The sequence below is a fragment of the Netta rufina genome (genome assembly GCF_964035555.1).
Source record: "Netta rufina genome assembly, chromosome: 1".
Taxonomy (NCBI): Eukaryota; Metazoa; Chordata; class Aves; order Anseriformes; family Anatidae; genus Netta; species Netta rufina.
Window position 1 is genome coordinate 93092177 of NC_140123.1, and position 144179 is coordinate 93236355.

Here is a 144179-nt window from a genome sequence, read left to right on the forward strand (position 1 = left end):
CTCTGCGCCCCAGCGACTCTGCGCCCCAGCGACTCTGCGCCCCAGCGACTCTGCGCCCCAGCGACTCTGCGCCCCAGCGACTCTGCGCCCCAGCGACTCTGCGCCCCAGCGACTCTGCGCCCCAGCGACTCTGCGCCCCAGCGACTCTGCGCCCCAGCGACTCTGCGCCCCAGCGACTCTGCGCCCCAGCGACTCTGCGCCCCAGCGACTCTGCGCCCCAGCGACTCTGCGCCCCAGCGACTCTGCGCCCCAGCGACTCTGCGCCCCAGCGACTCTGCGCCCCAGCGACTCTGCGCCCCAGCGACTCTGCGCCCCAGCGACTCTGCGCCCCAGCGACTCTGCGCCCCAGCGACTCTGCGCCCCAGCGACTCTGCGCCCCAGCGACTCTGCGCCCCAGCGACTCTGCGCCCCAGCGACTCTGCGCCCCAGCGACTCTGCGCCCCAGCGACTCTGCGCCCCAGCGACTCTGCGCCCCAGCGACTCTGCGCCCCAGCGACTCTGCGCCCCAGCGACTCTGCGCCCCAGCGACTCTGCGCCCCAGCGACTCTGCGCCCCAGCGACTCTGCGCCCCAGCGACTCTGCGCCCCAGCGACTCTGCGCCCCAGCGACTCTGCGCCCCAGCGACTCTGCGCCCCAGCGACTCTGCGCCCCAGCGACTCTGCGCCCCAGCGACTCTGCGCCCCAGCGACTCTGCGCCCCAGCGACTCTGCGCCCCAGCGACTCTGCGCCCCAGCGACTCTGCGCCCCAGCGACTCTGCGCCCCAGCGACTCTGCGCCCCAGCGACTCTGCGCCCCAGCGACTCTGCGCCCCAGCGACTCTGCGCCCCAGCGACTCTGCGCCCCAGCGACTCTGCGCCCCAGCGACTCTGCGCCCCAGCGACTCTGCGCCCCAGCGACTCTGCGCCCCAGCGACTCTGCGCCCCAGCGACTCTGCGCCCCAGCGACTCTGCGCCCCAGCGACTCTGCGCCCCAGCGACTCTGCGCCCCAGCGACTCTGCGCCCCAGCGACTCTGCGCCCCAGCGACTCTGCGCCCCAGCGACTCTGCGCCCCAGCGACTCTGCGCCCCAGCGACTCTGCGCCCCAGCGACTCTGCGCCCCAGCGACTCTGCGCCCCAGCGACTCTGCGCCCCAGCGACTCTGCGCCCCAGCGACTCTGCGCCCCAGCGACTCTGCGCCCCAGCGACTCTGCGCCCCAGCGACTCTGCGCCCCAGCGACTCTGCGCCCCAGCGACTCTGCGCCCCAGCGACTCTGCGCCCCAGCGACTCTGCGCCCCAGCGACTCTGCGCCCCAGCGACTCTGCGCCCCAGCGACTCTGCGCCCCAGCGACTCTGCGCCCCAGCGACTCTGCGCCCCAGCGACTCTGCGCCCCAGCGACTCTGCGCCCCAGCGACTCTGCGCCCCAGCGACTCTGCGCCCCAGCGACTCTGCGCCCCAGCGACTCTGCGCCCCAGCGACTCTGCGCCCCAGCGACTCTGCGCCCCAGCGACTCTGCGCCCCAGCGACTCTGCGCCCCAGCGACTCTGCGCCCCAGCGACTCTGCGCCCCAGCGACTCTGCGCCCCAGCGACTCTGCGCCCCAGCGACTCTGCGCCCCAGCGACTCTGCGCCCCAGCGACTCTGCGCCCCAGCGACTCTGCGCCCCAGCGACTCTGCGCCCCAGCGACTCTGCGCCCCAGCGACTCTGCGCCCCAGCGACTCTGCGCCCCAGCGACTCTGCGCCCCAGCGACTCTGCGCCCCAGCGACTCTGCGCCCCAGCGACTCTGCGCCCCAGCGACTCTGCGCCCCAGCGACTCTGCGCCCCAGCGACTCTGCGCCCCAGCGACTCTGCGCCCCAGCGACTCTGCGCCCCAGCGACTCTGCGCCCCAGCGACTCTGCGCCCCAGCGACTCTGCGCCCCAGCGACTCTGCGCCCCAGCGACTCTGCGCCCCAGCGACTCTGCGCCCCAGCGACTCTGCGCCCCAGCGACTCTGCGCCCCAGCGACTCTGCGCCCCAGCGACTCTGCGCCCCAGCGACTCTGCGCCCCAGCGACTCTGCGCCCCAGCGACTCTGCGCCCCAGCGACTCTGCGCCCCAGCGACTCTGCGCCCCAGCGACTCTGCGCCCCAGCGACTCTGCGCCCCAGCGACTCTGCGCCCCAGCGACTCTGCGCCCCAGCGACTCTGCGCCCCAGCGACTCTGCGCCCCAGCGACTCTGCGCCCCAGCGACTCTGCGCCCCAGCGACTCTGCGCCCCAGCGACTCTGCGCCCCAGCGACTCTGCGCCCCAGCGACTCTGCGCCCCAGCGACTCTGCGCCCCAGCGACTCTGCGCCCCAGCGACTCTGCGCCCCAGCGACTCTGCGCCCCAGCGACTCTGCGCCCCAGCGACTCTGCGCCCCAGCGACTCTGCGCCCCAGCGACTCTGCGCCCCAGCGACTCTGCGCCCCAGCGACTCTGCGCCCCAGCGACTCTGCGCCCCAGCGACTCTGCGCCCCAGCGACTCTGCGCCCCAGCGACTCTGCGCCCCAGCGACTCTGCGCCCCAGCGACTCTGCGCCCCAGCGACTCTGCGCCCCAGCGACTCTGCGCCCCAGCGACTCTGCGCCCCAGCGACTCTGCGCCCCAGCGACTCTGCGCCCCAGCGACTCTGCGCCCCAGCGACTCTGCGCCCCAGCGACTCTGCGCCCCAGCGACTCTGCGCCCCAGCGACTCTGCGCCCCAGCGACTCTGCGCCCCAGCGACTCTGCGCCCCAGCGACTCTGCGCCCCAGCGACTCTGCGCCCCAGCGACTCTGCGCCCCAGCGACTCTGCGCCCCAGCGACTCTGCGCCCCAGCGACTCTGCGCCCCAGCGACTCTGCGCCCCAGCGACTCTGCGCCCCAGCGACTCTGCGCCCCAGCGACTCTGCGCCCCAGCGACTCTGCGCCCCAGCGACTCTGCGCCCCAGCGACTCTGCGCCCCAGCGACTCTGCGCCCCAGCGACTCTGCGCCCCAGCGACTCTGCGCCCCAGCGACTCTGCGCCCCAGCGACTCTGCGCCCCAGCGACTCTGCGCCCCAGCGACTCTGCGCCCCAGCGACTCTGCGCCCCAGCGACTCTGCGCCCCAGCGACTCTGCGCCCCAGCGACTCTGCGCCCCAGCGACTCTGCGCCCCAGCGACTCTGCGCCCCAGCGACTCTGCGCCCCAGCGACTCTGCGCCCCAGCGACTCTGCGCCCCAGCGACTCTGCGCCCCAGCGACTCTGCGCCCCAGCGACTCTGCGCCCCAGCGACTCTGCGCCCCAGCGACTCTGCGCCCCAGCGACTCTGCGCCCCAGCGACTCTGCGCCCCAGCGACTCTGCGCCCCAGCGACTCTGCGCCCCAGCGACTCTGCGCCCCAGCGACTCTGCGCCCCAGCGACTCTGCGCCCCAGCGACTCTGCGCCCCAGCGACTCTGCGCCCCAGCGACTCTGCGCCCCAGCGACTCTGCGCCCCAGCGACTCTGCGCCCCAGCGACTCTGCGCCCCAGCGACTCTGCGCCCCAGCGACTCTGCGCCCCAGCGACTCTGCGCCCCAGCGACTCTGCGCCCCAGCGACTCTGCGCCCCAGCGACTCTGCGCCCCAGCGACTCTGCGCCCCAGCGACTCTGCGCCCCAGCGACTCTGCGCCCCAGCGACTCTGCGCCCCAGCGACTCTGCGCCCCAGCGACTCTGCGCCCCAGCGACTCTGCGCCCCAGCGACTCTGCGCCCCAGCGACTCTGCGCCCCAGCGACTCTGCGCCCCAGCGACTCTGCGCCCCAGCGACTCTGCGCCCCAGCGACTCTGCGCCCCAGCGACTCTGCGCCCCAGCGACTCTGCGCCCCAGCGACTCTGCGCCCCAGCGACTCTGCGCCCCAGCGACTCTGCGCCCCAGCGACTCTGCGCCCCAGCGACTCTGCGCCCCAGCGACTCTGCGCCCCAGCGACTCTGCGCCCCAGCGACTCTGCGCCCCAGCGACTCTGCGCCCCAGCGACTCTGCGCCCCAGCGACTCTGCGCCCCAGCGACTCTGCGCCCCAGCGACTCTGCGCCCCAGCGACTCTGCGCCCCAGCGACTCTGCGCCCCAGCGACTCTGCGCCCCAGCGACTCTGCGCCCCAGCGACTCTGCGCCCCAGCGACTCTGCGCCCCAGCGACTCTGCGCCCCAGCGACTCTGCGCCCCAGCGACTCTGCGCCCCAGCGACTCTGCGCCCCAGCGACTCTGCGCCCCAGCGACTCTGCGCCCCAGCGACTCTGCGCCCCAGCGACTCTGCGCCCCAGCGACTCTGCGCCCCAGCGACTCTGCGCCCCAGCGACTCTGCGCCCCAGCGACTCTGCGCCCCAGCGACTCTGCGCCCCAGCGACTCTGCGCCCCAGCGACTCTGCGCCCCAGCGACTCTGCGCCCCAGCGACTCTGCGCCCCAGCGACTCTGCGCCCCAGCGACTCTGCGCCCCAGCGACTCTGCGCCCCAGCGACTCTGCGCCCCAGCGACTCTGCGCCCCAGCGACTCTGCGCCCCAGCGACTCTGCGCCCCAGCGACTCTGCGCCCCAGCGACTCTGCGCCCCAGCGACTCTGCGCCCCAGCGACTCTGCGCCCCAGCGACTCTGCGCCCCAGCGACTCTGCGCCCCAGCGACTCTGCGCCCCAGCGACTCTGCGCCCCAGCGACTCTGCGCCCCAGCGACTCTGCGCCCCAGCGACTCTGCGCCCCAGCGACTCTGCGCCCCAGCGACTCTGCGCCCCAGCGACTCTGCGCCCCAGCGACTCTGCGCCCCAGCGACTCTGCGCCCCAGCGACTCTGCGCCCCAGCGACTCTGCGCCCCAGCGACTCTGCGCCCCAGCGACTCTGCGCCCCAGCGACTCTGCGCCCCAGCGACTCTGCGCCCCAGCGACTCTGCGCCCCAGCGACTCTGCGCCCCAGCGACTCTGCGCCCCAGCGACTCTGCGCCCCAGCGACTCTGCGCCCCAGCGACTCTGCGCCCCAGCGACTCTGCGCCCCAGCGACTCTGCGCCCCAGCGACTCTGCGCCCCAGCGACTCTGCGCCCCAGCGACTCTGCGCCCCAGCGACTCTGCGCCCCAGCGACTCTGCGCCCCAGCGACTCTGCGCCCCAGCGACTCTGCGCCCCAGCGACTCTGCGCCCCAGCGACTCTGCGCCCCAGCGACTCTGCGCCCCAGCGACTCTGCGCCCCAGCGACTCTGCGCCCCAGCGACTCTGCGCCCCAGCGACTCTGCGCCCCAGCGACTCTGCGCCCCAGCGACTCTGCGCCCCAGCGACTCTGCGCCCCAGCGACTCTGCGCCCCAGCGACTCTGCGCCCCAGCGACTCTGCGCCCCAGCGACTCTGCGCCCCAGCGACTCTGCGCCCCAGCGACTCTGCGCCCCAGCGACTCTGCGCCCCAGCGACTCTGCGCCCCAGCGACTCTGCGCCCCAGCGACTCTGCGCCCCAGCGACTCTGCGCCCCAGCGACTCTGCGCCCCAGCGACTCTGCGCCCCAGCGACTCTGCGCCCCAGCGACTCTGCGCCCCAGCGACTCTGCGCCCCAGCGACTCTGCGCCCCAGCGACTCTGCGCCCCAGCGACTCTGCGCCCCAGCGACTCTGCGCCCCAGCGACTCTGCGCCCCAGCGACTCTGCGCCCCAGCGACTCTGCGCCCCAGCGACTCTGCGCCCCAGCGACTCTGCGCCCCAGCGACTCTGCGCCCCAGCGACTCTGCGCCCCAGCGACTCTGCGCCCCAGCGACTCTGCGCCCCAGCGACTCTGCGCCCCAGCGACTCTGCGCCCCAGCGACTCTGCGCCCCAGCGACTCTGCGCCCCAGCGACTCTGCGCCCCAGCGACTCTGCGCCCCAGCGACTCTGCGCCCCAGCGACTCTGCGCCCCAGCGACTCTGCGCCCCAGCGACTCTGCGCCCCAGCGACTCTGCGCCCCAGCGACTCTGCGCCCCAGCGACTCTGCGCCCCAGCGACTCTGCGCCCCAGCGACTCTGCGCCCCAGCGACTCTGCGCCCCAGCGACTCTGCGCCCCAGCGAGGAGCAGAATGTAGCTTACAATCCACTTAAGTAATTTCGTGGAAAACCGACAAGGTGAAGGAAGTACTCAAACTCCTCAATAGTAACAACCACAGAAACCAGGAACACTTACCTGTAGTCTTCTGAACTCGAGTCACTTCCAAAGCGCTTCGCTGTGAAATAGTGCCACCAAGGTTTTACCGAAGAAGGCACCACCAATGTAACTAACTCATAGAGTCTCTAAAACTATCTCACAGAGAGGGCAGAAAACATGAAGGAAAAGCAGCCTACTGGGGAACGCTGAGCCCAATTCACCACAAGAGAAAAGCGCCCTAGGCCACCCAAGCCTCAGCCTCTCCCAGGGAGGCAATTCCCCTGCAAGTCCTCAAGGCTTCCTATATAGCAAAGGTCAAATGACCCACACCTGGCCGGTTTCACTTCACAAGGGTGGAGCCAAGAGGCCTTGTGGAATTAGCTCGTCTACCTGGCTTCAAAGTTTTAAGTTCAATTGCTCCTTATCACTAGTAGAAATAACCTGACAAGGGGCTTAGTGGTTAGAGCTGACCTAATGAATTAACTACAAAAGGTGCACAAGGGTCATATTTCTGTTAGTCATTCTGTGAGGAAAATTAGTACAGAGCCTGTTAAAAAAAATAAATACAAATAAATAAAAGATATGAATAAAAAAGAAAATGACCTTAAAGGCAAACTTGCCATCATAGATTTTCATCTGTCTAGTCATGACAGATAAAGAATTTAGCAATCAGAATTCCTTTTCTTGCTAGTAATGTTATTTAAATCTGCTTTTCTGAGATCCCTTCTTTATGCAGGACTTTTCTAAATCTAGCCCCATGACCTCTGACTGCACTATTTATAGAATCATAGAATATCCCGAGTTGGAAGGGACCCATAAGGATCATCAAGTCCAACTCCTGGCACCGCACAGGTCTACCCAAAAGTTTAGACCACGTGACTAAGTGCACAGTCCAATGGCTTCTTAAATTCAGACAGGCTTGGTGCAGTGTTTGGTGCAGTGCTGCAAGTTTTGGCTTTAATTTGGTTACCTGCCTACACTGCTGTTTCCTGGCAGGTCATGGGAAGAAGGTTAGCTGGCTTGCGGCAGCTTACGTACACATGGCTTTTAGGCCGCAGTCAAAGCGTTCCTGTAGATCTGGAAGTTTGAAGATGGTTGGAAAAGCCATCTGAGTGGTTAGAAAGCTGCCTGTCAGAGAAGGACCTGGGAGTACTGGTGGCTAGTCGACTCAATATGAGGCAGCAGTGTGCTCAGGTGGCCAAGAAGGCCAACAGCATCCTGACTCGTATAAGAAACAGCGTGGCCAGCACGACTAAGGAAGCGATTGTCCCCCTGTACTTGGCTCGGGTGAGGCCGCAGCCCAAGTACTGTGTTCAGTTCTGGGCCCCTCGCTACAAGAAGGATATTGAGGGGCTCCAGTGAGTCCAGGGAAGGGCAACAAAACTGATGAGGGATCTGGAGAACAAGTCCTACGAGGAGCGGCTGAGGGAGCTGGGATTGTTCGGTCTGGAGAAGAGGAGGCTCAGGGGCAACCTTATCGCACTCTACAGATACCTTAAAGGAGGCTGTAGCGAGGTGGGGGTTGCTCTATTCTCATATGTGCCTGGTGATAGGACGAGGGGGAATGGGCTAAAGTTGCACCAGGGGAGGTTTAGGTTGGGTGTCAGGAAGAACGTCTTCACCAAAAGGGTCGTTAGGCATTGGAATGGGCTGCCCAGGGGAGTGGTTGAGTCACCATCCCTGGAGGTCTTTAAAAGAGGTTTAGGTGTAGAGCTTAGGGCTACGGCTTAGTGGAGGACTTGTTAGTGTTACGCCAAAGGTTGGACTACGTGATCTTGGAGGTCTCTTCCAACCTAGGTGATTCTGTGTTGTGGTCTCCAAGCTGGGATACAACCACCTGTTAGTTCGGCAGAACTGAATTTTGCGTTCCTTGCACTAGCTGTTCCTTCGCCTCCTCTTCAGAGACAAGGACATGCATCTCTTTCACGCTCCTTCATTAGTAAACAAACCAGGATAGATAAAGCCCCTTTCTTCACGTCAGTAAGATAGCTGCCTTTGGTTTCAGTGAAAATTCAGGCCCTAGCACCTGAAGTTTCTTCTGGATGGTGTTTCTTTTGTATAGGGTAATTTCATTTCCCTGTTGAAGACTTACAAGGACGTAGTAACAAAAGCAAAGGCATACAACAGTCCAGGAGGCATAGGCTGCTTTTGAGCCTGCAGCAGACTATAGGTATGATATTATCATTTCAGACAAATACAGTCTACGTAACGTGAATGGTTCCAGCATGCTTGCAATCTGCCAAAAGCCAGAAAATGGGACCTTCATTTTATGACCAGATGGAAAAGAAAAACAACGACGACAAAAATTAAGGGAAGGAACTTTTCCTTCACCTAAATTTTATTATTTTGCAACTCCTTCAGGTGTCCACAAGGAATTATCAACACCCTCCTCTCCCTTCCCCCCTCCCCCCCAAATAAATAAATAAATAGAGGGACATTGTGGCAGAGAGGTATAATTTCAGTTCACACCAGAAGACATTCTTCTCACTGAAGTACAGCTAAGCCCCACAAAGCGTCAAAACAAAACAAAACAATGCCAACAAGGGATGTATCTACAAGTTAGTTTTACGTGCCAGCATTATTTCCTTGTCTGGTGTCACATTCGGGGCAAGATCTATCTGGGGGGGAACGTGTAATGCCGTGCAAGGTTGTTTGGTGGTATGACTGACAACAGGACTTTAAAATTTTGAGCTGTTTGTATAGAAGCAAAGTACAGAAGAGTACACTATCCCCGAGGGCAACGTAGAAACTACCTGTTGCTTCTCAGGTTTAAAAGTTAAAAGGTGTAAGCAGCTGTTTGAGTACAATACTGATGTATACATGAACTTTTTCCTCTCCAATGTCCAAGTTGGTGTGCAACATTTTTCATTGTGCTCTCAGATCAGTCCAATGGCTTCTTAAATTCAGACAGGCTTGGTGCAGTGACTAGTTCCCTGGGGAGCCTGTTCCAGCATGCAACCACCCTGCTCTCGGTGAAGAACCTCTTCCTGACGTCCAGCCTAAACCTTCCCTGCCTCAGCTTAACACCATTCCCGTGGGTCCGATCACTGGTGATTATAGAGAATAGGTCAGCACCTGCCTCTGCACTCCCCCTCGCGAGGAAGTTGTACGCTGCAATGAGGTCCCCCCTAATGGCTGTTGTTAAGGAGGTGTTCGTATGGGCAGGGGAAGCGCTCTGCCCTTCCTGCTCGCCCTGCCTGCGCTAACTGCTGCACCACGCCCTTCTGACGCACCATGCCCTGTTTTCCCGTCCTGGTTGCTCGTGCTCCCTAGGGGCAGCTTTTGAACGGCCAGGGAGGGGGCACCTCAACTCCGCGCGCCACATCTTGGGACCTTGCAGTAGCACGATTCTCAGAGAACCCCTTTCCCCCCCATTGTTTGTATTTACTACTCAGGTAGCCATGCCTTTAACGGCAGCTTCAATTTTTCATCCTTTTCTCTCACAGTCTCTGCATGGTCACGCTGGTAAAACCGCAGGGTGGCACGGGCCTTGGTCCTGCTCTGCTCTCTTCCTTTCACAGAAGGTCGCTTTCCCCGATACCTCAGACACTGGTTTCTACAGCTTGGGAGGAAGATAGTCTCTCCTCACCGGTGGACCTATTCCAAATCTTTCTCCACAGCCGAGACACAGGCCTGTAGGGAAGAGGAGAGGCTTTCTTCATACTGCTTTTGACTTACATGTTGTGAAAGCGGCATTTCTTTTAGGAACAGCACAGTCTCGCAACTTCCACTTAGTGAAAGTTATGATAACTCCACCTGTACCTTCCCCATCGATTTCTACTCACCGCAAGGCATAATTTGAGTGCACATTAAGGCACCTTTTTCCACACTGCCTGTTGTCGAATCCTAACAAATAGTTAAGAACATTCTTCAAAGTCAGGCTTACCTGTAAGCACTTGAGCTTCTGAGTTGGTGGGGCTTTCTTTTTTAGCTTTCATTCTCATTATATTTCAAAGGGCTGGAAAGGGAGCTTAGAAGCCACGGAAGTAATTTCACTGAAAACAGACAAGGTGAAGCAAGTACTCAAACTCCTCAACATTAAAGAACTGTAGAGCCCAGGAACACCTACCTGCCAGCTCCTGAACTTAGGGCACTTCCACACTGCTTCACAGTGACTTCGCACCACCAGCGTCTCACCGTACCGAGAGGGCACCAACAACGTAGCTAGCTCATAGAGTCACTAAAATTGTTTCACAGAGATGGGAGAAAACGTGAAGAAAAAGCAGCCCACCGGGGAACACTGAATCCGCTCCACCACAACAGCAGAAAAGCACCCTAGAGAACCCGAGCCTCAAACTCCCCACCGGGAAGGCAATTCCCCTGCAACTCCTCAGGCTTCCTATATAGCAAAAGTCAAATGATGCACACAGGTTTCACCTTACAAGGGTGGAGCCAAGAGACCTCCTGGAATAGGCTCATCTACCTGGCTTCAGTCTTTTAAGCTCAATTGCTCCTTGTCACTAATAGAAATAACCTGACAAGGGGCTTAGTGGTTAGAGCTGACCTAATGAATTAACTACAAAAAGTGCACAACGGTCATATTTCTGTTAGTCATTCTGTGAGGACAAGTAGTACAGAGCCTGTTTAAATAAATAGATAGATAGATAGATAGATAGATAGATAGATAGATAAACAAACAAACGAAAGAAAAGACATCAAAGAAAAAAGAAAATGACCTTAAAGGCAAAATTGCTCTCATAGATTTTCATCTGTCTAGTCATGACAGATAAAGAATATAGCAATCAGAGTTACTTTTCTTGGCATTAATGGTATTTAAATCTGCTTTTCTGAGATGTCTTCCTTATGCAGGACTTTTCAAAATCTAGCCCCGTGACCTCTGACTACACCGTTTACTTCCACTGCGTATAAGCTATCACGTCTGAATGCCAGGATCCGGATCGTCACTCATTATTCAGGTCAAGGACTGGGCCGAAGGTTTGGGCTTTGATTTGGTTACATGCCTACATTTCCTGGCAGATCATGGGAAGAAGATTGGCTGGCTTGAGGGAGCTCCTGTACACGTGGCTTTTAGGCTGCAGCCAAAGTGTTCCTCTAGATCTGGAAGTCTGAAGAGGGTTGCAGTCTCCAAGCTCAGATACAACCACATGTTAGTCTGGCGCAACTGATTTTTGTGTTCCTTTCACTGGCTGTGCAAGGAACCTCCTCTCCAGAGGCAAGGACATGTGTCTCTTTCGTGCTCCTTTGTTAGTGTCGCATTAAGGGGTGTAGCTGATTAACCGTTATGGGACCGGTTGGATTCAGGGTACCGAATCTGTCGGACACACCAATAACGCGTTAACTGTCTGGGGTCCGGTCGGATATTCACCAATAACGTGTGAGCCGTCTGGGGTCTGCTTGGATTCAGAACACTGAACTATCACGCTCACAGATTCACCAATAACGTATAACCACCCTTACCCTAGTTGCACTTAATGAGAGCTATGACAATGCAATCAAGTGTGATTTATTACAGCAACAGATAACCAGGTTCTTTGGATTGCCGGCGATAGTGCCTGTCTGCAAAAGCAAGCTAGCATGCATGAAACACACAGGTGTTACAGGTGCGCAGCCTAGAAATTAATGCGTTAAATGGATCAAAGATCCTAGAAAGATTTATAACTGTTATATATGGAGTGGTAATTCGTGTCGAGAAAATGGTTGATATTAATAAAGAAGGGGAACTTTGGGAATGTGGCCATGGGCGTTGGAAAGCCCCGTGGTTGAGATAACATGAGACTCTTAACGACGAGGCCATCAGGAATATAAAAGAGTTTAGAGGGAACAAAGAAGGGTGATTCAGGAGACTCCATGCAGTCTCCGGTTTCTTGTTCTCCACTTAAGGCATGGATGTTTCTGGGTGTTTGCTGTTGTCCTTACATTCAAAGTTGTTTGAGCAATGAAAAGTTGTTTTGAAAAGAACTGCTGTGGAGAGAAGGGTATAAGAGGGGAGCCTGCCCTCAAGATAAAAAAAAAAGGCAACGCGATGAAGTTACATCAATAAAGAAGCAGGAAAAAGAAGTGAAGAGGAACAGGCTGGCAGAATGGAGACCAGGACGGGAACAGGCACTTTGATTGCCTCATGAAGATAGGTTCGGCCAAACTCAGCAAACTGCTCAGAGAAGCTCGTACAGATAGTCGCTGGAAATAGGCACACTGGAGCTGGAGAGAAGCTCGAGCTGAGAGAAGTGGAGCCGTGCACACAACTGCCTCTCGCTGGTAAGCAGTTGCGCGTTATGGGGAATCATACGTCCTTAGGAACAAAGACTGTCCTGGTAGCCTTACAGCTTATTCTCCTTATTAACAATTGGACAGTTTATGAGCCTCAAATATGGGACCAAACTGAGGTCAAGGTGTGGGACTCTGCAACTGAAAATGACAAGGTTGCAGTGGGATTTATCGGCACCTGGCGAGCAGTCTCTGAGGCCTTAAAGAGCCATGTGGAGCCACAATCACAAACGTGTGGCTTGCCAGAGAGTGAGGGAGCTGCGGGCTCCTTTACTGATCCGACTGCTACTCCATGGGCCCCTCTGCTGTTACAGCCATCGAAGGCTTTTGCTGTTGCGCCCCCTGCTGACCTGAACGTGCCTTTTGACCCAGGCCTATTGGCCTTCACAAGGAGATGAATATGCTTTTCTTCGATCTGGGAAGAACGGGATACATAAGGCCTGAAGACCGAGTTGCTTGACAACTTAAAGCGAGACACATCGCTCAAAAGGAATGGAAAACGGAGACTGTTAAGTCATGGAACTTAAAGGATTGTTTGTTACCTTTTCTGATCGTGCATATGTATAGGCGTACTCGATTTTTATTAAGTTACGGAACTTAGAGGATTGTTTGCTACCTTTCCTGATTGTACGTATGTATAGGCATACTTGCGTTTAGTATGTAAAGCAATGTTCTGTATATTTAGAACGTTTGATGTTTGTGTGTGAGTGTTGGTGGAGCGTAGACTCCCCGCACACCCAGCACTGTTTACTTGCCTTTTATACCTTTTATAGCTTTTAGAAAATACCTTTTAGAAATATTTGTTTTATAAATATTGCAAAATTCAGATTGAGTTGAGACCTCATTTATAACAATAACCAAGTGTTCAAATCTCACCCAAAGGCATTCCAAATGGGCGGGGGGGGGGGGGGGGGGGGGGAGAGGGTCTCAGCCCATCGACTGGTCCCAGGAGTCAGGGGGTCCTAAGGATGTTGTATTCCCTCGGGGTGGTATCTCCCCTGATGGTGGTATCTTCCCTAACATTCCCTCTCTCTTAGGCCAATTTATATTATTTTCTCTTTTTTGGGTGGAGCTTGAGTGGCTCTAGTCAAGCATATCTTAGTTATGATTGGTGAAAAGTTCTCCCGTCTCCATTTAAAGTAATAGGCTCCGAGAAATTCAGAGCGCATGCTCGGTGAGGGGTGGTTGCTGGTAAACAAAGCAGGATAGATTAAAGCCTCCTTCTTCAAGTCAGTGAGATACTGGGCTACAAAGATGGCGAAGGGCCTAGAGGGGAAGTCGTATGAGGAGCGGCTGAGGTCACTGGGCCTGTTCAGCCTGGAAAAGAGGAGGCTGAGGGGAGGCCTCGTCGAAGTCTACAGCTTCCTCGCGAGGGGGAGTGGAGGGGCAGGTACCCATCTATTCTCTTCAGTCACCAGGGATAGGACCCACGGCAATGGTGTCAGCCTGAGGCAGGGGAGGTTTAGGCTAGACATCAGGAAGAGGTTCTTCACTGAGAGGGTGGTCACACACTGGAACAGGCTCCTCAGGGAAGTAGTCGCTGCACTAAGCCTGTCAGTGTTTAAGAAGCATTTGGACTGCACACTTGGTCACGTGGTCTGAATTTTTGGGTACACCTGTGTGGTACCAGGAGTTATACTCGATGATCCTTATGGGGCCCTTCCAGCTCAGGATAATCTATAATAAATCAGGATAATTCTATAACCGCCTTTGGTTTCAGTGAGAATTCAGGCCCTGAAAACAACCCAAGTTTCTTCTGGATGGTGTTTTTTTTTCTGAATAGGGTAACTTCATTTCCCATTTGAAGACTTACGAGGATGTAGTAACAAAAGTTACAAGGGCAGAAAACAGTACCTGAGGCATAGGCTACTTTGCAGCCGGCAGCAGACTATAGGTATGATATTATCATTGCAGACAAATAAGATCTATGTAATGTGAAGTGTTCCAGCATGCTTACGCTCTGCCAAAGGCCAGAAAATGGGACCTTCATTTTAAGACTGTATGGAAAAGGAAACAGAAACAACAGCAACAGAGAAGGAAGTTTTCCTTCACCTAAAGTTTATTATTATACATAGGGCCGCTCCTTGATAGGGAAGGTCTCCTCACAGGCAATGACATAGGCAAAGCAGAGACGCTTAACGCCTTCTTTGCCTCTGTCTTCAATGCCTCTGATGGGCTTCGGGACTCAGGGTGCCCTGAGCTGGAGGACCGGGACGGTGGGGATGACAAACTCCCAACCAACCCTGAACGTGTGCGGGATTTGCTACTTCACCTGGATCCCTACAAGTCCATGGGTCCGGATGGGATTCATCCCTGGGTGCTGAAAGAGCTGGTAGACGTCATCGCGGAACCTCTCTCAATTATTTTTCGACAATCCTGGGAATTTGGAGAGGTCCTGGTAGACTGGAAACTGGCAAATGTTGTGCCGATTTTCAAGAAGGGTCAGAAAGAAGACCCTAGCAATTACAGGCCTGTCAGTCTCACGTCAGTGCCTGGTAAAATCATGGAGAAGATGGTTCTCGAACTTATTGAGGCGCACCTGGGGGACAAAGCAGTCATTGGTCCCAGCCAGCATGGGTTTGTGAAGGGTAGGTCCTGCCTAACTAACCTGATTTCCTTTTATGATAAGATCACCCGTATGGTGGACCAAGGGAAACCAGCTGATGTGATTTTTTTGGACTTCAGCAAGGCTTTTGACAGGGTTTCCCATGGGATCCTACTGGACAAAATGTCCACCATACAGCTAAATAAAAACATCATACGATGGGTGAGCAATTGGCTAACGGGCAGGGCCCAAAGGGTTGTGGTAAATGGGGCTGCGTCAGGCTGGCGGGTCCCTCAAGGCTCCATTTTAGGGCCAGTACTTTTCAATATTTTTATAAACGATCTGGATGTAGGAATAGAAGGTATTTTGAGCAAGTTTGCTGATGACACCAAACTTGGAGGAGTTATGGACTCGAATGAGGGTGGAAAGGCCTTGCAGAGGGATCTGGATAGGTTGGAGAGCTGGGCGATCACCAACCGCATGAATTTCAATAAGAGCAAGTGCCAGGTCCTGCACCTGGGACGGGGAAAACCTGGCTGCACATACAGACTGGGCGATGAGACGCTGGAGAGCAGCCTAGAAGAGAGGGATCTGGGGGTCGTGGTAGACAGCAAGTTGAATATGAGCCAGCAGTGTGCCCTGGCAGCCAGGAGGGCCAACCGTGTCCTGGGGTGCATCAAGCACGGCATCGCTAGTAGGTCAAGGGAGGTGATTGTCCCGCTCTACTCTGCGCTGGTGCGGCTTCACCTCGAGTACTGTGTGCAGTTCTGGGCACCACCGTATAAAAAGGACATGAAACTGTTGGAAAGTGTCCAGAGGAGGGCTACGAAGATGGTGAAAGGCCTGGAGGGGAAGACGTACGAAGAACGGCTGAGGTCACTGGGCCTGTTCAGCCTGGAGAAGAGGAGGCTGAGGGGAGACCTCATCACAGTCTACAACTTCCTCGTAAGGTGGTGTCGAGAGGCAGGAGACCTTTTCTCCATTAACACCAGTGACAGGACCCGCGGGAACGGGGTTAAGCTGAGGCAGGGGAAATTTAGGCTTGACATCAGGAGGGGGTTCTTCACAGAGAGGGTGGTTGCACACTGGAACAGGCTCCCCAGGGACATAGTCACTGCACCGAGCCTGTCTGAATTTAAGAAGAGATTGGACTGTGCACTTAGTCACACGGTCTGAACTTTTGGGTAGACCTGTGCGGTGTCAAGAGTTGGACTTGATGATCCTTAAGGGTCCCTTCCAACTCAGGATATTCTATGATTCTATGATTCTATGATTATTTTGCAACTCCTGCAGGTGTCCACAAGAAATTTTGCCCCTGCCCCCAAACTCCCCCAAAGAAAAGAAAAAAAAAAAAAAAAAACACACACAGAAAAACACATTGTGGCATAGAGGTATAATTTCAGTTCACACCAGAAGACGTTCTTCTCACTGAAGCGCAGTTAAGCCCCACAAAGTGCCAAAAAAACTGCCAAAAAGTAATGCATTTACAAGTTAGTTTTACATGTTAGCATTATTTACTTGTCTGGTCTGGCCTGCAGGGCTTGATCTATCTGGGGGGGGAACATGTAATGCCGTGCAAGGTTGTTTGGGTGTATGACTGACAACACGACTTTAAAATTTTGAACTGTTTGTATAGAAGCAAAATACAGAAGAGTACACTATCCCCAAGGGAAATGTAGAAACTACCCGTTGCTTCTCAGGTTTAAAGGTAAAAGGTGTAAGTATCCGTTAAGGTGTAAGAAAAAGTGTAATCAGCTCTTTGAGTACAATTCTTATGTACACAGGAACATTTTCCTCTCCAGTTTCCAACTTGGAGTGCAACATTTTTCGTCATGCTCTTAGATGAGCATTCTGATTCTAACAGCGGTTCCTAGTGCAAATTTCCAGAGAAGAGAGGAGCAAACCAGTCCTGACTGCTTTGGATGGGATGGAGAGAGCAAACAAGCGTAAATGAAGAAAATAAACCTGTAGGAATGTCTTCAAACAATTGTCATTGTCCAACAGCTTTAAATGGGTTGAATCCTTGAAAGCTAATAGAATCTCAGGTAGCATCACTGAATTTGAAGTAGTAAGATAGACTTGCGTTGGTGCAGAGCCTCAGTCACAGTTTAAATTGGCACAGCCTCTAACTTCATGAGAACGGAAGAGAAAAGCCTATCTTTCTACCTTCTCAGCTACTGGTAGCCTTAGAAAAAACCATAAATATTTGTTAAAATTAAAATGTAATGTCTCTGTAGGACATTTCACCAACTAAATAATATTCAGAAGTAACCAGACTACAAATGAAAGGCAAGATGAAACAGAAGAAGGTACCTGCATGTCTACGTTTACTTGGCAATTGACACACACCACAATCTGCAGTATGATTTCTAGTGCATTACACCATTCCCCCTCCAGAGAGAAAAATGGGATTCCCATCTTATTTAAGGGGAGTGCAATCCCTCTCAAAACCTGAGAGTCTGGCTTCCGCTACTGAATACTGAAAAACGTAAGACTGGGCAGCACTGAACTCAACTGAGAAGGGAGGATGAATCTCTTTGGATCTTCATGTAACAGCAAGAAAACTCAGATTCTAGCCCTAAGCAACTATTTTTAGGGACAGGCCGGGAGCCTGTTCTTTTTAACCCAGGGTCCATTTCAGCATCTTCACAGCTAAAGAAATGATTGAGTGCTCTGTTGAATCATGTTCAAGGTGGAAAAAACTCATGTTCCTACTAACCTAAAGAGCTTAATATCTTGCTTCTGTCCTTAATACGAGTTTTGGATTCAAATGTACTCCCTCCAAGATGAACTACCTTTACTTTGTGAGACTCATATTTTGCATAGGAGATTTGTTACTTCAGACTTCATAATGCCTCTTCTGGATGAAGGGAGTTTGCAGATGTATAAAAGGGCAAGACAACTTCCAAAAATACTTTGCATTTCCACAAAACTACTTGAATGTATTCTTGCCAGTGCAAAAACTCCTTTGCAAACCACCACAGATTAGACATTAGTGCTAAAAATTGTGGAATGCATTGTTTAACATTTTTCTGCATACTTCCAACTTTATGAGCCGGTCATGCTGAGATGATAGCTTGAGGTCCCAACCATGGCTTAGGATATGCTGTGCACCAGAGAAATTCCTCCACATAAGATATCTTCCTTAGGAATTAGGTACTCTGTGGCAATCTGATTTTAAAGTTCCTTTAAAATATTCCTAGTGTTATGTGTTAAATCACACTGACTTAATCCAGAACTTTTTTCAGCCAGGGTTATTGACCAGAAATTCTTTTTAACCATAAGTAGTCAAATTTTATTCAATAGTCAACTCATCTTTCCTTTCTTTTCTAGTCTGGTTACTACTAAATATTACATATTCGGTGAAATGTCATAAAAAAAATAAATTACTTTTTTATTTTAACAACTTTTTTTTTCTACATATTCCCCTCCCATATAGATCAAGCCCTGAATGCAAGACCAGACAAGTAAATAATGCCAACATGTAAAACTAACTTATAAATGTATTACTTTTGGGCATATTTTTTTTTTTTTTTGGCAATTTGTGGGGCTTAACTGTGCTTCAGTGAGAAGAATGTCCTCTGGTGTGAACTGAAATTATGCTCAATGTCTGTTTTTTTGTTTGTTTTGTTTTTTTCCTTTTTTTTTTTTTTTTTTTGGGGGGGGGGTGGTGGGAGACACATAATAATTCCTTGTGGACACCCGAATTGTTGTATTACATGTTAGAATTACATGTCCTGAAAAATTAGATTGAGTACTTGAATTGTAAACAATTCAGCACATACTTGTCTATATTGCACTGTGGTGATCAAAAAACCCTGTTCTTGCAATAAATTCTTACTGTCTTCCTGCAAACAAACTTAAAAGGTCTAGATGGGCCTAAAAAACAAGAGAAGTGTGAATGACTGATAGTTAGAAGTGTGAATGACTGATAGGTATTAATATGTGTCAGAGTAGACAGTTTTACAGTTTTGGATTCAAAAAGCCTGAAGCACAAAGGGTGCTGGTAATTTCAGACACACAGGAGAAGTTTAAGCATAAGAATGAACTGAAAACATCTAGTGATCCTGTGAACAGAGCTGTGCAATGGTAGGTGGGCTTCACTGAAGATTAGGACAGTAGGACAGTAATAAGCAAAACCAGACAGCTTTCCAGTCTGTGAAATAAAAACACCACATTAAACAGTTTGTACTTGCCTGTCATGCTTGATCAGTCCCCTTGATTTATCAACATGCCTACAACTTACTCCCATTAAAGAAAAAAACTCAGCATAAAAATAATAGGTTTCTAAAATAAGGGTTTTAAGGGGAGGGAAGAGGGCTAGTTCTAAATGATCAGTATGTTAAGGACCTTTCTTAGGTCGGATATTTAGGGGAAAAAAAAAAAAAAAAGAGAAAAAAAAAAAAAAAAAAAAAAAAGGACGTTTAATTGAATTCAACCAAAGCAACAGAATTTGCTGCTCGACTCAAAACTTGCATTTGAAAAACAACACTCGTGCGCCACCTCCCGGGGTACAAAACGCAGCGCACTTAAATTGCTCTAAAGGTATGAAACCAACGTAGTCTGAGAGGCTGTCCCGTGACAGGGGCATTCAGTTTTGGTGCCTTCTTGTTCTGGAGCTTAGGCAATAGTCCAAAATACTTCAATCAATTCCAGATGATCAGAAGCTTTATCTTCTCGAGTTAATTGTTGCCTACGCGTGATTTTTTTTTGTCCAATATGGAAATGCACTGACAAATGATTGAAGAAAGAATGTCTCAAGTCATCTGAGTGTAAGCAGGAAAAATCACTTCGGAGCTAAACATGCCTGCCTCCTCACCTCCCTGCAGGGTTCAGCAGTTCTGCTTTCTTTTCAGAGCTAAAGCCAGAAGTTAGCATTGAAAGTCTCAAAGTACTAGGAAGAATTTGGATGGATATGATTTATCGGCTTTGAAGTTCATCTTAATAGGATTTAAAAAGACACGCTGAATGGTTTGAAAGAATTAATCATTTATTTTAAGCAGCAGAAAATTTGATTTTTACATAGTATTTATCTGAAAATGGCAAGACCTGAAAGTACAAAATACCAACTTTTGGAAAATTCAGTAATGACGTTTGGCAGGAATTGGGATAGACAACCTAACATCACCTGAACACTAAATTAAAAAAAAAAAAAAGACTGTACCACTTTTTTATGATCCACTTTACTGATCCTATTTTCCTTTCACTCCATGTTACATGGCACCTATTACAAAAAAAAATAAATAAAAAAACCAATTAAAATTAAAGAAATGCCTCTACTAGATGTACTAGATGGAATCATTCCTTAAAGGCGAAAACCTTTCCACACTTCCTGAAGAACCATCAAATAACAGTTGACATGTTGTTGGTCTTAAAAGGTTTCTGTATCTCCATATAAAATTTTCAATAAAAAATGTAAACTGCCTGTTTCAGATAAATCTTATTTAAACATTCCACCTTATGTAGTTTCATACACACACTGAGTATTGGCTAATGACGCATTTTTTTCAGGACATATTGCAGTAATCCATGCCTTGGTGCTGTCAGGAAATTGTCGTTTGTCTTTTCAGTACCACTTCAGCTTGACTTTCTTGAATCTGTATTTTATTTTATGTTTTTTCCCAGAATTTTCCAGAGGACAGCTATATTGCAAATACAGCCATTTAAACATTCAGTTACATGACTTGCCTCTAACAAAACAGGAAAAAACATACCCTTTACAGGTTTGACGTATTTCTGTGAGGGAAGGTAGCCTTCAAAGAAGAATATAAAGATTAAAACAATGTAGTTTATTCAAGTATTTTGCTTACCTACAGATCACTGTAAAATAGCAGTAAGGCTGAATTGTTCAACTTGAAAAAGCAGAAGTTTCTCATTCAGAAAGAAGAACCAAAATCATTATGGTTGGTGGGAGACAAAACCAGACAGGCCTTCAATGGGGGCCATCACCTGCTTAAAGAATGGCGCTGACTCACTGTTCCTTGTGGTCCTCCCTCCCTCCACCCATGTGTTTCAAAAGGGCGGAGAACTAGGAAAAAGCACAGGTACACATCAGTGGTTTCCAGGGCTTACTCCCTGGAGGTCTGCCCCGTGTTATGCAGCTACAGATCTTAGTTCTGTATGCTGGGAAATAAGTCCAGGAAGGGAAGAGTGTGCCACACCAAGTGCTTTCCAGTACTGAGAAAGGAATAGCAATCTGGGGCCAAAAGTACGGGACCAGCAAGGAAGACCAGTAGCTAAATATGTCCAAGTGAGAAGTGAAAGAGGTCTAGGGGTTGGAGTCAACAGAACTCTACATCCTCAGCCTTGATCTGGAAGTCTAGGAGAAGACTCAATAATTTGGCATTTCACACAATCGGCCAGCCTCAGCTCACCCTGGTCCTTCTGTCAGTTAGTGCAAGTCTTAATGGTGGCTTTTGCAGTACAGATTGACCCCATCCAGTGGTTTGGCTGCAGCCAACAAATAGATTTCAGGAAATGTTCCTGAGGATCCATTACTGGGACTCCAGATTATTCACAAGCCTCGTCTAAAGTCTAATTAGGCTCCAAAAGACAGAAGATCTGACTGGCTCAGAAGATTGCTCTTATCCCATTACCATCTGTCTTCTCTTTTCTGAACAGCAGAAAGGATTTCAGTAGCCAGAAATGAACAATTTTTTTAATTAGAGTCAAGTTTGACAGCAACTAATATCTTGCTAAATTGTACAGATGTTTCTTAAAAGGATCAATCAGTTATGCTCTTAATTTTTATTAAGTGAAGCTATGAGCAGCTTACTTATTCCTCTTTCTTTAATTTCCTTTACTTTCACATCAATAGGTCATTGTACTGTCAATAGGTCACTTTATATGACGAGACACTACTACTACTCGTGTATATGAGGCTCATGTCAGAGGTCAGAATATGACAACCAACCAACCAACCTTGCTGTTCAGAACCTCTATAGAAATGAAAGAACATTCCAACAGCACAATAGTTCGGGATTATTGGACAACTTAAGAACAACTCTCCTTGAAAAAGCACCATGTTAAGAGGCTATCAAAAAGGTTAGTATACAAATGAGTTATCCTTCCATGAAACATAACGAATTCATAGAAACAACAAGTTAGGGCCTAGTATAACCATCGTTTGATTTCAGCTGATGAAGAGTTAAGTGTTAAACAATTGATAGGTTAACAAGAGATACAAAAAACAATAGCTCTGTGGTTACAACTGACTAACATGCATGACATCAAAGCTGAGAACTGGAATGGCACCCTGCGTTGATACATTGCTTTTAAGTTGGTCCAACATACAAATCCTAAGTGCAAGCTCTATGTTTTCTTCAGCTCTTAAACTAAGCCAAAAAGGCTATGATAAGATTTCTAAAACCTGTGAAGGCAGTGGGATATAACTAACATGTTCCCATGCCTGAACTCAGGTTTAACTACTTTAACTCAAATCATGCATCTTCAAATCCGTAACGACTGAACTGATTGTATCAATTATCTAAAAGGCTACATTCAATGAAACATGGCTTTCTGACATTTTCATGGTACGATACTCCATTCACATTAGGAGAATGCTGGTTCTGCAACAAATATTTATATGTATACAAGGAATGATTTGGAGTGCTGTGATTTGGAGTACCCTGTCTTCCATAATAAATAGAGAATATTTTACACCACTATCCTTACCCAAAGAGTTGCTTTTTGTTTTGTTTTGTTTTGTTTGTTTTTTTGTTTGTGTTTTTTTTGTTGTTGTTTTTTGCTGTTGTTGTTTTTGTTTGTTTGTTTGTTTGTTTGTTTTTTGTTTTGTTTTGTTTGTTTTGTTTTGTTTTGTTTGTTTTGTTTTGTTTTGTTTGTTTTCCTCTAGGTATGGTTTAATTTGATCTCTGAAGTTAGTTAGCAAGAGTATAAAACGCCTCATGGAACTCTACTTTAAAAAAATGTATTGGGGAAAAAGAACACTGGTGAGACACACTTGGTAACACTGTAGTCTATCATTGCATTTATTCTTTTGTAGAAAAATGCTCAAGAGCATTATTTTTCTTAATGTGCCGTAGGCTAAAATGAACCCTCAAGGGCCTCTATTGCTCTTCTTGTTGCCAGAGCAACAAAACAATACTCACCTGAATATCTGCCAGTGTAAGTATCAATTTACAAGCTGAGATGAATTTTGTGCTGCTAGCAGATGTCACTAACAGCATTTTTACTATAATCCAAATTTTAGGGGTGAGGTATGCCATGAAAACCCAAGAATATATTACTGTTTCATTTATGCTACTTGATTATTGCTCATATAATTCAAGTATTTCTATTAAAATGTCTTGACCAATGACATTTGAAACAAAAGGGTAAAACTGAAAGGCTTTTATGTGAAATCCTCTGCACTAAGAAGACTTTGTTAAACAACTCAGAAGATATCTAGCTTGTCGTCAGAAAGCACACCAGCAACCTTTCCCAATAAATTCCTTTGTAATACTCCTTGTTGTAATGGAGCAAGAGAGCTTAGGGAAAGGGAAGAACCTAATACATACAACTGTTACTACTTTATGAACTGAAAGGGCTCATTGTTTACCACTGTATCAATCCAAACATGCACGATGTGTTTCTGTTTGAAACAGGTGACAAAAGCATTACTTGTATTACTGTCCCGTAGAAGAAGGAATATAACTTTGAAATGGTTTGCTGTGTGTGGAACCCAACGCAGGAGGATGACGTGGAACCATATCAGAACTGGAAACTTCACTCTTTTCAGAGCAAAGTCTATTGCTTTAAGAAAAACCCAAAGGCATAGCTTCTTTTTATAAAATGCACTACAAATTCTAATTGTAGGACATTGTGAAAGAGACAAGTGGAAGATATGCTAGGGAGAAAACACCTAAGCTCTGTTGTTTCTTACATTCCTTTTAATTAATTGCTTTTCTCCCCTTACAAACTAAGAGGAAGAGGAGGAAGGAGGCAAACTCAAAATTTCCTCCTACTTGCAACTCCTAATTCCAAAAAAAATCAACTTTTCCATATGTTAGATCAAAACATGAATCATTACACTTTATGCAGCCAAACAGTCTGAACGTGCAGGAATTAAAAAGAAAAGGAAAACACAGGCACTTCCATTTATGAACTGATATACACATTAGTTTAAAAAACAGCAGTGCTTTATTTTCACACACGGTACTTGTACTTCTGTAAAAGCATCATTCCTGAAAAAAAAAAAAAAAGGAAAAAAAGAAATCTTTGCTTATTCCCTGCAGAGTCAGAGAGTCAGAAACAGAGGCAGTGTGAATCAGAAAGCTGCATGGAGGGATTACAGGCAGAAAAAAATTCTAGGCAAAGGATTGGGAGATTCTGAGCTAAGCTTCCTTTTTTTTTTTTTTTTTTTCTTTTCTTTTCTTTTTTTTTTTCTTGTTACCCACACAGATTTGTAAACTGCTGTGCAATTGAAATGCAAAGGATTTTTTTTTTCCAGTTATTTTTCAAAGAGATAACTAGTACTTGTCACTGGACTCCTCAACCTTGCATTGTTTATCTTTTGAACCCACTATGCAAGTGCTCTGGAAAAACGATGGAGGTGCAGTGCTCACTGACTAGATACGCAAAAAGTTGTTCTGTCTGCAAAGAAAATGCCATGTTGTGACTTCTACATTAAAATCTATGCTTGCACAATGGAGGTCTGGCAAATACTTTCCTTCCTTCTCTTTCCCTTCATATTTTTCAGTCTCACTGCATGTGTTTTCAGTCAGTCAGTACATAGACTTTTCATTTGACTGACACACCACTGGAGCTAAACAAAAAGCCTCCCACCGTTGCTCATGTTTAAATACAAGCCAGCATTAAGGCTTTCACTTCACAGTCTGTCCATGAAGACATACTTTTCAGTTGAACTTACATGTTGCTGAGCTCAGAAAAGAAAATCATTGTCTTTCTCATTTTGTTGTTTTATTTTTGTTATGCATTCCTAGAAATAGGAAAAGAGATGACAGAACGTGGACTTTAGGACTATAACGTCTATATGTTTGCGATCCAGCCTTAACTAAATATCACTCATCCTAAATTAAAACAAAACAAACAAACAACCACACAAACCCCCACATTAGGGGGAAAACTGAAAGGCTTTTTTATGCAGCAAAGTCGAAAGTTATGAAGTATTAATTTCTATAAAATCAACTACTTAGAAGCACAGGAGTTACATTTGGACATCCTGTGTTTAAAGACCAGTTCTAAGTCACATGCTTACCAGTGGTAGCATCCTTGTAAAATTAAGAGAGGTAGTCGTGTTTTACACTAAGGCTGAACAAGTTTGTTTCCCAGTTTTTACCTCCTCAAGCTATTTTGCAATGACGCTCAGGAATGGTGACCCTCTCAAGTGGCAGCAGTAATTCTGAGGAATGAAAACCCAAACTGACATTTCTTCTTGACCTCATTTGCTTTACTGCTGCATATGTCTGACCTTTCTCTTTTGCCCGCACCGTAAGCACAGCTTCAAAATGATGTAAACACAAAGCAGTATTCATTTAATATGATTAGTAAGAAAGGTTATTATTTTTTTCTCTCTTTTTCCTTTTTTTTTTTTTTTTTTTTTTTTTTTTTTTACAGTCAGGGTTTGATTAGTTAGAAAATACTAACAGCTCCTTTTTTGTGAAAGAAGAATGGACAATTTTGTTCAGACAGTGGAAGAACATTATGGTGTTGTTTTTTTTCTTTCTCTTTTTTTTTAAAAAGAAGGTACTACTGAGAGCATAAAGGCTCTTTGTACTGCAGTAGCAAATCCAGTACCGTAGCACTTATGAGGTGGTTAACAGTGCTTTGGTTCAGAATCAGTGTTAGAAAATAAAGCGTAAAAAGTTATGATATTGGGAGGGATTTCCACAGCAATTTGTAATGGATGTAAAAAGGACTGAGGCATTGGCTTCTTCCTGTTGGCAAAGTACTTTGTTCTTCATTCTGTTGAAGTCCCAGGTTTCACAACTGAGGTTCTCATTTCCATCGGTGTCGCACTAAGGAGGACTCATCATTGACCACGTCGTTGTCAGTGTAGCGATGCTGACAACGTGGTGGAATAAGCAGCAGGATGATCAGTGCAAGGAGGATAATCCCACACAGGCTCATGAGAGCATAGGAGGCAATCCACAGCACTGGTTCATGGAAAGAAATGACAGAAACACAGTTGCTTGCAACATCTTCTGTTGTGAAGGGACCTTCAATCTCAGATACTGGAGAGCCATCGACTTCTGAGAAATTACAAAATGAGAAACATTAAGTCTGTAAGACACCATTTAAAAGCAAACAACAGCAGATCTATCCTAAATAACTATATACCCCTCTCCCTCCATCATCATGCATCTCAGCATACTTATTTTTAATCTGTTTCTTATTGAAAAAAAATGCTAGTACTCCATGTTTATGAAACGGAAATCTGAGGTATATGGAGACCATAATACTTCCACATCTACATAGGCTGTCAATGAGAGAGCAGAAATTTAACTCGTGTCCCACAGCCCAACTTAAAAGCCCCAGTCACTGGATCACCTTTTCTTTCTGAACTAACATTTCAGAAGCATCAACTTAATGAAGCTTAAAAATTCTACATTACCAATACACTGGAGTAGTTCAGGGTATGGGGAGCTTTTGTTGTTTCTGGTGTTTGCAAGAACACCTCAGAGGATTCTTAGATCTTCTGTGTTAGCTACCTCCCAAGGTCTTAGGGAGCAGCATGCAGGTTCTTTAGCTTCACAGATACCTTAGAGGGCCATATCCTATGCACAAGGCACTGGGCAGAAACCAGCAACATTAGCCTTGTGAGTGGTACCGCTGAGATGAAAATTTAGAAGGAAGAGGAGGTAAAGCAGGGATGGCTCAGTAACAGACGCAGAGGAAAGGGGAATGTTGGAGGGGATGCTCAATATCAGTAGTGATGAGCTGGGACATGAAGGAGCAGTGCTGTAAACAGGCAGGGAGAAGCTAACCAAGCAACTCAAAAATGGATGAGAAAAAATTAAATCAAGAAGCATGAAGGGATGCCTTGGAAGCTGTTTTTGAACAGCCACACATCTTGGTAACATCACAGGCTGTGTGACTTGTTTCATTACCATCACAAGCCAGTGCTTGTTAAACCAGTATTTACTGAAAAAGGTTATGCTGCCCATGGTTGTCACAGTAACCATGGCAAGCACAGCAAAGTTCCCCTGAGTTGTGGACAGGGCTACGTGTATTGTAAAGGCAGAGCAAGGGAGTTGCCTAGGGCAACAAAATATTCGGAGCATTTCATACCTGCAGGTCTGTGGCTGGGGAAGGATGTGTCTTTTAGCTTGCTTAGGGGGACCAGGAGCACAGTTAGCCTGTGCATTTTAGAAAATTTTCCAAATGGTTGTATTCACTTTTCTAGTCAGATACTCCAAGACACATTTGTGTATTTCTTATAAAGTCCTCGGTTTTAAGCTTCCTGCTTCATCTCTTGTTCATTTTACACACACGCATGCTCATGCGAAATCATGAGTGACCAGTAAATGAGATACTGTAAACAGTATCTCATATTTACATAGAGATACTTCAACAAATTTCCTGGAAGCACAGTTAAAGAGATTGGCATAAAATACCCTTTGGAAGGAAATGGAGAGATCTGGTATTCAGTCCCTGGCCTCCCATGACCTCATATTATATAAAGGTTTAAGTCTCATTAGAATTAATTCAACTTAACGGTAGGGTGCTGCTGAAGGGGGCAGTCCTGCTTGCCCTCGCTGCCTCTTTTGTGTTGATGTTAGTGATGGGTAGGTTGCAAGGACAGTCAGAGCAGCTCACTGATCTGATGGAAAACACACCTGTCATAACAAACTAATGCCAAAGCCAGGAATTGTCTGTGGGATCATTCACTGAACCAACACTTTCTCCAGCTGCAAGTGTGGGAAGTCTTTAGTGGCATGGCGCTGTTAAAGTGTGCTGGGTGAAACCTAAGGTTGTACCCAGAAGCATCCTGACATTGGTGAGTACTAAACACGTATATCTCAACTCATCAGACTGTGTATCCTGTATCATCAACACATCTTTGCCAAGGCACTGCTGTTGCACAGGTATGGTGAGGGAACTGCACAAGAATGGACAGAGTTGCAAAAGACTGCCTCGAAGGCCTGTGGCAGAAACAAAACTGAAATCTGTTCCGTTTGTAGTCCCAGTATTACATTTTTTCTGCCATGCAATTATTTCGCGGAGACGTTTCACTCCCTGTCAGCCCCCCACCATTTACTCTGTCTCTATTAAGTCCTTCAGGAAAACCAAACTAAGCCACACATAATACTGATATAAAATGCAAGGCATAATTATTACTATTTAGGAATTCAGTATTTTGAAGAAGAAAAAAAAAAAAAAAAGCAGTACAATTTTCCATCTTGTAGATAGCTTTGAAAATAAACAGTCCCTAATTACTCATTATTTGGCTTGAGTACTATAACTACTGTTATTAAAAAAGGCAATACAAACTTGTTGCCATAGTGGCTGACATTGTAAATTACATTTTGAGAATGCTTGATAGCAGCATAGCCTCCACTTTCTTCCATCCAAAAAGAAAACTTTTCCTTCACCCTCTTCTACCCCCAGGGAAATTGAAAGGAAATAAAAAGGGTGAAATTTGTCTAAATTGTTCAAACAAACCCTTAATATAAATCAAGTCCCATACTTAACCTATCATACGTTAGATGATAGGATATTTTGGCATTTTCTTTTTTAGAATACTTGGTTCTAGCTACTTACAGTAATTTCTTGACCTTGAAAACAAATGGGATTTTCTATGTTATTGATGATTACAGGACAAAAATGGCACCTCTGGAAAAAATCTATTTTATAACATCTGTGTATAACTCAAAGTTGAAAAGGTCAAACACTCTTTCTTACTACCTTGGAAAGGAAGCAAACCTACAGTTATATCGAGTATAGCACAGAATAGTAGAATGCTGCCTGGAAGGGACCTTTGGAGGTCGTCCAGCCTCCTATACAGAGCATGACTGTTACTATCACTTGATCAAGTCAGCTGCAGCTATGACCAGCCAATTGTTTAACCTCGAGGACAGAGAACCCATGATCAATCTGGGCAATGCGTTTCCTGTTTCAGTGCTGTACTTCTTTCCTTCTGAAGAAGGATTTCCTAACGTTGAACTCAAATCTCTGAATCTAACTAGTGGATGTTGCCCTTTGTTACATGGTTTCACTTGCATTTAGCCTTCATGCATTCAACTTGGCGCCCACCATAACTCCCAGCTCTATTTCTGCAGGGCTGCTCTTCAGCCAGCCCCTTCCCAGATGGTTCTCATGCAAGAGGGTTCTCTTGTCATGATGCAGAACTCCACAGTTCTTTTTTTCATTGAACCTCATGAGGTTTCAGCTGCTCAGTCCTCCATATTACTATGACCTTTATGGCTTGAAGCTCTGTTATTCACCATGACAGCTGTTCTTCCAAGTTTAGGGCTTAAAAAATTGGTGAGGGTGCATTCTGCCTCATCACAGTTTAGTGTAGAAGTCACTTATGATTGCAGTGCTTGGTGCATTTCTTCTCTTCAAACACTCAAGCCTTGCTTCTGTAATTTTCTCATTTACTACAAAAATAGCAAGGGGTGTAGTCCTACTCGATGCTGAAGTACCATTAGGTTGCATCACTTAACAAGGTGATCTGAACATCTGGTCTCAGGAATGGGCCTGACCCCAAACTTTTCCTACTCATCCTTTAAATACTAGGATACCTCTGAAATTAAAAACAGACAACTTGAAACGATTCAGAATAATTAACAGGTGGAATAAGTCCTATAGGGCTTCACCTAATTGAGGAAAAAGCAAATTTTCCTGCCACAATGGATTAGCTTTCCACTGCTTTCTAACTAACTCTCATTGCAGTTGTTTTTTTTTTTTTTGTTTGTTTGTTTGGTTTTTTTTGGGGGGTACATCCTGGAGAATGAAATCAAAGGAAGAAGAACTGAATAGTAAGTAATTTCTCATCTCAAAACAAGTCTCAACAGAAACTTGGAGTTCAATGAAGTTAAGGGCTTTAGCCTTATTTTCTGTTTCTGCCATTTTTAAATTCAGCATATACCTGTTTAATACCTTACAAAAAGATAGGCTTAACTTTATTGGTAACATCCAACTGTAAACAAGAAAGTACAAGTGAATACAAAGAAGCACAACCCCACCAAAATGTCCTTTATATTTCTCTATTTTTGATGATTTATGCTGCCAGTAATTCAATTTAATTTATGCCTGCTAACAGACTAAAAAGATCCAAATAAATTACATTAATATAGTTGCTATGGAGGACATGGCTGGCCTCCGCAGGAAGCCAGTTAGGCAGCTTAATCCCTCACCCTGCACTGACTGCTCACCACTCAGTGCACAACCACTCACAGTTGTGGTTTTCTGATGAAAGCAGTGTTAAATATGGAAACCACAAGCTGTGAAGAAGTGAATTCAGAAATAACTGGCACATCCAGAATGTCATCTGCCCCATGTGAATGAAGTCTGACATATCGGTTTATCTTGTCTCAGTCAGTGGTTTGTATCACCTGATTACTCAAGAAGCTAAGTTCCCATGATGTTAGGTTAGACATGTGCATGAAACATGGACAAAGAAACAATAATTAAATGCAATCTAACACCAGCCAGGGGTCATCATGTGTCCAAGCTCATGTGGATTCATATTTCTAGTCAGCAAGCTCAGTTCTTCTGCTCTACAGGAGGTTGGCAGATCTACATGCAGTGGCCAAACTCCGTGTTTCTGTTTAGCAATATTAGCATTAAGGTACTATTATGGTTCCCTGACCATTTTTCTCAACATAGACATGCTCTCAAAGCATTTCTTATGAGCACCAGCAGGCTAAAGTGCCCTGCCAACCTGATGTCAGTCAGTATGTTGTGTCAAAATGCCCCTTCTCCTCTCCATTAATGGCTGCAGCATGACAGGAACAGGAGGCAGCTCTAGGCTTGCTAAAATTGCAGTCAGAAAGCAAACAGAAATGTGACAGGGAGGAAAACCTGGCCTGTAGTATTTGTCTAGTTACACCCTCCTTCCAGATGCATTCAAAATGTCTTTCGTCACTGCAGGATCTCTCACAGAGGTCTTCATTAAGCAACCTGCATCTATGTCTGGATTTTTTTTATTTTATTTTATTTTTTGCTCAGCAAGCTCAAAGACAACAATTTGAACCCATTAACAATGGAGAGATTAAAAGGGGAAAAAAAAAAAAAGGCTTTTAGAATGCCCTAGAACTACAACTCAAAACTACCTAGCGTCTGTCTTTTTTACCCCTCGATTACCTAGTTGCATTAAGCACTCAGGTACTTACTGCCCTTACCTTCCCTATCATAAATACTGGGGAGTAAAGTAGCACAATCAGTCACACTCCATTTCTCAAGCAGATAATAGATGCTACAATGTTTTTTCTGGGCATAGACCACCTCTGTTTGGGATAGTAACTTCCATATGGGTACGCAGCCTTTCCCTACTCTGCAGTTTGTATGTTCTTGCAGTACCAAGGCAATGTCTCATCAGAAAGGAGAGGATACACCAAAATTTGTATTTGTCTTTAGCTACCCTTAGTGAGATAAGATGAATCATGAAAAAGCAAGAAAGTTAACCAGCACTGTGAAATCATCTTAAAATTATCAGTGCTTCTCTTCAAATTTCTTCAGCAGCTAATGAAAATGTTAATGGTTTTCTATTTACACCAAGAAAACTATTTGTTTAGAACTAACACAAACATCACGAGTCTTAATTTGAGTCCCATTTTCATCTTTGCCTTGAGCATTTCTGAAGGGCTGAAAAGGCACAATTTAGAGAAAAACGTGACTAAAGTACTTCACTTCACAATGCAAAAATTAGTTAAGAATCCATTTACATGAAAATTAGAACAAGACTACATAAATAAAGCTGCATTAAAAATAAGGATTCTCTTTCCCCAACTGTATTGGGGAAACTGCACACACAGACATCTTAGAAAGAATATCCTCTCAGTGGGAAGAATGCAGCTAAGATATCCAAAGCTGATGATTTACTTCATACCAAAAGACTGTTGTGTGCAATACAGTCTTTGTGTGTTTTTTTTTTTCTCCCCTTAAAATCTGAATGCCATAGGATTGTTCAAAAATATTGCCCTCACACTTCATTGGTAACCACACTGTCTCGCATCATGTAAGGGACAAGGATGTTTTTTTGAGAGTAGCAGGTGTTTCCTAACTTAGCAGTCCTGAACAGTATTTCTCTTACCTGCACATGGACTCACTGCAAAGCCCACTCTCCTCTGAGCTCTGTCAAATATTACGTAGAAGCCTTCCATGACTGTAGCACCAATAACCAGGGCATTTGCAGATGAAGAGATCCCAAATCGGTAGCACTGCAAGTTCTCTCCTATTCCAAGGATGGGTTGAATATAAAGCTATTAAAAAAAAAAAAAAAGTGTAAGAAGCAACACCACACACAGTATTTACAAGATGACAGTCCAGACCTTTTGATTTTTACAATCAAGCACACAAACTCCACTGGTAATCAAGAATTAATAGGATCAAACAGACTTCTGTATATAATTTAAATTTAGTCAAAGTGCTTACGTGCAGGTAAGAGGTAAAGCTCTTGGAAGTCTATGATTCAATTTGAACATAATCATTCAATACATGAAGAGCACCAGCAAATTCACAGAAACCATTTTTTATTGTATGTTCCATAAGGGGGGGATAGGTAAGAAAGAACTTGGAATGTTAACTTGAATTAGAGAAAAAAACTATTATTTAAAAAACATTATCAGGATACAATTGACTCAGAGCATTCTCTTCAGTGTCATCTTGATGTTTCCAGATTCAAAAATTCAAGTCACATTTTACCCCTTGTATCCTCAGGGAAGATGAAAGATTGACATGCTACATGATCAATACAGAAAAAGCTTATCGTGAGGCTTTACTATATTTCAAGTTAAAATGTACTTAAAAGGTTCATTCTCCCCTTTGCTCCTGACCATCCCCAGAGGTATTAGGTTGTATTAGTAATCTTAGAGGATACGAGGCTGTATTGCAACCTATATAGGGGAAAAAAAAGCCAGAGAGCAAAATGAAAGTGGCACAACATTACATTCCAAAAGCTGGCATGGAATATTAATAAAAGATAAACCAACCAAGTAATATGAACTGGCAAAGAGATCATACAGGCTCCTTGCCAAGAGTGTCATTTTCAGGAGAAGTGCTCCAACTCAGAATGCCATGAAAAACAAATCAATTTGCTTCCCCCAAAATGAGAAGATCAAAATGAGTAGCGACATTCTGTATCAATATCTAATACAGCTAATGCTCAAGAAAACAAAACAAAACTTGCATATTTTTCCTGACAATTTGAAAAATTCATTTCCAGCTGCATGGACTCAACTCAAGGAAACTTTTTTTTTTCTTTTTTTGGCGTTAGGTGTTGAGTCTTTTCTAATACACAAGTTTCTTTGTCATTTTTCCTTTTTAAATATTGATCTAAAAAAAATCATTAAATTCCCTCACATGCAATAAATTATTTTCCTGTTACTGCTACAAATAGTTCCTACTTTTTAAGAGTATATGCGTTACAATAGTAAGAATAAATGTGTAACTGAATAAACAAAGAAAGATGAGACCTGTGGCAGGATAGAGATGCGAAATGACCTGCTGGAGTTCTCATCCCTCATGTAAATGGAGAGTTTGGGAAATAAGGACCAGGGTCTTTCAGTTTTATCCCAGCATGCAAGCTGTGTACCAGTCCAGAAACCAGAAGAGAATTCTTGTACCTATGAAAAAATGATGCATACAGATTACATACATTTTGATAGATTTTGATAGCTCTGCCCCAACACAAACAATTTAAAGAAGAAGATAGTTTTTAAAAACACAAAGCAAAATACAAACTACATGAATGTTTAATGAGCTGCTTCCATTCCTCCCACACATTGTTTTGTAGTCAACTTAACTTGAAGACATAAAAATGTCAAAGGAGGGCTACAAGGATGGTGAAAAGTCTGGAAGGCAAGATGTATGAGGAGCGGCTGAGGTCCCTGGGTTTGTTCAGCCCAGAGCAGAGCAGGCTGAGGGGAGGCCTCATGGCGGCCTGCAGCTCCCTCATGAGGGGAGCAGAGGGGCAGGCGCTGAGCTCTGCTCTCTGGGGACAGCGACAGGACCCGAGGGGACGGCATGGAGCTGGGACAGGGGAGGGTCAGGCTGGAGGTTAGGGAAAGGTTCTGCACCCAGAGGGTGGTCGGGCACTGGGACAGGCTGCCCAGGGCAGTGGTCACAGCACCGAGCCTGCCAGAGTTCAAGAAGCGTCTGGACAAGGCTCTCAGACACATGATCTGATTTTCGGGTGGTCCTGTGTGGAGCCAGGAGCTGGACTTGATGATCCTTGTGGGACTCTTCCAACTCAGATATTCTGTGATTCTATGAACTTCAGGGTTTTGAAGCCAAGGGATAAGCCAAAATCCCCTAGCATCCAAGGGAATCAAGGTCTGTTGGTCAATGAAAAGAAACACATCCCTCTGTCTCTCTTGCTGCCCTTCTACCAACTACCAGTATAACTTGACATGCTTTTGAAATAAGGTTGATTAACAGTGTTTCTTAACGTATCCTTGACACTATCAAAGTGAACACATTAAACCTCTACAGAGCTTCTTCCCCTAAGACAGAAATCTTGCCTGAAGTGCATACTCCCTAAAACACACAAAGTTGATGTACTGCCAGATCAGAGGAAAACACTTCATTACTTGCATGCAATGCTTCATGCTGGCTTGGCTCTGACTCCCCTGTGAAGCAACATATAAGGCAGTATCTTGTCCTGACATTGTAGAGCCAAGCAGCTCAGGTGCAGAAGAAAGGCGGAATCCAGTCTTTCTAACATCCTCATTTGTAATTATCTGTGATATTGATTGTTTTGCAAAAAGCATCTCATACATTAGCTATATGGCATTTTACAAGTGACAAGTGTTCGCACCCTCCCACATACTTGCCAATTAAAAAAACATTCATTAAAGCTGTATTAGAGACCTTATACTTCCAGGTGCTTCTTGGGCTAAAAAGCATACTCTCATATAAACACAGAATGAGACTTACAGCCACAAACAGCCTGGTTTTACACTTAACTCTCAATGCACACTTCAGTAAGTCTCTTGGCATAGGACAGAAATGCTCTACCCGTCATGGCCAAGTCTCAGGTCACACCTGTTAAAACACAGTTCTCCTCTCTTTCCATTTCCTATTGGAAAGCAAAGCTTGTGATGCGAGAAGAGCTTCCAGGTAGCACCCAGACCAGACAGACAAAATCTATCAAGTGCTCTATTTTGAGCACCTACTTTGATTTCCCAGTAAGGCTGCTTATTACAAGGCATTTCTTTGCCTTACTTACGTATGCTGAACAAATGCGTTGGGAGGGATTTGGCTTTATGATACCCAAAAGGTTACTAAAATAAAGATTTTAAGTGTATGTGAGCCTTCCCTTCTCTAGCTTAACAACTTAGCATTACTTTGACTGTGTGAGGAGACATGCTGTTCTGACTTCAGCTCAGTGAGGTGCAGTAGCCGCCACTCCTCAGTGGCTCACCTCTACCCTTCACACCTGCCATCATCAAACTGTATCTGTAGCTGCCCCATAAAAGAATTCAGTCCATTTAAGTGGGGTTTAAAAAAACAATCTACACCATCAAAGAGCAGAAAGCCCACAGACTTTTTTTTTTTTTTTTTTTAAATTGAGCCGAATAAAAGAACACTACACATGCAGTTATGCCAACATACCTGAGGGGGCAATAACATCTTGCTGGGAACCTTGTAAGAAACAGCTAGGAGCAGGAACTTGTTAACCTGGTTCACCTATGGTCAGAGCAGTATGTCTGACTACAGCAGATGATTTTACATTTCAGTGATACATAGCCTGCCAGATGCACAGGGCACTACGAGTGCATTTGTGATGCCATGGTATAACTGCTGAAAGTATCCATTTTGCTACCATTGCTCTTACAATGCCAGAAGCTAATCCTTACATCTTGTAATTATTTTCTTATTTAATAGACTATCTCCTTTGTTTAGAGCTGTGAAAATAACTTCTGGTGTGTGTAGAGGGAAAGGAGTACAAGGTCCTTGAGTCTAAAAAGAAACCCTAGAAGAGAATGAATTTTTAACAGAATGAATAAAAATCATGAGGTGAAATGAGTGAGTGGTTCCCTTCTAATATTTTATTGATCAGTTGACTATTTGGCATGTGGAGGGCTCTTGGTCAAATGCCCTCCCGACCAACATCGGGGAGGAATCTAGACCACTGTAATCACTTCACAGGAAGATGTGTACCCTTATTACAAGAGCTCTGGGGTTCCATTCTCCACCCATTGGCAGCAATTTTCCCAGTCAATATTTAAGTGCTTTGAAAAGAGTAGAACTTTTCAATCAGGGAGATAGAGCTACATAAGATAATTCATATATTTATTTCAGATATTGGACATGTATTGGCAGTGAAGAACTCCTCAGGCCAAATCTCTGCTCTCAGTCAGGCAAAGGGTCTCAGTCTTGAACTATCAGTGTACAGGCAAATACCCTGCCTTTTGGTCAACTGGCCAACAGCCTGCTTACTGCATTTACCATGATTTGTCCATCCTACCACTGTCCATTCCTGAAGCCAGGATAAAAATATGAAACTTGTTGACATTGAAATATCTGAGATTTATTCTTCAGCTTTAACCTTCTCAATGCTGTTAATCGTATTCAAACAAAAATTATGAATAGCTTTTGTTAACCAGAAAACACTGCTCCAGTTACTCTATGCTGAAATAAGTCCACCATGCCCTTGCCCTACTTCTAAAGCCCACTCCATTTCCAAAGAAAGATACTTTTAAACATAAATAATGAAGTTCAAAAGCAGCTTTCTTGGTATGAACAATCCTTATGAATGGCATCCATTCTAAACAACAATAAGCTTTATATTTGGAAATCAACTGCTTGCAGTAGCAGGTTCTTTTACTTTATAAACACTGTGTTTTGAATGAAAGGACTGATTTTTGTACCCTTAATACTATGCATTGGAAAGACAAGGATTAAGTCCATATTTCTGAAACACTTAGAGCAAAATACTCAGTCTCCACACTGTTTCTGATGCATTTTTATACATGTGCCTCTTGCCTGTATTTGGACTTATTCTCACCTCTCTTTCCCTCTTCTCCCTCCATCAAAGACCATCCATCATTTTTTATTTAATAATAGGAGTACACCAGGAAAAGTTCTTCTCTCAAGTCAGAGACCTCCTGACTTACCTGGCAGATAGCAAAGATGACACTCCTTTCAAAGATCATGCGATCACTTAATAGGAAGTTAACATTTCAAGCAGAGTTAATTACATTAGCTTACCAGGGATTTGCGAGCTATTGCTTGCACAACAGCACTGAAGACTTTCTGGGGCAGACGGAGGAGAGTGGTCCCACTGTCTACTATCGCTTTATCAGCATTATACTAGGGAAGGAGAAAAAAGAGATAAATTACACACTGTAGTTAATGTAATGAAGACTAAACTGTTTCATAGTGATTACAAGGCTGTTCCTTTTTGGTAGCTGTCTTCATAAAACTGTACGTCACGCTTTTCAGCAGCTCTCTTGAGCTGATAGCTTGAATTCAAATGAAGCTTGAGAGCAAAAACAACGTAATGACAGCCTAGACACAAGAGTGAATTTATCTGCACTAGTCAAAAAATTATTCCATCTCACCACAGCTGTTGCAAGTGGCCAAAGTGTCCTAGAAAGAAGTATAGCACAGCCTCTCAGAGATGTACGCTAATCTACTTTACCTCTCATATGTGTTGGGCACAAAGCACTCTCATGTTTAGTTCATAGTTCATATGTTCATATGTTCATATGAACTCTCATAGTTCAGGCACAGGGTAAGCACACTGATGTGGCTTACATACATGTCCATGCCCTGAATTTTGGTCTCAGCTATAATGAAAACAACTCACTCTAATTTAAACATAATACAGCAGCTTGTTTTTAATAACTAGTGTTTCTACCTTGAGAATAGTCAGGGAGCATAAGTCCTCATTACATGTCAGGTTTGGTTCTAGCTCAAGAGTACATCTTGTCTCTTAACTTCAGACAACCATGAAAACACAGGCAAAAGCAACTACAAAGAAACTGGAAAATTTCAATCCTGCTGCTCCAAAGTCTGCACAAAGTCCCTCAGTATAAAATTCTCTTCATTATAAAAACCCGAGTCCTCAGGCTGATGAAAAAACCTCTGATGAAATATCAGAGGTTTGATATTTAATCAAACTTCAGATACACTAAAATCAACAAATAAATATTTTAAGAGCTACATATTGTTTTATGGACCCTTAAAAAACTTAATTAATTAAGTTAATTGTAAAAAGAAAAGGCAAGCAGCAGTGGCAGCTATTCGCATTAACTACTTTTGTTACGAGGTTAGGCAGCAGCATCAATATAACCAAACAATTATATGTTTATGGCATAATCAAAAGACAAGAGCAAACAGACAGCATAAACTTTTAGGAAGAGGTCAAAGAGAAAGTGAATTCTAGATACATTGGTTTAGATATTATCAAGTCACAGGCACTATCTTCAGTGCAGTGATAAAAATAAAACCCCACATAAACTGACTGACTTTCTTTTTGAAAGAAGAGGTGCTATAGGCTGCCAAGCAGCACTGAACGAAAAGCAAACAGGAAAAGCACTGATATGCACCACCTGCCGTTTATCCCACACTCAGAAACATTTCTGACGAGGGGAGAAAAATATTATGGCATTGTGGAATTTATTTTAACATATTTACAATACAAATATGCAATCGCCAAGATCACCACCTCAGGAAAAAAAAAAGTGGGTAGATGCACAGCCTAAAAGGGCCAACCACTAACATAAAAAAGCATGCAGAATTCCTGCCTTATAGATTTCCATGCTGTGTACAATGTACTTTCTGTGTGCAGTAACTTCTCGCCTTCTCAGTCTTGCTGGTTAATATTTAACAGAGCACCCTAGGCAGTGTGCACCAGTGGCAGCTTTGTGCTTCCTCGGCCCTGCTCTGCCAGGGTCCTGGCCAAAGCTGCAGGGTTATTCTGGCCCTATCCCCAGATCTGAAGTGCAGGGGACTGTTTTTTCCTTGCCAGGAAAGGAGTAGTCTCTGGTGACTGTTACAAAAATGTTCCATTTCCTAGAAAACAATTAGGAGAAGACAGGGCACATAGTTCATCACTCCACAAAAAGAATTATGCATCCTTGGCAAGCCCTTAACTAGCTAACTTTTCATCATACTAGCCTTAATTTACTACTCTTCCCCTAAACTTCTGCTGGGAAATATCCTTAAATCAAGAAAGGAATGATGCTTTTTGTACCAGTGATGTGCATACTATGCTAATACATCCAAGGTGAAAGCAAACCATAGCTTAGAAAGAGTAACAATAAGAGGAAATTTTCATAACACTGCTACATTTTTAAGTGAGTTGTTTTTTGGAAACAGCATGTATTAAACCATCAGCACAAGGACTCCTCTTCAAAATATATTGATTGTTTTTTAAGGTAGGAAAGAAAAGCAAACGTATTTATGTTAGAAACCCAGCAGTTCTGCATTCCTAACAATATAATAGAGAGAAATTTAAATAGACCTTGGTCTGCTTATTAAGTTGAAGGTGATATGATCAATTTTAAATATTTTATATAGAAATATGAATTCCATATTTTATATGGAAATATATTTATCCCTATGTAAGTTTTTTATCATTAATTTCACATAATTTGTAAGAACTATTAAAACTTTAGAATGATCATATTCCACTTATTTCCAGCTAAGAGAACAAGCACAAGACAAAATTAAGATGTCTTAGGAAAACAGGGCATGAAAATTATAGAACACAAATAGCAACAAGCAACATCAAGAAACAAAGGAAACACACACATATACATATCCAGAAAAACAAAACGGCTTTGGAGCAAAAATTCCACCAATATAGTCTTATCAAAATGATTCAGTGACTACAAAACATTATTCCTAATATGAACATGAAACATATACATGAGAAAAAATAACTGGTAAGGCTGAAGTGAGCAAGATATGGGTTTGGGGTTCTATGACCATGGGACCTTGTTTGAGGATCACTGTCTGCTTGGGAGGGACACTAGTGGAGAAAAGACAGTTTCGCTAGTAGGATGGCTAACCTTGTTAGGACGGCGTTAAGCTAAGAAGGAGGGAGAGGGTAACCAGTAGCCCCATGAAAGAATGAGTGATGCACAGGGCTGCTGAACAATGGGCATGGAGTGATATAATCAGAAGGGATCACAAAATCGATGATAGGGGGCTTCAGAGGGGTCACCTCCAGCACTTACAGGCTAACAAGGAAAACGCCTACAAGACAGCATTATGGAGAAACCTCCAAATATTTTCTAGGAACTAAACATGCTGCAGTGTCCCCTTTTAAGTGCATACGCATGCAGTATGGGCAATAAAAAAAAAAACGAGTAAGAGAGGTGCACGTGTCTGCAGGGCAAAGAATTCATGGCATCACTGAGACATGGTGGGATGGTTCCCATGACTGGAGTGTTGGAATGAAAGGATACAGGCTCTTTAGGAAGGACAGGCAGGGAAGACAAGGGGGCATCAATTGCTCTCTATGCCAGTGAGCAGCTGGAGTGCACGGAGCTCTGCCTGGGTCAGGATTAAAGGGAGGGCAGGGACAGGGGACATTATAGTGGGGGTCTACTACAGGGCACCTGACCAGGAAGAACAAGTGGATTAGGCCCTCTACAGACAGATAGGATCAGTCTCACATTCATACGCTCTGGTCTTCATGGGGGACTTCAACCACCCCGATATCTGTTGATTGCAAATACCTCTCTGCAGTCCAGTTCCAGGTTCTGTCCTCCAACCTCCAGCTTGAGAATTTCAACCTGATAATACCACTCCTCTTTGATAGGTGTGTACCATATATCACCCCTGTAGAGACTTGGTTCAATGCCACCTAGAACCTGAGGGAAAAGAGAAAAGAATTCACATACTTTAAAATCCTGGATGTTTAGTTCTGGGGCAAGTACAGGTAAAAAGAGAAACGTTTCATTGTGATAGCACATCAAAATCTTAATTTAGCACAATTTCTGTGGATTTTGCTAACAAATTCTTTACCAATCATAGAACAGTTTGAAACTAGAAATTAAGATGTTGCTTCAGTAAACCACCATTCCAATGCTGGGCCAAATTTCCAGGGCCTTCTAACAAACTCACACGGCTTTTCTTAAGAAAGCTCTAGTATTTCAAATCAAAAACTTATCTTTGGTGGTTTAACGTAGGCAATGTATAAAACCAGGACAGAACTGAAAACTTGTACATTATAAATCCGCTTTATCAGATCAAAAAAGCCTTAATGCTGCTTATCAACATTTCATTTTTTGTATGAACGGACGAAATAGAATGTGACCATTGTGTTGTGGCTACCACTATTAGCTTCTATCAGGACTTTCATTGAGGCTGTCTGGGAGCATACCAGACCATCAGACTTTGAATTGAACTAACATAAGAAAGTTCTCTCTTGGGCTTCATCTATCTCAAATGATAAATGTAAATCCCACTTACAGTAGTATGTGAATTTACAGCAAAATAACTATTCGTGATTAATTCCTTTGCTGATATGTTTATTTCAGCATAATTCGTGAAGAGTTATTCCAAATAATGATTTCACATAAATAATAGCCAATTCTTGGAACCACTAAAATGGGTGGAAAGACTTCCCTGATTAATAACAAGGGAAAGATCTGGTCCTCAATTTTTTCCTTTGCTCTGTTGTCTAAAAAAAAGACAAAGAGCCTTGATTCCTCTCCCCCTTTTCACATCATATAAAAAAGTACTACAGCATTTTGATAAATCTGAACAAGCTTAGTAGTTAAGTAAGGGAAACACAATAGGTAAGGAAGTGCACCATTAAATTTATTTTTTCTTTATTGAAATGAGGATCCAAATGCCGAAGTTTATTCAAACTTGAGAGAGAAAAAAAGAATGGGGAATGAAAACAAATAGATACTTTTAATTTTGCTTAAATGCTTAACTTTGCCTTAAAAGAATGTAAAACATTTCATATATTTAACTACTAAATTTGGAAGAAATAAGATAGTCATAGAAAAGAGGGAGAGACTTTAACAAAGATACATCTTCCCTCTCAGATTGACAGATACCCACAAGACTACCTCCGTTGGTACCACTTCCGGAAACAGGCAGTCCAGCACCACACATCTGCAAAGAGAAAATGTTGGGGATCTTTGCCTGCCTCACAAGAGAATCAAAGAACGTCTCCACAGAACTTGAAGGCTTGAAGGTGAAGAGAAAAAAAAGATATATTAATGATTGCAAAAGTATTCATTATAAAGTTTCCATGTAGAAATGAGCAAGTCATTCAAATAGGATTACTTTTAGCAAGTAAATTGAATTTCTGACAACCAAATGATGAAAATCCTATATAAGTCATTAAAAAAACAACACCTGTCATTTCCCTTCTGTTGTTCTTAAAAGCATTTTTACTCTTGACCATTGTCACAGAGATCCCTAAAGCATGAAAGTATTTTTGAACTGCAGTTTTCAAATTCAGATACTAGTTTTAGTTTTCAGGCAGAAACTCTCAACGATATTTTCTGCTTGCAAGACTCTTTGGGTTATTAGAAGAGACAAATATGACACGCCCTTCCCACCTCCCATGCTTAGTTTTTAAACACAGTTTAATTCTAAAGAACTTTGAATTCAATGCCCTCATTTCCTCTTCTTTCTTTTAAAGAACTTTCTAAGTTCAACTGATTACTGACTAACAGGTCATTTCCTACACTGTATACCATACCTACCTTTGCATCTATTGGAGTATTGCAATTTCACTATAATTCAGATTTCTGTGTGAGTACATCTGATGAGAGGCAGGGCCACTGGTTAATTTGCAAGGTGCCAAGTGCTCTTACTGCACAAAGCATAAAGCAGCCTCTGAAGCTAACATTTAAGTCTTTGGAAGAAGGGAAAAATAAATACCCTGAATGCACTATTTGCCCAAAGCAGAGTCTAAGAAGCAGCTCCTCCCTGTCTGTCTGTTGACAGCACATGACAGCAGCTAAGGCAGAAGTCAATACAATGATCACACAGCTCTTGAATAAAGCTTTTTAATTCCAGAGTGCAGACAGTATTGAATCATTTATTCTAAATAGATACATCTCAGTTTGTGAATTTTTCAGACAGTTCTGTGTAGGCTGGAAGCTATGACTATGTAGCATTACAATCACATTTTCAGTTTTAGGTTGTAAACTTACCAATTTCAGTCTATAAATTTTAGGTTCAAATTTAAACTTCTACCTGAATTTCTTACCTCCATAAGAACAGAATGTGTTTGGTTTATGCTCATAAAAACAAGGTAGCTAATATTTGTTCTGAAATTACCCACATTTGCCCTCCATCTCAACCTTTACTTGACGAATGGAGAATGCCTTAGAACAAACTGCCAAGGGCTTTGCAAGTTCATCAGTCCATTGACAAGTCTTGAAGGACATTATTAGAGCCCTAATAAATGCTTCCCACACACATACTAGAAGCCTTGTAACCTTTACTCTTGCACTTTGGTACTACAAGCTCAGTAAAAGCTTATTCATTACAGATGAGCTAAAATTGGAGCCTTTACCACCAAAAAAGACTAAATCCTCATACGGGACTGTGGTACCATCACAAACCAATTTGTTCTCTCTGGAATTTAACAAATGCAAAAGATCCTTAGGAATGAGTGGTTGGAAGGGAGGAACTTTGTGCTGACAGATCACCTACCCTCTTTACTTTAATATTTAGATTTCTATTTATCATCATTGCAAATGATAAAAGCAGGAGAAAGGATCATTTACCTTGGCTAAGGTGCCATAGGCAAGACCAAGAATCCCATGCCATTGAACCCCTGGTAAGAAGAAATTCTCTGATTCAAAAATGGTTGCAATATTGATGGTGTAGCTGCCATCAATTCCTTTGGGGATAGTAATGACATCTGTACCCAGCACTCCAGTCCAGCTTCCTTGACTGTACTTAACTGTGACATCGATCCCTTGAGATTTGTATGTACTTGACCTTCAAAAGGAAAAGATACACTTATGCATGTGCTGTTTATTTACAATGCAAGACAACAAAATACCACCCAATATTATTTTTTCCCAGAGAGGAAAAATAGTGAAGTCTGCAAAGTTGATCACATATCCTTACAGAACAGGGTCATATTGTAAAAGCAGTACCATGTGATAATAATAATAATAAAAAACCTTGAGCTCCTGTTTTTATCCTGAAGCCATCAATGACTCAATTTTTCACAATGTGATTTTTTGTTTTTGTTTTTAATCTAAGATATTACACCATCCAGTGCAATGTGTCCCTGACTCGGACTAATCTGTCACAATAGAAGCAATACTCTTTAACTAGGGATGGAACATATTAAGTGGTGCTAGGAAATAAAAAGCTTCTGAATTCTAATCTAATACTGAAATGCCAAGTTAACTGAATAGCTATAGACTACTACCTCATTAATAGTATTAAAATTCTATTTTGGGTAAAATAGAATGTTACGGTGAGCAACAGCAGTAAGACACAGGTTGTCTAAATCTGCAGTCTGGCCTGCCTATAAAGAAGTAATCAGATTTGGATATAACTAACAAATGATTCACTAACTTATAGGAGGAAAGGAAGGAGTTCCTTCTAGACAAAGATAGCTAAAGCAAAGGAGCAAAGAAAAAGAATCCTGTTTAGAAGGCTTAACAAAAGTATTATAGAAAACACCATGAGATTTTTCATTTTAAAATTCTATAGTAAAAACATAGCCATCACCTTCCATCTGCATCACTACCATAGAGCTACAGAAGTTCTAGATCCCCTACAATCTATTTTGGTCCAATTCCTTGGCATGCAGTTTCTCCTTCTAGAGACACAAATGACCATGCTTGCTTCATCTGAACAGACTTTTAGCTTGACACACTTTTTAAAAGTAAATTTAAAAGAAGTACATGTGTGTAACACAATAGAAAGGTGATTTATCAAGTGCGGACAGCTTTATCCACCCAGCTTTAATCTAGCAGCTGCTCTGACAGAAGCAGCCGTGAAGCTGTTAGGTCTGTGGCTGGAGCACAGGAGATGGGAGCTTGCTGACAAGAGCCAACTCGGAGCCAGCTCATCCATGGATAGCTTCACAGCCACCCCTACCTGAGCTAGCCAGAAGAAAGCTGGTTTGATTTTGCCTGCTATGGGGAACACTCTCCAGATGGCTACACAGACAACTCCCAACCTGTTTGAACACAGATCTCATCTTGTGGAGCGGCTTGACCGTATGGACCATGCAAGTTATTCTCTTCCTATCTAAGGGAGAGGGAAGAAGGAATAAGAGGCCAAGCTCTAAACCCGACTAGTTCTTGATACTCCCAATGCCTAAGCCTTCAAGGGTCTTCAGGACCCAGTGGCTTGTAACGTCCAAGACAGCAGAAATAAATCAGGCAATAGGCCATGTTGATTATAGATCAAAATGCACAAATGTGCCTGAGATTCTGGTACTTACTGCCTGTATCCAGTCACTGCTACTACGGTTTTAACTTTATATGTAATTCTGCATTTCTGTGACATTTAGACAAAAGAACGTCTCTGCTCAGTCATGGTCTTCAGAGCACCACTGTGATACCAGAAGTATCTTTTATAAATCGAAACAGAGTCCAAACAACTAGTGACATAAAAGAAACCAGAGGGACCAGGAAAAGGAAGGGAAAATACAGGGCTGTTCATGTAGAAAAGTGTATGGCTGTGCAACTGAAGAGGAATCATCTAAAACTGGAGAGAAAGGTGAGTACCAGGAGAACATCTGCAAATACAGACTGTACATATGAACAGCAACAGTAGGAGCACATAAGTCTTCTTCCCTCAGGTAGGAGGCAAGAAGAATCCTTCATGGATTGCACTCTGGAACAGGATACAGAAAGACTGGGATCATGTATTGCTGATGAACTTCTCTGTGGAAAGGCAGGACAAGTCACCTCCTCTGTGCCTCCCTACCTGTAGAAATGGGTATGAGTATGGGTATTATTTCACTTATAAAGCAATGTCATATTGGACACATATTGACACAAATGTCATATTGGAGAGGAGGTCTTATTATTTACATCAAGGAGCAAAATTCCTACTGTCCTAGGAAGGGATCTTATGCAGTCCTTGTGGCAGTAATTATATTCTGTTCTGCAAAAACATTTCCTGTTCCATCTTACTGACTGTAATCAGCCCATGTTTTTCCATCTCACTGCTCCAAAAGAAGGAAACGTCTTTAGAGGTCAAAATGAGAGAATTGTTTTAATTCAGAGGTAGAGTGTTTTGAGACAAACACACGGCATAAGAAATTCCAAACAAACCATTTTGGCTATGATACAAATATAAAAATTCAACTCTTCCAGTAGGACAGAGTGTACCTTTGCCAGAGGAAAGGATAAAGGTCTAATAGATGATAGTTCTGTGGTACCACCACTTCCTTCTCCCTCTCCTTAGCAGTTACCGTCTTCTCTCCATAGCACCAAACAGAAGAATGGTTCTCAGACCTTGAATAGCTCTCCAGCCTTATCTCAGAAAACTAGCAAGGAGTTCATTTCCTTGTGCAGAGTTGCTCATTTCCAGCCTATATCACTGGACAAAACATAGCCAAAATATTATTTCTCATGTCATTCTATATTTGAAGGATGCTTGACAAGGCAAAAGCAAAACCACTAGGCAGAAAGCCCTGCTTAACACCGACCTCACCAGACATGCAACTCCTTCATTCCATGCTCTTCCATTGCCAGTCTGCAATAAACCAGGACTTCATGTTTTCTTGTTTACCCATTCACTTTTTCCTAAGCACCCAATCAACATCTCTACAGAAAGCAATGGGAAAGAAGGGATGGAAAAAAGCAAAGGACCAAAAAATCTGAACAGAAATTTTGATCCCCTCTCTAGTGATAGATGGCACAAAACAAGTGATTCAGGGCCAATGACTTTAAGGCAAAGCAAAAGTGAAAACCCAACAACCAACCTAACTGTCTAAAGAATATTTCACAACCTAAATTACTGTTTTTTAACCAACAAGTCCCATTTAATTTGCAGGGGTTCTGGAACAAGTTTATAATTTACCCCAAACCATAAAACTTACAGTGCACACGACCAAACACACGGGATCATCCTGCAAAGCAGAAGCTTTGTGTTGCTAAATGGTATGTACTTAATTGTATTATCTCAGTTTATTGCTCATAATTTTCTTACCCCCCTACCTCATCAAATGATCATCTCTCTAGTAGTTTGCTCTTGAAACTTTATACCGTGAGGCAGCAATACTCACACTGAAATAAGACTGGATACTATTATAGATACTACTGCTGAATACTGACAGCCTGAGTATGTCACTCTTTCACATAACACGCCAACACTGATTTAGTTTCAAGTGTGAAAATCCTTTTATAAATTTAAGTAGCTCTTTTATCATAAGTAGCACATTCAACAAAACCTACTTATTATTTTGAACAGCATGAGAAACAAATACTGACTGCTTTTTTCAGTTTAGGAGGACAAATCAGGCTGTTGCCCAAAATCTTACATAACTTGGTAACTTATAAAACATGATCATCACAGCAGACTCAGAAATTTTCACAGCAGAATTTTGTAAGAGCCACTCAAAAACCAGTCATGAAAGAGTTCATGAAAATAGCTCTATTTATTTTGTACATAAAATGCCAGATAATTGAATAATGCAATTATATGATATAAAAATGTGACACATAACGTGATTTAATAAATTACTTCCAAAACTGCTCAGGGAGGGTTGTCCTGAAAAATACACATTCCATGTTCTTAGAGACTCTAAAACAAAGACAACAACTTTTCTACACACCCTCCCAATTTCAGTCCAAAAATAATAACACACTTAACTTTATATTTTGATAATTTGAAAGATATTGGCAATCAGGAAATTCAGACCCATCACTGTATTTCTCCAACACAATATTAATATTCTAATAAGCACACATCTAACTCAGTCCCACAAGATTTATTAACTTAACAAATTACTAACCCTTCACTCCCCTTGTCTTCAATTTGCAGTTTATGACTTTGATATGGAAGCACTTCATGATGATAAAGGGAAAAACTGCAGGACTAATTACCAGACAAGAGGTGATGTCTTTATTTAATTTTAAAGTGTCCCAGATATCATGGAACAAAAGTACACATAGACTATTTGTTTCACTTACACACAGGTAAAGATCACTCTTGGGTCATTTTTCAGATCTGGCTGATGTGATAACAAGGCCCCTGCCTACCATCTGTACAAAATCGTGACTACAGAGAAAAGGCTGTCCTAAGGCCAGTCTCAAGAAGAGAAAGCAGCAGGGCCCAAGGCCCTATAGGTCCATTGGCTTCACATCAGCTCAGGAAGAGACACAGAAACAACCTCCTGCAATCCATTCCTAAGCACATGAAGGACAAAAAGGTACAAAGGGACACTCAGTGAGCAATTTCACGGACATATCATGGCACTCTAAGACACTACATTAAGGAGCATAGCTGGCATTCCACACCTGGAATACTGTGGCCAGCCATGGGAACCCAGTTCAACGGGGACAGAGAGAAATAGGAGAGGAACTGGCAGAGGGCTACCAAATAGGCCAGGGACCTCAAACACAGGAGGAGAGCTTGCAGGGACTGGGCCTGTTTTGTAAATGAGGCTAAAAGGAGAAGTCATAGCAGCTTACACTGACTTGAAAGACAGCTACTAAAATGACACAGACAACCTTCTTTGTCAAACGATCATACAAGGGGTATTACCCCTTGAGTAACATTTTTTTGAGGTTCAGTTTGGATATTAGGTAGTAATTTGCACTCCTGGAGAGTGTGGCCCACCACTGAAACACACTGCCCAGAGTTCATGGATTCTCCACCCTCAGAGGCTTACAGGACTTGGCTGGACTCAGCCATGGCTGATCCAATCTTATGACAGCCCAGCATCAGGGGCATTATGTACTAGGTGACCTACAGAATTTTCTTTCAAAGAGCGTTTAAACGTCTCACCGATTCAATAGGGCCAAGATGCCCCCCAGATGATAGTTATGCTTAAACTTTGAAATGAAAAAATCACGATGTAGCCAGGTTCAAGCATGCTAATACCTGCACTTTATTCTGAACGTATTCCCATTCTCCATCAGTCCAAACCAAACCAGGAACTGCTATTGCAATTGCTCTCTTCTATTATTACTTCAGTTTGAATCATTTGATAAAGCACCCTTAACGTTCCAGGGACTAATTTTCAAGGTTTCATTATTAATTTTGTACCAAAGTTCTGAAAACACAATGTACACAGAGAACACTGATAAGAGGCTGTAACCTTCAAGTGATTTCACAGTCTTTCTCAACACAGAGCATCTGTTGTTGTTGCTGTTTGTAACAGCGTGTGGTTCTTATGAGAGGCCTTGCCCTTCCAAAGTAACGTCACTGAAGATAAAAGGGAGAAGGAAATACTTGTGCTTTTAATTCCTGACAAGTAAGTTTCCTTATAATTGTAGCCACTACCTATGGAAGGGGACCGCTGACAAGCAAAATTCTGCACTAGTGCAGAAATAGCTCTCAGGTGCAAATTCTGGACTTTTCAGACCTATGTGAAGTATCTCCATTAACAGCTGAATATGTGACAGGAGGTCAGGCTTTTGTACTAGGCAGCATGGAAATACTGACTTTGACTCCATTATCAGTGCATCTTATTGGAAGAAAACAATACCCCATGTTAAAATACATGAAGAGGTGATGTTCTCCTGCCTCCCTGTCCTCTAAGTAATTTGAACTATATTCTTCAGCTAAAGATAGACACTGTTTTGTAGAAATTTACCTGAAGTAATTTAAACTAGAGACAGGCAGAAGGGAAGGAAGAAAAGAGGAAAAGTGATTCAGAGTAAGCTGTGCTTGGCTATGACTAATGTCAGCTCTTGCTAAACAGCAAATTTTGTGCATAACAGGCACCAAAATCTCCAAGTTGTATCTTATAAACAACCCAGTTCAGCACAGGGTCTGTTCCAATCACTGGCTGACTGAGGTCCTTATCCAAACTAAATAACAAATTAGTTTTTGACTAATCAAGTTTTGTGTCAAATGAAATGTCAAGTAGCAGATAGGACTACTGTTTTTTATTTTATTTTTTTAAGAAAAGGGAAATAAATTTACATTTCTAATTCCTTCCAAGACTATTTGGATAAGAAATTGGTGAAGTTGGTGTGATTTTAGAAATGATTTTTACCCTGTGATCTTCTTCCTTTTTCCCCAGCTCTAATCAGTATTGGGTCCAGATCTCAGTCTTGCTGTTATCAGTGAGACCGTTTGTGGTGTCAGTCTGGACTCTGCAACAAGGAGAACCAACCTTCTGGTTCAGGCAGCAAACACCCCAGTGTCATGGGATGTCAGAGAAGCCCCACAAACTTCCTGATCATCCTCTATGGCATGGAGCAGTCAGAATCTAAAAGACATCCTATCCCACCGAGGCGTGCAGAACAGGTACTTACAGCTCTGTATTGAAGTAGGAGGTGACATCAGGATCAGGCACACCTGCTACAGCAAAATTACTGCTTCCAGTGTCAACCAGAATATTTAACTGCCGAAACAGAAGAAAGGAGAGGTGGTTTTCATATTCAACTAAACAAACAAAAAAAAGAAAAAAAAAAAAAAAAAAGAAATCATTAAAGTTTTTTGTCTAAGCTACCTTTAGTTTAAAAATGAAGACGACAGTTGTCCTGAAAAATAAATGCAAAATGTCACTTTGGGGAAAGACATGCTGCTGTGGCCCCTCTAGAATAGCTGATTATAATGAAATGCTGTAAAATAGTCATGGTCACAGAAGGGGAATATCCGCCAAGCCCATATTTATTCAGCAGATGAATTCATGACCATCTCAAATTTCTTTTTGGCCAAGTCCTTGTGTCTCAGCAACCTGTCTCATCAGGGACACATGCTGCTTTGTGCCCTCTTTAAAGTACTGCTTGCCTTAGGGCTGATGAGGTTTCTAGGTGAGGTCTGAGCAGAAAGAAGCAGAAACATGAAGCTTAGCAAGCACTGGGAGAAGGTGTAACTCCTTTTGAGCGGAGCGGTAGCAACCTACCACAGTCTTCACTGCCTGGGAACAGGAGGATGGCAGACTTACAGACACAGTGAAAAGCACTGATTGGTCGGCAGCTTAAGAGGGGGACCACTTGTTCAATTAATTGGGAGGATGACTGAGGCCAAAAAATGACTAACAAAACCACACAGAAAAAAATGAGACCTTCCCTTTCCCCATTTGGCTCAGGTGACCAGTCAGGTTCACCACAGCTGTGTGAACACTTGTGCTAGCACGAAGCAGGTCACAGCATGGGAATGAGCTGAGATGCAGGATAACTTCTTTCAGCAACATTGAAACTACAGCTTGGGAGTGTCATTAATGATAATTTAAGTCTGTCACTACCAAAAGTGGTGGTCACACTTTTTTCCTGCTCTTGGCTGGATGTTTCCCATGGCTTCTTGGCATAAGTACTAGTACCCATATGGCTGTGCTACAAATCCACTCAGGTTCCTTACCTACAGTTGCAAAAAACATTAGTAATCTGTCTTATCAGACAGCTACTTGAAAAGAGATGGGAGGAGCAGATACTAGAAAAGGGTGATTGCCCTTTTCAATTTGCTGGATTGTAAGAGAGAAAGATGGGGGAAATGAACTCAACGATGACAAAGGAAATGGAGAAACAGAATCAAATTCAGAAAGGAGTGTAAAGACATAGGAAGATAAAGCACTTAGAGAAGATATGCTGAATTCTTCTTTAATCGATTTTAGACTGAGCACAGGAGAAAAAAAGTGTGAGCTGATGTTTAAAAACATTTTTGGTTTGCTCATGGAGGAGGAGGAGGAAGAAGGTTGCCCCTGTTTTACCTAGTAAATAAAATCTGGGACTGAGGACTGTTAAAAAAAAAAAAACAAAAAAAAACAAAAAAAAAAAAACCAACAACAACTAGTAATCAATGGGACTCTCTTTTGAACTGCATGAACTCTGCCATTGGTATTCCCAGCCCTAATCATACAAAAATTTTAAGACTAAACATAAACAAAACCACAACTTCAGTCAAGTTATTTACTTGCCTCACTGCATCTCAGATTTTAGATTAAGTGAAAACAATGCATTAAAATTTATTTTGCAAACAGACATGCTAGACGGACTTCTAGAAAGAAAAGGACATATCCAAGTTCACCTGGCTCCAGGAGCTGAGGCTTTAAAAGAAAGTAAGAACCTGTGAGGCATGACTTGCAAGAAAATCCAAAGTTTGCTTCATACTTTGTTTCACCAAGATTAAAATCTAACATTCTGTCAAACACCTAACAAAGTAAGAACTGTTCTTTTTTATTTTTTTCCCCTCTCTTTTTTTTTCCCTCTCTTGGATAGAAATTGTATTAAAAATAAATAACAAAGAGTAGCTACAATGTGTGCATCTATCAGGACCAACAAAAGTTGCCTCCAAGGGGTGCTGCAGGGCTTAAATTAATTAGCATTTCCAAGGCAGTCTGTGATGTTTGAGTAATGGGCACTATACGTCAACTGAATAAATAGATATAGGTGTTACCCTAACTTCAGTAGTATGTATGACACTGTACATGGAGGAGGACTGGGGAAATAAAATTAAAAAGAAATAAAATAAAAAAAGCTCAACCGCTAACTATGACTTATATAAAAGACATTTTACCCCCCACACCTTGAATAAAATGTTACTATCACAGAATTCAGAAATCACTGAAGAAAAGGGCAAGTTTACTGCCCACAGAACGGAGCGAATCAACATTTCCAAAAGAAAACTGGTATCTCTCCCCTCCAAAAAAAGGGGAAAACACAAAGGCAGCTAACCATGCAGGTCCCAGCCCACTCGGCCTTGGCCACGCTCACACGACAGATCGCTATTGAGGCTGACATTCCCGATCTGCATGTTTGTGCATAATGAGACGCAGGCGGCCAGGGCAGACACAGATTTATTGTGGCCCTTACAATAGTGCCAGTGATTAGCAGATCATTTTGGGGTGGGTATAACTGACTGGGTGCTCTTTCTCTGCCTGCCGCCCTTTCGGTCCGAATTTTCTTTAGTGCCTCCACGTCTCATTAAGATCCACTTTCATGTTGTCACTGCCGGAGACTACTTTATTCTGCGCCAGTTCTCTGACAGTTTAACTAGGCTGCTGGGCAGCTTCCAGACCAGCTCTGGTAAGTCACGGGGTGGCAGCTGGAGGCCTCATGGTCCAGGGCTGCCTGCCCTGCCCCGTCTCCAGAGGTCAGCCCTGCCCAGTCCCCTGGAGATGGAGGCGAACACGCAGCACGCTCGCTCCCCAGTCGCTGCACTTCACCACCCGCTCAATGCCACCTGAACACATTGAGCTGGAGAGTGGCCATACTTCTCTGTACCTTCACCTTTCCGTAGCAGGAAGGTACTGATGTTGAGGGAGAGCCAGCAGGGGTGTTTGCATCCTCTTCAACAGCCTCCTGGCAAAGCAGCAGAGAGACCATGAACCAGAGCTCTCCTTGCTGGCAAAGCAGGTCCACTGGATTTATGACAGCCACCTCGAAAGAATCGTGTCCTGTCACTTACAGCTGATTAGTGATTGGCATGTTTTGTCAGAAAGTGTCAGGTGAAGTCAGATTTGGCAAAAGCCAAGATCAGAGAGGCACATCTGAATGAAGCAATGAAGGAGAAATTGTCCAAAGGCTGCTGACTGATCATGTGCTAGTCATAAAAAACGAAAGACTCCTTTCCTTTCACACTGCAAGGCACAAAAGGAAAGCCTACAGTTGGTGGTGGATTTTTTTTTTTTTTTTTGGACATTTCCGAGTTCAATTTCAGATCTATACAGCAGATATAAAAGCCCTTTTTTTTTTTTTTCCCCCCCAGAGATCACCTTTACCATAGCCGTGTGTGATATATGGAGTAATAATTCATGTCAAGAAGATGGTTGATATTAATAAATCATTAGGAGATGTGGGAGTGTGACCATGGTTGGGACAAGCCCCATGGTTGGTGATAACATCAAGTTCAATTTCAGATCTATACAGCAGATATAAAAGCCCTTTTTTCCCCCAAAGATCACCTTTACCACAGCTGTGGGATGTGAAACCTGCACCTCATACCATACTGGGAGATTATTTTGCTGGATGCATTTCCTGAATAATATGGCTATTAATGAGAGGTTAAAAAAGACTCCTGGGTATAAAGTGACCATGATGGTAACAACCACCTGAGCCATGACAAACTTACAGAGGAAATCTGCCACCCTATCTGTATGCCATTAAGTTGTGCTCAAATCAAAAGCTGTTTACTGAAAGTTGTGAACATGGAAATGCATTGCCAGAGAGGCAGAAGTCTCCTTGGGCCATGCATCTTATATGTTGTTTTTTACTCCAATTGGTGGAGATGCTGAAAAAATAAAACAGTTGTAATAATTCATTTCATCTGGTAGTCAAATACATTGTCAATACTTCAAGGATCCCTGAAGCTTTCCAGTATTTGATTTAGCATCAGCATCAAATAGCACTTACTGTATACTCTCCTGCTTCAATAATTTAACTTACTACTGTCTTTATTTTTTTTATTCTTTCCACTGCTGAATATTGTTGTATTTTGATACCAGTAAAATTTTTCTATTGATCTATCATCTTTTTTCACTCAACAAAACTTCTTTTGTCTGTGGTTCAGGTACTAGCCCTATCTCTTACCGCAAGTGATGTCGATGCAACGTCATCAACACTAGGAGTCATCTATCCCTACTTTAACTGCATCAGTGAGCAGTAATGTGCAGTTTGCAAAACACACCATGTATTCAGAAAGTGACTTCCTTGTCCTCTAGCAGGGACAAACCTTACCTCTGTGCTGACCTACACTGTACTCAGACTTGGTGAAGTTTCTCTTTCCTGTTTTAGTCTGAGGTCAGAAGTTTTTTGTAATGCTCAGAAAAACATACAAAACCAATCCCACAGGCTGTAAGTGCATAATGCATTTCTTTGAAGCAGCTCCCTGTGTGGCTTAGCATACACAGTCTTTGCCAGGTGTGGAATCCCAGGGCTTGCATGCAGCCCTGTTGCACTGTTGTTTTTGATGTAATTCCCCAGGTAACCCACCCCGAGACAGTGATAATCTTCATCCCCATTAAAAGAAGGGCCTGTGGAAAAATACACTATAGTTTTTTCGAGTTAATGGGCCTGATTCTTCTAGGTCAAGCAATGAAGACTTATCACTGAACAAAATGAAACAGACTGAAAAAATGCATTTGGATCTTCATCCCTGCTTCAGCTGATGCTTGGGGGAATAAAGAACAGAGTAAGATCTGCAGAGTTAGACCCATAGATATAATAATGAATCTCATTCAGTTGTATGTTTACTCTGGGGCTCAGTCAAAATCTTGATGTTAGGCAATTGACAGCTTCCATCATGCAAGCCAGAAGGTCCAATGAAGCTGGATGTGTAAGAGACCACAATGAAAACTACAAATGAACATGCCTTCCCTGGGATTTTAACTTGACCGAATGCCCTCCCTTTCTATTCCCCTCTCTCCCTTCCCCAGTAAAGTGCGACCGTTTCATGCTAGTAACATTCATATGCCGTTCAAAATCTTGTCCTGCTGTGCTTTCTTGATTTCTCCCACACACACGCTTAAAATAGGGTTTATAGTCCTACTCTGCTTGATCGAGTATGCCACACAGTGAACCATCACAAAGTAAAAATGTGTGTTTTTTTTTTCCACATTTAGAGACTATAAATAGGAAGCATCCCATTACTGGCTCATGTGCTGTTGCCACATATCATGATGGCTTAGCACAAGTCCACACCATCTAAAAACCCCATAACTTGCAACATCTCTTAATTCCCTCTCTTTCTTATTTTGTCCCATACATATTAGACCCTACAGAAAAAAAAAAAAATTGTTAGACAGCGCTTAAAAAAAAAAAAAGTGCAAAGAAGAGCTACATTTCTTGTTAGAGATTAGCAGCTAGAAATCATTTGGGTAACAGCTCTTCTTTTTTAAGCTGGTTAATAGATAGGAAAATTAGTTGCCAATTTAAATATTGCCTCATTTAACACAACGATTCCTAATTACATTATCAGCCCATCTGGCAAGAATTGCTTACAACCATCATGCAAAACAGAAAACACTCTAGGAACTATATGCTGTGTTTGCCCACAGTTATTATGTGTTATTATTGGCACAGACTGTCAGTCAGGTTATTTCAGCAATTTGTTTCTACAAATTAATAATGTTATAATATAAAGTGGCTTTTTAAGAAGAGCTACTGTACACTACTTTCAGTGTAATCTGGAATTAGCATTTACAGCCTAATTTTTAGTAAACTAATTCAGAAGACCAAGGTTTAATGCAGATTCTTCATCTCTTCTTTTTAAGATATGGAAATAAAATCTAATTAAAACATGAGTTAGGGGAACCTTTGGAAGCATGTCTAGATGTAGGGGACTGCAAAGTTGCACATAGACTGAAAAATCGTCAGTGACAAAAACACTTCTGCTTGTAGAATTATGTATATTTTGCTGGAGAGGCAAGACTGAAACAAAAAAGGGGTAAGTTTGTCAGTCCATACAAAATACTGGCATACTGCTGCTGAACACTGGAGCAGGGACAAGGTTCTCAGATTTTAGCAGTCTCAAGAACAGTCCCAGGACTGGAACAGCCCAGTCCTTGTTACTCTGCAGCACTTCACAGGATGTGTGTGGTGGGAAGGGACCCCTGGGGGCCACCTGCTCCAAGCTCTGCGCAAGCAGGGCCACCCAGAGCAGGCTGCCCAGGGCCAGGCCCAGGTGGCTTCTGGAGATCCCCAAGAGGAGCCCCCACAGCTCTCTGGGCAGCCTCTGCCAGGGCTCCTCACCTGCACAGCACAGAATTGCTGCCTGCTGCTCAGAGGGAGCCTCCTGGGCTCCACTTTGTGCCCACTGCCTCTTGTTCTAGTGCTGGGCACCACTGAAAAGGGCCTGGCTCCGTCCTCTTTGCTCCCTCCCTTCAGGTATTTATGGACATTGATGAGATCCCCCTAAGCCTTCCCTTCTACAGGCTGAACAGCCCCAGCTCTCTCATCCTCTCCTCACAGGAGATGTGCTCCTGCCTCTTCATCATCTTGGTGACCCTCTGTTGGACTCTCTCCAGCCTGCCTCTCCCTCTGCTACTGGGGAGGCCCAGAACTGGACCCAGTACTCCAGGTGTGGTCTCACCAGTGCTGAGCAGAGGAAGCCAGAAAACAACTCTGCTGTCTGACTGACAGCCTGGCCACTGGTGACGTTTGAAAAACACCCCACCCAGAGCCAAGCAACTCCCTACAGCTTGGACTATAACACACTTCACCTTTGAGGAGGAGGAGGAAGCAGGAAGCCCATGTTACACTGGATCTGGGAGGAGAATTTCCACGTGGTGCATTGAGGGGTGTGGGGGGTGTCAAATCACAGGAGACAAATTATTTGCTACCACCCCCCCCCCAAGAAATCCTCCTGTTTTCACAAGAAAGGTCTAACTATTCAGATGAGATATGTGAGGCAGTACAAAGAAAAAAAATGGAACAGAGATTAATGATTTTCTAATGCAGTTTGCTAAGCAGGTGGTGCCCACGTTTCACTGCAACATCATGCTTAGGACACCGGAAGGTGATCTATTGCAGCTCGAAATCTTGGCCAAACCAGAAAGTCAAGCGAGTTACTAAAGATTATTCCTTCTCTGGTGATTGCAGGAAGTTTGTCAGAGAAAGTGTAGCACATAAAGTACATTATGTAGTAAACTGGAGAACAAATTGTAAATGGAGGCTCTTCAGGGCTACACTAGATTAAGCCACAAGAGTTTGTTTGGCATTTGCTGTCATTCCCCTCACCATATATTCAGTTTGTGTCAGGACCTATGATTTGGTCCCCTATTTATACTACCCTTACCTTCACTCTCCCCACCAAGCTCCTGAAACTCATCTGTTACGGGGCACTGTCACACTCACATTGGGCTAACAGAAGACAGAGTCTTCTGCCTTCAGTCTTTTCATGGTCTGAACTGAACTGCTGAACTGGGAAAAATACCATTTCTTTTTTTTTCCTCTCTGAAAAGCAATAATCTCTTTCTTAACCAGAAGATGAAAAGTACTATCAGGATTAGCCAATCTTTCCCTGCTTAAGAGCGCTGTGTGTTTCTGTAGCTGACATTTGTATTAAAAACACAAATGCTAAAGATGACTGATTGCTCTGAAGTATCAACTTGCTAAACTAAATTGTGAGTTGAAATATGAGCGTCTGACTCTGGGACTGATGAATAGTCATTTTGAAGAGAAATATTACAAGAAGTGCTTTATATATATTATCATTTTGACAATAAGGGAAGGCTATTATGGTTTAAAGACCTCCCTCCCCTCCCCAAAAGAAAATAAAACTTGGCTAATCAATCCTGGTAAAAAAGCAAAATATCTATTCTTCATTTCTGCGCTCTCCTTTTCACCAGTTCTTTCACTTTCCTAAACATTAACATTCTAGCTGCACATGCTGTCTCATGTGGTATCTTATTTTTCAAGCTGAAATTTATTTGCTGTGTCTAGATTTATCATACAACACATCCATCCTATTCATGCTATATGAACATGCTTCGCTGTTGAACATGAGCTATTACTTGTTTATCTTAGAGCTGTGTGAATCGTAGCTATTTTGTCTCACTGCCTTTTCAGAAAAGATTAACCTTTTTTTTCTCTTTTTTCCCAGATATAAGTCCCTCTCCCATATCACTGACTTGGACACCCAATAGCTGACAAAGTATTTAAGTGTGTGAAGCAACCCGCTCACTCACCTTAAACATTTATGCCTCAACCGAAGGCATGCCCTCTTCCAGACATTGTGTTTTAAGGAAAATCTGGACTAGTTAGAGGAAGTTCATTAATGACAATCATCTAGCAGTCTACAAAAATCTGTAAATAGACATTGGTAGGCTCAGACTAGTTTGCAAGGCTGTGAAGAACTGTGATCGTCTTTTAACATACGTATGATTACACATAAGCTCGTTGTCTCTTCACCAGCCTATTTCTAACTTCTAAAGTGAAGTAGGAGAGAGTTAGCTCTTACTAACAGCAGTAAAACACCAATATGCTCACAAATTTCAGTGAGGAAAAAGTATATTTGTTTCTATATTTATAGTAAGCATGTTTGTGAATTCGAAGATTACTATGTGCTTATGTAAATGGAAGATAGAAGATAAAAAAAAAAAAAACCACCACACCCTGAAAATTAAGAATGAAAGCAGAATACATCAGGTATTTACACATAATTATACACAAAGCCCTGATTAAACCAAAAGCAAGTTTCCACCTGTTAGTAGATGGAAATCCATCAGTTTTCCACTAATTACAATACAGCACTGAGAGACAAGAGAGAGAGGATGAAAACCACTGGAACCAACTCTCCCATCTAACTGCAATGCTCGCAAGGAATCTCAGTGCCCACTCAGCCTTGGTTTAGAGGGATGGACTATGTCTGATCTCTATGCAACATCTGAATCAGAAAGCATCTCATCTAGAGTTCACTCCTCCTTCCCCAATGACCGAAGTGGCTAAGGTGTTGGAGAGACAGCTATTAATTTATAAATCCAACAGCTAAAAAACAAAAACCAAAACAACACACATTAGGAGAAACACCTGCAGCCTCCCTCTACCACCAACCTGAGACTTGGAGATACGCTTGTGAATGCCACAACAGATTTCACAGTCACCCTCTCAACCTGGAGCCTGTTCTTGCTTTGAAACCACCAAACACAGCCAAGGTAGAGAAGACCTCATGGGCAAGGCTTTAAGTTCCTTGGACCAATGGCCACCCAGATGAGATAGCTACTAGTTCATGGAGAGGTGTGTGCTGTAGGTGGACTTGGGGAAAAGGGCAGTTTATAACTCCCCAGTAAATAGCAGAGCAATAGAGATGGGGGAAGGAGTGCACATCTGTGTTTCACAATACAGGAACACCCGCAAGCCATAAAGGGTTTCACTGTCCCCAGCCAGCTCCTCCTCAGTAAGCCTCTACGCACTTGTACCCACGTGCTTAACCACACTTCATTCCTTAAGTAAAAGAAAACACTGCCAAATACTTTCAGTTGACCTGAAGCTAAACTTTCACTGTAAAACTTACAACCATCTCACTGGAAAAAAAAAAAAAAAAATTAAAAAAAAATAACACATCCACCTCAAGTGTCTTAAGCTAAGTGTCCGCTATGTCTGTTCTGTTTACCAGTATTTCTTAGGGCATAATTCTTCTAAAAATACAGTACTATGCCAAACAATTTCAGAAGTTTTTTTTTTTTTTCTTAATAAACAAACAAACAAAAAAAAAAAACAAACAGGAGAAAGGCACTCATCATACTAATATAATATCATACTAATATAATACCTTTCAAAATATGATATCCAAGCAGGGTTTTGTGCTCTGTGTTGTTGTTTGTTTGTTTGTTTTTTTTAAAGGAAATGAAATCAGTAAACCTACGTTAATGTATTATATGCAGTGAATTAGTATAGTTAGAAGCTGCATACAGCTTAGAATTTCAATTTTCCGAGGCTTTTGCTCTCCAAAATTAGCTTCCAATTTATTTTGTTAGTTCACCCTTTTCTCTTCCTCTATTGTTCATTAGAATCAGAGAAACTGTTGTGTGATAAACCTTGCATTTTTAGTCTTTTTCTACCTAGCTTCAGAAGTCCTACCCTGTGTTAAAAAAAAAAAATCAAAAAAAAAACCTCCAACTGCAGTGTCTGTAAGATTGAAAGAGTTTTGTGCATTTACGCAGAACCACACTACAACAAATAAACTGAAGAAGGCTTGACCCCACTAATCTTATGACCTTCCTCATGCTGTACAAGCTTCTACACTGTGAGTCACTATCCATGTTTACCATGCCAGTGGGAAATGATATAACTAATCAAAGGCCACATTTCAAGCTTCAACAAAGCTTATGAAATCCATTCTTAACACTACAGTGAGTGAGAGGTTAGGAGGTATCTCTATCCTCACAAGTGCTGTTGTATTTTTTTAAATCTCCCTTTTGTCAAATACACCATGGTACCCTTACATTTCAGTGGTGGGCAGTGCTGGCAGAAGCCTCTCAGGAGAGCCTCAGTCTCACTCCTGTACTTCCTCATCCATTTAAAGGTCTCCCTCACACCAAAGATATGAATCTCAATCTTAAATTTAAGTAAAGCCCTGGCTTTCATAGTGCACCAGCGATGTGAAACTAAGCGCCAAAGCTGCTCCCACAATACTTAAGGAGTTTTTGAAGGCAAAGATGAACTTTGAAAAAAGCTACATTTTGAAGACAGGTAATGAGAAAAAGACATTTGCAGGATAGCAGTGAAAAAAAAAAAAAAAAAGAAAGAAAAAAAAATACAAAAAAACAAACCACAGCGTTTTAAGAATGCTGAATGTTTGGCCTGATCTCAAATGCCAGGCCCTTTTCCCTCTCCTCCCCCTGTCAGCTCACTCCTGCAGATACACGACTGTGTTCAGGTTTTTTCCTCCCTGTCAAGATGTTAGCTTTGTAGACGGGTGTTTTCAAGTGAAGGTTTTTCAAAGCCTGGAGAGCTGCAAGGAGGAAAGGTGAAGGAAGGACAATCCTGACATGACACATTGGGCTGAGCTGCTCTCCCCAGGCAGGCTGTCCTCATCCAGGTGCCGTACTCACACTGTAGGGCCGCCACTCATTGTAACATCCTTCCAGTTGCACCTAATGACTCGCTTCAGGAAGATCTAACTTGTATTTTTCAGTGCTCTTCTTAAAACAAGACATTGAATATTTATACAGTATTTTTCATCCATACTCTTAAAACACTGTAACAAAACCGAAGTGGATAAGCATATTTTTTATTGGATTTTCTCTATCTATACACCTCAACAGTGAAAGAAACATTCCAAAAACATGAAAAGCAATGGAAATGACTACATGAGAATGCCCACCTCACTGCTGAAGTGGAGTTTGTGGCTGCGAGAGCAGCCTCTCCCTCCTGGAGGCCAGAAAACCACAGACTAGCTCACAGTCACACATCAGCATTCCTGGATTAGCCAGGATTGTTGGACACAAGGAAGTAAAAACGTCAGCACCTTCCTTGGAAAACCAACTATGCAGCTCCTCATATTTCAAGTCATGACCTCTGCTATAAAAATGCCACAACTTGTACTTCAGGACAGGACTTGCAGCACTGTTACATTTTGATTAACATAGGAGAACTTCTATAGTATTTTACATGGCAATATAGGGGTGTTTCCACCTAGTGAACAGAAGAGACTGGTCCCTGCATTTATACATCTTCATACTCCTTTGAACTATCTCATCCCCATGTGCCAGAGCAGCTCCAACCTCCATTCCTCCCTTTCTGCCCCAAAACAGCCACCATCACATACTTCTGCACACCTACTGGGTTGCTGCCATATAGATAGCAAGGGACACGACTGGATCAGCTACTGCAGGAAAGAGGTGAAAGGGAGGGAAGAGATCAGAAAAACCACCAGGTCCAGCTATGTCAAGCACAAGGACTGTAATTTGGCTATTCAGATTGCATTCACTGCTAGAAAAGCTGTGCCACATCTCTGGGGAAAGGTGTTGGGTCAAACAGCTGCCCGCTGCTCCGTGCTGTCTTGAGCGACCATGGAAAGGTACACAAGCAGCCCCAGGTCTCCAAGCAGAAGCAAGGTGATGCAACTCCAGTGTTTTAACTTCCCTTGTAATTAATACAGGGAATGCAACAGATGGAAGGCTTCTGCTCCCCATTCCACCTGACCTATTTAGGGTATTACCAAAGAGTAGAATTTGATTGCCATCGTTGGCATTTCTTGGAATCATACACTGGTGTTCAAAGGCACACAGAGAAAGCAGCTTTCAAATCCATAACACCAGGAATAGCTACTTGATTGGGAAACAAACAAACAAACAAGCTGCTATGCTGTGTCACAATCATGTGTTTGATTTATTAAAAATAAGTACCATCTTTTTTTTTTTATTCATATTTATCCTAACATTTTTACTTAAAAATTGGCAGGGCAAGTTAAAAGGCAGATTTGATTTTCACGTGAAATAAGATATGATTTCTTATTTGCAAAAACAAAACAAAACACCATGCTACTCCCCATGCTCTTGGACTCATTTATTTTTCTCTCTCTTTCTCAAATATGCACACTTTACTCTCTTTACCCTGGCTAATACTGTGGAGGCAGCAGCTCTGGGAAATGAACTGGCTTTGCCTGTGGCTCATACATCATTACAATTGTTAACTAAGTTCCACTATAAAAATCTTTATTACACAGGAGAACACAGAAGCGTGCAAGAACACAGCTTTATTTTCAGATAACAGGTTGAGTTTGTAGGTCAGGAAGTTAAAAGACTTTTTTTTATTCTCGCGGGTTTACAGAGGTTGCTTCATGCAGAGGAGAGATTCCTGGTACTCTTTCCTCCAAATATCAGTCTGTATGTAGAAGTAAACTACCCTCTGCTTCAGCCAGGAGCTAAAAAACACTGTCTGATGATGGTTTCTCAGGATCTGCAGCAGCCCAGGGTTCTAACACTTCACATACTACCTGGAAGGGCTTTCCTAAAGTCTTGCAGCATGCAGTCACACTGCTGCCCACGCTGAAGCTCAGGCCAGTGGAGTTCTAAAAGTCTGGCTATTGGCAATGGCAAACACTGCAGGGCACACCCACCATTAAGAAAGCTTCCAAACCTTAATAAAAATGTGCAGATAATATCACTGGTATTTGGGCACTTGCCGAGACAACTCTGAAACAATAAGGAGAGAGCCAACGAAAGTTAACTTTAGCTGGAACACGTAACATGCGCCAGCATTCATGACTACTGCTGCTGAGAACTTTTACGATTTTTTTTTTCATACATTATTTATCTCAGCAGTCCAAATGCAAAAATCTGGCATATCGGATTGTGTGAAATGATAGTGCTATTCCCTGAAGGACTTTGCATCTGTGAAGAAATGAGAAGATTATTCTGTGACAGATAAACTGAAGCAGTGTGACTGCATCAGATGTTTTCTTGCTACAGCATTTCTCAGACTTCTTGAAAGTGTGACCACCTTTGGACTCCTCTGTCTCTTATTTGCAACCTGAGAGTCACAGAGAAGAAAAACGAATGAAATAATAAATAAAACTCTCGTTATTCACAGGAAAATATCAGCAGGATTGATGAATCAGTTTCTGACAGGCCTCACACTTCCCTCTCACCTGTGGCAGACATCTACCAGTCAGCACACAGCTTTCCGTATCATGCTTAGGCAGTATGACAACACTGCCTTGAAGCTCCTCCAAACTGGTACAGAGTGCTCTGTCTTGAAAAGATGTTTCAATTATCAATTTCTTAAGCTGCAAACACTGACAGTCAAAGTTTCTGTATTAATGGGCTGATCACAGTGGAATTTTTGAAGTTATGTTTCCAATTAAGTAGAAAACAGTAAGAGGAAAAAAAAAAAAAAAAAAAAAAACTCTCTAAAGATTTTGCAGTCAAAGTTGTAATTTGGAAAACAGATCTGCACTTGAAACTTACACTTTCTTCCCTAATATTATTTAAAATGTCGGGGTGGTGGAGGGAGGTCGGGGGGAGCAGGACCCACCCTTCCATATCAGAGCTTTGTAGGTAACCATTCTAGTACTATAAAAGCCTCAGATGGCCAATCTTCTCCAGCATGCAGACTCCTATGGCAGTGAAGTGAGAAACTGGAAGAGCCTGGGCTGGGGAAAAAATCCCCTCACCTGGCCCTGCTGTGAGGTCTTGCGCAGGCTCCGAGGTGCCGGCCTCCAGGCGGCTCGCATCCGCAGATCCACAGGCAAATATCAGAAGGAATCACCTGAGGGAGAGCTGCCAAAATGGTCCGATTGCTTTTCCCCTGTCAAATGGCAGGAGCTGGCCTTTAATGAGAGAAGGCTTATGGTCTGGCCCTCGAGTGCAAAGGTTACTCTTAGCTCCCCAGTTGTCTTTTTTCTTAAACAAACAAACAAACAAAAAAAAAATAATGGGAAAAAACCATGCTAGCAGGCAATTTGAGATCCCTAGGAATTGATTCAGGTCTTTAAATAGGAGCTTCCCAAGTGTTCCTGCAGCACTAATACCTTTACTCTTTTAAATTAAAACTGGACAAACATTTTCCCTAAACACATGCAGCCTAGCTTAACAGCAGTTTTTGCTAGTAAGTACAAAAATAAACCAACCATAAAGCTAAATAAAATCAACTAATTTTAGTACACACAAGCTGAGCGAAGACGACAAAAATCCACAAATAATTTACTTTTCACAATTTAAAATTATTAGTAAGCAGTGGTGAGTGGAACAAGGATTGCAGAGTGCAATTACTGTCTTAACAGATTCTCTTCAAAAGAGCCTTTTAATTATGACACATTAATCATATCCCATGAATTCTAATTTTTACTTGTATAAGATTTTTCCAGCTCATTTATTTTCTTCTGATTTGCTTTCCACTGTACCCCACAGACTTCACCTACTCGAGAAGGACTCTTACAAAATAGAAACGAAGATCCAGAATATCTTTCCCCTGCTGCAGCCCTGTAAAGCAGTAGTAGTGAGAGGTCCAGCTGGCCATTTTTTTTTGACTGTGATGTAGACATATGCAGAGAAAAGAAGACAGATAGTCAGCTAACATGGTATTTTAAAACTAAGGGAACTCATGTGCAAAATACTGCAAATAAAATCTATTCCAGTCCTGGACTATTTAAGTGCTTTGAAAGGCACTGAGCCAACAGATACAAATTGAAATGTAAAACTTTTTTATTTTAACAGCAGCCTGGTATCTGTAGAACGCATACACCATTTGCTTCACAAGCTCAGATTTGCATAGTAAAACGAGGCTGAAAAGCAGCAAGATGCATGACAATCCCATCAATGGCAGGAAAAAGCATTTCCTTTTTCTGGGGCAGCTGAATGCTACCTCCTTTATTTTGAAGACGATTTCAAATCCTAATCTGGTCAGAAACAGGAGCAACAAGTTCCTTTACTTATTTACATAAATTATGATTAAATCTATATTTTACAGCAAATAAGAAATGGGAGAGTGGTGCATTTGATTCATACTGGAGATGCACATGTGCAGGGCTATATAATTGTCTCAGCTTCATCTTTCAAAGGTAGTTGCACTTGACAATGACCAGATTATATTTCAGGTCATTCACTTCACCTACAATAAGTGAGAAAATTTCAAAGATAAAAAAAACGTGGAGACAAAATGTAGCAGTTAATGTGTCTGCACAGACTCGAAGTCACAAGTGCACTTCACAAAAAGAAATACCACTACAAAATGTAGTAATTTTTAAATGGGTCTTGCCAAAGACTGTCCCTAGACCTGACTGGCCTCTGGTCAGAGCTTATAGATAAATAAATCCTTTCTTGATAATCCCAAACATATTCCATGTGGGCTTTTGTTCACTGCCTTGTTTTCGTCTCACTCCTACTGTAAATCCCAGCTGATTCACTCGTGCATAGTAGACAACATTGTTATTTGCCCACTGGCTAATGTACCCTTTCCAACTGAACTGATGTTTTTGCCTTGGTAGGGGATGAAATGCATGGAACAGTAAAAGCATGAACCTGCCACCTCTTGCCTCTTCCCTGATCTTCACAACAGACCTTCTGCCACAACCCACCAGGAACCACCAGCATGATTGTTATGACCAGTGACCACAGATAACAGCTTCCAGCATTGCTCTGAAAGTGAGTGCCTTAAAAGAAGCAATCTTGTGGGAAACTAGTGGGGCTCTAATCGAACCTACTTGTGCTGGGAGAGGAGCACATCCTGAGGAACAGCCATGATGAGCCTCCTCCCTCTAGCGTCACTGCACATAGACATCACAGTCCATTACAACCCTCTCAAAAACACACCCAGGCAAAGCCTTGCTACAAAACACTAACTGTACTATACTCATGGTTTGGACTATTTTTATAGTACAGGTTCCACGACTTCCATGCAGGCCCTTTGCAAGGACTGGTATTGTATGAAGAGGGTGCCAGAATGTTGATCTGTAAAGGCAGGGACACTTTTGTCAACCTAAATCTGGTATGTTTGTTTACTTTGTCTTTGGCCAAAAATATATTATGCCTCACCACATTACACCACAGTATTAGTCCTGTCTCCTACAACTTTCAGGTCCTTGTCCTTTTATTTTGCTGGGATCCAACAGCAATCCAAAAACAAACAAACAAACAAAAAAACCCAGACAAGTAAAAAACAATAGCAACAACAAAACTACCCAATTTATCCATAGTACTTATCCAACAGCAGCAACAAACCCTATCCAACTGCATTTCCATAGTATTTCCATTAGAGGGATCTGGAGGGATTTTGAGGCTGCCACCTCAAAATACTCCAATATGCCCCAGTACTTGTCTTTGCTCCTCAAGCCTTCCTCCTTTCAGCTTCTATAAAAAGCTAAAAAAAATCAACAGAAAAGGCACATGTAACTATTAAAAACAACAACAAAAAAAAAAAAAGAGAGAGAGAGAGAAGAGAGATTTGAGTTGGAGCTTGCGTTCTGTCATTTGAACCTAGATGCAAAACATTTTCAAAAATCCTTGTATCTGAAAAGAGGGTAAACTCTTCAACAAAATTAAGACAGTAGAGCTCAGCTTCTCAGAGAATGACACAGCTTCAGAAATCAGGCCCTTACCACCTATTATAGTAAGATCAGTGCAGTGATAAAATTGCAAAAGTAGCTGATTTTTTTCTCACACTATTCATTCCTTACAACTCTCATGAAATAAGAGCTATTAACAATTAAGAAAGAATGGCTGCATGTTCAGAACTTGCTAATGTGCATGTTCATCACCTTCAAAATATCAGGCTATAAATTATAAGAGTCCGTGACACACTTAAGGTGTTTAATACATATCCTTCTTTTCTCTAATAGCTGGAATAAATTGAAGGAAAGGTAACCTCTCACCAATTACATGGAATTGAAGTTTGTGTTTTGCAGCAACTCTCACGTTAACCTGCTAGACCCAAAACTCATGTTAACCTGAGCAAGCTTACAGGAGAGGTTTATGCTCACCCCCTGCACAGAACAAACTGCCATAAAGAACAATAAACAAAACCTCCTCATGCATAGAATGAAAGATTTAAAGTTCAGAAAGGGCTTGTGTGTTCAGAGCATAAATCAGATCCTGTTGTGGTTTCAGTACCCACTAACCAAAGCACACCTAGAGGACTCTGAGCTCTCAGAAGGTGCATGCTGAGCCTCCCTTTGCAATGATGTTGCACTTACAGTATTTACATGATTTCACCAAATGTGCAGTTTGGAAATACAATGAGACAGGCAGGTTTACCTCTGCTTCATATAATCAAGACTAACATAAGTGGCAAGATGAGACAACAGTAGGTTCTTTGCTAAGATATAATGCTGTCCAGATGGACTTCAGGAAAGCTGTGAAGAACACAGGGTGCCTTAGGAGTTTGACTATTCCATTTGTCAAAAGTTTGTAAGAGAAGCAAAATTAATATGAACAGAACTGTGGTGAAGAAAGTGGAAAAAACCCTAGATGATCTTTGATTCTGTTCCTCACAGGGTTTCTCAGGGCAGGCAAAACAGTAAAAGATAGAGCAAAGGTATTCCATCAGACTATTTAAAGAAATAAAAAGTAAGAGCCATGCACACAGTTCATATTGGACCCTTGCCACCTCATATTTAGATCTGGCATTGGAGAAAGCACACCAATGCAGACAGGTGTAAAGCATGTAATCCATCAGAAGTAGGACACAATACATCCTTGAAGAAAGAGACAAATACATCACACTCTTCAATACAATACAAAACTTTTTCCTTTTTCAGCTTTCACATAATTCCTAAGTAGAGCTGTATGTGAATTAATAAGAATTAGCTGGGGAGAATTAGTGACAGCTGACACTGATCTGGTAGCTAGTCTGGAGATCTATTGTTAGGATACTGTATCGTAAAACTGGAAATGGTCAGAAATAGTTTGGCTGCAAACACTTTGCAAAACTGGACTGACTGCACTCAAATTTCGTCCCTTGGAAAAAAAGAAAAAATCTGACTTCACACAACTACTCTATTTTCATATTGGCAGAACAATTATTTCAGAACTGCCATTGTGAAGCTCAGCTCTGTACTGTGTTTATCTGCTGTATGACAAACCAGCATTGGAATGAAAGCCAAATTGCATGTCTTAAATGACCTGAAAAGAGAAGTTCTTTCATAGTAGCTTCCTTCCAAGAGCAGAAATTAAAAAAGGGAAATTTTCCTGCAAACACAATTGAGCAGTAATACAAGTTCAGCAGTGCTAAAGTCCCCTGTGAAACAAATGTTTATCCCCATACCGGCACAGCAGGCTTTCAGCACTAAATGCACGCTTGCAAAGTTACCAGGCACCAGCAGTCCTGTAACCACAACATTAAATCTTGTGCCTTTTTTCACCACCCGCTATTTGGTCTCGGTCCACTGCTGCCTTGCTTGCATTCGCTCACCCCCTTTCCAAGGCGCTGTGTGGAGCGGTAGCTCTGCTCCCCACCTTTCTGCTCCAGTTTCTCCATAACTCTTCCTCACTGGCAGGATTTCTTTTCCCCCAAGGTGAAGTGTCAGGGCAGCAGTGCCCTGTATGTGGGCTCAGTGGTCCTGGGAGGGAACTGGGTGAAAAAGAGTCAGTCTGGGGGAAGAGTCCCATGCTGGAGGGCTGTAGGGGAGAAGGGAGGTGTCCAAGCATCACCGTACACCGCAGCTTCTGATGGGTGGCGAAGTCAGAATGGGAGGAACATTTAACAAGAAACATCCCTTTCCTACCTGATCATGCCCCACTCTGACTTCAGTGACTGCTTGCTCAAGGAGTTTAACGTGATCCCAGCACTTGGCAGGACCAAGATATTTACTTTTAGTACGAGCACTGTGAAGGACGCAAGCGGAACCGGCCTGTAGCAGCTTTGCAGCTTTATGCTATTTGTTGTAGAGCAGAAAAGCAGCAAGCGCATTTGTGGTCTTAAAGTATTCCAGTTTCAGGCAGGAAAGAAGATAACAAATTCTTACCCAAAGCAGCTAATAAATTTTAACACCGCTCTACTGAGTTGCTACGCACTGGGGTCTGACTTTTTGGAAACCCAAATGCATTTATAACCTTACTTGCTTACATTTACAACCTTGGTGGGCCTCGTCCTGTGAATAAAACTTTGTACATGCTAACCACCAGTAGCAATCTTTTAAATAATTAATTTTGAAAGAACTCAGAACTTAGTTCGAAATAGTAAAAGCTTTGCAGCTGGATTCAGAGCTGTTTTTCAGATGTAAAACCAGAGAGGCAAGTTTAACTGAAACCTCACATCACATGTAATGCAAGCAATACTAGCTGTTAAGTGAAGTCTCAAGGTGCACTGAGGGCAGACATCCAGTTACATTATCAAGTGCCTGTTATATTTTTCCTTTTCCATTTCTTTCACTTTCAAAATCCCTGTAGACGTGTAAGGAGATGACATCCTTTACTTTCACTATTTCTTCCTAAAATTATTTTTTAATCTAAGACAGACTGAATTGCATTATTAGCCCAATCAAACCTGATATCTGGATTCTGGCAGAAACCAATATTGAATGTTCCCCTGAGTAATGAAGACCACACGATGCCACACTAACAGAGCTCACCACACACGCAGCCTGTAACACGGAGGGAAAGATTATTTCCCAGCCTCTGTGGCTATCGGGCCACGCTTTGATACATTGGACGGGGTCGGCTTCTTCTTAACTACATGTATTGATCGTACAACAACGCAACCCTGTTTAAATACAGGTGTTGAGCCTGATGGCACGGAGCAACAATCTGACCAACCCTCTTACATCCAGGTGTAAAAAAAAAAAAAAAAAAAAGAAGTAAAGATCCCACAGAATCTCAAACATTCAACAGCCGCACGCTCCCCGTTGGCTAGGCGTTTCGGCATTCCTTAGCTCTTTGCCAGCAGCCCGGGAAGAAGAAAGGAGAAATCTTCTGTGCAGGGCCAAGGCCGGGGCTCGGCCTGCGAGAAGAAGGGAGGCGAAAAGCCCCGAGGGCCGGCAGGAAACGAGCTGGGCTCAGCTGAGCAGCCGAGCAGCCGTCTCGGCCGCCCCGTGACTCGGCGGGGGAGGCTCGGGGAAACTTCTCATCCCCCCTCCCAGGGCTGGCGCTGCCTACCCGCTGCTCAGCTCCAGCGGAGGATTTGGAGCGATTCTCGCCGGGGGAGGGCACTGCGAGCACATCCCCCCCCCTCCCCGGAGCGCCCAGACGCGGCTTTAACAGAAAATAGAAACACACCCGCGCGGATGGGTTTCTCTAAGCTGCGATCGCGACGCTTTGCAATGGGGGGCCGGGGTCTCCGTCCTAAGCGGGGGGTCCCCATCCTTCGGGGGGGGGTCCCGTCCTAAGAGGGGTCCCCCCTGGGCTCGGCAGCAGAAGTTGCGTCCCGCCCGCCACGGCACGGCGAGAGAAAGTTGCGTTTGGGCAGGAACGGGGGAGGGCGGCAGAACCCAGCTGCTGAGATGCGACCCCCCAGAAATATCCTCCCCCCTTCCAGAATATCCTCCCCCCTTTCTCCCCGGCCCACTCCTACCGCCTGCGGCGGGGTCCCGAGGAGCATCTCCAGGTAGTACCCGCGGCCGGAGTCCCCCTGCAGGTTATCCACCATGGCCAAAAAGTTGATGCTGCCCCCGGGCTCCGAAGCCAAGGCCAAGCCCCCCGGCTCTGCCGGGGCATCCCGCTGCCGGCCCCCGCCGCTCCCCGGCCGCAGCGGCACCGGGGCGGGCGGCGACCCCCGGGGGGCGGCCGGCTGGGACACGCGGAGCGGCAGCGAGAAGAAAGCCCGGCACAACCCCGCGGCGCCGGCCAGCAGCAGCAGGAGGCTGGGGGCGACCGGCGGCGCCCCCATCCCGGAGGCACGTCCCGGCTGCTGCGGGGCTCGGCAGGGAGGCAGCGGTCGCCTGGTGCCGGGCTGGAGCAGCCGGCGAGAAGAGAAGGAGGAGGAGGAGAAGGAGGAAGGCGGGAGCGGCTTCCCCACGCCCCGGCTCCATCTCCCCCCTCCCCTAGGCGCCGAGCTCCTCCTCGCCTTCCTCCCGGCCGGGGAAGTTGTGCTGCTCGCTCAGGCAGCCCGGCCTCCGCCGGAGGGGAGGCGGAGGCTGCGAAACTTGGAGGCTCGGCCCCGGGGCGGAAAGTTTCCGAGAGCCCCGGGGGGATGGCGGAGGATCCGTGCCCCCCGGGGATCCGCGCTGTGGGGTGGCGGTGTCCGTGTGTCCGTGTGGGAATTCATCTCCTGAATCAACGGCGCCTTGCCATAAAACCCGGCACGACAGACGCCTGCTTGTGAGAAAGACCGACTGCAAGGCTTTAAATGTCTTCATCATGCGCGGAATTAATAGCGGCAGGCCAGTGCGGCCTTTCGGGGGATGGGAAGGCTTGGCCAGCTTTGCCCAGGTACTTTGGTGTCCTAGGCACACCCTAGGCAACTGCCCGTTCTGTCCTTGGGTGTAAACCTGCTCCAAGTGGAGATGTCTCTCAGCGAGGGATTCCTCCCTCCCTGCAAAGGAAGAATCCTCCTTAGGGTTTCCAAGTGTTTCAGTGAACTTGAGTGAAGTTTCTTATGGACGTGCTGGTGCTTGCTCCCAGGAAGACTGAGCAAACCCTTTGCTGGAAGGGCACTCTGGTTATTCATAGCTAGCACCAGAGATGCTTGCAAAGGGTAATGCTTGCAAGGCGATTGGAACCCACACACTCATTCTGAAGGAAAAAAGGTGCTTTTACTTTCCTCACTGACTTGTTTTCTATACCCTGACTTGTGATTCAATTTCTGGAACCCTTCTCCTCGCATTGTAACTCATCCCTTAGATCATTTCAGTGCTGCTGGGGTATTTCAGCACAAGGTGTTGCAGTCCCTGACATCCACCTCAGAGCTCTCCTAAGGGAGGAGAAGTGCTCTGTCATGCTCTCAGCCTTACTGTGCTGGAAGTGGGAAGTGAGCAGTGGGATTGTCCTGACAGAGAACTTGAGTAGAGGGCATAGATAAAGGTTGCTCTGTTTTACTTGTGGGAAACAATGCATCTTACTGAAAGGCTCAATTGTGCAAACTCTGCACCTCCCTGGCCGCAGGAAGCTTTCTGCTTGCCTGACAAGTAGGAAGGTGAAATATTGCAGTCCTGCTCTGTGTAGCCCCACCTGCTCAGGACAGAAGAGCTGGGAAGTGCTGCACTGGAGGGATGGCAGCTGAACACCTGGGGGAGCAGCAGCTGGGCTCAGAAGAGGTTATCTCCAGGGTGCTACAGTAATGGCTTTTTCTGATGCGGCTGGGATAGCAACGGGTTATGCTGCAAGGCCTGTCTGGTCAGAGCTGAGGCTGAAGGGGATTTCAAGTGGTTAGGGCTCTTTGTGGGTGAGCTGAGAGCTGGATAAATGCCCCAGCCCCTCTGAGAAAGGAACTGTGGGAAAAAGCCAGGAGTATAATTGAACACCCCCTCAGAGTGGAAGGGATATATTTATAACAGTCAGCAGCTATATACATTTTGTTTGAATTCTTTTACAGTACAGTAAGCCTTCCCCCCGCCACTGTTGCTAAGATACATTACCATACTTCTGGGCAAAGCAATCCCTGTCAGAGGAAGTGTATAGTTCACGAAGTATAGGAGATACAGCATAGCCTTTATCTCAAGCAAAAATTTGTCTTTTTTGTCAGACTGTTTGTTAAAAGTTCCTCATGTGCTGTTTTCTGCATATGCTGGTAAGTCTTACAGCACATGTATATCAGAGAGCTGCTGCATGGGGTGTATGTGTAACCTTTCCATCCTCCCAATCACATCATCACAGCCGGGCCCGTGTTTGTACAAAACAGCAAGTTGTGCAGTTTCTGTCTGCCCTCATCTCCCCTTTATTTACCTAAGAATCTGATGAGGCTTAGACTGTACTGTGCGCAGGTGAGTAGACTTTGTGCACTTATGAACAATAGCGGGAGGGGTCTTGTAAGAGCAATACAAACAACTGCTTTTGGAGAAGACATAATAAACTCCTCCTAGAGAGCAGAACATAACTGTATACAATGTTCCATAGAGAGGAAATCATCTGTATGCAATGCAATTGCATTCAATGTGCATGTTTATTTGTTTGTGTGCCACATACACAAAATAAATGAAATGTTGGAAATAGATACAAATAAAGGAGTGTCTGGAATCCTTATTTTATAGAATTTTTGAAGAATCTATTTTTTTTCTTTCTGTATTTTTGTTATTCCAAATATGTAGCTTTGAGTAAATAGCTTTTAAAAACCTTTAAATATCAGCCTGCGAGAATAGGTCTCTTTAAAAAGTCATTATTTCCCATGTCAATTTGCAGGTATATCTTGACTTGGATCCAAGTTTGCATTCGTTTACAGAACCACAGAATCACAGAATAATCTAGGTTGGAAGAGACCTCCAAGATCACCTAGTCCAACCTCTGAAACCGTTTACTTTGCTGGTATTATGGTGCTTAAAACCTTGAGCCACTTGGAAGTGAATTGATGCACATCTCTATAACATAATCTTCCACCACTATTTACAGAGTACAGTGTGTCATAAACATGTAACTGTTGTGTGTTATGGACGAGGTATGTCTGAGGGACATACGTGTCTGAAGTCTGAGGGACAGTTGCTATATGGAGATACTAAATTAGGGCTGTTGGGAAAACAGGAATGAAGAAGGCTGAAGATGCAGAGGAAGTGCTGGAGCTAATAGGAACAGAGGAACTCTGGATGACTAAAAAGAGATCCTCTCTTTCCAAAAAGGGAAGCTATTAGGGGACTGCTTAGACTGAAGTGGTTCTCAGTTGTGCCTCTGAAGAAGTCAGACTGACCTATGCTATCATTATACAATGATAAGGCAAGATGGACACGAAGACTTCTATTCTAAAATTGCTTTGTCTACTTTCCATGTTCCTACTGTTAGCATAATCAATACTCCAGTTTTAAGAAGGCTGCTCTTTACCACTAATTGCACACCAATATGGAAAGAAACCTAGCTGGATCTGCAGTGTACAAATGGTTAATTTGAAGAGTGCAATAGCATTAGGAGAGGGGAGATTTTGTTCTTGCACCTCACTGGGAAATGGTCTTCTCTGTTTGCGGTCTTCTTGCATCAGCCTTTTCATACTTTGGGCCTAGTCCAGGGAAATACTGCTGGCAAGTGACAGAGCAGTAATCAATTAAGCGGCAGCAGAGACCACATGGTTTGGCTCTGTTGCATGTCTGCCAAGGCAGAACGTCTTCCAAGGCAATGAACAAAACAGCTGCCCTGTGGGGTGAGATAGGTGCTGTTCAGGAGAGCTATTCCAGTGATGCTCCTAAGACTCTAGTAGTATCTCGTGTGCCAAAGTGAGGGCGTGGACAGTCCGGGGTTTTGTTTAAGGACTGAGCATGTGCACAACGTGTAGAACTAGCCCCAAATTTATCTTGTGGCTGAAGAATACATGGTTGGGTACTCCTGTGGTCTTGTAAACTGTGGGCCTGGAGTAGCTCATTGCTAACTGGGAGGGTGGGTGTTTGAGTATCTGCTCCACGTCTGAGGCAGACTTCAGAATTCTGGTTGAATGCATTGACCACTCACAGAAGACTGTTGTTTTTCCTCAGAAAGCTCTGCAGGCATCCTCGACTCTATTCTCTAGCTGGCACCACAGAAGAAATCATTTGTGGGTTAGACCTTAAAATGATCTGATATCGACCTTCTGATTCCAGACCTTCCTACACCACAAATAGGCAATAGTTATAAATTTATAAACTATGAAAAATTAAACATGCAGTGAACTATAACAGGGCTTTAAAAACACCATATTCAGAGCTGGCACATACTGCTGAGATTGCTCAGATACTTTCATAACTGTGTGGGGCTGCAATCTCTTTGCCCAGAATTGATAGACTATTCATTTAACAGTAGGAGTAGAAAAACGTGCTAGTTAGTGGATATTCAGGAAACTAGCAACGTTGGTCAAGATTTTTCAGAAGTGCTTAGACCTCAACATTGTTTACTGGAAAATGGAGGAGATGGGATATAGAATCCTTGTGAAAGTCTGGGCATTAGTCACTTTTGGGAGGTAAATGCACAGAGTATGGTTTTGTTCCAGTCCATCTGTGTACCAGATGTTCAACAAAGGAGGTTATAGGCATGTTCCTGGCTGCACCCTGCTTAGAAGCTGCAGCCAGGATCTGTTTGTAAATAACCTTGTCATTTAATGGAGCTGTGTGTCCATATCTATGTCCATCCTTTGGAGACACTGAGGAATCTTATAACGAATCCCATTGTCCACATGGCCAACTCAAAGCTGTGAATTTACTGTCTGTCCTTGTTTTCTTTGTGGTGTTCTGCTTATCAAATTCATGCTGAAAAGTTAAAGCACTAAATGATCTCATGAATGGCAAAATCAGTTCCTGTAGCCTGTCTTTATATTTGTAACCTGCTTTTTTTTTTTTTTTAATCCACCTTTCTTTATCAACCTGATGTTGATCGTGACAGAGTTCCTGAAGACTGGATGCAGCAAGTATGTTTGGCCATAATCTATAAAGAGCTGCATTTTTTTTAACTTATACTCAGTGTCTGCTGGTTGGACATGGAGCTTCCTTCCTTTCCTGTCCTCCTGGACTAATAAATTACTGGCTTCTAGTTTAGATATACTGAGGTAGTAAATAAAATCTGAAATGCTGAAGGCTGAATGTGAACCAAAGATTTCAGGCCAAGTGTCTGATTGACACTTGGATGAAAAAGAATTTGAAATGATGATCTAGCTATCTGTAGTTAGTAGGATTAATTAAAGATTTATTATTTTTTTTTTAATGATTATTTGCAATCTGATAATGGGATCTTTTTTTGTTGTTGTTTTTGTTTTTCTAGTGTTGAAATGATCCTTTATTTATAAAATTTGCCCCTTTTTTGTTCCAAAATAGTAGCAGGGATATGGATGAAGTATACATCCCACGGGAAAAACAAACAAACAAACAAACAAACAAAACTATTACGCTGCTCCCAGTGACCTGGATCTAAATAATCTGTTCTGTGATCCATTTCTTTCCAATGAAAAAATAACCTAAAACTGGAGCTCTTTTTTTTTTTTTCCCAAAATTCTTAGAAAAATTGAATTTCTTCTGTGAAGGCACATAAAGATGAACATGTGCATGAAAAATGAATATGTTACTAGTGAAGTAGTCCTCAAGCACTGAAATATTCTTGGCATCTAAGCCAGAGGGAAAACCCAGTGCATCTGAGAGAGGTTTGCAGCTATCAGCTTGGCAAAATAAGGTTTTATTGTTATCCTTCTGGGCCTCTGGAGACCCCTGAAATGCTTTACTGGGGCTAGAGAAAGGTGAAATGGAATTGTGCTTTACAGAACCAACTCCAGTAGCAACTGTAATGCTAGTTCATGATGTTCCAGGGTATATTTAGCCTTTTGAGTGTTACTGCTAATGATAAGCCCCAAATGCTACTTAAAGCTCACACATACTTTTGAAAACCGATAATGAACTGTTTTTAGTGATGAGTGTTGGTCTTCCTGTAGGATAGAGCTAGAAAATAGTTCAGGTACTTTAAGGTTAAACAAGTCAATCAGTTAAAGGACTGTTATCCTACAGTCACCTGGTAATGATAGTAGATGAAATGATCCAGATAAAGTATGTCCTAAGGCAAAACACTATGATCCCACTTAAAAAAAAAAAAAAAAAGAAAAAGAAAAAGAAAAAAAAAATCCATGATCTTAGAAAGTGTGATTACATTATTAATGTGTAAAATTGTTACGTGCCTTTGCACTTCAATTTTTCTCTGTCTTTACAAAAATTCATTATTCCTCATCAGATACAGGCTTATAGGTCTTCTCATAATTTATGTCTCCTGCCATTTGTTTCAAGTACCCAACAATGAGAATAATTATGATTGCCTTTTTGTATTCTTTGTTTTCAGGAAACAATGCATCAGGGAGGCTGTTTCAGAGACGAAAACTCTCACAGGCAGACAGCCAAGAGGCAGAAGTCTGAAAACAGCTGAAAAAACTTCAGGTGATTCTTCCCTCATTTATTGTATTTAGAGCCCATTGAGGTAAACCAGGCTGATTTGTTGCTGATAAGGGCAAGATCTGGCCATTTTACTTCAATTTTTCTTTTATCTGTAATAGTTTATACTACTGCTTATGATGCATATTAAAAATACATATTACTTGGAGCTGGTTGCATGACTTCTGGTTGATAATGCCCAGCAAATTAGAGAAGCTTATCGCTGTGCTAATCTTAGAGGGTGAACTTTTTCAGGCTGCAAGTCTGCCAGAGACTTATACTGTTTTGTGCAAGTTTGTTTCTGGCCTTTCTGAGAAATGCACTGGAGAAAAATACTGTGCTCTTCAGCTTAAAGAAAAACAGTCTAGTGGGAGAATCTATTTATTTATTTATTTATTTATTTTTGTGAGGAGCAGATCTGGAATGCCTAGGTACTAGAAAAAAAAAAAAAAGTTGCCTGTCTATGAGGTTTATGTCTTCCATTGTTTACTAAAAAAAAAAAAAAAAAAAAAAAAAAGTCTGAGCCTTGTCTAGTTATTATCCCCCCCAAACCTCAATTTACATGTGCACAGCAGCAACCCGCCTAACAGCTTATTTCTTCCAAGGACTCCTTTTACACTGAACTTGTTCCATCTCTTTGTTGGCCTTCATCTTCAGGCTCAGGAGCGCTGTTTGGTCCTCACCTGGGGCTCAGTAAGACTTTCTTTGGAGTTACTGCTCTTTGGTGCTGCACTGCTGGGTGCAGGAACAGGGATCTTAGAAATGACTATACGCCTCTGAGGAGAATGCAAGAGGACAAGACAGCTTCCACAGTGATATGGAGCAGGGCTTGGTTTGGCAGGAGCCTCTGTGAAGAGGAGAGCTCTGAAAGTGCAAAGAGAAAGGGACATGCACAGCAGCATGACTTGGAGGCAAAGAAGGGGTGCATATGTGGGAGCAGCAGGAGCAGGCTATCAGCACAGAGCTGAAGAGCCTGTGGTAACTTTCAAATTCTTCTTAACGAATGAGAATATGAGTGCACAAATCCAACATGCCTCAGATGTATTAGTTTGTTAACTAATTAAGAATTTCCATAAGGGAATCTTTTTTTTTCTTTTTTCCTCCTCTTTTTTCTTTTATCAGATCAAGTAGACCTTCCGGATTCTTACAGGCATGTCATTGCTTTTTCCTTCATAGTCTCTCTCTGCTGGATGAGTTTATTGACTGCATTTTAATGCCTTCTGAAGAACCACACATAAAAAAATACTAAAAAAACCCAACACCTTCACAGTACTCTGGTCTCCATGGCAAAGGTTTGGCTGCTATTGCTTTTGAATATGAATTTCGGGATATAGTACTGATAATCCTATTAGTCTGTCTAGGAAACAAAAAAATATGAAATGAAAGTTGACTCAGTGTTGAAGGTAATCTCCTTTATTGGACTTGTATGAGAATACATGTTTCAAAGAGAAAAAAAAAACATTGAAAAATGGCTGTCTCATATTTCAGAAAGGCTGAAGTTCCATGTTTTGACTGTACAAAGGGACTGGGTGTGTTTTAGGTTACCTTATGTTCACAGTACCCTATCCATCTCCTATACCCTTTATGGGTATAACAAATGAGAGCCGTATCATGTGGTTTAGGTTCACTCTATTAACTATAAGCTAACTCTGCATTATATAGTTCATGATTACCACTTGAATTTGTAAGAAAGTTGGCAGGAATGCCTACTGCTAGGTGACCTTTGCAAATGTGGCTGTGGCTGCTACATGTAGTACCTAGGAAGTTGGTGTTTACTGTACTGTCTCTCTCCAGGGAACCAGAAAGGAGGACACAGCAACTCTTTGAGGCTTGGCAGAAGAAAATCAGAGATGCCACTTCCTACTCCATTCCTGCCAAATACAGTTAGAACTTTTGCTGCGGAGAACATCATTTAAGGATTGCAATTAAACCTTGACATGTGAAATACTTAATTTTCAGCAGCTGATGCCATAAACAGACTGCAGATACTAGGAATGGAGTATAATTTGTTTTTCTTGCAATGAATACAAGGTATAAAGTGTTTATTGACTTAAAAAGAAAAACTGAACAAACAGAATAAAGAAGAAAGCATGCACGGATGCTTTGAAGGAAAGAATGTTTTTATTTCATACTTTGAAGAAATTGTTCAACTAGTTCATCCGTGTAAAAATGTGACCCCTCTAATGCTGCCAAGGGCGATGAGATCAGGGATAATCTGTTGAGGAAATGCAGCTCACGCAGGCCAACAGGCATGTTTTAAACTGACAACACCATTTTTTCAAAGAGGAAAACATGAAGGGGAGAAGAAGGGAAGTGGAAGGGGAGACCAGTACTGAAGGGTCTCCTTCAGCATGAAAGGAAATAGAAAGGGAGACCAGTACTGTTCTTTGCTTGCTAAATAACCCCATTACCTGTTCTGAGGAATGTTGTCTCTGCTCTTTGCTATAGAAACATGTAGATTTGGGGGACAGTCAGACTGCTGTATATTCTCCCCCATAAACTCCCACAAAAAAACAAACAAACAAACAACAACAAACAAAAAACACAGCTGAATGTGATTAAGATGCTGAATAATAATTAATAAGCAGGGAGAAAGCATGAGAGAAAGCTATTCTGACGGTCTTAATTCTCACTTTAATGTAGGGCTCAACTTCATGTTCCTCGTGTTCTTCATGCTCTTTTAAAGTAGTTCTGGTATACACATGCACATGTTTATCTGTATGCATGCACTGTCTTTGCAAACCCTGTAGTCCAAAGAATAATTCTCAAGCCTAATGGGGGAAAAAAATAAAGCTTCCTTTGTACTTAGGAACATGAAATGATTCTGTCTGTTTTTTTTCCCCTAGAGAGGCCTGAGTCAGTGAAAATGTGGGATTGGAGTGGAATGTTTTTTCAGTATAGTTTTGACTCTTGCAAGTAGAGCTGTACTGGAATTCAGTAATGACTAAAGAGCAACCTCTTCTGAAGTTAGCACTGGTGATTGCTGAACATTTTCCAGTAGATCTACAGGCCATTTTAAGACAGAAATAAACAACGCCTTATTTGTTTAAAACTGCAGCAAAAACAGTTGCTGCTGAAACTAATCAAGGTACATGTAAAGCACATGTTTTCCTTCAACTACAGAGATTATTCTTCTAAGATACATACAAGTATATAACTCATGTTACTTTAACTCTCTGAAGTTCATTTGATCAGTGTTTTTGTCTTACACTTTTCATTTTTCAGTCTCACAGAGAATTTATCAGTGCCTTCTCTTATTTCTGGTTGTCCTTTCTCTATATTTTTTTTGGTTTCCTACTATGTAAGCTGGCATTTATTTATTTATTTTTTTTTCCAGACATGCAAGAATGCAAGAAGATTACTTTCTAAAGCACCTTTCTTTTCTTTCTTTATATTCTGTGGACAGCAGACTAGAAGAGTCTTTAGTCCTTGTTCTTGTTATCGCCCTGTGACTTATTTTGGCTGTAGTCATTTAACATTTTCATTTTGCTGTTTTTAAAGTCTCCCCTAGAGCTGTCTGGGCTACAGCTGAAGGTTAAAATTCCCATTTTCTTGAGTGGGCAGTGATGGTATACTTGTAGCAGAGATAAGTGGTGGTGGTATTCTATGCACTTTAGATGTTGCTCCTTCCCCCGTCGTATGACTGCTTTGCCCCTCTGGGAAGAGAAACCCCAGACACAAATCAGTGTAAATCACCAAGCTAGGAATGCACTAAGTTAGAAAGAGATTTCACAGGTGAAAAATGTAACCTTAACGATAGTCCTTAAGCATTAAGGGATGAGCCCTTAAAGCTCTTTAACACTCCTGCTCTGTGTCATTCTACTACCACACATTCTTGCCTTACACAGGAATCAACTCTTCTGAGCTGTGTTTAACACTGGATAATTTCCTTCTTCTTCATTATTGTGGTACTGGGGTTTTAGCTCATCTTTCTTCCAACCTCACTGACTGAATTTTCTTCAGTTTTTGACTGTTTTGAGGTGCTTCTCTTAGAAGGTTGTCCAGGGTATTGTTTCCAGACTGTATGTTATCTTTACATTTACCCTATCAGCAGCACTTTTGCTCCTGGCCAGTGATATTGGAATGCTCATAGCACCTAGGTAAGTTTCTTCTTTCTTGTCTGCTCACATTCTCATCAATAATTCTGTTTCTACCTCCCTTATCTTCCTCTTGGAGAGATACAACTGTTCTAAAGATAACAAAAACAGAAATTCATTTCTTCCCCTCTGATTCTCACTATTCATCTTTCTTTTCTCAGTAGCAACATTTGTGTCATTTTGGTTGTTATTGCCAAGAAAATACCTTTTTAAAAACAAGTGGTGCTCTGCCCTAGACCCTTCTCTCCCACACTGTCAAAACAGGCATGTATATTTTTAAGTACAGTCACCAAGATTCTTCATTTTGGTTCAGTGGATAAGCTCCTCCATGTTTCTCTTGTTTTGCACCTCAACATCAACCATATTATCTATGCCTATTTTTTCAGTTCACTACATACTCTTTGCAGTCTCTTAAATCTTATGCAGATCAGACTGATTTTTCACTTTTTGCTATTCCTCATTGTTCCTATCTTGTATTAATACTATCTATTGTTAGTCTAATATTCTTACCCTCTTATTATGGCTGTTCTGTTTATTCTTCTCAGCTCCCTTACCACCTGCCAATTCAAATGTTTCATTTTAGCAGAGTTTTCTCATTCCTTAACATTTCTACATCATGCTTTTCTCATTTTGTCCTTTGGATTTTTTTCATTACTCCTTTCACTTCTCATTTGTTTCCACAATTTAAATCTCTTTTCAAAAGGAATTTCTATGTTCTACTACTTAATCCCCAGCATACTGTCTCTCATATTTCCTCAATGCTTGTTTTCTTTAGTAACTATACAGCCCTGGACAGTATTGAGCTTGCATGATGTTTGTGCGTTGTTGTTGTTTATATAATCCTCCTCCAAGAGTCATACTAGAAACCATTAATAAATGTATAGGCCTTTTATTTCCAGGTTCATCATTACCCTGATTATAAGTAGAAAAAGAATAATTTCAGGATTATATTTCCCAGAAAGACAAAAATATCAGGAGACCCCTTTTGAAAGGGACCAAAGATAAAAGAACTCACAAGTATCTTCTGTAGTGCCTGAAAAAATACTGCAGTGGAAGTGCAATCCAACAGTGGAAGGAGAGAGAGAGGAAAACCTTGAAGGATGTACAAGGCCCAGCTAAATGCAACATTTTGGGCTGCAGAAATTTTCTTGACTTTTTACGTCCTATCTGAAGCACACGGAGCAAGAAAAAGGCTAAACGGGTGCTATGCTGGAAGCCTAGAGGCAGAATCCAACTGTGAAGGTCAAAGTAAAATACATCTGGTTTGGGTATACACCATACTGTTTAGGGTCCTGATTTTATCTTGAGCCTTTTGTTATTTATTGTGTGTCTCTAGCACCTAGATCCTGCAGACAGGTACTTTAGGTCTAAGTCTCTTCTTTCATTAAAAAAATAAAAATAAAAATAATAAAAATAATAAAAAAAAAGCTTGCTTCTACCCTTACATTTCTAGAGGAAACAACATGTGATGTGAATATGTCTGAAAGGTTCATAGACCAGAATGTGGTTGCTATATGAGGACTTTTTATTTTTTAATTATGTTAGGACTTCTAAATCCATGTTCATGATTTGGAGGACAGGTGATTTGTTATTTGCCGTCATATTCACAGTTTTAACATGTGGAAATAGTTCCCTTTCCTATCAGAGATGAGGAGATGTAGAAGGATCGTTTCTTTTGGTAGGCCTTTGTAATAGGAGGAACAGTGGGGGAGAAGAGCATTTCCACACAAAAAAACACTGAAGGAGCTGAGTTTACATGATACGATTACTAGGGGAGAGGCAGAGTTGTGTGCAAACTGAGGAAACTGGAAGAGAGTTCTGAAAAACTGTTTCATGTGCTTGCATGCCTGAGAGGATAAAGATCTCTTAAAGTATGCTTAGCTGTAAGTCCTGAGTGGGCTTGTGCCTGCAGTTCAGAGATGTCAAGCTTGGAGACCTGCAATATGGCATGCTAGCTCTTTAGAGACCTGAAAGAATGGCTGGCTCCACTGTGCAGTTCAGTGATGCACAGCTGTGGGGATTTAGACCAAGCATTTGATCTCCTGTTTGGCTTATAAGAACCAGCATAGAACGGGAAAATAATGACAAAGCTTCTTAGAAAGGGACAGGATATGTTTAATGTAAGGGGAGCCTGAAGAATCCTGCACTTTTTGCTGCGAGGAGGAAAATGCAGATAAATGAGTCAAGTAATGAGGATTGGTCAGGAGATTTCTCACGAGGGAATCATGATGCTCATTAGCCTTGAAGGCGAGACTAGCCTGAGGCCACTTTCAATATGTTGTTTAAACAGTGGGCCTAGTTCAGGGGCTCTGGCAGCTAATTTACTGCTGCTTCTATGACACCTCAGGAGACTATCTAATTGCAGAAGTAGTTTAGCCCATGTAAGGGAATTCTTTAGTTTGAATGTCAAATTGTAGAACACAGCTATAGTGCTTTTGGACCTTGGCCAGTATGTGTGTGTCTTGATACACCGAGCCGGGTGGGTTTGCTGGTCTGGAGAACATCTGTCCTGTGGTCCCTTGAAAGATGTATACATGCTGGACACAACTCTTGGGCCTTTTCTGTCTCCTGTACTGCAGTGTCATATAGTTTACACTCGCAAAATATCTCCAGAAGGAAATGTTCTTCAGGAGAAAAACCTCTTTGTAGTTTCTTCCATATCCCAAAAGAGTATTCAGGCAGACTTGCTGCTGGACTGTATTATTAACACATCATAAGAATTGGCAGCTAGTCTAGTCAGGTTAGTCTGAGATTAGGGGACAGAAGGGAAGAGGCTTGCACATGCTTCCCACCTAACTGCAAAAGCAAGGCAATGTTTGCTTCAGGGTGCCTGCATACCTCTCTGGGCAAAAGTCACAAAGTGGCATTCTGTCCATGGCTGGGTCCCTTTGTCTTCTCTCCTCCTGTCCCCTGACATTTTTGCTCTGCTGAAATATGTCTGAATGAGCATTCCTATGTACATAGGGACACAATCATTTTAATATCATACAGTCATAGAAATATCTGGCTGGATGGGACCACTGGAGGTCATGGAGAACAGCTTCCTACTTAAAATCATATTATTCCTGACACTAGGTCAGATCAATTGGGGTTCTCTCCAGCCAGGTCCTTCTGTAAACCTCTGAGGATGGAGAATCCATGATCTCTCTGAGCAGTGTGTTTTCACAGTGTGCTATGCTGTCTTATATGTTCAACCTGAACTTCACAAAACGTAACATTTAAATGTTACCTCTTCTGTTATTTCCTGACTCTATGGAGAAGGTTTTTTTTTTTGTGTGTGTGTTACATTTGTAACTGGCTTTCAAATCAGTGTAAGTTGCTATGAATTCTCCTTTTAAACTTGTTTACAAAGCAGGCCAAGATCCCTGCAACCTCTCCTCACAGGTCCAGAGCTTGAGGTCCCTGACCTATTTGGTGGCCCTCTGACAGTCCCTCTCCTGTTTCTCTCTGTCCCCGTTGAACTGGGTTCCCACAGCTGGCCACGGTATTCCAGGTGTGCTCTCACCAGTGCTGACCAGACAAGGATAATAAACTTGCTTGAGCCTGTTGTAGTTTACTGTATGCACAGTGCGAGTGCACTGCTGGCTTTTCTTCGGCCTGGTGTCCACCATCACCTGAAGTCCTTTGGAAACAACTGAAGAGTCCCTTAGAAGCAACTGACAGTTGCTTCCCAGCTTATGGTGATACATGGGGTTGTTTCACCTGAGCTGCAAAACTTTGTCCTTCTCCTTATTGAATGGCATGAGGTTCCTGTTGGCCCAATCTTCCACTTCTTCAGGGTTGCCTTGGATTTAAGCTGTGCCATTCAGCATGCCAGCTATGCTCCTTAATGCAGTGCCTGAGAGTGCAGTCTGTCCCTCAGGTGAGTTCTTGGTGGAGATGTTGAACAATTTTCCCTCCACTGATGACCCCTGGGGCACTCTGCCTTACACTGTCATTGATCTTTGCTCTTTTGGGTACAGTGGCATAGCCCAATGGTCTGTTTGTCCAGCTCTACAAAAATAGGAATGCTGTGGAAGATGGTGTCAAAAGCTTGACTGAAGTGAAGGTGTGCTATAGCCCCTGCTCTCTGCTCATCCCCGTAGCAATTCATTTTATAGAGGGCAGTGAGGTTGGTCAGGCAGGGTGATAGGTCTGTGAAATTGCTCACTGAGTGTCCCTTTGTACCTTTTTGTCCTTCATGTGCTTAGGAATAGATTTCAGGTGGCGGTTTCTGTGTCTCTTCCTGAGCTGAGGTGAAGCCAATGGGCCTGTAGTGCCTTGGGCCTTGCTGCTTTCTCTTCTTGAGACTGGCCTTATGACAATCTTTTCTCTGTAGTCAGGTCACCTTCCCTGATTGTCAAGATTTTGTACAGATGGTAGGTGGGGGCCCTGCCATCACATCAGCCAGCACTTGCAGCACCCTTGGGCAAATCTTGCTGATCTGGGTTAGTTTTTCTGTATAGTCTTGTAGTGGGTTTACATGGCAAGGTTTTGGTAGTGGGGGCCCATGGTGGTGGTTTCTGTAAGAAGAACCCAGAAGCTGCCCCGTGTTAGGTAAGGGCCCCACCGCTGGCCAGAGCTGAGCCAATAAGCGATGTTTGTGCCTCTGTGAGAGCATATTTAAGAAAGCGGGGGGGGGGGAAGCTGCTGCTGCTCAGCAGCAGCTGGGAGAGAGAGCAATGAGAAACAGCCTTGCAGACGCCAAGGTCAGTGCAGCAGTGCAGCAGGAGGGCTGGAGCTGGAGGGAGCTGCCGCCCACCCGTGGGGGACTGGTGCTGGAGCAGTTTGCTCCTGGGGGATGGACCCCGTGGGACGGAGCCGTGTGGGAGCAGTGCTTGAAGAGCTGCTGCCTGTGGGCAGCCCCCCCAGGCTCAGTTCGGGAAGGACGGCATCCCGAGGGAGGGACCCCACAGGGAGCAGGGGCAGGGAAGGACTGTGAGGGAGCGGTGGAGACGAAGTATCAGGGGACACCCCCATTCCTCGTTCCTCTGCACTGCTCGGGGGGAGGCAGTTGAAGAGGGTGGTTTTAGGGAAGGTGTTTTGGTTTCTTTCCTTTGTTTCTTACTTTTCTAGCCTGTTAGTAATAGGCAATAAATTTATTATCTCCCTATTCTGAGTTTGTTTTGCCCATCACAATAATTGTTGAGTGATCTACTGGTCCTTATCTTAACCCTTGAGCCTTTTGCATTGTATTTTCTCCCCCTTTCCCTTTGAGGAGGGGGAGTGAGAGTGGCTGAGGTGGAGCTCAACTGCCCATCCAAGTAAAAACACCAAAAATCTGTAATGAGTTACTCTTGCATGGCTGGCTACACTTCTCCTTCCCAAACTCTGTGATAAGCACAGCAGAATTAGACAAGCCTTTAACTCTGAAGACTAAGGAAAAAATTAAGCATTGAATACATTGCTACTTTTGCATTGTGTCTCTGTGTGTGTACACTGAAGTACACACTGTATGTGCATACACTGTTGGGATGTTCTCAGAGGGTTTTTACTGTAAACTGCTGATACTGATTTAAGAAAAATAAAGTCTTGCATTGCAGTAGATCAGCCCTGTTCATATTACTCAAAATTATGTCTTAGCTGAGGTGCAGCATCTTCTGTCTGAAAATGTTTGTTGAAAATTTCTTAGTTAAGCTTCATTTTGATGAAACAGTCATGCTCTGCAATTGTAGAAAACTCAGAAGAATGTGCATCTGTTTTAAATACTTTCCTTGAGGTGTTGTATGGTTTCAGAGCATGTTAATACTGATAACGACCGTAGCTCAGCTGATGCATAGTAATTTGTTAAGCTGTGACACAATGTTGTCCTCAGAGTACTTTGGAGGGAGCTGATCAAAAGTAATGTGAGAGTGTCGGACTCCTTCATCTCCAGAACATTTGCTCTATTAAGGGCTTTTGTGTTCCCACCAGGATGAGAGCAATATAACTGTGTGTGACTTATATCCTCCTTTTTTATAGTTCTAGTAATAGGTAGTGATCTGAACAAGAATAAACTGGGGTACTCTTCTGTCATTTTAACTAAGAGATAATCAAATTATCTGAGAGATCTGAAGAATTTGATGAAGGTGGACCATAACTGCAAGACAAAGGCATGCTTTTGAATAATGGGAACTTTAAACAGTTATGTTACAGCTTATGTAACTTGGTAAAAAATTTAGATTCAAAGAAACCAGCCTTTTATTTAAAAAAACTCTTTCCCACTTCAAAGATCAAGAGGTTTCTTTATGAGAAAGGAAGGCAGTGAATTCATAACAAACAAGTCAAACCACAGATGCTTTGTGTAATAGTAACCTGTTGCAGGCAACAGAGATGAAGGGCTCATTTCCTCTTAGTGTAGGAATGACTGAGCTGAGGACACACTGGGGAAGCCACACCAGACCATGCACTTTCTGAGCTCAGAGCTTGGCAAACATCGACTCAACACCTGGAATAAGTCCAAACAGTTTTGGGGAAGTTATAGTTACCTGCTTTGCATCCACCTGCCAGCATTATCTCAATGTACCCTCCTCCAGCAGGAATCGGGAGAAATGCCAACAAAAGGCCATTGTGTTAGCTTTTCCTGGTGGAAAATGAGCTTTGTATAAAGCTTCATGTTGCCTTGTGCTATTTCTGACCTTCCACAACATCAAAAGGTAAGGTTTGTATCCAGGCTAAAAATATAGCTGGGGATATACCCAGTGTTTCAAAGCATAAGTTTAATATGCAGAATTAATCTCACAAAGAGTACTTTCAGTCACAGTACTTCCGGTCAACTATACTAACAGTGAGGTGCACTATGGATTTCATTTTTTGCTTGGAACTATCTGAAGTGTAGTAATTTTGGTAAATGCTGGACCTTGAGTCACAACATTTTAAGTGATACTATTTTGTGAAGATTGCTAAACACTTCAATCTCTTTAATAATTAAAACTTTTGAAACTAAATAAATATCCAGCAGGTCCTATGTGAGGCAATTAGTGGAGTGGGGTATTTTCTCCAAGGCAATGCTGTGATGATTTGAAGTACCAAACTATCACATCTGCATGTGAAAAATTAAACAGACTCACATTTTTTATTATCATCAATACAAATGAAAAACAAAACAAAGCATAAAAATGCCCTTAAATATCTCATAGTTTTCATGCCTTTAAACAAAAGCTATTATGGAGTAATGGTTCAAGAAGTGAATATGGAGTAATGGTTCAAGAAGTGAAAATATCAATTATTTTTTATTATTAAAACTCAGAAATGTTAAGGAACTAACTAATTATTCAGGTGGAATATAGTTTGTTGGTGGTGGTGTTTTTTTTTTTTTCTCTCTCCATTCAGGAACTGTTTATAAACTGTTTCTGAATTCTGCAAATCAGTGGCTTATATAGATGAACAATTTTCAATTTACATGTGCAATCTATTCAATTTGACTGTTTACCCTCTGTGATATATGTGTGGTTGCATGGCTACATAGATTTTCCTAGACTGAAGCACAGATTTTTTAAGTAGAATGCTGAATAGTAAATATTTGTGCCACTGCATTGAAAAACTTGATTATGTGCAGGCATTTTGGAGAGAATAGATATTTTTCAAGCATTCACATGAATCAAAAAGCTATTCATTGGAATGTTTATGAACTTCAAAGCAGGGGTACATGAACAGAAAAGAGCATAAGAGTGCTTCAGAATTCAAAAAGGCATTCTTAAACATCAGTTGGCTGTGCCAGCCTTAGGCCAAGTGTCACTGCTGTCTCTCTGCTTACTGTTTAATATTCTGGTGATATAGGTACTGAATATTTGGAAAGGCAAAGCGTTCTGTTTTTGTTAAAATATTTATGTCATCTAGGGGTTGTAATCTAGGGGACTGCTGAGATCTGCAGGCAACCAGGAAAGGGAATGACGGTATTAAAAATGACTGTCATCCTTCACAGACAAAATTTTTTATTTTAATCTCTCTTCTGTAAAGCTGTCTTGAAACTGTTAGATTGGATGAATGATCCAGGTAGTCAGGGAGAGTTTGAAGGAATTGCCACCTGTTGACTGTTGAGGGACTCCAAAATAAGGCTTTGGAGGGATGTTTTGTGATTTGTTTACTTGGGATTTCCCACGTTTCTCTAAACTGAAAGGGACAAACTAAGAATAAGCTGACCACTGGTCAAACTGGATAGTTTCTACTACGAATGTCATACTTGAAGCACGGTGTGTGTTGTTTGATCAATAAATTACATGCAGACTCACCACTGATCTCATGATTCTTTAGCCATGAAAGAAATAATGTAATTGGGAAGGAGTATCCCATGATCGAGTGTGGTTCATTCAGCACTGAATCAAGTGCTACTTCTGTCCATGAAGATTTTCAAAACTCTCCTGAATGAGGCCTGGAGCAATGCTATCTAACTGTGAAGTTGGCCACGCTCTGAAGAGGAGGTAGGATCAGAAGTCCCAAGTAATCTGAATCTTTCTATCATTCTAAGTGCTGAACAAAGTGCCCTCCAGAAGAAGAAGGAAAAAAAAAAAAAAGCAGAGGGCACAAGAAATGAGATTGATATCTGTTTCTTACTTGGGCCATAGGACAGCATTCCAAAGAGCATGACAGCTGGAGTCTTATCCCCTGATTTCATTGAGCTGGTGCACTGTTTCTTTATTCAGCCTTGTTTTTTCTCCCATGGACTTTTATCTCATGCCTAAAGTCACGGGAAGTGAAGTTTTATGCTGCATTTCTTCTGAGTTTATCAGAGAAACGTGGCTTTGTATTATGTTAACTGTCTTGGCTAAAAATACTTCTAACGTGTTTTTAAACAATATAAATATCAGGCTAGGAGAAGAATTGTTGTGTAATTAGATATAACAGTATGAAATGAAGACAGAAGTGTAGGAGAGAGAACAGGGAAGCCTTTCTTTGAAAGACTTCAAGGGAAAAAACAGAATTGTTTAAGTCATTTAAAACTAGTCTCAGAAGTGACTTGAGATTAGCCCCATACAGAAATATTTGAGATCCCTTGTCTGAAATTACTGACCTCTTGCAAGTTAGAGAGGACGGCATATAATAAAGTCTAGTCTTTCTACATCCCAAGGATTTCTGCAGTAATGCATCAAAGTAACTTTATAAATAATATTTTGTTTTGCAAGTTGTTGTGGGTTAACCTCCGCTGTCTGCCAGGTGCCCACCATGTCGCTCTCTCATTCCCCATCCTCAGCAAGGCAGGGGAAGAAAATAAGATGAAAAAGCTTATGGTTTGAGATGAGTACAGGAAGACCTTTCACCAGTTACCTTCGCAGACAAAACAAACTTGACCCTGGGAATATTAATTTACTGCCAATTAAAAATAGAGTAGGATAGTGAGAAAAGCAAACAAACAAAAACCCCAAACAAACTGAAAACACCTTCTCCACCTTGCTCTTTCTTCCCGGGCTAAATGTCAGTCATGACATCTTGACTCTTCTACCTCCTCCAGGCCCTGAGTAATTTAGTGGGGATGGGAATGGGGCCTGTGGTCTGTTCATAACACGTCGTCACATTTCTCCTCACACTTTTCCCCTGCTCCAGCATGGGATCCCTCCCACAGTATGCTGTCCTTCACAAAAAGTTCCTATGTGGGGTTCCCACAAACTGCAGTTCCTCAAGGACTGCTGCAATATGGGTCTGTACCACAGGGTGCATCCATCAAGAGCAAATTGCTCCAGCACAGGTGGCAGTTCCCACAAGAACTTCTGTTCTGGTGTGGGCTCCTCTCCATGGGATGCAGCATGGATATCTGCTCTGACATGGTCCTTCATGGGCTGCGAGGGACAGCCTGTTTCACCATGGTCTTCTCCATGGGCTATCGGGGAATCTGCTCTGGTGCCTGGAGTGCCTCCTCCCTCTCCTTCTTCACTGACCTTGGTGTCTGCAGGGTTGTTTCCCTCATTCACAGCTCTTGTGCAGTGTTTTTTTTTACACTTTCTTAGATATGTTATCACACAGGTGCCACCAGTGCTGCGGAGGGACTCAGCTGTGCCCTGCAGGGGGTCCATTTTGGAGATGCCCAGAACTGGCTGTGTCCAGCATGGGGCAGCCCCATGACTCTTCTCACAGAGGCCACCCCTGCAGACCTCCCCAGACTATCAAAACCTTACCATATATGCCCAATACACTTGTGCTGGCCTAAGCCTTAGCCTTTCTTAGCAGAAAGGGCTTCTGGATGTATAAAAGCTAAGGTATGTTTAGTATATTTAAAATACACTGTTGGCTGCGCTCTTACATAAGTCAAAAAATGTACTGAGAGAAGTCCAAGTGGGTTACTTAAGTAATGAATGGATGGCAGTAACTATTACAGAGAAAGAAATATAGGCTGGTGGGCTGATTTTCTTAAAGCTACAGGAAAGGAGTCCTGGTGTAACCTCTAATCACCTGGGGCAGTGCAGCCATCTGACCAGGGGGACTACTGATCCAGGGAGATAATCATTTGGTTGATGGTGGTTCATGACAGCCCAGATCACATGCTTGCTTAGCCTTATAAATTATCTTCTGTGAGTAAGCAGATGTCACCAGGTCTTTCTTAAAGTTGAAAGGGTAATATTCAGAGATCTGTTTGGGGCCAGCACATAAAGACATAACATTACTTTGAAGAGCCATTACCACTAAAAAATAAATTAAATGAGAGTGTTATCTTTAGCTTCAGCCTTTAACAATTTTATTAACTATTTCTAGAGAACAGCTTGGGACAGAAAGAAATGTTGTTTTGCAAAATGTGCAACTTCATTCTTGACCAGGAGGAGAAATTAATAAATTATTAACTACTTGCACAGCTCACAAAACATTTCAATTGAGGAGGGTCTGTGTTAAGAATGATCATAAATTGTATGGCTAGGGCAGCTGAAAGATGCTAAGGACTGGGTTTGAAAGTGTTCACGGGTAACTCTGTGATCTATGAGAGAGGGTCCCTGAGTCTGACAGTCTTTGCATGCTTGTGACAAGTATGCTGGTGAAATCTCAAGGGGTTACTAGTCGTGTGTGTTGCACAGTTTACAGATATTTGTATTACTGAGTGAATCACGTCTGAGAATAAAGTGAAAGATAGCTGTTGTAGTCAGTGAAATGACAAACGATGAAGGTTATAAAGGACTTTGCATTTTAAAGCAATCTCAGTGAATAATGGTGTAGGAAATATAGACTCCTTGCATGCTGATGTATCAAGTCTCTCATTTCAGTGTCTCATTCAAATCATGAAACTACTTAGAGCGGTACTTTTCCTTTGATGATAATAATGTTGTGCGTATGAAGCAAGATTTCATTTTTGTACTACCTGGAATATTTACAGCTAGTATTTTGTTATATGCTGTTACATGTGAAGAAATATTTTGTTTATCCCCATGAGGTGTTAATGTGTTGGTACAGAACCTCATGAAAATGCAGTTGTAGCAAGAGACAAGAAGATGAACCATTTAGATTGTCTCACGCATAAAAGTGCCAGCCCAGCACTGGTGTCGGATCAACGGAAGAACCTGATATATCTGTTGTGGTCTGCTGTTGGCAATTCACTTTACCAGGTGAAATGTCTGTGATGCTGAAAGTGGACGTCCTACTGTCAAATACCTTAAATACAAGGACTTTTAGTTCAGAATAGTTGTTGTAATGTTGTGTATTAAGAGGACTGTATCCTGGCATTAGTACATTCCTGCACAGGAATTTGCTCCACAAATGTAAAAAGCTCTCTTCTCCCTTGGAACATTGACTTCTCTAAGTTCTGGTCTTCCTGACCACTGCTTATGTTTCACATTGAACAACATTGTTCTGAGACATGTAAATGAGATAACCAGTGCAGCTGATGAAGAGCTCAGATGCCTGCAGTATAATCTTACCCTTGTGACTTGAATGCTTTCTCTTTCAGAAGAGAACACTTAAAAGTACTGTGAATTTTTGTGGTTCTATTTTTGCACGCTATCTGAAAGAAGAGCACTGTTTATCTGTACAGAAATTTATTTGTCTTTACATATATGAACAAACCAACAAGCTGTTTATTTCCAGACGTAGATTTCGAAAAGATGGGAGCATCAACTTCTATGTGGAAAATTGTTTGTTTTGGCATTGATTCCTTATAAAAAGTAGTAACCGTAATGAAAAAAAATTATTTGAGTAATAACCACGCATCGTGTGTCACTTATGTACATTCATTTTAGCTATGCCTATTTTATCAGAGAAAAAAAAAAAAAAAAGAAACATACAAATAGGAAATGGATAACGAATTTTTCATTAATTTCTCCAAATAAGCTACATTTAAAAGTCCTTTGGTTGTTAAAGAGAAGTCTAACTGGGAATAATTTTCACTTTTGAACAATTTTCACTTTCTGGTCACATTTCAGGATATACTCTTGTTTTCCATTACACTAAAGCAGGAAGAGTCCAAGCCTCTCAAACAGGTCGATTCATGTCCATTCCCACCAGATGTCAGTATGATATAGATAAAAAGAGGCACTAGCACAGAAACAAATACTTCAGCTCTGCAAAACTCTTATGCCAGAATTTATTAGTCATGGCAGTCTTGTAAGGCACATTTGTCTCTTCAGGCCCAGGATAACAAAGTCTATAAAGAATATTCCTTACTCTGATGGTGTTGGCACTCACCCAGGATGCCAAAATACCAGGCTGAGTCCCTGATTTTGAGCTCCGGGCAGAGTCTGGAGTGTAGGGGTGTTCAGTACTTATGGCAGCTGGCAGGAAGAAGATTGCATTTGTTTATATCTTTTTTTTTTTTTTTTTTTTTTTGTCATACTATTTTCCATGATACTTGTGGCCAAAATATAAAACAAAACAAAACCCCACAATGCTGCTTCTTCCTCTCTCCAGCACCCCCTCTTGAAGTTCATATTTCTAGACCAGTAATGATAGCTAATTGGAACATTTTGTCCTTACAGTGCTTTCCATTTTATTTTTTTCTTTCTACGGTATTCCAACAGCTATCTCCCCGCCCCCCCCCCCCCCCCCCCCAACACACACACACACATACCTCATCTCTGAAACTGGACTTAAAATAATCTGAAAAGAAAAGCTGTGGCTATGTGAAGGCCATTCATTCTGTGAGGAAACTGTGCAGCTTTGAACACCAGGAGAAATAAATAGGGAGTCTTCTTGTGGAATCATTTGTTTTTCTCATCCACCGTGTCTCATTCTTGGCGCTGAAGGCTCCAGAATCCTGCCTGCATGGGTGACAGAAAGGCAACAAAAGGAAGGTACTATTCAAATTAACAGGCCATTTTTTTTTTTTCCCGCACAAGAGGATTCCTGTCCAGAGGTGATTGTGCCTGGGATTAGTAGGTGGACATTTACTGTGAGAGATAAAGGGATTTTATTGCTCCCCTTCCAATCCTCACAAGCTGTCTTGAAATATATGTCTACTGTTCTCCAGCTGTTTTTGTTTTTCCCACAGCTTCATGCCTGTGGCTCTTCCTTGTCCTGTGACAGGGGAGTGATCATAGCTGGAGGCAGTGATTGGTCACCTCTTTCACATCAAACTCTGTTTGCCCCTGTTTTGCAAAGTAGGATTGGAGAGGACCAGGCAGGAACTCACCCAGGTCCCGCCATCTCAGACAATTGGCTAATAGGTCATTTAGTCCAGGAAAGCCCAGGGAATATTCATTCTGCACGCTACAAACCCACACACTCCCCAGCTCCTCGTAGCAAGTTGAAAAACTTTCACACAAAGTATGCAAAAACTTTGAGGTGCCAGAAAAAAAAGATTAAGAGAGAGAAATGCCTATCTCATTCCTGGGGAAGAGTTCAGGATGTATCTTCCATCTAGAGTCTTCCTGACCTTAAAAGAAACATTTCCATCTACTCTCCTTTGTGGGGAAATGAAGTTCCAGAGATGGGGACTGACTCCCTTCAGATCAGCCTTGTTATTGCAAAGTCTGCGTCTTCCATAGTCCTAACTGGAGTTTAGTCCAGCTCCCATAGACAGACTGGGTAAGGCACAAACAGCATGGCATTGCTTGTATTGTGCAAACTCTGAAATTCATTTTTCAAAATTACTGAGGACTGTTGTGCAGCAGACTTCTTTATATGCCTCATTATACTTTTTTTGGCTAGTGTATTGCAGGCTGCCATATGGCTCAATATAAAAATCTTTATGGGTATCTGCTGTCTCTCATAATACATAAAGATATGTTAATTAACACTAATTAAATCAATCTAAAACATATATGAAACATAGCCTTACAAATTAGATAATTGAAGTATGTTGGCCAAGTCCTTAGCTTTTGGCTAAATACTAACTGTTCAAAGTTGATACCTCATGAAGGCACTGATAACACTCCTACTCTGTGCATGGTTATGATCTGTGGATATTCCCATGCTGGTAAGTTTTCTTCTTCGAAGATACAGGAACAGGAATGTAAGTACATGTTGTTTTGAGCACAGCTCAAAACCACAGCCATATAGCATAAGCCATCAATTACTGATTCAGACATTGAGAAAAAGCAGGAAAACAATTAAACACTTAGAGAAACACCTTTCCTCCCTCTCCCCAGGATCATCATCACTCCACCACCTCTTCTCCCCTCTTCTGTGTCTCCACTTCTCTTGTTCCTGTGTGTTAGAGTAAGTCCCTACCAACTCCACTGGGGAGGCAATGGGCAGCAGGAGGTGGGATCACTGTGTAATTTTCTTCTCTTCCTTCTCCTCCTTCTCCTCCTTCTCCTCCTCTTCCTTCTCTTTACTTTACTTTTACTTTACTTTACTTTACTTTACTTTACTTTACTTTACTTTACTTTACTTTACTTTACTTTACTTTACTTTACTTTTTGCCTTCTAATCTTTGCTTCCTGATCTTTTCCTCTACTGCTTCCTGCTTCTTTCTGCTCTGGTGAGGGATCCTCCATGAGCTGCAGTTCTTTCAGGGATGTTCTGGCATGATTTTTACCTCAGGGGTGTCTCTGCTTTGTGATGGGTCACCCACAGCCATAGTCCTTCTTGGGTGTTCTTACTCTTTGACTGTGAGTCACCCACTGCCGAAGTCCCTTTGGAATGTCTCTGTCCTAGCATGGCTTACCCATAGCCACAGTGTCTCCATGATGTCCCTGCCCCAAAGTGGGTTACCCATGTGCTGGCATTCCTCAGGGAGAAACTTTCTTTGACACGTAGTGCATCCTTCTATCAGTGTTTCCCCAGCTGTGTCCCCAGCAACCTCTTCCACATACCCCCCTCTGTCATTTCTCCAAATCCGTCTTTCTACTTTTTTGTTCACAGGTCTCCTTTGGTGTGTACTCTTGTGTCTCCTGCCACTTGCCACCATTTCTTATAACTAAGTAGATGTGCCATCTGCTTCTCTGACTGGTTAAAATTTTGGAGTATAGGGTGCTTTCATCTCTTTCAAAGCTGTCTGGACCTGGCTGTGATTAGCCCTGGACAGTTCATGGCCTCCTCCCACGCAGGCCACTCTGCAGTCCCATGCAGTACCCAAACCCTGCCAGTTATGCTGGTACAACCATTCCCAGTGGGGCATAAGTGTCCTAGCTTATCGTCCAGGTGTCTGTCCATATACAAACAGTAGCTGTGACCATGTATTCCAGGGACTGACAAAACACATCATTCTAATGTCACCCAGGCATCTCATTTCTGCTTGGCTCAAGCCTGAAGTCAGTCCTTGGGCAACTGCAATTCCTGTGTCAAAACTGTTACACATTGCAGCCAATTATTGGTGCTCAGTAACAGCCCTTGCTGTATCACCTTGTATCTACATATCTCTGTTGGGTTCCCATACTCTCATCCCTTCCTCTAAGTTGGTGTGAAGGTCCTTGCAGCTCTTGGACATAAGAAGATTCCATCAACTGGCTTCCCCAGATCAACTATATGGGTAACCTTGTTGTAAAAGGAAATTAAGTTCATTAAGCAGGACTTCCCCCTCCTGAACATGTGTCTGAAACCGATGATAGTATTGTCCTTCAGGTGTTTTTCAGTAACTCCTAGAATAATTTCCTCCATTGTTTTACCTGACACTGAAGTGAGACTGACTAGAGGGAATGGCCTCAAGTTGTGCCAGGGGAGATTTAGCTTGAAAATTAGGCATTGGAACGGTTTGCCCAGGGAGGTGGTGGAGTCACCATCCCTGGGGGTGTTCAAGGAAAGGTTGGACGTGGTGCTTAGGGACATGGTTTAGTGGGTGACATTGGTGGTAGGCAGATGGTTAGACCGGATGATCTTGGAGGTCTTTTCCAACCCTAATGATTCTGTGATGTGAGCATATTCCAAGAAATATTCAATGTAGCACTATTTTTTTTTTTCTTCTTTTTCTAAAAGATTTCTCCAGCTTGTGTATTTCTTTCAGATTACTTATTTATTTGAAGGAACCAAAGTGTTTGCTGACAGAGGCATAAGACCTTTTATAGGCTAAAATAACAGCAATCTATCTCCTGCTATGGCTCTCTGGCAGCTACTAAATCAATGACAATAAAACATCAATGGTTAACACAGTACAGTGTTTTCTGAAAACAAACAAAGATAGGAGTGCTCATTATGTTTCTATAGTTAAGCACAAAAGGGTACGCAGCCTAAAACTGGACATTCAGCATCTACGTTATGTAGAAAAAAATCTGGCATATTCTTCTCAAAACTGCAGTGTTAGAGCCAGACCGATAAAGAATTGTAGGGGCCAAATGGCAAATTTCCCAACTTTGGCAGTGATTTCCTGTTTGACCTTGAGAAATCACTTCCAACCCTTGATGAAGTCATGGGTGCTGCTATTTTTCTTTTGGTAAAATGAGAATAGCATTAGTTTTTGATCAGTTATTTGAGCATCCCTGAGGGAAGGCACTAAGAAAGTATTGATTATAGAAGTTGTATTATAAATGTTTGCTGGAGCAGAATTCAATTCATAGCTTTTCCACAGGAACAGGAGAATCAGCATTGTGAGAGAACTTGCACATGATGTGAAGTAACTTGGTTTTTGAGTTCAGTTTATTTAGGTTGCTTACAGATAAATCCTTGTTTGGAAAGAAATGATACTGGATTTTATTTGGTTGTATCTTTGTCCTATTAAAATCATACAGTATTACATTTTGATCTTTGTGGTGTTCCTTAAAAGGACTGAAAGTAATAGTAAAATATTTATTTTGTTTGGAATGCATTTTAAACAGAATAAATATTTATTGTTTCAGAAAGGAGTGTGTGTACATTTTCTGAAATAACTACTTAAGCACAAGATATGATTTTGCCAAAATCATGTAAAAGTGATATAAAAAAGGCTCATAATTAAAAATAACATTGTTGCTTACTTAGAAGAGAGAACTGTAACAAGTTACTGTATTTCTTTTTATTCACAATACACATTGATGGTGAGGTAGGAAGTAATGTACACTAGCCAGTGTGACTGTAGGAGCAAAAGCACTTGTTAAGATTAAGGTTCATTTGCTGTAGTCATCAGAAAATAACATAGGTGTCAGCTGAAGGGTAGCCATAGAGTTGGAAGAAACATCCAAAGGTAATCAAGTCTAAAGAAGATAGGTAGACCTATGTGATTTCTGACAAATGTTTTTCTAACATACAACTAGATCTCTAGTGATGGAGAGGCAGCCTCACCAGGAAATCTACATTTCTACTTTGCTACTCTTTTCAGCAAAATATTTTTTCCCTACTGTTTAATCCTTCTCTTTCCTGCTGCAACTTAACCTTCCCTCCTATCTATTATTTCCATGAAGAACGGATTATTCCTTTTCTCTCTGTGACAGCCTTCTATTTATTTGAAGATAATTAACCTTTTTTTCTTTACTCTTCCCTTTAAACTGAATATCCTACTTCTTTGAGGGTTTCCTCCCCTTTGGATTCTTCTCCAGTCCACACTTCCCTGAAGAGCAGTGCCCCAGCCTAGAAGCAGCATACTGACTGTGTTTTTGCAGAACAAGGCGATTGATTCATGTCTCAAAATCCTTACTTCTGGTTCTGTATCTCAGTGTGACACTTGCTATTTTCACAACAATGTGACGCTGCTGACTCATGCTCAGCTTGTCATTGGCTGTAACACCTGCATCCTTTCTTGCAGAGCTGTTACCTAACCTGTTCCCTCCACCCCCCCACCCCCCCCACCCCCCCCGGTTCTGTATTTGTACAGTCTGTTGAGTGTAGAATATTGTACCTGTTGAACTTCATTCTTTTTCTCATTTTGCTAGTTCGTAAATATAATTTTGCATTCTATTCCTCTGTGTATCCTCTAGCCTTATTCCGTAGTCATAGTTATTAATGAAAACACTGAACAGGACTGAATCTAGGGTTAGCATATGTGGATAGTTCTTTCTAGACTAGGTTTTACAGCTTGGTTATGTAAATAGTATGTCAGACCATATCAAAAATCTTATTAACGTTACAGCAGAGGACATCTTCTGCCTATCCTATATTCATAAGACCCCTTTCCCTTTTATAGATAGAAATTGTATTGGCTTGAAATGAAAAGCTTTTGGAAGCTTACAGGTATGTTCTTTTATCCCAGACTATTTACAGGGCTTATATTTACAAAGACCAGTCTGCACTTCCCTGTTTTTTTTTGTTTTTGTTTTTGTTTTTGTTTTTGTTTTTTGTTGTTTTTCTTCCCTGTTTTTCTTTTTTAATGATGTGCACAGTTATGCCCCATTACAGCTTTCTACTACCACCTCACCTGTTTTCCCTTGTCCTCAAAGATGATTGCTAAGGCTTCTGAGATTGCTTGTGAGAATTCTGTAGAAACCCTAGGATAAAGTTCCTCAGGCCAAGACAATTACTATCTTTCTTTCATAAGGGAAGGATCCTTTGTTCTCTCTTTCGTTATGTCCTTTTGTTAATAACAGTAACAGGATACTTTACAGGGCACATGTTTGTAGTGAAGACTGGATGCAAAAAGAGCACTAACCATACTAACCATTGTGGTCTTTTCAGCATCATCTGTCAGTCACTTTACCTTCCTGTTAAATAGCAGAGTAACACTTTCCATGCCTATAGTAAACAAAGCTTTTTTTTTTTTTTTTTTTTTTTTTTTTTAGCCTCTCTCTTACTATTAATGTAATGGAATAACTTATGGAATGATTCTTGTTACCCTCTGTGTCTCCTGCTCTTTGCTGTCTCCTCATGTGCTTATGTTATTCTTTTATATTTGTCCTTGGCAATATGATTAAATTTCCATCTACTCTGTTCCTCCATCTTATGTCTGACATCAGTGAGCAGCTCATGATATATCTAAATTGGTCTATTATGCACAGTAGCAAAATGAAAGATAAACAGTTTCAGCTCTTGATAATTTTGCCAAAATTACTACCATGCAAGAAGTGTCAGTTTCTGAGAACTTTTAGCATTCATTATTTTGGGAAATTTGACAAGGTGAATGTTAAAGACTTGCTTTTCTCCCCTCATTTTCCCTCTCACTGCAGAACAATAGCAAATGCCTTTGAAAAAGTTCTTTGATAAGTTTTGAAGTAGGGTAACCTGTGGTTTAGTCTACTCTGCTGCAGAGATAGACCCTTGCTAGTGCTCTGTGTCCAAAGAGAGACCAGATGTGCCATTTATACTACATATCTTACTGTCCAATGGTTCCTAATTAAGGCAATGCAAATGACTAACAACAAATGGCTAACACTAATACAATCCAAGAGCTGACTTCAGTTCGTAGTTCAGCTTTAGATCCATATTTGAACTGCCAATGTGGTAAAATAATTTGTAATTACTACTGTAATGACAATCATCTGCATATCCCACTGAGATGACCAGAGAAGCTTATTTTAATTCAGCATCTCCTTGTATATGAAAATGAAAGACAAAGATTAATGCACTTCTACTGAGCATATTTGAACATCAGTAGTGAAGGTACATTAACAAGACAACTCTCTAAACCCAGTTAGCTAGAGTAGGTCCCAAGGATGCAGTCTTACCTTGTTCGAGAAATGTCACCTAACATTGTAACATGTGTTACCAGGAAACATACTGTTTGATCATGTCAAAAGCCTTCAAGGAACCAATGCTTAGATAACCTAGAGATAGTTTGCCCGAAGAGTTTTAAAGGGAAATCCAAGGTAAGTTAAGAGAACTCATTTGTACAGTTTGGAATTAATGTGACTCATCACAATCATCTAGGAAAAATTCCTTTAAAATGAGAATAGAAAGAAGAATATGACCTTAGATGACTAATTTCATTAGTTTGACTAATGTTCGTTGAGGATTTTGAAGATTTAAAGCACCATATGAGGCTAAGTATTCTTTTAGACTGCTGCAGGGTTGGATAAATGATCTCACATTTCTCACCTGCCTACACTCCATGTTTCCACCCCCTCTGCTCACAATCTGGGTTTTGCTGCTCTCCCTGGCCTAATGTCTCAGTATGTTCTGACTCCTCCTTCATAGTGCCAAGACGCACTGAGGAACTGGCTTGAAGTAAAGGCAGACACAGATTCGTGTTTACTTTGTACATACATGTATACTCAGACATTACGTAATTTCTACGAATTCTTATATATATGTAAAGACACAGTTGTGGGAAAATAGAAATATGTATCAATTTTTAATTTCAGTGCACTTGCCATTGAGCTGGGACCTGTGCTTGGATAGTGTCTTGGAAGATGGTTGGCCCCCAAAGCAAAGGATGAGGTAGTGCTTTGTGCAGAATGGGAGGTTTGTGGCAGGGGCTTCCTCGCATTCTGTGCATTGCTTGAATGAACAGGAGTGTGCTGCTCTTAGTCAATTCTCATTCGTACAGGAAAAAAAAAAAAAAAAGTCCTGCAAGGCCCCGTAATTTGGCTAACTACTCAGGCCTAACATCAAATCCTTGGAGACATCATGAAGAGGCCTTCATTCTGCAGCAAACAGATTGGCACTGCAGTGATGATAATTGTAATTATCATGAGCATAATAAATAAATGGCAATGTATTTTGCTAGCTTTAGGGGCTTGAGTAATCTGGCAAACAGCTTGCTGCACTCTGTCACACAATAATGATATTCACTGCCAGCCCAGGAAGTTTACCTAGGGGCTGTGACTCATGTTTGTTTTGAAAGGCATGGCATTAAAGGCCTGTGAATTATGTCTGCTGAGAAGAACACTGATTTAAGTAATTACAAATGCAAAACTAAAACAAATCCACGAGGCAAAAAAATGCTAATTGATCACACTCTTCCACACACTTTAAGTCTTTATTTGTCTTTAAAGAAGTTTTTGCCATAGGGCTAGGTTCCTTGAGACCATTTAATTTCTGTCTGATTACTGGTGCAGTACTGTAAGTCTGCCTGCATATGTGTGTGACCTCCTACCCTTACCTGAGCAGGACGTGTTGCCCCATCACTGCTCTCCCTGCCAGAACACAGTGGGGTAAGGAAGTGCTCAGTCAGCTCAGGGAAAATGAGACGCTGGGTGAAAAAGTCCTGGTCAATGCCAGGAGTGAGTCCTTCAGATTTCTTTTCTTACCACTCATTAAAAAATTGGTTAACGGTCCTCAGGGTTCATATTGGCCCATGAAAGATTCATGAAAGAGCAAATGCACCAGTCCTGGGCATTTGCTAGTGCTGCTCCAGGTACAAAGCCCTGCTGGACTCCCACAATTCACAACTGAGTTGTGGGTCACAGGCCAGGGCAGCCAATGGACCTGCACAAGAACCAGGAAAGAAACTTTATTTTTGTTTTGGAAATGTGTGGAGCATCAATTGAGCTGCACTGGACTGTACAGAAAGAGCCAGCATTGTACTTCCTTTTTATATTCATAATACTGAAGTTATGCTTATAAGCATGTGCAGCCATTTCCTACCAACAAAGGGCTGCTATGGAGCTAGCCATTTGCCATCAGAACTACACATCTCTTCCTATAGTGTACCCTCACCCCCACCTCTCCTTCCTTACTGAAGCCTATATCTTTATATTTCCAAAAAACCCACAACAGTGCCATTTTAATTGTGACAACCTTGGTGGTTTTGGTCACAGTCACAAGCCAATTTTCACTGCCTCCTCACCAGCGTAGTTACAGCAACAGCAGTCTTACAGCCTGGCATGAGGGAGTTTCTTCAAAATCGCACAATCTGTGATACAAGAGAGGTTCCATTTGCCACGTCTGATCACTTCTCATCGGCCACAGTGGAGCAGGCATCTGAGGCTCAGACCATTCACTGCTGCAGACCTTTCAAGTGTGTGAATCTTCTGGGCTTACCTGTTCAGCATAAAGTATTTTCTGTACCAAACTCTAATTCTGAAGATATACAGCCTCTTGTCTGTGAAGTTCTAAGGCTTTAAAACGATCAGGAAGAGGAAAATAATCAAGGCACTGGAGCATCTCTCCTGTGAAGAGAGGCTGAGAAAGCTGGGAATGTTCAGCCTGCAGAAGAGGAGGCTCAGGGGGATCTCATCAATGTCCATAAATATGTCCGTCAAATGTCCATAAATACCCGAAGGGAGGATGCAGAGAGGACAGAGCCAGGTTCTTTTCAGTTGTGCCCAGCACCAGGACAAGAGGCACTGGGCACAAACTGGAACACAGAGAAACTCTGAATACCAGGAAACAGTGTGGGAAACAGTACTGACACAGGCTGCCCAGATTGCTGTGGAGTCTCCTCCTTGGAGACCTTCAAAAGCTTCCTGGGCATGGCCCTGGGCAGCCTGCTCTGATAGGCCTGTTGAGCAGGGGTTGGAGCAGATGGGCTCCCTTCCCACCTCACCCGTCCTGTGATCTTGTGAATTATCTGAAGTCTTTTGCAATCGATCATTTTTCTGAGAGTGGATTTTCATGACTGACTCAGACTAATCTAAGTCCAGGCTACTAATAGTCCTGTCCTTATCCCTGTTGCTGGGTGTATGTTTCTAGCCATCTTTAAAGGCCACTAACTCCAATGTTTTTCAGCTTGTTGGGGTCACTGTGTACTGACTTACTGTAGCATCACAGTTGCTCTGATTCTAGGAAGGAGCCACTGTGTAACCCTGGATTTGGGGAAAGTTGAGGCTTGCCATGACTTGCTACTAGGGCAGATAAAATGTTATAGCAGGTAAGCTGATTTCTGGGGGTGCATTGGAAAGATGCTAGGCAGACATTAAACATACATTTTTTCTTGTCTGAGAAGTTATCGATGTACATGTTTTAATTCAAAAAGGTAGTTAGTATAGAGATGGTTTCTCATACTGTTTATCTCACCTGTAGGCAACTTCATCAGCTGCTAGCAAACAAAAGGTCTCCTTTGTGCTCAGAGGACTGCCAGCATTAATGTTCTGCCATTTTTATGCTGTAACAGATGCATGACGAGCACCTAAAATAAGGTGCACAAACTGAAAACACATTTGTGTCACAGATGGCTAGTTAGTCAAATGTTATGAATGGCACCTTAAGAGGAATGCTTTAGAACAGGCTCTGATAACCAAGAGATAAAATACATTTTTTCCCCTTTAAAAATTGCTCCCTATAGTGTAGTTTTAGGCCACTGAAAAATTTAATTTCACTTCTGCTTCTGATCCTGCAAACAATTGGGTAGGCGCTTAGCAGCTTTGCTAAAGAGGCCAGAGTGAAGAATAAATTATAGCTTCAATCATTTCTTGTGTGCTGAACTGCAGGTTTCAGTAGCATGCTCCCTGGGGCTGCAGCGGGTGAGTTGTCATGGCAGCATGATGCTCGGTGCACGGGCTCTCTACAGCAGGTTCTCCTCCTTACTCTGTGTTCCTCCACTTCATGCCATGCCATCTAGCATGCCTGGGGTTCAAGTGGTGGGGCTACTAGATGCATGACTTTGCTGGTAAACTGAGAGATTTTTTTTTTTATCATCAAACCTCATTACCTCTGCCAGCCTACCAGTTTCTCACTTGGGTATTGTTTAGAGTCACTGGCAACCTTTGCTATTGCCAAGCTTTTAGTCAAGATGAGTCAGGCTAAAACAGACATAGAAGAGTAATGTGTAAGACTTGGAAAAATAAGTTAAAAATTGTTTGCATTTGCCTTCTAGCTTCTGAATTATTCACAGCACATTTGTTAGGCACCTCTTTGCAAACTTGGAGGCTAGAAATCACTTGAAAAAAAACAAGGAAGTTGAGGTACTGATATAGTCTCTTGCCTCTAGGACTTCAGACATGAAGGAAAACAACATGGCTAACCAGAAAAAGCTAAAAACTGCTGCAGCTGCTGGGTACCCCACAAGACAGTTGCAGCTCTATATAGTAGTTCTGACATTGTCAGCAGCCTTCTAGCAAGGAAGGCAGCCCTTGGCCAGGGTCACAGCGGCCCAATTTCAGCTGGGTGACCCCTTATTCTCCTGGATCTGTCCTATCATTTCTTGAGGCCTGGGGAGGTTTGTTTTTCAAAAATTTGCTTCCATTTTTTGTTCATTCTCACAATATACTCTAGTTATTTTTCTGTTGTGTTTAGAACAATTAACCTGGTTTCACATCTTCTGCCAGCATTAATTAGAAAATTTCCAGTATTTAGTATGCACGGCCCTTCCATTTGCAGACCTGTCAGAAGGGCTGGCATGAAGATATAGGAATATGTTAGGAACATGATATGTTATCACTGTGTATCATTCATGCTTGATATTTTTATGCATATTGCATTATCTATATAATGCATCCTATTCATACTGTATACATTTAAAATAACACATTTAAGAAGTTTTAAGGTTGCATATGGTAAGTGTTGCAGTAGCAGTAAGCACTGAAATTTCACAGAGAAATAATGAATCTTCTTTCGTAACCAAGGGATGCTATGTACTTAAAGCATGGCGAATATGAAGTAATATATACTAAAAGCAGTAGTTCAAAAATACATTTCCAGTTTATAGGATGGTAGCTCAATAATAATTCTTTCCACTATCAATGGGATATGTTTTGATTCAAAGTTCCATTACAGAAACTGCCTATTTCTGTCAAAGTCTTGGCTCAGAAGATTCACTGTTGATCCCTGTGAAAAACAGGTGATTGGATTTTACTCTCATTATCCTGCCTATAGTTGTACTGAAGTGTGTTTTAAAAATATGATTCTGGGAAAGGAGAAGGGAGAAAAGATGGAGATTATAACAAGCCCTAAGCATTAGAAATCAGACAGAGTCTCCTTTGGCAGCCAACTAACCAATATCTGCCTCTGATACAGTTGATGTTAACCAGTGTCAGAGCAAAGAGGCCAAACCAGGAGGGCTCTAGTTCTCATTAAATATAGCATTTCCTTCTTGTAAAAGGATTATCAGAGGGAAAAAAGAAAACAACAACAACAAAAACAAGCAACAACAAAACACAAGAACCCATACGGCATTTGGGTAAATAGAAGTTGGAGTGGAAAGACTGGTTGAAAGTTGGAGTGGTACAGACTGGAGAAGTGGGTAGAAAAGGAAATAAAGATTGGTGTGGGGCAGGGATTTAAGGAGGACAGCTTTTCATAACCTACTTCTGTGAAGAAAAATGCCAATGTTCATAAAGAGAGAAGGAAGACAGATGAAAAATATGATGATTTTTGCTTTGTTGGTGTTGCTTGTTTTTAGCCTTTCTGTATAAAGAAATGGTTGGGTAAGTAAAGCATGGAGGGAAAGACTTCTGTGTAGGGTTTTACAAGATCACTGATACATGAGACACCAAATCTACAGGAGATTTTATCTAAGTGTTGTAGGTATCAGCTAGAATCTATTATGAGATGCAGATCAAGTGCTTGGTAGTTTCATATGCTATGGAAAAGTTTGGGGAGTGTAAGGGCATGTTCCTTTTGGAACAAGTGTTGGTCACTTGAAAGAGTTAAAGGACAATCAGTGCATTTCAATTTTTGAAAGACCTTGAGAAGTAGGGAATTCTTTTTCCTATTACCTCTTTTCTCACCCAGTAGGCAAGAATGAGAGAGTTCTCCTCTTAATTTAAATAATGGCAAAAGCATTAAAAAAAAATCTGTGTGTATTTAGAAAGATGCAGTGATTCACTTACATTCTAACAGCTTGCTTTCCCCCCAGGAATTAAACAGCAGCTACTAAGGAATAACATTTTAAGTTCTTCAGGATTGGATGACACTCAGTCAAAGGTGTTACAAGAAATGGCTGAGGCTTTGGATGAAAATTCGTACTTGACTTTTAACAAGAAAGTTGCAAACTACTTGAAGAAGATAGTGATATGCTAATTTTTAGAAATTATAATTGGTATAAGCCCAGAAAGTTTAAACAGGTTCATTTGATATTGTTTCCAAGAAAACTCCCAGAAAACCTTTTGCCTCACTGGGGTGGGGCAAAAATTAAACTACAGTTGTGTGATGAAACCAGTCAACATTACTTCCAGGTAGATTAATAATTCTCCAACTTTATAGCTTTTAATGAAGCAAGGAGTTATTGTTGGCAGGATTTGCTCTGATTTCTCTGAGGTTTCTGAATGGCTCCGGCCTGCCCCTTTGATAGAAGAAAAATTAAGTCAGTTACAAAGGGAGCAGTAAGGTGGGTTAAAATCAGCATTGGTAATGGACCATGAGAGCAGTGCAGGTAATGAGGGTGTTAATATAAGGTTTCTCCAGAAATCTGTTCTTGGTTCAGTGCTATTTAGTATGTTCAGAGCTAATCACAATAAACCCCAGGTGATGACAGAAATAAATAAACAGGAAGTGGAAGTTAGCCTGTTAGTGGTACAGGCTCGCCTCAATCTCTTGAGGAGGTGGGTTCATCTGAACAACATGCATTTTACTAATGTGACATGCCAGGGCATCCATCCAGGGACAAAGAAAGGAGGGCTCACTTATCAGACGAAGCAGTGTGTTTCGGAAGCAGCAGATCTGCACAGGAGGCGGAGGCACTAACAGGTAATCAATCAAGCATGAGCTCCAGTGCAGCAGCATAGCTAAATAGCAATGAAAAAGGAGGCAGGGGGCAGTACTTCTGATTATTAGCGAGATCACTCTGGGAATACCATCTGTTCGGGTGTCAACACTTTAACAAAAGAGTGGTGACAAGTTAGAGCCGATGAACCATGTGAGGTCTGCAGAATTTACCTTATCAGAGAGCAAGTTGAGGATCTCAAATATTAGTCAAGATAGCAAAAATTGCATTGAAGTATTAGACAGTTTAACCTGTCAAAAGGTGGCTACATAAAACGGCCTGAAATTTCAAAGATACCAAATATTTGCAGCTGTTGTTGACATAAATAACTTTTGCAGGTGCTCAGCACCTCCCGGAGTATTTCTGCTTAGGAGCTTAGCCATGAAATCAGGAATGTGAATTTTATTGACTGATTCTGAATTTCTCTTTTACAATCAGGGAACATGGACAGCAATGTTTTTTATTTATATTTTTTTAAATATTTTTTTTTGGTCTTACACCTTGAAGTCAATTCCCTCTCCTAGCCCAGAATTTTCCTCTGTGACTCAGCTAAAGGGAAGGCATCTATCTCCCCAGGCATGTGGCATCCTACAAGCTGTCCTGGCCTTAGCTGTGTGCACCTCTACACTCATTAGACAGGATAACTTTGTTTTCTTACAAAGCCAAGCCTCAGTTCCAGTTGAGCAATCTGCTATCTATGCCAATCTTCCAGCCTGATATCACTGACTGTATTGCAGACTTTTCTCCTTACTCTGCCCAGGCTTTCAGTTTTAGTCTGAATATTCCCCTTTTTGGAAAATGATTATTTAGCTAGGCATCACAAGCTAGCATCTCTGATATAACCTTTGTCAGGGTATTAAGGTATTTTTCTTAATGGTTATATAACAAATACATGTATTTTCTCCTAGCACTAAGCAAACCAGGCAAGAAAAGATACCAAGTTCTTGTGTGTATTAACACAGGAGTTCAGTGCAGCTTTCCAATCTTTCCTCCAGATACATTTACCAGTATCTATTCAGGGAGCTGTACGAAAATACTGTGGGTACATTGACATGTTCTCTTGAAATCCTCACACTGTTCTTTGAAGAAAATGCATCACAGAAATATTTCAGGTGTCGTGCTGCCCATGAGTCATGTATAAAGCTCTCGCTCCAGTAACATTTTTCTTCCAAACAGTGTTTGTTTTTTTTTTTTCCTGCAATCTGGGACCCTAAGTGTTTTTCAGAGTTCCTGGTAACAGAGCTTCTGCTCACACAGCACTGTGTCTGGCAGCAGGAGCATGCACCGAGCTCTCCCATGCCGCTGGCACACAGGTGAGCAGCTGCTCCTGCCCCCAGCCTTGGGAAGCCATCTGGGCTCCAAAGCAGGACCTCAGGCAGGCGGGTGAAGGCAGTGGTGGTACTAAGACCATGCACTGCAGCAAAAACATACATCCCCTGTTCTGTGGAGGAGGACAATAAGAAAGACAAGCACAAAAGTAGACAGAAGTCTCTTAGTTGCTTTTTCAGTTGGGTGAGAGGTTGCCATACAGGAGGGAATTAAGCCATGTGACGGAGAAGAGGCTGTGGGATATGCCACCCACTGGGGCTGCTGTCACTACAGCGTCAGATATGATGCCTGAAGGTCCTCCCCACTGAGACACACTGAGGAAAACCAACAGAAAGGAAGATTGCTAATGAACTGCTTGAAGGGAATGAAGGGAATTGGTAATGAAAGAGAAGAAATACATGGTGGCAGGGGAAAAGAAGACTTCGCAGATCAAAGATAAAATCTGATCACAGTTTAGATAGTATTTTTTATATATATATTTTTCTTCATAAATGACTTTTGGGAGAAAACCGCTTGCTTTCATACAGTTTTTCATTTCTTTCAAGAGGTTGTAGGCTTTCCCTAGGACTATACAAGAAAGGAAACTCTTTGCAAAGTCTTTCATTTTCAAAACTGAAAGCTTTTCTAGCTTAGCAAAGAGGGAGGGAGAATGTGGAATGTAAACAAAACAGAACAAAACACAACCAACTCTCAGTTGGTTGAGTTTTCAGGTGTCAGATTGTGTCCATAACACCCACAAAAAAAACTTTTTTTTCCCTTCCCTGGCAAATAAAACAGAAAATCCCGTTCTCTTCCCTTGCCCTCTCCCAGTTTCCAGTTGTAAACCACTGTGACTATGGGATGGATGTGATGGGCAGCATGAATATGATGAAGGAAGCAATATTGAAGGGGCACTACCCAGAGAAAGGGGCAGGGAGAGCAATGAGGGCAGAGGAAAGCTTATCTTCAGCAACGACCGCTACTGGGGAGAGAGGAATAGAGCTGTGAAGGAAGGGAGGCAGCAGGGTGGGGGCTGTAGTGTGTGAGGAGTAGAGTAGAGCTTAAACCTGGTCAAAAGGAGGAGGAGTGAGGGCTTGAGATTTGAGTTTGTATCACAGTGAGGGTAAATGTTTCAGTTTTAGGATACTGTTTTGTTTGTTTGTTTTTAAGAGATTGACTTGTAAAATTCAAATGTTGTTTTGGGTTAGCTGAGCTTCACAGTGAGATGCTTTTTAAACCTTTTGTTGTTGTTTTTGTGAATAAATGTACTTTTCAGAACTGGTGTTTTTAAAACTCATTCAGATATAGTGGTTGCTCGCCAAACCCTCCAGGTAATCCTGCATGCGCATTTATGTCTGGCTGTCTGCTAGCAGCCAACTAACTGTGCTGAACACATTTTGCAGGTGAGGAGAGAGCACCAGGAAAGTACCAGGTAAAGGTGTGTAGTTCAGGCAGTCATTGTGAAGACAGGAGAAACTACTGATTCAGCACTGTAATGTTTAGGTAAATGCTACAACAGCTATTTAAAAGAGAAAAGAGAGACACATTCTTCTGTATGACTCACTAATCACTGTCTGTGCTGTAGAGCCTGGAGTACAAATTCCTTTTGTCATGAAAATGCTTGCTCCTTTGATCCCCACAACATCATTAAACAGTTCTAAAGAGTAAGTAAATCTTTTGGCACACTCTTTGCAAAATAAGCATGTCAGGATTCAGACGCATGTGGGTGTGTTTGTGATGCTGAGGAGATTGATACTGATACAATTTTTAGCAGTGGGTGCAGACTGTGTATTGCGTTGGAAAGAGAGAGAGGCTTTCCACCTCCTTTTCCAAAGCATTTATGTAGAAAATTGAAATGCACAGGGTAGCCATGCAGGATCACTACACAGAGGCTGCCACTGCAAACTGAACACTATTTTGTCCATCAACGTTATGGCTATGCATATAAACCAGGCTATCGACACATAGTATGTGCCCATCAGCATGCTACCCAAAATATTTTTGAAGAATGCCCTCTGTGTTCTCATAATTCAGGCAAAATATATAGGTTTTGTTTCTGGAGTGTCAGATGCTGTTGAGGACATCGCCAGCTCTTTCCCATGACCAGACAATGCTGCAGACTGGTGGAGCATGAGCTTCAAATTGTGCCCTGTCTTTGTGGGGACCTGGTGCAGGCACAGTGGGTTTTTGCAGGGGTTTCTTCCTTTATCAGAGCACATGTGCATTTGAGTTTGTGAATCACTGTCTCAGCTGCTTTAACACCTGGCAATGGTGGTCTCTTCTGGCTCTGTGGACATGAGCTGAATGCCTGGGTCGACCGATCTGCAACTGGTAAATTTAGGGCAGGGGGAAATAGTTATCACTAACAATTTCACCAAAGGTTCTGTGGTATCTATGTAGTAACTTCACAAGGCTTTAGCTAAAATGGGAAAAGCTTATGAGCTTACTGGAAGACTAATGTAAAGCTAAACCATTCAAAGAAGAACGACTGTTTAGAAGTGTAAGAACAGCGTTCTCATGCCACATAGCGCTCTGTGTTAAATAAGTTTATACCCTTCCAACATACCATCTGGCAGCAAATAGTAGATTGGTTTGCATCCCAGCCTGTGATCTTGCAAGAAAAATTAAATCATATATAATAAAATGCACTTTAAAAAGACAACATTTTCAATAATGTTCAGTGGAACTAATGGACTTAAAAGTGTTTCCAGTTATCTGTCGGAAAATGTTTGGGTAAACAAGTATCTGCTCTCAATTGTGGTGTGCATAGGCATAAAGGGATTTATGTCATACTCAGAAACACTGTTGTTTTTGCACATATGCACACTCCAAGTGTTCAGAACATCCAAATCTCCATTTGTGTCTGAGCCACTACAGTGGGAGGAATCGGATTATGGGTTTTAAACTGGTGTAGGCTACCCAAAGTGTGTGCGCAAATGGTTGTGTGTTTGGGAGAAAATGGAGCAAGTGTGCTGTTTTAGGAAGTCAGAGGGGTCCATACTGGTTGTAGTGTGATACAGTCTGTGGAAGTTCATGTGCCCAAGGCACCTTAGAATTGCCTTCCCTCTCTGAGCTGAATGCCCCAACATTTTAGGGGAGATTTATTTATGTCTATGTTGGGTAAGGCAATTACTCCAATTTAAAGCATCTTCTTTCTTAGTAATATGGTAATTCAAGGAACACTTTGGGCTAAATTCAAATCCATTTAAAGGATGTAGTAACTATTTGTTTAAATTTTTTCAGCAAATCAGGCAAAAATCTTTTATGTCATTAGATCATGTATCTCTAGGAAAATAAACAAGATAAAATACATACTGATGTAGCTGCCCTTATTAGGTTTAATACAGGGAAATTAGACTGCCCACTGGATGTATAATGAAATGATTAGGTAGAACCTTCTATCTAGCTGTATACACAGGGCTGCAGAGATTTGATTAGGTTATGTGAAAAATAACAACGGAGACTCAGCTTTATAAGGAGGATGGGTTAAAATAATTCACTAAGAAATTGCTGTAATTAAAAACACTCTAACTGGTATCCAGAGTCTGTTTGTCTCCTTTCATTAAGGGTACATTTTCAGGTTTACATTAATATTCTCTGTGCCTTACCTGTGTCTAGGAACTCTTTCATTTGTCACTCCATGTAAATTTAAATTCGAGCCTCCCAATCAGTTTTTTGAATTGCTAGGTTATTGAGTAAGTATATAATTCTTAGCTTAGCCGCTGAACATCTGTTGCCATTTGTGTCCAATATGTAATTACAGCAGGGGGAGCTGGACAATCGGAGATTAAAAAGATGCTGCTTAATCTTACACCACATGTTTCCACTTAAAAAGAATAATACGCTAGAGAAATCCCATTGTAACTCATGGTATATCTGCTTCTCTCCCTGTTCCTGCTCTGTACATAAGATTTCATTTAATTTCTCTCTGAAATCACTGAAGGCCTTGTATTTGGACCTGGGAGTGCATTTACTTAGGCCTCGTGTCGCCTGTGTGTTACAGCATGATCAGAAGGTCTCCATTCCTGTTTTTTTCCCAAATGAAAAATTGTGGTTTTCCTGTCCTCTGTGTGTATACGTGTATTTCTATGGACTAGAAATGGAGCTGAATTTTTATCGAGAGAACCAAACATCTGGGGAAAATGGGCTCTAGCATTAGTAAACTGGGCAGAAAGCTTGGATGTGGCTGCCTCTGGAGGCTGTTATTGTAATCTGCCCTCAAGTTTTGTGGTTAAGGCATCAAATGTATCTATGAAGGAGACCATGATGTGTCTTTCCCTATTCACAAGATTGGACTGCAGAATTTCCAGCAGGACTGTTCAGATGCATGTGCATTTACAAGAGAACAAGAAGTAGCAGCTGTGGTGTGGTGAAGGCAAGTGCTAGGAAAGGGGCAGAAGGCCAGTGGTTCAGCAGTCATCAAGATGGCACAGTATACTTTGTCTTACTGCAAAGCAGTGTTATCAATGTCTTTTGTAATTACATTTATGCAAATGGGTACATAAAAGCTGATACAACACACTGAGCTTTAAGAAGGGACTGGAAGAGAAGAATTGGATGCTGTATGGAGCAAGAAATGATACTGCAGAGGCAAGCAACATGGCAGTAAAGAGTCACAGTGGTGTTTCACCTAAGTGTGAAAACGTGTGTTGGGCACAACCGCAGAACATTCGTGGACTTTGTCCCACGTATATCCCATTGGAGATGCTGCTGACAGAGTACTATACTTGCTCAGCAAGGCAATATTCTGAGTGTTTTCTGGATACTTGGGCATGAACCAAAATATTCCAACAGCTCATGCAGAGGAGGGAGCTCTGATAGCAGTTCTGTTGGGATATTTAGCTTCTGCTAAGGAAGGAAGCTGAAGAGAGGCTCACTTAATCCATGTGTTGTAAAGGCTTTCTTGTGATCCTTTTTCTTCCCGCATGTTCACTGCGGCAATGTGCTTCTGTCTGTTCAGACCACTGAACTATTTTCCTGCCCATCCCTCTCTCTCCAGGTGTGAACATAGTCTTCACCTCTCTACAGAAGACCTGCACAACCACATTCAACAGCATCTCAACATTTGACAGTCTTCCTAGGGAGTTTCATGGGGCTGAAACCGAAAAAAGACAGTGTACATGGAGTTCAGATTTATGCCTTACTGCTTTAGTGAGGGGCATATCAGGAAAGCTACTCCACCTCAGCTAAAAGTTGTCCAACATCCTCTACTCAATGTAAACATCAGACCCTTCAAAAACAGGAACTCGAAGCTCTGACCAGACAGGCATATGCATGTTGAGTAACTTGTTTGAGTTGTTTGCTGGTTCCGTTGAGAAGGTATGTGGAATAGCAAAATATAGGCATTGAACTGGAAGATGACAGATAATTTACCTAAGGTGTGGGTGTGTGGATGTGTCTGTCTGCAGTTTTTGTGCTGCTTAACTGCCAGTGGTCCTTCAGTATTGTTTTACTACACTTATAGAACTTGCAGCACTTTTGAACCATCCACAGTAAGAGGTAGGAAGGCAAGAGACAGCACTTGCATTACCCACACAGGTCTCCATGCAGTTGGCAAAGCTCATTCTCAGGCAATGTTAAATTTGCATCCACATTTAATACTGAAAACCTTACTTATTTTGCTGTAATATTATTGTTTTCTTGCTTTCCTGGTCACTCACCATTGGACTCCTCTTGTCTTTGTAGGTCTATTTTTCCCCAAATCTTCAACCAACCTAAATTCCACCAAATTTTGATTGCCTCAGAAATATTTCAGGAGCTTTTCTGTAAGTTTACATGTTTCAAGTATGCTGTATAATACATTTTTCCGTCTTGTATGATGTCCTTGTAAAATCATGTCAGAAGAAACAATGACACTTAGCACACTGCAATTTAATTATCCATTAAAGTTCTTCAGGAGCCATGTTAGTCTGTGGACCAAAATAACGGTACAGGCATCTTTGCAAAGTTTCACTGGGTTTTGTCAAGGTCTTTAAGGTCCCTTCCAATACAAACCATTCTATGGTTCTATGAAGATGTGGTTTTTGGACTAGCATGTTCCACTGCTTTATTTTAGTTATGCTTGAAATCCTTACTGATGAGATTTCTTGGAACACATGAGCTCTTCCTTCATGTAAATACACAGTAGCATCCAAAGGAAAAAGTGGTGATTAAAATACATACATGTATTTAAAGAGCAAATGGTGTTACTGTAGCTGGATTGCATTATTTTGGTAATTCTAACTTAAAGAACTCTATTCAGTGGAAAGATCATAAGGAAAAATCAAGTTTGTCCTACTCTACCCATGCATTAAAAATTAAGTTCTAGGTTTCCATCAATATGTCTGCCCGCACTAGGTGCTGACCTGATCTTGATTTATTTAGCATTGTGTAGAGACTTCGTGGCCAAAGCCAGGCTATGACACATACCTTTGCTTTTTTGTGCTGCCCACAACCTTGAGATGGTCCTGTGGGGGGGTCTGAATGTCACATAGGTGTGCTATTTCTCAAATGTTGCATGCTCTTTCAGCAAGGAAGTATGTTTTATTTTTCTGACAGTATGGACCTGATTTCTTAAACACAGAATGTGTCGTCTGCCCCTCCTTCCTTCGAAAGACACCTTTAGAAAACGATTGCAAATTCTTGCAGAAGGCTTACAGTGACAACACTGAGAAGACTCCAGCTCTACAAGAAAATGATTGATGGTCAGTGGTAAGCACCCGCATATTGCGTCCCTGTTGAAACACATTCATTTGATCTCAGGGGCATTCATTCAATCTAAACTGCATTTTGCAAACTGGAGTACACTGCTCATGTTATAGTGAAGTAGGTTTTTTTGACAGTACCCATTTGTGGGGAATAGTATATAACATGGAGTGTGTATTACTGAACCTGTCTTAAAGTAGAAAGATATGGGAGTTTGCTAAAGATGAGATATACTTCCAAAGTCCTGTTCCCTAAAATGCAGGTAAAAATAGCCAAGCTCTTCCTTTACAGATATCACTTAATTTGTTCTCCCTCAGCAAAAGCACTTCAGGGGCTGCAGAAACTGCAACTTGGTTCTCTTTAGAGAGAAGAATTTTATCTCCTGTCTCATTAGCTTGCTTCAAAGTTCATATTTTTTTCCCTGTGCCAGTCAATGTTTGCAAAGCTTCCAGTCTCAGAAACTCCTTAAAACTTGTTTTGCTGAACCATAGCCATGTCAGTGTGCTTTTCCATTGACTCCAATAGGCTCAGCATCAGGCCAATAAAGGCTATTTGTCAGTGTATCCATGAATTATATTGACCTGTATCGTGCCAAATTTCATCAGTGTGTTTGCAGTTCCTAAGCTCTTTGGCACAACAAGAATGTTATATAGTTGGCACTGCTTGGAAATTGCACAGCTTTGTAGTGCTAGGCAAATAATAATACTATTTTCTATCTGCTAATGGAAGACATGAAGTTCTTTTAACAAATCTATATGCTGCTGTTCTGATGGGGGCATTTGTCTCCCCCCCTCCCACCCAACAAAATGGATTTTCTGACATTTCTGTGACCTCTTAGAGAAAGAATTAGGTGCACCAGTTACCAAGCAACAGAAAGTCAGGCAACACACTTTCAAAGCGCTCTAATTGCCCATAATGGTAAGAGCAGCATCCACATTCACAAAAGCTTCATAGACTTGATACTTATTCTGCTGCAGGAACTCATTTACCTTTTATCATCAGTATGGTGTTAAGCTGTAATCACCAGAAGGAGGAGATACAAGTCTGAAGGGTCTGTGAGACTTGGACCTGCTCTGCATATAGAAGGCCATAAGGAACAATTGTCCTTTTCACGATTCATTTTGTTTATCTAGGATATTTTAAGCACTTAACTCACAAGAGGGAAGGCACATTCATCTCTACAATATTAAAATCTAAGTGAATGTAAAAAAATAACTCACAAAGCATTTCCGAGATTTAAACGAGAAACCAAAGGAAGTCTTTGAAGGACAATGCATTTTGACAATTTATCCTCTAAGGTTTTAAAATGACATGTTTCTTGAGTCACACAATGAAATCTTAATGGAGGGAGGAGAAATATACGGTTGAGTATTAGAAAGATTTACTCTTTTCCCACAGCTTGTACCTGACTGCATGTGAGAAATCAAACTGTTCGACACCTCCTCATATGGCACATCTGGGTCACTGCGTGCCACTCCTTGAAGCTTTTCCTTCAAAGGCTGGAATAGTCTCCATCTACTCCTCACTACCCACTTCTCTCAGGGGCTTTAAGAAATATTTTGCTTCAAGCACCACATGGCTTCTCATGGAAACCACCATTATGAAGGGGCAATCCTTGTCTTTGCCACTGGGCCTTTCACCTTTACCTCATCATTTCCTGCAAAAGATGGTGTTGGCCATGGGCTGGGGCAAGCGGCACTCACTAACTTCATGATCCCACTGCTGTGCCTTGGTGAAGCCCTTTCAGTCCTGAATGAGAGAGGTTGTATGTCTGTGCTCTGGATATCAATAACCCTCTTTTCTCCACTCTGGCAAAAGCCAGATTTAGTGTTCAAATGGGGCTTGCCAGCATTTCTGTATATACATTCATTTATTTTCAAGCATACAGGTGTATTTCTTTAGAAACAAGTAAAGCTCTAGGGCTTCATTCTCATGTTTTTTTTTTTTTTTTTTTTTTTTCCTTTTTTTTTTTTTTCTTTTTTCCCCCAGGGTTAACTGCAGTGACGATAATAGACATTATGTTGACATAAGTAAAGGCAGGGACCAGAAGCCAAGTATTTTGGCTTAAGACCCAAAGCAAAGCATACTCTAGACTTAGCATGGCATTCTAAGTAAGAAAACACCTCACACATGAGATATTTCTGTAATACTTTTTTTTTTTTTTTTTTTTTTCCCTTTTGGCTGTGCTTCTGTCCTCTCACCAGAAATGAAGTTTAATGGAGTGGTATCATACAGTGGAGGTGAAATGGCCAGGGGCTCTGTCATGCACTCTGTCAAATGCCATAGCTCCAGTCCAGTAAAGCCCTTAGGCATATGACTGCTTTCAGAGAGTCTCACAAAATGATACAATACTTCAAATTGAGCCATGAATTGCCAAAAAACATGTATACAGGATAGGTAGCTAGTCACTATTTTGAATTGTTAAGAGGGAAAAAGTGAAGCAGAGGTTAAAGTATCTACACGCACATAGACATTTGAGCTCTGTTTTTCTATTTTGGACCTTTTTACTTCAATGACTATGTAATTACCATAATTTCCAGTGGAGTTACTTTGAAATTACTATGTAGTTTACTGTATCTGTCTAATTAACTTGTCTCACAACTGTAAGTGGAATGTACCATCATTTCCAATCTGGAAAGCACTTCTTTGGAACCATATTCTGACAATTCAAGAATATTTCTGCTATGTTTTCGGCTCTTAGAGTAGCTATTGTTTAGAAACATACAGTCTTGAGGCTTGAGAGTAAATAGAGAATTATTGTGTTTGCCTGGTGCTTAAAATGAAGCCATTTTTCCTGTGTTTGGTTAACCCACTTTTAATAGGAATTGATCATACTGTGAATTAGAACTTCCATTAGGAACTACATGTCAGAAAAGCACAAGTGGTTCTGGTTGAATTTAGATTTTCACTGCTGGAGGGTGCCTGGGAGCATATTTATGCTTACTCTTGCTGTTAATGTGGAAATATAAGTGGTATCCTCCTGGAGTTATACTAACCCCTTAAATCTTACCCACCCTCTTTTTATTATAAATTCAAATATTAACCTTGTAATCAGCATTGCTGTTGGTAAATACGTCAAGAAATAAATATCAAGACTTATCTGTATGAGCAAGGTTTACAACTGAGAGTAAAATGGGGAGAGCAAAGTTGGAGAGGAAAACTGCAGAAAGGTTCCCATCCTAATATGTTTTATTTTGCCTCATTATTGCAATCATTGTGGAAACAAACTTTACTTCTAGTACATCATTACTGTACTTTGTATGATATCCTGATATCAACAACAGTTGACTCAGCCTTGTGATAAGAGAAAAGTATACAGATATTGTTATCCAGTTATGAGAAGACTTTGTAGACAGCTTGATTAAAGCAAAACAAAACAAACAAACAAAAAACAACAGCAACAACAACAACAACAACAAAAACAGTTCATGTCCTCTTGCATTTTTGGCAACACACTAATGAAGGTTTATGCAAGTTCCTGATGATAAATTTGCTATCACTGCAATGAGGGCAGTGAGAGAGTGAAAGAAAATTATGATATATACATACCCTCATGATGTATGTGCCCTCTGGAGAAAGAGATGCTCTGGCTCTCAGCATAATTCTGCATAGTTCTGTTTTCTTGTTTTTGGAAAGATTACAGACCAGAAAATAAGGGTTTTCTATTGCCACTGAAAGGGAAGATCGAGAATGTGATTTTCATTGCTCATTCTCCCCACCCAAAAGCACATAGACACATTTGTAAGTGTGCTCTCCAAACTGTTAACACATGTAAAGGATTTCTAAGTCTCAAACACTGTTTTCTGTCTTTCTCGAAGACTGCTGCAGGGAATGACTTCAATATATGTTTAGTTTTGATTTACTTTTTCTCAGTGGTTAGCATTATATTACATGGCAAAATATTAACTGTCCGCCATTAATTTTCTTTACCATTATTCCAGCTTTCTGAAGTTGATAAAGTCTCTGAAAAGTTTTCATTTGAACTTTAATCATCCTCAACTCATGCCCATGAACATTCCCTATGTAGGTTTCTTATGCCTGACACTAAAATGAGCAGCGCTGCAACCAGGTCTTATGAGCAGTTGTACCTGTTACCTCACTTATGTACAATGGTTTTGGCACCCATCAGTCAACTATCTTAGTAGCATGCCAGGGGATCTGGTACCTCCAAGGAGAAGTTCCTTTCTGTGGTGTATATGAGGGAAATGAGAAAATTTTCCATACTGAAATGTCTCACAAAGCAGGGAGATATGTGTTCTCAGAGCACATGGCAAATTAGCTGGGTCTGTATGCAAAACCTTCCAGGGACTGAAATGAATTGAGGGAAACTGAGAGCCTTTTTACATCCTTAACATAAAAACATACGTTCACTTTCTGAAAGTTCAATAAAACTTCTTTAAGAGGATTGGAAAATCCTCTTAAGACAATGGGGAATACTCTTAAAGAGAATGGGGAAAACTAACTTCTAACTCCTTCCTTCATTTTCTTCATCTAGTTAACTGTTTTTGAGTGACAAAAGTGATTCATATTTTCTTCACACTGTTTTCAAAGACAGTTCCACATGTCCTTTGCAGCAGAAGCCCATCTGTGAAGCTTTTTAGCTCTGCTTCTTACCTCCAGTACCTTCAGCTATTGTCCTGACCTGGAGATCCCATTTCTTTTGTGTTCAGGATGAAATCCAGTGCTGTATGAAAAGGATGATATGAATGTATCTGTCATTTGAGAATTCACATTTCCTGCTCTGGAAATTGGCAGAGTTTCCAGGTTCTGGACTAGCAGCTCTCAGCGTCTCACTGGCTGCAGATTCCTCTAGCTCTCAAAAATGGAAAATTGCTCTGGATTTGTTCCTGGGAGGCACTATGAGTTTGCAAAAAATGATTGCTGCAGAGGACCTTATCTGTATAGCAACCATTGTTGGCATGCTCAAGAAAAGTAAGTTCAGAACTGTTGTGGTATGTACCTACAACTGTATTTCATTTATTTCATAAATACTATGCAATATTACAGGCATAGATTAGTCAGTAAAGTCAGATGTAGGTGCTGGCTGGGGCTGCTGGCACTTATTTATCACGCAGATAGCAAGTAGCAGTAGTAACTCAGTCCTACCAGGAATGGCAACATATATCTGCCACCTTGTTTGTGTGCTGCCTCCTCCTAGTCACCTGGAGGCTAATGTCAATGGAAGATATACCAGTTCCAGTCATGCATGTGAAATATTAAAAAATCAGTAAGCTGTAGAGATGGCATCTCTGTCTTCACTGTCAGAGCCTCCTCCTGAATACAGTAAGTACTGTGTTACAGCTAGAGAACAACTTCTTATCTAGCTTGAAAAGTGGCAGTCTGATGCAGATGTAACCAATCAATGTCTGATTTTCATCTATTTGACTCAGAAATTGTTCACACTTTTGGCCCTCTGAAGCACGGGTTCTACCACATATCATGCTGTACCTGTTCCTAGTTCCTGAGAGCATTGCTCATGAGTAACTTCTGTACCTAACTCATAACGAGCCACTCTTGGAGATGTGCTCTTGGGTGAGGGTTTTTTCACACTGTTTCAGAGAGAAGAAGACTGCAGAAGACTGGCTGTGGTCCTAGAAACTATTTCAGCGACCACTCAGATGCATGGATCTGAGGTTGCTCAGGGCCTGGTCATTGTTACAGCCTTGTTGAGCTGGGATAGCTCTGTAGAGCTGGGATGTGTGCTGAGCACTGTGCTGGGCTCTGGGGGCTTTGTAGAGTTGTGCAGCCCATTTCTCTTTGGGAGAGGGACCTTTAATGTGAACTGCTCTTGCTTCTTTTGGTTTTGATCACCCCAGGTATCGCCATTGCTTGCAGTGATAATAAGTACTGCAGGGAAGGAAAAAATGGCCTTTAAAAGCCTACTGATACTATTTCATGAAAATACTTTTCTTTTAAAAATAAAGTTATCTTCTCAGCCACGGTAAAGATGAATGAATGTTGAGGAAAATATTTTTGTCTTGGTGAGCATCTTTCTACAAAATCCTCATGCCCAAATTATTTAGAATTTTGGCAGTCAAGAGGCCAGATCTTCAGAGTCCAGCCCTCTGAAACAGATAAAATGGGTGAAAAATCTCAAATTCAGAAGCCTTTCCTTTCCCTTCTGATCTTCTCCTTATCCAGGCACATATAAGTCTGTTTGGCCTTTTCTGTTTTTCTGAAAAAGTCGACATGAAAGGAGTTAAGGAACCAGCTTTTTGACTTTGACCTGATTTGTCCTCACTGTCAGGAAGCCTTTGCATTCTCACCTCAGACCCTTACCATTCATCCATGTGTCTTCCTCGAATGGGGTCAGTATCCTGTTCTGTGAAATGGATTTGCAGAGCATTAACCACAGGACAGGCTCCAGCCTTGCAGGTCAGTTCCTCACAAATTTTCTATACTTACCTGGGAAGCAGTGTGGCCAGCCCCATGAGTAGAGCAGGTAGATTCTTTTTCACTATATTATTATATATTTTTTCCAAGGAGAGCTACTCCTTGCCTTCACAGGTAGCAACAACCTGCTGTTCTGCAGACATGACCTTCAGTGCTGGGTAGGCTCAGAGAGGCTGTTTATGCGCACAAACTCTTGGAAAGTGCAAGCTATCACAGGATGACCAGGTTGCAAACTCCTGGGTGCTACAAATTAGTTTTTAGCACTTCATAGAAACTCTTCAGGTGTTTTGAGCAGCTGTTATCTCCATCTCTGAAGTTTGTCTGGAATGCTTTGACAACAGAAGGCAGGAATCTCAAAATAACCTGTTCACTGTCTTCAAGAAGTTCATCTAAATGCAATGCTGTCAGTGAAGGTATGTTATTCTGTTTAAACAGGTTCACTTCCTGGATGTTCTTTTTCAAATCCTCAGTGGTAAAGGGAATGGAGGCTCATGACCTCAGATGAATATCCTGATCATGTCCACCGTCCTGTCTGAAGTAACAGCTTTCTCATGAAAAAATGCAAATGGTATTATCTCCTCATCTATGTCCCACTTTCTCCATTTTTATATCAGTCCTCACTCTTCTTTCTCACATGTGGTACAAGTGTTCCACATTATTTGACTCCTCATCATGCAAAGGTGTTGTCTGGTCAGAAGCACTATGTTGTCTTTGCTAAAGCACTAACTAGGTAGTTTGATACAGCTTTCAATGAGACATTTCATGCTAACCAAGGAAGATATGCAATGTTTACCCATGTATATCAAAAGATATGATTGCATGATAGAAGTTATGCATGAGTTAGGAGCTAGACAGAATTAAAGTTTCATGAATCTCTTTTGTTCCTTTTTTTTTTTTCCAGCAATGCAACATTTTGAATGTAATTCTTAAAAAAAAAAAAAAAAAAAAAAAGAAACATGAAATCAAATCATATGAAGCTTTACTGAATCCTTTATATCAGTATTCATTCAGATTCCTAGCTCAGATCTGAACTAAATGTCAGGGAACTGAAACTCTTTTCTTCTATCTTTAATCCATGAGAAAAAAGTACAACACAGACATTGCTAGTGGGTCATATGCTATTTACTAGCAACAATTGCTTGAAGAATATGTCTTAAATTTTATTTCTGACTTTGGGGAGTGTGGTCACTTAGAGCTGTCACTGACAAGCACATTAACTTGGTACATTTGTGTGGAAAGACAGCATGAATCACCAGTGGAGATGTGAGTGGGCCACCTTACAGCTGAAGTCATAATTTCATATTTGCAGGAAGTGAAATATAAAGCTAGTAAATGTTCCTATTTCTAAAATGGGCATGAGATTATGTTTGTCTAATCCTCCTATGAAGAATAAAGCTTGACCAGTGGTACAAGCAAGGAAGTGTTATAGAAACATTAACCAGTCTGTGAAAACAGCCATTCTCTTGGATCCTAGAGACACAGTCTTTGTCCTTTGGAAATTATACACAAGCAAATAACAAGGCATTTCTAACTTTGTCTTGAATTTCTAGTTAGCAGTGCCCTCTTCTTCAAAGAGGGGCCAATATATCTGCACATGTTCTGTATACTGGTATGTTGAACCTTTCAGTAGAGGTTATCATACCTTCAGATAGCTATGAAAGCCCAATATGACTGCATAATCTATACACTTCATTGGAACTTTTGGAGAGCATTGACATGTCTTTTTTTTCATCTTAGGCATCCACATGAACTGATGTTTTCCAGAAGACTAGGTGCACATCATGGCCTGTATCATGCATGTACATTCTGTATGCGTTATCTTCCAGATTAACAGAGGGGTAGCTAGCTCATGTCCTGCCAGACCTCCATCTTTGCATTGACTGTATAGAAAGATCTGTGGAACCAATTCATGAAAGATGATATTTGCAAGACTTTTAGAAGTAAAAGTCTAAGGAATGTAGCCATGCACATGCCAATGAAGTTGCAGATGCTTCTAGGATTAGCTGAAAGCATTAGCTGATATCAGCACTAGGCAGCCCTGCAGAGTTGGCTCTATATCCAAAGCAGTTCTAGTCCAGGCATGAGATACCTCCTCTTTGACAAGAGCAAATAACTACTTCTTGTGTCATACTACAGATATGATAAATATCTAACAATGCAGTAGTCCTTTGTTCCTGTTCTACAGAAATGGATGCTCATTTTGGTCTCTGTATTACTTGAATGAGCATACAAAAACAATGAATGAATCAATGAGAACAGGAGCAGTAGTTCAAGGCAACGTGAAGGAATTCAAGGTAATGCAATTCTAAGGTATATGCATGCAAGGAAAGAAACCAGTCTCTGAGATTTGTGGACCAAATGGGGTGACTGTGCTGCACAGACTCCTTTACCCACTAGCACAACTTGGGATATGTGGAATTTGGTCCAGTACAATCCAGTTCTAACGAAATCCCCTGCTGTACCACATAATAAACAAGAGGTGTTGACTGACTGTGTACTGATTGCAGTTTATGAAATGAACAGCAGGTGGGAGAGAAGCAATATGCATCCTCTGGTAGACCTCCAGATAACAATGCTACATCTGAATATATGAAGCACACTAGTCCTGAAAAGAAACCTTTTATATTGTGCTACTTGAAAATGGGAAGTGGGAGGGAGCAGAGTAGAGGGGTAAAGGAAAGGGGAATGTGAAATAATGGGATTTGTTTATAAGAAGATTTTTCTTTACAGTCTCTTTGGTCCTTTTCTTATTTCATACTCATATTTCTCTGTTTCCTGACAGTTTTGTCATCTGTCAGCCCTTCCCAAGCAGTATGCCTCCAGATGATATCTACCTACCTTGGTGGCAGGAACCTCCCTGGCTATTCATCTGTCTCTTGCTTCCTGCCTTTATGTTCTGTCAAACTGTTTATTTCATATCAGGTTCTCTGTGCCCCATCTTGCTGCTGCCCTTAAGCCTAACCATCCATTTCCATTAAAATCTAAACATTAGAATCATAGAATATCCTGAGTTGGAAGAGACCCATAAGGATCATTGAGTCCAACCCCTGGCTTCACACAGGTCTTACCCAAAAATTCAGATCATATGACTAAGAGCACAGTCCAAATGTTTCTTAAACACTGACAGGTTTGGTACCATAACTGTGTCCCTGGGGAGCCTGTTCCAGTGTGTGACTAGCAATGCCATGTTTGATGCACCCCAGGATACAGTTGGCCTGCCTGGCTGCCAGGGCACACTGCTGGCTCATATTCAGCTTGCTATCAACCACAACCCCCAAGATCCCTCTCTGCGGGGCTGCTCTCCAGAATCTCATTGCCCAGTCTGTACATATAGCCAGGGTTGCCCCATCCCAGGTGCAGAACCCGGCACTTGCTCTTGTTAAACTTCATGCAGTTGGTGATTGCCCAGCTCTCCAATCTGTCCAGATCCCTCTGCAAGGCCTTTCCACCCTCAACAGAGTCAGAAACTTCTCCAAGTTTAATATCATCAATAAATTTGCTCAAAACACCTTCTAGTTCATCCAAATCATTTATAAAAACGTTGAAGAGAACTGGCCCTATATTTGATACCGAATTGCACAGGTAGGCATCCAGATGGGTCTTGAATATCTCCAGAGGAGACTCCACAACCTCTCTGGACAGCCTTTTCCAGTGCTCTGTCACCCTCACCATGAAGAAGTTTTTTCACATATTGGTGCGGAACTTCCTGTGATATATTTTGTGGCCGTTGCCCCTTGTCCTACACCCACAAACCACTGAAAAGTGGTTGGCCATATCCCTTTGTCTCCCACACTTCAGGTATTTATAAACATTTATAAGATCTCCCCTCAGTCTTCTTTTCTCAAGGCTGAACAGACCCAGGTCTCTCAGTCTTTCCTCATAGGAAAGATGCTCCAGGCACCATATCATCTTTGTGGCCCTCCACTGGACTCTTTCCAGGAGATCCCTGTCTTTTTTGTACCGGGGAGCCCAGAACTGGACACAGTACTCCAGGTGAAGCCTGACCAGGGCAGAGTAGAGGAGAAGGATCACCTCCCTTGACCTGCTGGCCATGCTCCTTTTAATGAACACCAGGTTCCCATTGGCCCTCTTGGCCACGAGGGCACACTGCTGGCTCACGGTCAACCTGTTGTCCACCGGGATCCCTAGCTCCTTCTCCACAGAGCTCCTCTCCAGCAGGTCATCCCCCAGCCTGTACTGATACACATGGCTGTTCCTTCCCGGGTGCAGGACTCTACACTTGCTCTTGTTAAACCTCATTTGGTTTCTTCCTGCCCAGCTCTACAGCCTGTCCAGGTCTTGCTGAATGGCAGCACAGCCTTCTGGCATGTCAGCCACTCCTCCCAGCTTCATATCATCAGCGTACTTGCTGAGGGTGGACACTGTTCCGTCATCAAGGTCGTCAATTAAGATGTTGAACAAGACCGGACCCAGCACCGACCCCTGGGGAACACCACTTGTCAAAGGTCTCCAACCGGACTCTGCACTCCCGATCACCACCCTCTGAGCTCAGCCAGCCAGCCAGTTCTCAACCCACCTTACTGTCCACTCCTCTATCCCACACTTTCTCAGCTTGGCTATCAGGATGTCATGGGAGACGGTGTCAAAATTCTTGCTAAAATTAAGGTAGATGACATCCACTGTTCTTCCTCCAGCTACCCAGCTGGTAATGTCATCATAGAAGGCAATGAGGTTGGTTGAGCATGACTTCCCCTTGGTAAATCTGTGCTGACTACTCCTCACAACGTTCTTCTCTTCCAATTGCTTGGAGAGGGCATCCAGAATAAGCTGTTCCAACACCTTTCTGGGGACAGAGGTGAGACTGACTGGCCTGTGGTTTCCTGGACTCTCCTTCTTGCCCTTTTTGAAGACCAGAGTGACATTGGCTATCCTCCACTCTTCAGGCACTTCTCCTGTTCTCCAAGTCTTGTTAAAGATGATAGAGAACTGTTCAGCAATCACCTCTGCTAGCTTCCTCAGCACACATAGATGCATCCCATCAGGACCCGTGGATTTGTGTGCGTTGATCCCACTCAAACACTTCTGAACCACCCCCTTCTCAAACAGAGGGGAGCTCTCCATTTCACAGACTCTTTCTCCTCCCTCCAGGGACCAGGAGTCCCAGGGGAGACTTTGAAACAAAGACCAAAGCAAAGAAGTCATTCAGTAGCTCTGCCTTCTCAACGTCCCCTGTTACCAGGATACCTGCCTCATTCAGCAGGGGACCCACATTATCCCTAGTTTTCCTTTTACTGTTTACATACTTAAAAACAACAACAACAGCAACAAAAAAACTTATTATCCTTTATCTACTTTGCTAGCTTCATCTCTAGGTGGGCTTTAGCCTTCCTCATTGCATCCCTGCAGGCCCTGGCAACACTTCTATACTCCTCCCAAGGGGACAGGCCCTTTTTCACATTTCATAGACCTTCTTCTTCCTTTTGATCTTGTTGATGAGCTCATTGCTCATCCATACAGGTCTCCTGCCCTCCTTCCCCAATTTCCTACTCTTTGGGGTGCACTGATCCTGTGCTTGGAAGAAGTGCTGTTTAAATGTTGCCCAGCTCTCACAAGCACCATTGCCTTCTAGCAAACTAGCCAATTAGATACTCCCAAATAGGTCCCAGAAGAGGTCAAAATTGGCTCTCTGAAAGTCCAGGGTAGCAATCCTACTTTTTGCCTTACTTCTTCCACCAAGTTCCATCTTGAACTCCACCATCTCATGATTTCTGCATCCCAAGCTGCCCCCAACCTTCACATCCCTGTTGATAAGAACAAGGTCAAGAAGAAGCAGCACCCCCCACCTAGTTGTGTCCTTCACTACTTCTGTCAGAAAATTATCTTCAACACATTGTAGGAACCATTTGGACTGCTCGTGCCTGGCCAAGTTGCTTACCCAACAGATGTCCAGATGATTGAAGTCCCCCATGAGAACCAGCATTCTGGATCATGACGCAACTTTGAGCTGCTTGTAGAAGGCCTCATCAACCTCCTCCACCTGATCTGGTAACCTATATCACATCCCCACAACAGTGTCACCTATACCAGCTTTCCCTTTAATTCTCACCCACAAGCTCTGCATTTGTTCTTCAGCCTCCCCCAGGTGGAGCTGGGTACATTTTAATTGCTCTCTCACTTAAAGGGCAACTCCTCCTCCTCCTCAAATAGAGGGGCCTTTGAAGGCTCCCTTGGGCAGAGTTTGAGGAGCATCAGTTCCTAAGGTCTAAGTTGTATTCCTGGGGGGGAATGTCAATCTTGAGTATGTTATTCACTGGAGAAGAATGCTTAGCAGGGGAGTGATTTGGCAGGCAACTATGTGAGAATGGGAAAGAATATAATAACAATCCACAACACAGAAATCATGTGAGAGACTTGGGGTCAGAATGAGAAAGTACTCAGGGATGAATCCTGAGGACCTGGTAGCCTAAGGGCTCTTGAGATTAAAACCTGGCCAGATGCACAGAAAAAGCTCCAGAAGGTGGGAGAATGGAGTATATGTAGGTAGTACAATGTAGGTAGTACAAAGTTGTATGTGAAGAGGGGATGTGAGAAGAAAAAGCAGACTGAAACTAATGGTATTCACAGTGTACTGGGTAGTGAGACAGAGGGTTGGAGAAAGAAGGACTTTCAGGAGGAGTCAGGCCCAGGCTGGAAAGGAGAGGAAGAGAGATGAAGGAATAGCAGGCAGGGAAAGCTACCTGTGTTGTAACCTAAATCCTAGCAGGGGCAGGCATTGAGAAGATGTTTTTTCAGTGTGGCTGGCCACTTTAAACAAGAGTATCCAGGGTGGAAGAAGGAGGAGAGATTGCTGTTATAAATTCAGAATATGGGAGCTGGGGCTTCTCAGAAAGTCAGCTCCCTGATAAGTGAAAAAGTGTAGCTCAAGGGTTGAGATAAAGATATGGGGATCACTCTACAATTATTGTCTCAGGCAAAACAGATGCAGCACAGGAAGATTAATAAAATTTATTACCTATTGCTGACAGGCTGGAGTGGTGAGAAACAAAGAAACAAGCTGGGAGTACCTTCCCCCCACCCACTCTCTTCCACCTCTTCCTTGCCTTGAGTAGCGTGTGGGGGCTGTGGTCAGGCCATGGTGCTTTGTTTCCACCACTCCTTCACAGTTGCTATCTCCCCTGCTCTGGTGTGGGGTCCCTCCCATGGGGTGCCGACATTCCTGGGCTGGTCCTATGCAGGTTTTTCCACAGGTGGTGGCGCTTTGGGAGCTGCTCCAGGTGTGGGTCTGTGCTACAGGGTCTATTCATCAGGAACCCGGTGGTCTGGCTTGGGACACACAGGGGACCTCCCCCTTCCAATCAACTTCTCCTGCTTGGGCTACAGCATAGATACATGTTCCACTGTGGTACACCATGGGCTGGAGGGGGGGAGGGAGTCAGCCTGCTCCACCATGGGCCTCTCTGTGAGCTTCAGGGCTGCCTTGGCTCTGGCACCTGGAGCGCCTCCTCCCCCTCCTTCTGCACTGACCTTGGTGTCTGCAGGGAGGGTTTCTCACTCCTCACTCTCCCAGCTGCTGTTCTGCAGCAGTTTTTTTTTTTTTTTTTTTCCTTTTCTTGGATGTGCTCTCAGAGGCACAAACTGCATTGCTGGGCCCCTTTGGAGCTGTTTGAAACAGGCCCTTATCTGCCACAGGGCAGCTGCTGGATTCTCCTCACAGGGGCTATCACTGCAGCCCCCCTGCTACCAGAACCTTGCCACGTAAACCCAATACACTAGGGCAAGTAGGTCATTGCTGACCTGTAAAGTATCAGAGTTTAAATTAACTAATGAAACCCTAAACGTGATGGGGATAGAAGGGACTGTGATAACAGTGCTACTTTTGGGGGATACCAACATGAGACTAAGGATAGAATTATCAGTGGGCAATTATTGTACGTATTCGAGGCTGGGACTAACTCGGTAGGAAAGGACCTGATAATGAAATTGGGCATTCAAATAGTAAATCATTAGACTGGAATAACAAGTGTTATTGATGGGGTGCTCTCAGACCCTGAGAGCAAGGATGTATTTGTTTTTGAGTGGAAAGATCCTGAAATGGGGAAGAAGCAACAATATAGATGGACAATTTTACCTCAGGGATTTACAGGGCCACAAAATTTATTTGGGCAAGTTCTAGAACAAATTTTTGAGCAATTCCAACTTTTGGAGGTGGTGTTACTGTTACAATATTTGGATGAACCTTTATTGTCAGGACGAGAGAAAAGAGTTGTGAAGGAAACCACCAAAAAGCTATTCAACTTTCTCAGAAAACAGGGCTTGAAGGTATTGGAAAATAACTTAAAATTCATAGAAAGAGAAGTCATGTATTTAGGGGATCTAGTGTCTGAGGGGGAACGAAGAATAAATCCAGAGAGTACTCAGGGAGTTGTTGAGCTACCCCTACACAAAACTAAAAAGAACTAAAAAGTTTCAAGAGAAAAAGATCTTTAAGGAATTAGGAGTCACAAAGTCCAAAGGAAAATAGATGCTTCCTGATGGGAGAGAAATGTTGAATAAAATGCTAATGAGGCAAATATTAACTATTTTACATCAAGAGAGTCATTGGGGAATTCAAGCAATGTGTGACTCTATGCTATGGAAATATGTATGGAAATATATATGTATATATATATATACTCTGGCTGACCAAGTATGCAGAAGATATGTAGGATGTCAAAAGGTAAATAGGAAAATTATCCACAGTCAGCCCCAAATGGGGTGAGAACCAGGAATTCTACATTTCTAAAATGTACAGATAGATTTTACAGAATTCCTTAGAGTAGTTAGATTTAAATACTTATTAGTCTTGGTCAATTATTTGTCAGGGTGGGTGGAATCCTTCCCTTCGGTGTCTGTTACTGCAAACATAGTAACTAAAGTAATTCTAGAACAAATAATTCCCAGGTATGGAATTGTTGACAATATTGCCTCTGATCAAGGAAATCACTTTATGTCAGAAATATTACGAGGGCTAATGTGGACTCTAGGAATTAAGTGGAAATTTCATACTCCTTGGCATCCTTCCTCTTCTGGAAGGGTGGGGCAGATCAGACAGTAAAGAAGCAATTAACGAAGTTCTGGAAACTCAGCTTTCCTGAATGGAGTCCTTACATTTGGCACTTCTACAAATCCAAACTCCACCAAGAAAAGATGTGGGAGTTTCACCATATAAAATATTATTTGGATTGCTGTATCTGGACAAAGGGAATGAATTACCTCAATTTGAGACAAAAGATGCTTTTCTGAAGAACTATATACTCAGGCTGTCCTCTGTCATCTCTGAGGGCCTGTGGATCATTAGCTCAAACTCCACCCCTGCAAGCCCTGATCCATCCATTTCAAGCAGGAGATTGGGTTCTGATGCGAACATGGAGAGAATCGAAACTGCAAATTGAGTGGGACAGACTGTTCCAAGGGATTCTGACTACTGAGATGACAGTAAGAGTGGCTGAGAAAGGGTGGACTCATTAATCCCAGGTAAAAGCATCAGTTAACCCTGATACCAGAGAGACTGCATTAACAAAGACTTTTAAGGTTAAAATTGTTAAAACTTACTATGGCAAACCTTTAACTTCTCCTTAGAAGAATTCTTAATTAATGAGTAAAAGGAATTGAATTACACGGAACTAGAGTGTTTCCAGGGAACACTCACTGGAAGTGGGAAAAAAAGAAGGGCTGGGGGGGAGAGGTATTTAATTCCCACCACAAAAACCCTTATTTGTGATTTTTATTTTATTTCTTTATTATTATTTCTTAATTATTGTAGGGGTATATATAGAAACTATGTATTTTAAGATTATTTTAGTAATATCTATTCTCAATGGATTAGTGATAGAATGGAGGGGAAAAAAAATCAGCATTTCCAGTTAATAGAGAACATCTCTCGAGTTCTATTTCAAAATAATTGTTGAATTTGCAACCAGGTGCCTAGAAAGACTGAAAAGGCCTTGTCCTTGATTGCTATTCCAGCAGCAACTGTGTCTGGATTCTCTAGATTTCTAAAAGCATCAGATCATACTCAGTCCCAGGAAGGAATAGATTTTGAAGCTGAGCTCAGCTCCCTACACGTAATCCTGGCTACGATACAGTGTGTTATGAAAGGTGCCTTTTAAACAACACTAATAGAAACTCAGGGGGCAATAGTACTGACCCTGTATATGTAGATATTATCCACAAAGTAAGGAATAACACATACTGCACCGAATACGGTAGCTACCGGAATGCTAATATACATAACACACACCAGATACAACATGAGAATCCTGTAACCGGATGACCTGTCCTGAATGGCAATGGGTGGTACTGGTTATGTGGCCATTAAGCCAGTAAGATGTTGCCCCTAGGATGGAAGGGAGCTTGCACCCTGGGGGCAATAATTCCAAGTGTAACTATTATTGAAGACCTACAAAGCCAAAGCCCATTTGAGACCACACACAGAATTAAGTAGACTCTAGATAATCCTCTAGTAAAAAGAAACAGGCCATTTCACAGTTTTGCAAGGTGGTTTTTACCTTGGTTAAGGATGAGTGAATTAGGAAAAGCTATTGTAAATATCTCAGCTATAACTGAAGAACTAGAAAATAACACTCTGGATGCAGTCCAGGCATTACAAAAGGAGGTAACAAGTTTGCAAAAATTGTACTTCAGAATCGAATGGTATTAGACTATTACTAAGCTCACAAGGAGGACTGTGCACTGTAATTAATGCTAGTTGCTGTATATATGTAGATCAAATGGGATGAACTTGATTGATCTCGAAAATATTTGGGGAAAAAAAATCATACATAGAGTGGCTTAGAAACATTTATGAAAAACTACATGTTTCTAAACATGTTTAGAAACATTTGTGAGAAACTAACTTCATGGTTACCTGAATGGAATTGGCTCAAAAAACTATTTGTTGGTATTATAGTAATAATGGCACTGTATATCTGTCATCCCCTGTGACATCCAAAGAAGAATATTGAACCTTAATGCTGGAAAAACTCTAGAGTGGGGTATGTGAAGAGGTGCAAAAACAACCATGGGAGTAAGAAAAGAAGGGGGGGGGGGGAATTGTTAGAAACAAAGTTGTGTTTTTGCAATAGGAGGTGTTCTTGCAGTAGAAAGTTCCACTAACCTTGCATGTTCAAAAGTGATTGTGCAGCATAGCAGTGGGGAGTATGTTAAGCAGATAAGGGGAAGGTCCCACTGTCACAAAATAAGAAGGATAGCTAAGAAAAACAGGATGAGCAGTACGAAATCAGTAAAAATAAATAAATAAATAAATAAATAAAATCACAGGCCCTCTGGTCACGGGAGAAGAAGGAAAAAAAAAAAAAGGAAAATGAGAAATTAATGGTTGGTCAAAAAAAAATTGCACTTATATGGTATAGAAGTGCATCAAGGAGGTTGTGAACCTGTAGTACTTAGCCAATGAGGAAATGGGAGAAATTAGGTGTCGGGTAACAGGGAATATAAGGTTATGATAAACTTTTACTGTGCGCTCCTGTTTGTAGGATGCCCGCCGTTGCAATTGCAAATAAAATAGCTTCACAGAAGATCCTGTCTGAAGAAAACTATTGAGATTTGTCTCATATTTCTAACAGGCCTTCGAAGGCTTCTAAAACAGACCTTCGAAGGTTTCTAAACACAGGCCTTTGAAGGCTTCTAAAACAGGCCTTCTAAAAGGCTTCTAACAGGCCTTCAAAGGCCCTCTAAGAGGCCTTCTAAAATGCCTTCTAAGAATGCAATTTATTGATATTGAGTATCAATGAAAATAATACAGCCTTTTCAGGGAGGAGGTCATTTGTGTGATGCTTTATGACTGTTGATTTGCGGTCAGATGGAATGGTCATGAAAGGGCCGTCAATCAGGCAAAGGTCATAAAATGCACACGTCAGCAATTAAAATCAGCTGTATTATGTGGGCACCCAGCAGGGCTGCCTAGTTAAGGCCCTGCCAATGTTTTGATTATTACAACTCTTTACAAGCATTCATGCTGTTCCTCTCGCCTCACACCCACATTTAATATTTGACCCTTTCTCTCTTCCTGTGTGGCTTAACTGCTTATCCTGTGCTTTGATTCTCCCCTGCAAGATGCAGTTTCCTGTATATTTCCCTCCCTCTAAGTCACACTAACCACAGAAATACAAAATTGCCTTATTCTTTTCCTGAAATGTAGGCCAGATTTCTCCAGTACCAGAATTCTGCCAGCAGTGCTTTTCTACCTGCTGTATCTATTGCATTTCTCCAGTACCAGAATTCTGCCAGCAGTGCTTTTCTACCCGCTGTATTTATTGCAAGCACCTTGTCTTACTGAAACGTCACCTCTCTCTCTTCGCATTTCTCACCCCTCCCTTGCTCCTGCCTTGCAGAGGCAGGCATTTTCATCACCTGCAGGCTGAAAGGAGAAAGGTACCCTAGGTACCCTAGGATTTATGCTGAGCTTATCGACTGCAGTGGCACTTTGCAGGATCGCCAGGTCTGCCTCCCTGCAGCTGCTCACAGAGAGACTGCATGGAGACCGTGTCTTTCTCTATCACCTTCACGCTCACTGCACGTGCTTGAATTCCTCTTTTCAGTGTGCCTCATGCTTCTCCCTGTTGTGTTTGGGTCCCTCCCACAGATTCATCTCCCATACCTTTATAGTTACACTGACTATTGAGCTCTACCAGGGGAAGATTTTCTGGACCACAAGTACAGACTGTTGTGGGACTGTCTTCTCCATGCTACAGTGTGTATTTGGGGATGGTGTGCCTTTTACCATACATCTACCACACCTACCACCTGCACATGTATTGAAAAGACTGTATGATGCACAAATATTGAAAAGACTCTATAATGATTTTTGAGTACTCACTTGTCTTTATGTCACTATAATACTCCTTCACTGTAACACTTATGTTGCTTAATAAAATGACATGAGTGTAAAACTATCTATGGTGTTTCTGATTTTTTTTTTTTTTGGGGGGGGGGGGGTGGGAGTGTAGACAGCCTTCAAATAAATCCTGTGCTTCTCGTTTTGTGATGTAGATTTCATTTTGGTTGAGAAATTACCAGAAGGACCTAGTGGAAAGATCTCTCCTGCATTCTCTTTGTGGCCATCTCTGATCAAGGAGTGAATCAGAGATTGTGATTGTGTCACATAAGCACAGGCAGGTAATGGCATTTGAGACTCTCTAGGGTATTCAAAACAGCAGCCAAGAGCTGGTAGATGTGATGAAGGCCCTTGAGGAGGCATGCATTTTCCTGGTGAGGTAGTGAGGAGTACAGTGGCTAAATGATCTCCACTCTCTCTTGCAGCTGAATCCTTCAGTGAATGTCAAAATTAGACTGTACTGACAACATACCCACATTTTATGTTGCCACTTTCCCACCTGGTAAGAAACTTGGAAGGTGCAGGCATACTCTGCTTTAGATTTTTCAACTGCTTTGTTTCCCCATGCTAATTAGAGGCTGCAGTTACTATCCATGTAGCCTTAGAAGAGCAACAGCTGGTCTAGAAGTTCAGGGAACAAGGAGGGAACTTTTGAGATGTTTTGTGAAGCTCTGGATGAATCAGAGGAGTTCTGGAGAAAAGGCACCTGTCTCATGAGAAAAGTTTTGCATTCTGTGAGATTTGAGCCTACACTAATGGTTTAGTAACACTCACATTCTTTGTTACATGCAGGCTATACCAGCTGGCAGATCAGCACAAGGGAGCAATGCACCTGCTTGTGCTGCCTGCATGAGGCATAGTGAAGAGATTTTGTTCTGTTTTGCATGAAATGCAGTTTTTTTGCACAATAAGGTGCAAAGTAATATACTTTAAGTAGTGAGTTCCAAACTTTCAACTTTTGTTCTGGCTTGCTGAGACATGTATTTTAAATAACATATTATAACGATGTTCTGGTAGGAGTTTTGGAATTATATAATTGATGAGGAACGCTGAGTTTAAAGATCACTTTTTTATTCTCCCTCCACCCCCCCTACTATCTAGCACATATAGAAATAAAATCACCCAGCCAGCTGCGCACCCCTAACCTCACAAGTACTAGGAGTGAGCTCTTCTGCCTCTCCAGTGCTGTGCTTCCACTTCCAAGCACTTGTGGCTGCATGTGATTCCTGACCTCATTGAAATCAGCAGCAAAATGCTAGCTAGCTTCATTGCTGCAGGATCTAATATTCATGGCAAATACTTAGATTCCAAGTGGCTAGGAAGATTTCCATATTCCATGTGCATTATTTCCATATTTTGTAGAATCATAAACATATTTTGCTTTTATCTGTGGTATTTGTTTTGTTGTGGCAGTGGACAGTGAATTATGTCCTGACACCGATGTTTCCAAGGCACTGATACCAATTTCAGAAATGTTTCAGAAAGTTCTCTGTATACTCATTTAGCTTTAAAAGTACTTACATGCACACAGTGCTGTGTGAGGACAAGCCAGAGAGGTTAAGCTGCTTGCTGAGTCACCACTAAAAATACATTAATTTATACCTTGTCAAACCATATTTTGGTAATTTATTTTGGTGTCCTTTTCTCCACTCCTTTGGTAAATGAATAGACTCTGTTGATGCAGTAGGCCAAATTAAGTGTATTTTTTCTTGAAGGAAAGAGTTTGGTTATTCTGTGTACGCAGTAGAAACCTGAACAAGAATTTGTCCATATGCTACTTGGAAAAATTAACTTAATGTTTGACTATTAAGGGCACACATTAAGCAGTGCTAGCTGATATAGCAAAGCTGATAAAGCAAGGCCCACCTGGTCAAAAGCCTCTTTACTCCCTGTATGAGCTGAGCAGGGCCTTGGACTCAAGGTTGGTGGCAGTGAAAGATCCAGGGTGGGAAGAAGATTTCCCCCACTAGCACACAGCTCTGCCACTGTAAAATGAGGAAAGAGGAGATATGAGAGGGTGGGAAAGAGCATGGGCACTGGGGGAGGGATGTGAGAGAAAAACAGGAGGAGCAATTCCAGGGTTTCATTGAAGTAGCGAGTCCCAGAAAGGTAGCAAGATGACAGCATGGAGGGTCTGTTGCTCTTCTTTTATGAGATCCTCCATCCTAGGAGTGAGAAGGGTACCTGCCTAGGGAGGAAGGCAGGGAAATGACACTTGACAGGAGGTATCATCAGCATGCCAGTCATGAGGCAGGGAATCAGCAGCAGGGTGCTTTCAAGAAACTTGCCTCTCTTTGCAACCTTTAGCAGCCTCATCTGTGCACCGTCACGGAGATGAGAGGTACGTGACGGCTGTGCTGATGAGGTGACAGTCACACTGATGGGGAGGTTCAGGGCTGAATGGCTTCCTGGAGGTGTGCAGGTGGTTGTTGATGCTTCTGGCTGATGTTTGGGAAGAGGTACTTTGCTTCCCTTCTAGCTTAAAGAGATGGCCAAATACAAAGGAATTAAATGTCAAAAATGCATGTCAGGACAATCCTAGATAAGCTAGCAAAAGCCAAGAAATTCAGGGCTGCTTGCAGCTAATGCTGTGATTTTTGCCAACCTGGAGAACACAGGGAAAAGGGTAGTCCCAAGGTCACTTCAAATCACAGGGCTTTGTGAGGCATCGTTCCTGTTAGCAGAGGAGTGGAGCTGGCAGATGAGACTTGCAGAGGTATGGGCCTATAAAAATACATTATTAAAGAAAATCTGAATGAAATGGCAAACAGAATAGAAAATAGCAAATAATACTTACAGCATTAGAAATTCATTTCAGTTTTATGGAATATAGCTTGGGTATAAATATAAAGCATTACATTAAAATTCATAATAACAGATTATAGTCTTCTCTCCTATCTGTACCACTGCAGACAGTGTGAATGCAAGACAGCTAAGCTGAGCAATTTAGAGGCAAGATTGATAATTCATGTGGCAGCTAATGGTGGCTTCCTCCATTCACCACTTCAAAAGTAACCAAGATGTAGTGCCACCATCCCCAGTGACAGCTGTCCAGATATGTCAGCCTGACATCAAGGATCAAATTGCTGCAGGTGCTGAGCAACACAGAGGAGCTGTACTGATGGGTGACAGCAAAGATGGAGGCATGTGCCTGACTCAACATGAGCTTTGTCTGCCAATGCCAGCTTTTTAATCTTCTACAATTTTAATAGATGTTTTTCTACAACTTTAAGGTATGCTAGTTTCTCTTTAAAATTACTCCAGCTGAACTGGACACATATCTACACAAAACAGAAGTAGCAGCAGTGCAGCTAAGATTTTCTCACAGTTTTCCTTTTAATAAGGCTTTACTAATCTTCTTGCTCTGTTGCTGCCAGAGGATTTTGGTATTGTGTCCTATGTAAGAGACAGGAATTGCTTTCTATTTCCTTGAATTTCCAGGAGAGCACCTTTAAAGTTGCCAAGGTGGGAGGGGAATGGATGATGTTAATCTGTGCACAGGGTAGTGATGAATGTAGATGCTTGTGGCTGCATTTTCTGTGGCTCAGAGTCTGAGAAACCATTGCTGTTCCTAAGTTGCATTAATGACAGGGGTAACATTTTCAACAGCCTCTAATGGGATATCTTTTTTTTAGTCAGTTGACAGATTTGAAATTTTTGCCTGAGGTACTTATTATGTTTGAACAATATTGTAAAATATTTTTTTTTATTCAAACGTCATGATTACTGTCCTGAGCTCCAAGCTCATGTGATGTTTCTTGTGAAGCTAATCTGCAACCCAGAGCTGTTTTGCATTAGAAGACTCTTTGATTCAGCAATGTGAGCAAAGTGCTGCTGTAGGGAATACCTGGGCTGAGGAATTATCTGAGTTGTCTTTCTCCAAAAAAGAGCACAGAATTCTTCAAAAGATGATGAACGTTTTGTAGTAGATGTTTCATAAGACATGAATGGTATTAGCATTGTGATCTGGAAAGGCAGAAAAAGCTCACAGTTCTGACTGATGTGGGTTAGGACATGGACATTATCACTGGAGAACAGAGTTGCAGCATGGAGGTAACAGCATTGTCCCCATAAATACCTGGGGCATTTGTGCATCCTAGTAAATGCAAAAGAACATGGAAGAAGACATGTTTGACTTCATCACCCACAGCAAAAAAGTGCTGCACAGAACAGGTACACCGACTCACTGTCCAAAGTCAGTCATTGCTGTTGTTCTGAGGTCAGAGGTGAGGGTCACTAGGGAATTTATGCGGAAATCTGATCATTCCTGATGGCATCTCGTCTGCTCTGAGATAAGTTTTGCTGGTTTCTTATCGGTGTGCACCAAGTGCTGTGACTGTGGCTGTTAGCAGTGGAGGCCAGAGCTTTCACACCAAGTCAGGGAAGGCAGGGTTCCCTCCTCGAGCTGTGAGCTGGCTCTGAATGTGCCTTTACATTTCCAGTGTCCTGCCTGGCTTCATCAGCTCTTGGTGGCTGTCAGCCCAATGGAGCTCCAAAGTGTTAATTGGTGTCTCATCAGCAGGCCACCAAGAATCTCTGGAAACCAATGCCTGAACTCTCTGCTGCTTTTGTTTGATGTGCTTGCATGAAGCCTTGTGTCTTTGTGTTAGTGCTTGCTACAATAAACTTGTATTGATCCACGTCAGTTCAGGCATTTTACTTGCTATGCTCAGCGAGCAAAACTCCAATGGTCACAGGTTTTGCGAGATCATATTTAATATCATCATAAACACTCATAAATAAAGATGGTTATTACTGTTAATCTGTAGTCATAACCTTGAAACTAACAGCCTGGGAGATCTGAGCTTCAAACGGGTGGGTAGCACTGTGCTGAGGAAGAGTGTGTGCAAATTGAAATGTTAGCATTGGCTTCATCCCTGGCTGTGCAGCTGAGTACATTTTATGCTGGACAATGGTCTTTTCTGGGAGAGGGAAAAGGAGTCACTTCATCATTCTGGGGCCGTATTCAGCAGCACACAGTCCACAGTGAGTCATTGCTGAAATGAGTGGCAGGGCAGGAAATCCCAGCTGTCGGGAGCAGTTGGCTCCTGTGCAGTTATGAAACATTCCCTCTGTCGCCTGAATCCCCCTGCCCCCAACTCTCCCCCCCCCGACACCCACAATTCCACTCCCCCAAGATGAGCAAGAGGCGATTTTTACCACTTATTTTGTGTAGGTCTGGATGGCTGAATCAAGCCCAGTATTTCTAGCCCTTGTGACTACACAGGGAGCTTAAAAAAAGTAGCAGGAGCAATGCCTGACTGGTGTGGTGACGGCTCCTGTAAGCAGCAATAGCAATAGCTCTGAGATGTATGAAATGCCCAAATGAATCTTTTGGGTCAATTTGAAACCTGAAGTTGGGAAAGGCTGACGTAGCTAATTTCACTGCTAATCAATTTAGCAGAAGGGTCTGGTTAGTATGGCTTTGTCTTAATCCTAAATCATTGCCTTGGACTTTCCCAAGGGTCTCCTATATGCTTTACTCTGAATGTGAAAAGCTCCAGTTTTCTCTCCTTCACTTTCAGCTTTGAACCTGTAGCTTTGCACTTTCTGAAGAAAACTGCAGTGTGCAGAACACTGATGATATACAGCAGGATAAAATAAACTGAATTTAATGTAGTATAGATAATGCAGTGGATTCTGCATTACTGTATACCTTTTCATGTTTAATCCTAAAAAGGCCTCTCCACTGAGATTATCTGATTTTTCTCTAGATGGCATTTTGCAGTTTTTCTTCATTTTTTTTTTTAGCCTAGTTTTCTGGGCCTGCACAATAACAGGAGACCTTTGATTATTCCTTATAAAGGAACTAAATATATTTGAGGACAGGAGTGAGGATAAATTCATAAATAGAGGAAAGCCTACATGAAGGGCAGTCATATAGATGTGAAAGAGTGTCTGGGAAAATATGAGCCTTTCTCTGCCATTCATAGGTGAAGGTATACAGATCCTCCTTATATTAGATACTGGGGGCCAGATGCAGGTAGTATGCATATGACTTCCATGTCTTCTCTTGCTCCAAAGCTCTCCAGTTGGAGCTGTATTAACAATGAGCCATTCTGAGTGAAGCCATCCATCCATTCTGGGGTGAGCGTACCCACTGACCATGTAAGTCAGGGAATATTGAACTGATCGTATCTTGGCTTACACTGCAGCTCCCAGCACAGCTGCAGGAGCTGTCAGAAATGCAGGAACTTATAGCTCAGAAGTGAATATGAGTACATGACCTTTTGGTTCCATTGTCAGTGAGAAACAAAGAATTTTTTTAACCATGGTCTCAGGGACTTCTGGCATTCCTTTGGGGTATGAGTGGAACTATGGACATGTATGGATTTTTTTATCTTCCTTATGCTTTTTCAGCATTATGCAAGAATGGGGGGATAAAAAGAGAAAATTATTTTTCTGGATGTTTATTTTGGAGACATTGAGATAACCTTCCTCTCAGCCTCATAAAATATCTTATGAATCAAAACTGTAACTTGAAAGGGGAGAAGCAAACATACTATCCCCCCATATTACACCAATGGACTAAAACCACAGGAAAACAAGGGCTGAAGAGTGCAATGCAGCAAACGTTGCAAAGATTGCAGCCTGAGAGCTTTCTTGTTGGATGATCAGAGAGGGATGGGACAGGACGGTATGCACGCATTCTCTGAGCTTTATATTCTAAATCCTCTCTTTTAATCTTTACCAGACAGAATGATTTCTGGGGAATGAAGGCACTTCATACAAAGAGAAAGGTGACATGACACAGAATACCTGTAAGCAGAAGCTGTCATGTGTTTTTGATCATTTTTCTGCTGTAAAAAAACACCCTGATGCATCTCATCTTTCAAGAAGTAACCATAGTTGTGTCTCTCATTCTGTCTAGTTCCTTGTTAATGTTCACTGCTCCAGCCCTTTGAGCTTTCCAGCTGCTACACATGGGGTGAGCTGTGGTGCCAGGCAGCCTTTCCATGTTTTGAGCTTTCCTATACGGAAAGAAAGAATACAGTGGGCTATAAATGGGAACACAACACAGTGGTATATGGGGCACAATAGGGCAGGATTGTGAGGACGCTGGAAAAGAAATTATTTTCTGAGTCTCAGAAAGATACACTGCAGAAGTAAGACATATTGTTGAAGTGGGCTGTTTTTATTTATTTTACTTTTTTTTTTTTTTTTTTTTTTTCAGTTTCTTTCCATTACCTTCATGTAGAAAAACCTTCATAAACTGGTGGGTTCAGTAATCCAGTAAGCAAATATTTTTTTTACAAGCATCTCAGATTGTGACCACTCTGTGTGCAATTGCGAATGCACCCAAGGAAGCAAGAACACACCTAGGACAGAAACCACAGGCACCATCTGTCTTTAGTTAGGAAGTGCAGTCTTTCTGCTGCTTCTCCACCCCTTTCGACTCCCCTCTTCAAACAGATTCCAGCTATTATATGATCCTTATATAAAGCTCCCTTGTTCCTCCAACAGATTTCAGTACAACAACAACAACAACAACAACAAAAATCATTTTATTTTCTCACTGATTATTATGTGAAGTTTTTCAGCAACTGAAATTAAATGGTCACCATTCTTATGCTGTAAATTACTTTTTTCTTTTTTTTTCTTTTTTTTTTTTTCTTTTTTTTTTTCTTTTTTTTTTTTTTTCCCGATAGGGAAGGGAGATGGGGGAGACACAGGTCACAGCCAATATTGTTTAAAATGCTTTTTATTCATTAAGTTGTTTTTAGCGATAAAAACAAGCTGTTACTATTAATGGCAAATGACTGCACACAGCACATTCACTCTAACAATTCACTCACACGGTCACTTATCACACAGCTCCCAGTTGGAGCAGAAGCTTTGAAGCCAACCTCAAGCTTTTACTCAGAAGCAGAGGGTTATACTGGTACCCTGGTGGTTTCTGCAGAGTTTTCTGGGGGAAGTCCTTCAAAGGGTCCGTTCTTTCCACAGGCATATACAGAGTCTTGCAGTCTTTGCATACAGCAGTTGCCACCTTCTTGGATGTAGTCTGACTTACACAAGCCACTGTTAGGTGCTCATGTGTGCACTTGGCTGTATAACTGCAGCCAACTCTTGGTTCTAGATGTATCAATTCTCGTACGTTCAGTGGGACTATTAATCTCCAGGACTTCTCAGTTCTTGGGGAACTTTCACTTATTACATTCTCAGCATGTCTTCTTTTTGGCGTGGTGTTTTCTTGCAACATTTTTTTTTTCCCATTCAAACTTATAGGTAGCTATAGAACCCACTCACACAGAAAGAGCCTTTATGGCACTGAAGTATTACATTATAAAGTTTAG

The 144179-nt window shown here is 42.6% G+C and overlaps 1 protein-coding gene across 1 annotated transcript; it reads right to left on the reverse strand.

Annotated features, from left to right (window-relative positions):
- Positions 1-25799: 25799 nt before the first annotated feature.
- BACE2 (beta-secretase 2) lies at positions 25800-71894 on the reverse strand (the record flags this gene model as incomplete). Its single annotated transcript, XM_084302503.1, is given in 10 exon segments — positions 25800-26053; positions 32062-32230; positions 33443-33592; positions 37182-37283; positions 40664-40798; positions 42000-42128; positions 43685-43901; positions 50366-50454; positions 71438-71813; positions 71815-71894. Coding segments are annotated over 10 exon segments (1701 nt in total).
- Positions 71895-144179: the final 72285 nt, after the last annotated feature.